The sequence below is a fragment of the Phascolarctos cinereus genome, unplaced genomic scaffold (assembly GCF_003287225.1).
Source record: "Phascolarctos cinereus isolate Bilbo 61053 unplaced genomic scaffold, phaCin_HiC Scaffold_3;HRSCAF=262, whole genome shotgun sequence".
Lineage (NCBI taxonomy): Eukaryota > Metazoa > Chordata > Mammalia > Diprotodontia > Phascolarctidae > Phascolarctos > Phascolarctos cinereus.
This window is the reverse complement of record NW_027555736.1, coordinates 137355676-137499854: the sequence shown is the minus strand read 5'-3', so window position 1 is coordinate 137499854 and position 144179 is coordinate 137355676. Positions and strand designations below refer to the sequence as shown.

The window sequence follows — 144179 nt, the reverse complement described above, 5'->3', positions numbered from 1 at the left end:
CAACACACTCAGTGGTATGAAATAGCTCTGAATTTAGGACAACAAGTCAGAGAGTGGGAAATCCCCAAAGTGAACTCAGGTCCCCTGATAAAAGGGTTACAGTTCTTTAGCCTTTTCCTTCTTTTAATATCTTGCCTCTTTTCTATGGATGTACAATCTGTGAAGCTTTTTCCCCTCTTAAAGGCAAGAATTCTAGGGTAAAGATTAATGTTTTACAATTTAAGCAAGAGACCTAGTCCTATTGTGTTCATTTTTATCTTTTCTGTCCTTGAATTTGTGGCCTCATTAATTTGAAGACATCTGTCAGTAGCCATTGTTACTAAGATCAGAGTTATGGATCCTGTCTCAGGTTGGGACAAAATAGGGAAGAATCTAAAGGAACCAGCAGTTCCACAGACGTAACTTGCTGAAAGGTCTCAAGGGACTGAAGGCCAAGGTTGTCTGTCATGATAAATCAGTAACAGAGCCATACTTCAGTCAAGCCAAACGAATTGACAAAACAAACATGTTTACTGAGCCCTTTCCACATCTTGTCCTTCCCAAAGTCTGTTTTCCTGTTATGTCCCCAGGGATTTTGTGGGAGCTAACTAGTTCAGTTGAAAGAAGTGATACTAGTCATACTGCTTGTGCAATAAGACAACATTCTACCAGAATTTTCACCAGCCCCACCAAACTAAACGTCTTTACACTTCCCAGTTTTGTTTTAAAACAAAGGGATTAAATAACTATAGTGACTGAGGTTTTTATTGACTGACCCAGAGAGGAGCCTATCCCAGTGGAAAACATTCCAGACTAATTTGTTGACTGGAGATATATTGAGTGGGAGCTGTGACTCTCTGGGTGCTTCCCAGACATCAATCTGGCTTTCTTACAACAGCATGGAAAAAGGACATTATCCATGATTCACAGTTGGGAAATATGGAAACCTCCCCAAATTCCTTACTGAGGGTCACATTTTAAGTCAGCCATAGAAATAGCAGTGGAATCCAGGTTTCTCGTCCCTGACCTTGAGCCCTAAATATCAAAAGACCTAAACTTTTGTTAAGCTGATAACTTACCACATCTCTTAACTTAGCCATTCTTCACTGTAACTGTAGGTCCTGCCTTTAATAGGTTTCTTTCACTTAGTACAACCTTAAAGAAATCTCAGAATACTGTTTCAATGTTGACCTCTTCTCCTTAGCATGAACCCAGTGCTTCAGCCAGGCTGTTTTCATTGTCTCCCTATACATTGGATGTATTCCTGTTCCAGTGTCATTACTCATACTGTTTCCTAGCCTAGAGTGTCTTCCCTATATTAGGATATTAGGAGAAATATCCTAAACCCTTCCCTCATGCAAGTTAGGCTAGTGTTTCCTTAAAAGGTATTAAGACTTGGTTGACTTAGGGAACCACAGGCTCCGGCTATTATAAGTAATTTCTGGTCTCTTAAATACAAAGCAACTGTGAGATACTCCAGGCACTCTCTGATACTTGGCTGGCCAACCATGGCAGGTATTACAACAAGAGAACTTCTCTCAGCTTGATCAACCTGAGGAGTCTTCAATGCTTGTCACTGTTAATATCCTTCTCCTGCTATGGCTAAGTAAATCTCTAGTCAACTGTTTAGCAATCTCTGAGTGACTGTCTCATTTTATTCCAATATTAAACCTAAAATACCAGGGGACTATCCTGAGTCAGGCCTGTTCCAGAACACCCCTTCTCTATCTAGTCAATACCCATCCTCCTTACAGAGTTCAAACCCTCGGTGCTCTACCCCCAAATGAATTTTGCCCTGCTCTAGACGGTCACAGTAGTGACCACAGTAGTGGCACCACACCACTAAATATTTGATCATGTACTCTGTTCTATCGGTCATTAATTGCTTTAACTGTTAGTCCCAGACCCTATTATGGCAGCTCTCAAAAAAAAAGTCAAAGGACAAGTAGGCCTTCAACATGCCAGTATTTTATTTCTACAAGTTACCTTTGGCAAAACCACATCCTAGAAATCATTGCGGCATGTGCATGCTAGTATTTAAGAGAAACAAAATACACACAAGAAACTCAAAAGAAATAAAATATAACTGTACCACAACCACCTCCGGCTTACATGGTATCCTCCCAATAAAAGAAATGATGATGATGATGATGATGATGATGATGATGATGATGATGATGATATAGTAATAACAATAATAATAATCATATAGGTTTTAATGCTTCAATGAATCTGCAGTCTCATCAAACTCTTTATAATTGTGCAGAATAAAACTCATCCATGTGCTGGAGGTCCAAAGAAAGGCAAAACCTATCCTTGTCCTCAAAAAGCACACTATCTAATGGGGGAGAGGGGGGGACACAACATATAAACTATGCATAAATAAGATTGTGTTTGTGTGTGTGTGTGTGTGTGTGTGTGTGTGTGTGTGTGATGGTACTTTGAACAATAAGAGGGAAGACAGAAAAAGGGAAAGAGTTTAAGCAGAAAGATAATGAGTTTAGTTTCAGAGACATTGAGTTTAAGATATCTATGGGACATCCAGGTTGAGATTTCCAAAGGGCAGTTGGAGATGGGAGAATGAAGGTCAGGAGAGAAGTTAGGTGTATATAAATAGATATGAGAATCATCTGCATACAGATGATAATTGAATCCATGAGAATGATGAGATCCCCGAGTGAAATAGTAGAGGGAGAAAAGAAAAAGGACATTCATTGCTGTTGAAAGGAAAAAAAATGTTGATTGACTGCTGTGTTGCTCTTCTCAACATCCCTAGGACTTCCAATACAAAAATACCCTTCCCTTATCACCACTGTCCTATATGTATTGTCTTCCTCTACTGCAACATGAACTGATAACCTCTAGATGTATTGATGTGGCTTCCTGTTCACCAAAGGGCATAAAAAGGCCTGCTCACTTGTAGTTGGGGCCCTAAAGACTTGGTGAATATTCCCAAACTATTCAAATCACCACACCGTGCCCTGCTGACCAGGATGGAAACCAGGATGGAAATAAGGCCTCTTCTACTCATGTTAAGTCCTAGAGTATCCTTGTTTAATAGCCTTCCTATGTTAGAGCTAAGTCAACCTCTTTTTTTTAAAAAACTGCTCAATGACTCCTGAGTGTCTCCTTTGGTCGCTAATAGAATGTTGGTCTAAGTCAGCCTTGCTCTCAATAGATGTCAAAAAATGGAAACAGTCCTTCTCCTTCCCTCAGGAAACTTTTTGAGATACTAGATATGATGTTCTAACAGACCTGAACTTGGAGCACCTAGCCTCTTACACTTGGAAATGATTTGTGATTCCTTTTATGATTCATTTTGTGGGTTTCCTTAGAAGCCTTTGTATAAAAAGACTTCAGGGAATATTGTAGTGAAGGAACTTCCTTCATTGTCACTACAACAGAGCTGCTCAAAACTACTCGCAATGCTTGTGGGCCAGCAGGGATTGGTTTTGGCTCCTTTCCAACTAGTAAACACATGCTACAGTGCTGAAGTGGAGAACTAATTCTTCACCTCTTGCAAAGTCAAATAACTCCTTCTTCCCATCATTATACCAAGAGTTAATGAATCACTTTAATTCAATGCAACAATTATTTATTAAATTGCTACTATACGTAAGACATTGTACCCTAGGAACTGAGGAGGGGAGAGACAAAATGAAAAAATTTCCTTGACCTCAAGGAGCTTATTTTATAGATTCTACTTCATTTTCTCAGAGCCTTCCTTTTAGTTTGACTTTTAATAAGTATTGCTGAGTAAATCAAACTACCACCACCACCTTGACCACCATCTCCCCTCAGACCTTGCTAGGGTCAGTCCAAGACTCTGAACCCAAGAGCCTTAGGGAGAGCAATACTTCCAAAGGCTATGTGCCTTCGGACATCATCCTGCGAAGTGACTGCAGTGGAGATACAGTCTGCCAACTGCTCCTCCAGGCACTAAAGCCAGAACTACTGAAGATAAAGAAAGGAGAATTTGTGCCACCAGGTCCTTGGCACCATCAAATAATTCACTATCAGAAACATCTCTCTCTGTGTTTCTGTCTCTCTTGCTCTCTCTCTGCCCCTGTCTCTCATGCTCTCTCTGTTCCTATCTCTCTCTCTCTCTCTCTCTCTCTCTCTCTCTCTCTCTCTCTCTCTCTCTCTCTCTATCTCTCTCTCTCTCTATCTCTCCCCACCTCCCAAAAAAAATTAATGTCCAACAACTTCCTGACTTGCCTTAGTGATAATTTCATCCTTTAAAGAATGGAGGAACAAATTCACTTTAAGGGTTGAATAAGTTTCTTGGATGGAAATGATGGTAATTCTGGGGAAAAGTGATTACTTCCTCTGAGAGTTTGTGATAGAGAGAAAGAAATCCAGGCATAGTCTATGACATACATTCTATATTTGAGGAAAACAGATTTCCAAGGGCTCAAAGGAAGAATAGATAAGCCCCCATGAGCTAAAACATTAGAGGGAAAATCAGTACAAAAGGTATGGGAGATGTTCAAGAATGAAATTCTGAAGACAAAAAGGAAAACAATTCCAATAAGAATGATGGGTGGGATTTGTCTACATGGCAAATTCACCAAACAACTTAGATTTTTAAAGTGTATGCCAAAGACAGAAGCTAAGCTAGGAGCAGGAGATGAATATGACAAAATCATGGCACTGGCCTGTAAAAATAGTGTCAGGAATGCTAAAGATCAGAATGAATTAGAGCTGGTGAGGGAAGTTGAAGACAATAAAAAAAGGGTAGAGGTTTTTGTTTGTTTTAACTTCCCCTTCACATATATTGGAGAAAAGTGAGAATCAAAGAAGAAATAGAACCTTTCCTTGGAGTGGATGGTACAGTGGTAATTGATGTCAAAGAGAAAGCAGAAATACTAAACTTTTAATTTGCTTCTGTTTTCTCTGCCAAAGAAAAAGACTCGTGCTAGAAATGATAGGCAAAAAATGACTAATAGGGAATTGATATCCAAAGTAAGGGAATAGTAAAAGAGCACATAGCTGCCCTTGATAAATTCAAGTTACCTGGCTCTGATGTATCCTTGGGTACTAAAAGAGCTGGCAGATATGATTGCTAAACCACTGGCAGTGATATTTGAAAGGTCATGAACAATAAGAGAAAGTACCACAAGATTGGAGAAAAACAAAGTTTGATCCATTTAAAAAAAAAAGGAAAAAAACAGGTTTTTAAAACTATAAAATAGTGATATTGACTTTGATTCTTGAGAAAACTCTAGAACAAATCATTAAAGAAGTAACTAGCAAACATTTAGAAAGGGAAATTTTGATGACAATAAGCCAGCATTGCTTCATGAAGAACAAATCATGTCACATCAATAATTTCATTTCCTTTTCTCACATAATTACTTAAGTAGCAGATGAGGGGAATGCTGTGAATCTAATTTACCTAGATTTTACTTTTCATAACACAACTTACTCCATTTTTGTTGAGAAAATGGAGATTGAAGGATTAGATGATGACATAGTCAGATGGCTTCAGAACTCTTTGGATGATAGAATTCCAATGGTTCAATGTCAACATAACAGGAGGTCTCCAGTGGAATAACCAGGGATCTCTTCTTGGCCCTGTGTTGTTTAACACTTTTATCCATGATTTGGATGATGGCAAAGATTACATATTTATCAAATTTTGGATGACACAAAGCTGGGAGTGATAACAAACATAGTAGATGACAGTCATCTAAATAATGATCTTGGCATGCCAGAACATTGAATTGAAATAGATAAAATGAAATTCATTAGGAATAAAGGTAAAATACTCCGCTTCAGTTAAAAAAAAATCAGTGTCACATATTTAAGATGGGATAGGTGTGGCTAAAGAGCAATTGTTCTGAAAAAGAGCTGGGGGTTTTAGTGGGCTCTAACTTCAGTATTAATTAACAGTTTTATGTCAGTCACAGAAGCTTGTGCTGCATTAAGAGAGATAGAGTTTCCAGGAAAAGGGAAGTGATAGTCCAATTGTACTATGCCCTTGTCAGAGTACTGCATTATGTTCTGAGCATCATAATTAAAGAAGGATATTGACAGATTGAATGTCCAAGGTCCAAGGGATTGTTTATTCTCTGTATCACCTGGCAGAGGACGTGACACGTAGCGTGTACTTTAAAATGCTTGTTGACTGACTAATGATTGATTATGCCTAAATTCCAATTAGTTTGAATAACGAATCGCCTGAAGTGATAGAATTATCCAAAATTAAACTGCGTATTTCATTTTGGCTTGAACCAATTATCATATTTTACATAATTACAACTTTGAATAGTGCTAATTCAAATCCAAGGTCTGGCAGAAGACCTTGAGTCCATATCATAGAAGGATGGGTTAAAGGAATCAGGCATGTTTAGCCTGGAGAAGACTGAAGTGTTGTCATGTGGGAGAGGGATTAGATTTCTTTGATTTGACCCCAGAAGGCAGAGCCAGGGAAGAAGTGGCAAAGAGACTCTACTTGTGGAGAAATATCCTAATGATTAGAGCAGTCTGAGAAGGGTTTGAGCTCTTTTCAGAAGTGGTGGGCTCCTTCACCTAGAGGCTAGGCAACTGTTAGTTGACCATATTGATGGTGTAGGTTCCTTTCTTGTATGGATTGGATTACAAGGCTACTGAGGTCTTTCCACTCTCAAAATCTGTGATTCTGTGACTGGATGATCTCCAAGCTTCTGTTCAGCTATAATTCTATTATCTCATCTATTCAGTCCTCCTGAGCCTTTTGTTGTTGTAATTGTTCAGTTGCAGACCTCTTGGACCGTATTGTTCACGGGGTTTCTTTGACAAAGATACTGGAGTGTTTTGCAATTTTCTTCTTCAGTGAATCAAGTGGATCCTTTTGTCAGGCAATTAGAGATTGAATGACTTGCCCAGGCTCACACAGCTATGAAGTTTCTGAGGCTGGATTTGAACTCAGGTCTTTCTGACTCTAGACTGAGTGCTCTCTCATATCCGCTGAGCCACCAGATGCCTCAGTCTTGTCAAAAACTTAGGGGGCTAAGACATAGGGTCCATGGTGGGGAAAGGCATTCTCCTACCTCAAATGTGCCTTTTCCCGGTGGCTTTCACCTCTCTAGTCAGTAATCCTCTCTTTCACGGGGCTAACAACTTTCCCAAATTTTCAGCATTTAGCACAATGTCTTAAGCACATAGTAGGTGCTTAATAAATGTTTATTGGCTGACTAACTGATAAATAGTTGCCAGGACATATTCCATGGATTGATGCAGCTGAAGCTGTGGGCTTAGGGGATAGGGAGAAAGGCACAGTGGATAATCTCCCACAGGTCTCCAGATGGAATCTCCGAAGTCCAGCTCTTCCCAGGTCCTAAGGGAGATATCACATCATCTTAGTCACCACCATCAGCTCGAGGCAAAAACAACAACAATGTGGTTTAAGAGGGTAACATGTTCCACAGTGTAGAATGAAAGGGGACTAGGAAAGTCAGCCAGCTAGGTCTCTGTCTTTCCATCTGCCAGTTTCTGTGTGTGCCTCTCTCTGTCTCTCCCCACCCCCGCAGCCCCCAAGCGTGTGTGTGGCAGGAGGAGTGCGTATTATCCTGTCTTCTAGGGTCTCTTCAAGCCTGGGAGGTCAGAAGGTACAGTTTTGTACACGAGATTCTCTGGGAGGCACAGAGGATGGTGGGGAGGAAGCCTTCTCAGGATGCTGTCCAGAACACTCCTTTGCCCCTCCTCGGGAAAGAAACAATAGCATCTGGCTTTTGCAAAATAAATAAATAAAATTAAATTTTTAACAGCCTGGCTACTTTTTTTTTTTCTCACTGTGGAATCTGTCTGCAGAAGGGAAAAGCAAACCCTGAGCCCGCCTGGACGGCCAGGACAGTGGGCCGAGAGCAAACCCCATCCTCTTCAAAGGAGGCGGATTGGGAAAGAGGAGGTGCGGCCCCGGAGGGATGGGGAAGAGGAGGAAGGGACAAGGAGAGGGAGGAGGGAGGAGGGAGAGGGGGGGAGGAGGGAGGAGGGGACCAGCCGACGCTGCCCCTCTATCAGGGCACTGACCGTTTTTTTACCCATCCCTTCTTTCTCCCCCACTTTATAGTTTTTCAGTTGCATGCTTACGTAGGATATGACGCTGCTTTTGTTTGTGCGTGTGTGGGTTGTTGTGCTATGTTTTGCGTTTTGGTTTTTTTTTTTCCCCTTAAACCCCGGTTAGTGTTTTGTTATGTTTTGTATCTGTGCAACTTTGTCTCCAGGATCTTCCAGTAAAGGATGACTCACGGCTGTGTTATCTCCCCTCTCACTCTCCGGCCTGGGAAACTGCAAACAAGCCGCCCTCCTTAAAGGCACACTGCCTGCCTGCCCGCCCGCCTGCCGCCCAGCTGCGCAGGAAGGCACCGGGCTTCTCTCGAAGTCCCCGTCTCCAGCCAGCTTTGGCAAACTAATTAGCCTCGAAATGGTCTTATGATCAGACTAGATGATCATCCTGCTTAGGAGCGAGGCTTCCATAATTAATTTTTAGGGCAATAGCTTTAAAGAAATGCTTTGTGCCCACAGCCAATTAATCTTAATTATTAACCTCATAAACAAAGTTAGTACATTTTGTAATAAGGCTTGTAGAGACAAATGTCTTATCTTAGGCGATCAAGGCAAATTACTGGGTAGCCAGACCGAAGCAGTCTGAAGTACAGAATATATGCAGAAATCCTTTACATTTTCGCTAATTATTGGGCTCCCTGGTGAGAATAATAATAATAACTGACATTTATTATAGCACTTTCAGGTTTGCAATGCACTTTTCAGACATCTTCCTTAACCTCATAATCATCCTGTGAGGTGAGTAATGTCGATGTTATCATGTTACAGATGAGTAAACAGAGACAGAGATGTTAAGTGACTTGTTACAGTTAGTATCTGAGGCAGTATTCAAACCCAGATCTTCTTGTCTCTAGTCTCAAAGGTATCTGAGATGCCACTTGTGAAATGCTACTAATATGGTTTAAAATAGACAAATAATAAAAATGTAAAATAAATCTAGATATATGTTAATTAATCAACCAACAAGCATTTATTAAGTGCTCACTATATACTAGCCACTGAGAATGAAAAGATAAAAATGAAACAGTCCATGGACTTGCTCCAAAAACTGCATCTGTTTTGCAGGGGGTGTTTACCCAAAATATTCTATGTCACTAGTTAGGTAAAAGAGGGTTAAGAAGCCAAATTCCAGTTGGGATTTATAGTCAGCTGACATATTAGAAAGACCACCAGAATGGGAATCAGAAAACTCTGGCTCTGCCACTGACTACTGTGTGATATTGAGTAAGCTTTTTTGTGTGAGTTTCCTCATCTGTAAAATTAAAGGGTTGGATGAGATGCTTTCTAAGAGCCTTTTAATTCCTACATTCTTGAGTTTAACAAAGGGCACTGAAAGTGTTGTCCTGGTCCTACCATCACAGTGTCACGTATGTGCTGACCTGATCATGAAATTTCCATCATGATCTCAGGCTAGGTTCTAGGAAACCACGTATGGCCAATGCCTGGCTTCAGCCTTGGCTGACACACGTGACTTGTGCACTAGTGATGCCTTGGAGGAGAAACTGGATGATGCCAATTGCCTTATCCAGGTTTCAAGTTGGTTCTCATAATTACACATGTCTCCCTTTCTCTAGGGCTATTGGCCCCAGGCATGGATCATAGGTGCAGCCACTCTGGCTGCTTGCCCCGGCAACCTCCTGCCCACCTACTTCCTGGCACCATTCCATACCTAGCCTTCCAGGGCTGTAGACTGACATGTGATTTTCACAAAAATTATCCTTTGCACCTTCTTACATTAAGATCTTTAAGGAATATATCCAACTATCTTTCTTTCTTTCTTTCTTTCTTTCTTTCTTTCTTTCTTTCTTTCTTTCTTTCTTTCTTTCTTTCTTTCTTTCTTTCTTTCTTTCTTTCTTTCTTCCTCCCTCCCTCCCTCCCTCCCTCCCTTTCTTTCTTTCTTTCTTTCTTTCTTTCTTTCTTTCTTTCTTTCTTTCTTTCTTCCTCCCTCCCTCCCTCCCTCCCTCCCTCCCTCCCTCTTCTTTCTTTCTTTCTTTCTTTCTTTCTTTCTTTCTTTCTTTCTTTCTTTCTTTCTTTCTTCCTCCCTTCCTTTCTTTCTTCCTCCCTTCCTTTCTTTCTTTCAAAGTATAAGCATTTCTACATCCTGCAGGTATGCTAAAATAGTTTTTATTAGTCCTTTATCTAATACACCATCTGACTCTGAAGACATTATCCCACTTCTGATATGATAATCCTCCTTAATCAGTGGTATTTATTCTCTCTCTCTGTCTCTCTTTCAAGTCTGCAGAGAATGAGGTCCAACCTGGATGTGAATCCCACAGCTTTAAGCATTTGGGAACCTAAAGAAAGATAATGATACAGGTTCACCAAATCAAAATAAAGCCTAAATTCGATTTTCTCAATTCTTCCCGAGGTCAATCTACCCATTCTTTTTTTTTAAGGGGGTGGGAGAGGTAGAATGATGTAGGAGAATGAGTGGAAGAAAAACAGTTATTAAATGAGCTTTTTATGTGTCTAGCGAACACTTGCTAAATACTGGGGATACAAACAGAAAAAGGAAAACAGTCTCTCTTCTCAAGGTGCTCACACTCTAATTGGGTGAGATAATACATAAAACAGAGTTCTAAGGGTCATGCTGTCATTAACTAGTTATGTGGCATTGAACAAGCTGCTTAACCTCTAGGCCTCACTTTCTTCAACCATTGGGTTGGTTGCACCAGATCATCTAAGGTCCTTTCCATCTCTAAGTCTTTGATTTTATAAACTTGGGGTACTTCTGGAAACTTGGATTCTCTTTCAGATTTTGCCTCTTACTCATTGTGTGACCATAGACAAGCTCTCTGCGCCCAATCTTACTCCATCTGTTAAAACACCCCATTGTGTCTGGTTTTACCATAGGTGTCAGTGGCTTAGAATCAGCATGGCATAGCAGATGGAGGGCTGGGCTTGGTATCAGGAAGACCTTGGTATTGGGAGATCAAATTCTACTTTTGATGCTTATGAGGTGTGGTCATCTGGGTTAAGTTGCTTTGTGTTTTAGGCAGCTTCTTTAGAACTTCTCTCCAAAATTGCGTATTTGTATTATAACCTGGGTTGTGCTGGCAAATGATTAACAACTGACTAGGGGTGGTGCGTAAGGAGGGAGTGTGTGCCAGACATAGTTTCAAGTTTAATCTGGATTATTAACACTTTCTACCTGACTTTCTTAAGTCTAGGTAATCAACAAAACACTAAATCAAGCCTTGCTGATTTCCAAAGTGATATTCATACTGAAAAATCTACTTCTATGATCTGGCTCCAGCACACTGCTGTTTGATGGCTCAGGAGTTCCTGCAGGGCACTACTGAGTGTCTTGTTATACCCAAAAGGGCATGGCAACCCCTGGACATCCCCAGACATCCCCTTTGCCACTATTCTACCAGAATCATCAAATATCAAAACTCTAAGATGAACTTCCTGCCCCTTTTAGACACTTTTAGTGAATTTGTTGTTGGGGTGTGTGTGTGTGTGTGTGTGTGTGTGTGTGTGTGTGTGTGTGTGTGTGTGTGAAAGAGACACAGACAGAGAGACAGAAAAAGAGAGACAGGAGAGAGAGAGAGAGAGAGAGAGAGAGAGAGAGAGAGAGAGAGAGAGAGTACAATTGTCTTTTTTTTTTTTTACAATGTCCCCCTCTCTGGTTCTGTAGTTACGGTCATACCTGTGATTATCATCATTACCTTCTCCCCTCACTCTGCAGTACATTCAACTCTGACTAGTCTCTTGGGCACTACAGGAAAGTCCCTCTTGCATCTTTTCCAGTAGCTTAATTTAGTTTATTAACTTAGCTCTCACACTAACCTGGAGGGCTCACTTGCCTCCCCACAACCCCTTTGTTTGTTTCTTTCCCTTCTCTTTCTCTCCTGTGGTCAGGTGCTCTGTGATATCCACCCCTCCACTTCCTCAACTAGAATATTGCTAAATGATTCCATTCAACATGCCCCATTCATCTCCTCCTCTGCTTCATAAGTCTTCTGAGCCCCATCCTGGGCAAATCCCTGAGGTCACAAGCATGATGCAACTGAACACTTCTGGGAAGGTCTGCAGCTTCCAATTGCCTTTCATGCCAGCTTCACACTTGATTGGTATGTGTTGTACACTCTATTTTGAAGACCAATATACTTTTGTTATTTGTGAGTACCTAGAGGAAAAGTAAGTTAAACTGCATTAATATTATTATGAAAATAGTTTTGCCCTCACAAATCCCTTGAAAAGGGTCTCAGGGATCCCCAGACCACAGTTTGAGAGCTACTGTTCTAGACAATAGGGAAACTCTGTGTTCAAAGGAAACTGATAGCAAAGGCAGGCTTAGATTAAGGAATGGCAATAAATTCTCTTTGGAATGAAGAGTAAGACAGAGCAATTTCAGATAAGGCTGGAAAGACAGGTTGGAGCTAGATTTTGGAGGGTCCTGAATGTCAGACTAAAGAATTGTCTTTTTTTTTTAAGCAATGAGAAGCCCCTGAAATTTTTTGACATGTCACAAAGGTGAAACCAATAGACCTCGGCACTATTCTTATTAATTATCCATTCTATCTATGGCTAAGTAAACTTCCTTTTGTTAACTTTTGAATGACCTACAAGCACTTCATTTCATTCAAGCATAGAATCTAAGTAACTAGGCCTGAGTCAAATTCATCCATCACATAGTAATTCAAACAAAATGGCATCATGGCTCATATTGTGGTTGAAGTTCGGGAAAGGCAATGCCAACGTGGAGGATAGGGTGACTGAGTGGCCAGATTCAGTTCCATAGTACCCTGTGGCAAGGGTTCCTTTGGTGGTGTATGGAAGTCCTCTTGATAGAATGAAGAGCAGGCCCCTACTTGTACAGAGCAGTTAGCTCAGAGGAGGCTTTCAGAGAGTTAGGTAAAGAAAATGTTGGGTCTAGTATTCCCTGATTGTTGTTGATGGTCTCTAAGAAGTTGGATTGTCATCATAATAAGACTAAAAGTAATTGGGCCAGTATATGCAGCAACTAGAGGCAGAGTTCTAGGTTTTTGAGGGCCATTCAATGATAGCTGAGGGGTAATTTATACAGCTTATAACAGCACAGGGGAAAAGGGTCCTGCTGAAGAGAGAGGCAAATAACAGGCATAGCTGGAACAGACAGCCTGAGGCAGATGAGTATGGTGTCCAACCCAGAGATTTAGCTTCAGTGTGCTAAGATCAGAACCATGAGATGGGAAAATGGGCACAGAGGTTAGGAGGAAACTTGGAAATGTGATAAGAAAGCACCCAGTTTATCCTGTTGAGGGCCCAACAAGGTGATTTCTTCCACTGGGGGAGCAAGGGGTGGGTATGCTATAAACCACGAAGGGAAGGTGTTAAGAAAGTTCAAATAGCAACCAGATGAGTCTTTGGTGGCTGCTAAGAGTGTGGTTCAGTAAAGCCCAGTGAGGGCCTCTTTCCACAGGTGAGTTCCCTAAGTTGGGGGAACTCTCAAACAACTTACTAATTGAACCAGTTTTACACATCATATGGACACTGCCCTTTACCCTTTTTAGATGACTACAATGGGAGCTTATATATTACCTGGCTCTATAAAGATGAATTCCACTCCCTAACGGTGGTTTTTCAAGGCAAGATATAAAGTTTTCCCACTATACCGCTGCCAGCTATTGCTTGCCTCACGAGTTGGCTATGACCAGCTTGCTTCAAGGGCAATAGATCCCTGCCTTTTTGCCTTCTTGGTGGAACCCTATCTGAATGGAATCAGACTTTAGTTATGGGTCTCCCTCACCACACATCTATACAAGTGTGAGCTGATCACCTAGTGAAATCTGATCAGGAGATCAGGTCTCCTGTGGCCTAAGCAAATGCTACTGTCAGTGCAAATGAGCTTTGGGGATGGTTAACAGAGGCACAGATCCTGATGCCTTACTAGGTTGACAGAAGGCAATGGCACCCTCTCTTAGAGGGAGCTTTGGGAGAGGCTCCTGAAACTGAGTTGATCAGAAAGCAATTGATGGCCAGCCTATGGGACATTAGTAAGACTGTAATGAAAGATCTGCCAACTGGGCAGTAAGGGCCCTTTAACTCCATCCAAGCCTAAGGCATTCTCTAAAGCTACTGCTCTATTTGGATTATCACTGAGTTACAAAGGGAAGACAATGATGGGAAAGGGACCATGAGCTCTCAGATGTTGCTGTCTTTAGGGGTCCTTTTGGCAACATCTATGCAGGTTATTGTGGGTAGAACCAACTGGAAACCGTTAGAGTTGCCTGGACCATCTCCTATAGTTATCATCAAACAATATCTGTCTCTGGGGTGGGGGGGTGTGGGGGTGAAAGCTATTTCTTTTCAAATGGTGGAGATGAAGGAAGCTGGAGTATTTTGTTATAACGCTTCCCTTTCAGCAGTCCTGTGAAGAGACAAGATGACACCTGGTCACTTACTATGGATTACAGGCAGCTAAACAAAGTTATCATGCCCATTACTATACCTGTTTCTGACCTCATCAGTGTAATAGATCAGGGACCCCTGATGGAGGGTGAATGGTATGGGATTATTGACCTCATCAATGTCTTTTTTCTTTATTCCTGTGGCTGAGACCAGTGAAGAATAGTTCTTTTTCTTAACCTAGTCCAGTTCGCCTTCACTGTCCTCCCCCAGAGCTACCTGAACTTTCCCTCATATTGCTACATTCTAGTTAGCAGAGACCTGAGAAAGACTTCCCTTCTTGAGGACGCTGAGATACAACATTGATGATATAGTGTTGACTGGGCTAGATGAGACCACAGGGACAAAAGCCCTAGATGAAATGGTGAGCCATATGAAGGACAAGGGGTAGGAAATGAACTCTAAGAAAATCCAGAGTGGAGCCCTCTCAGTTGAGTATTGGGAAATACAGGGAATGGGTAAAACCCAGAGGATTCAAGGCACAATCTGGAATAAGCTACTGACACTCACTCCTACACAATCTAAGAAGGAAGATCATATGCTTATTTAATTATATTTTATTTTATTTTCAAGGATCAACTTTCTCTATCTCCCACTTCCCTCTCTCTCACCCCAATTGAAAAAGAAAGGGAAAAACCCTTATTACAATCATCTATAGTTAAGCAAAACAAAATTTCTTACTGGCCATGTCCAAATAAAAATATGTCTTAATCCACATTCAGAGTTTATCAACTCTTTAACAGTAAGTAGGTAGCATGTTTCATTATGAGTCCTCAGGAATTGTGCTGATCATTGTGTTGATTAGAATTCCCAAGTTTGCATGTATGTATGTTTGTATAAATTATAACATTATATAACAATTATTTGATATTATAAACATTATATTAAATTTATTTGGCTAATGTAAAAATATGGTATGATGCGAATATGGTATATAGCAATATTATATATAAATATCAATATGCAGTTTGTTTTAATCAGCCAAGATCCACTTTCTCACTCTCATCTCCACTCCACGCCCATTGAGAACAAAAGAAAAACAAAACTCATTACCCACATATAGAGTCCATCAAAATAAATTTCCACATTGGCCATATCCTAAAAAAAAAATATGTCTCATTCTGTGTTCTGAGTCTTTCACTACTCTATCAGGAGGTGGATAGTATATTTCACCATTGGTCATCTGGAATCCTCATTGGTCATTCAGAGTTCAGTACAATAGTATTCCATGATATTTATATACCATAACTTGTACATCAATTCCCCAATTTATGTAATTTATGTAACCCTTTGAATGTCCATTCTTTTCCACCTCAAAAAAGGTTAAAAAATATTTTTATACATCCTTAGAATTTGTTGTGCTTAGGACTAATCTCTCCCTAAACTCCTCTCCCTTCTTCTCCCCTTTTCTCCTATTTCCCTGTTGAATAATATGTATTTCTATATACATCTGTGTGTGTGTGTTCTTCCTTTTTTAAGCTAGTTCAGACGAGAGTAAGGTTCAAATATCTGCCTCTCTCCCCCACCTCTTCCTTGTTTTTATACTTGTCTACTTGTGTACTATCATGATGTGAGATAATTTCCCCTAACTTTCCTTTCCCTTCCCTTCCCAATATATTCTTCTTTCCCTCTTTCTGTTCTTAAGATCAAGACATAATAGAACTACTCCCAGGCCTTGTCTAATTTGATTCTATCTGTGAACCTGGATGATGAAAGAGATCAGAAGGCACACATGTTATCATCTCCCCATATTTGAATATAAGCAATTTATTCATTGCTCATTCATGTTTATGTTTTTTAATTTATTAAAATGTTTTTCTGTTCTCTTCACTCTGGTATTTGTACTTCAAAGTTTCTCCACAGATCTTGTTTTTTCATCAGGAATGCTTGGATGTCTTCTATTTCATTAAATATTCATTATCCCTCCCTGTAGCATTATACTCAGATTTACTGGGTAAGTTATTCTTGGCTGTAAGCTCATATCCTTTGCCTTCTGAAACATCATATTCCAAGTTCTTTGCTTCTTGATAGTGGTGGCTGCTAAATCGTGTGTGATCCTTATTGTGGTTCCTTGGTACTTGAATTTTTCTTTCTGGCCACTTGCAGTAATTTTTTTTTTTTGCCTGAAAGCCCTGGATTTTGGCTATGATGTTCTTGGGAGTTTTCATTTTAGGGCCTATTTCAGGTAGTGACAAATGGATTTTGTCTATTTCAACTTTGCCCTCTGGTTCCAAGAGATCTAGGCAATTTTCATATTTCTACAAATGTGATATTTAGGCTCCTCTTTGTCTTTTGATCATGATGTTCAGATAATCCAATGATCCTTAATTTTTTTCTACCCTATCAGTTTTCCAAGTCAGGTTTTTTGCTATGAGATATTTAACATTTTCTTCTATTTTTTTCAGCCTTCTGACTTTGTTTTAATATTTCTTGTTGCCTCATGGAATTGTTGGCTTCTATTTGGTTCACTCAAATTTTCAGGGAAGTTTGTTGCTTAGGCAAGGTTTTGTACTTACTGTGCTAAGCTGTTAATTCCATTTCCAGTTCTTTCTTCCATTGTTCTCCTTCCTTTTCCAATTTTTTCCTCAAGTACTCTCATTCCATTTATAAAAAATACTGTTTAGCTTTTTCAAACTAATGTTTCATCTCTTCTAGGAATTCTAGTTGAGTTTGTGCTCAAGCTATGAGCTTTTTTTCTCTGAGGCAATGCTTTTAGATGGTTTTAGAGTCATTCTTTTCTTCTGTGTTTGTGTCTTGAGCATTCGTGTCACCACAATGGTCTATTATGGTGGGGTTCTTTTTTATTTGCCCATTCTTTCAGTCTACTTCTTGAATTTGGACTTGATGTTAGAGCTAGGTCCTGGCACACTTCTGGAGGTGTCTGGAGATTCTGGGCTGGTCCTGTTGCTATATCCTTGAGGTATTGAGTGCTATATTATTCTAGGATATTAGGGATAGGCTGGGGAGCTTCGAGCCTTCAGTGTTCCCAAAACTGTATGATCTAGGGCAAAGTCTGATTGCTCCTTCCTCCCCAGCTTCTACAAGTTCCTGACTTGAGTTTTGGTTTGGGCAAGAGCAGAGCACTACTGGACTTTGTCCCATCAGCCAACTACAAAGCTCTGTTGGCTCAGAGCTGCAGAATTGTAGGCTCCATTTTGGTCTGAGATTCCCATCCTGATTATCCTTCAGCAGGCTTAATTAGACATTGGAAGCAAGACAGTGTTTTGTACCTGAGGTCTAAGCCCCAGTATTTCTGTTGCTGCTGGCATCTGAGCTTCCTAATTTTTCACAAACAGCTCAGAGCCTCCCTACCTGTAATTCTGCTATGGTTCATAGGTTCCCTTCTCATTCTGCCCTGGCTCTGTGACCTGGGACTGAGTAGAGGGCTAGAAAGCTTCTAGTTGGCACCTATTCCCATTGCAGTGTCTTGGTGTGGGTCTTTGAGTGCCCTGGAATGGGTCTTTTGCCCTGGTGCTCAGGACTCCCTGGAGTGCTCTCTGTGCAATGTGGTCTGGTCTGCCATGGGGCAGTATCCAGAGACTGTATCTCTCTCCCTATGCCAACATAGGGACTAGAAAAAGGACTCATCATGACATTTTCTGGATTTCCCCATCAGCATTTGGTCTAATTCATTTTGTAAATCTATTAGGAGAAGTTCCTGATGAATTGCTCACCCCTTTGCTTCCTATCACTTCACCATCTTGGCTCTATCTTCAAAGCTCAGAGTTTTATTGAATGTTTCAGGCTACCCACACTCCCTATCTGGGTATCCTAATGGCCTCCCCTTACCAAGTCACCTACAAATATGTCTCTTTTGAGTGGGAAGTAAGATCAGTTATACCCCTGGAAGGTCTAAAACAGACCATCCTAAAGGCTCTTTCCTGTGGGGTCCATGCTTTTGGAGCTCTTAGTCCTCAAAGGTCAGGGTGAATGGATCCTTTAGAAGGCTTCAAGAAATAGCCAGAAATAAGTTACTGTTAGCCTCCTGGATCTTCAAGTACCCCAAAGGGGCCATTCATTATACCATTTTTTTTCTTGAAAGAGGTAGCATTTATTTTTTAAATAATATTTTATTTTTCCCACAATTACATGTTGAAACAATTTTTTAACATTGTCTTTAAAAAAAAAGTTTTGAGTTCCAAATTCCATTCCTCCTTACCTCTCTCCCCTCCCCTTCCCTGAGACAGTAAGCAATTTGATATCACTATAGCACTTTTGAAAGGTAGTTGCTCAACTGTTACTGGTCTCTATCTGCTATTTAATAGATGACATAGTCATACAATCATACCTCATCCAGAGTGACCTATTGTAAATGGGGTGATGCAAGATAGTCCCTTTTACAAGATGGGTAGGGCACCAGTGTTCTCTATTAATAAATGGAAATGATCTATTTGAAATCATGCTTACCCAGGTCTCTCAGATATTAGTGCCCTTCACAAATAGGCTGTAACTATTCCAGAAACTGAGGCCTCTAGTCTAGACCCTGGAATTCTGTTTCTTCCACTAATCCAATGAGCTTCCACCTGTAAAGATCTGATTTTTACAGAAAGCTATTTTGCCTTTTTAACTGATGGCTCCATCCACTACGAGAATGCCATATACAACTGGACATCAGTGGCCACAATAATCCAGTAATAGAGTATACTCTAGGGAATGGGGGGGGGGAGGCAGACAAGTCACCCTAGTGGGCAAAGTTACAAACTGCAAGGCTTGAGAGAACCTTGAGGGTATGGGATGAAGAAGATCTTCATCTATGATGATTCCTGAGTAAGGACCCTGGAGATATATGGTCAAGTAGTCTGGAGCCTAGAAGGAATAGGATTAGCAATTAAAAGTTGTGCTTCATGCTTTTCAGTGATCCAGTTGTTAAACATTTACCACCACGCCACTGGTCATACCCCTGCCGTCCTGAACTGGCTGAATGAATATTTTGTTGAATCCAAATTACCAAAGGATGTGGAGGAATATCAGTCGACAGGCTAACATACTTGCTTTCAGTTACCTTAGCTGCTGCCCTAGGACTTCTTCCTTAAAATAGAGGCTTCGCTCTTCTTCAGTGAGACCAGTACCGAGTGTTTCTCTCTGACCCACAGCTTTGTGACATCGCCTATTTAGTGTTGGCTTTGCAGCTCTCTCCCACTCTCATCCTCTTTGCTCCCCTCCTCCTGCTGTAGCTGCTGCATTTAATAGGTCTCAGAATCACTCGGTATCCTGCTTTGAAAAGGGAAATACTTTAGCTCATTAGTTTTTTATTGAATTTTCCAGCCAGGGGAGACTACATTCCTACTATACCAGGTGAGGTGATTTCGGGGAGTGAAGTTGGGACTAGAGGGAGTGGGAGTGAAAGAAGAATTTGTTATGTCTGTCTTTCTGTATGTGTGAATGAAGAGAATTTCAAGCCTTAGTTGTACCTGAACTATGAATGTGTATAATTAATGCTGTGTAATTTTTATTTCTACATTGCATTTTTCCTACTTTAAAGGAAGATTTTTTTCGAAAAATAAAAGCAAGTGGTTCCTCTTCCTTCTTTCCTTCCTTCCTTCCCATCTTCCTTCCTTCCTTCCCTCTTTCTTTAGATTTTTTCACTTTAGAATGACAAGTAAACTGATATTTGAGTTCTTTAATTCAATCATGGAAAGAAGAATCAATTTCCCTGAAGCACTATGTAAGATCAGTAGTTAGAGTTAAAAAGGACCTCATCTATATTTTGCCTACAGAATGTCTCTAAACGTGACACTTTCAAATAATTTTCTTCCTCTTGAACAAAAGTTAAATTTATTCATTTAAGAAAGCAGCTAATTTTATGTCCCATAAACTAATTCTACTCTCCCCCAAAAGGAAATCTGACCAAGAAAATGATAATTCATTATAAATTTTTATTTCAAAATGTAAACATCACTAAACATGCATAACAAGTTAAGACAGTATATTTTACAATTCTGTTAATTTTTCTTTTTGCATAGGACATCATTACAATATATAACCTATGTGATACAAAATACATAGAAAGTTACAGCAGAGCATGTATAGACCAGTATGGAACTGTACAACTGTAATACTTTAATGTAGTGATTTGGAAAGTTGATGAGGGACCTTTGGAAGCATTGGTATGTTACTGATATTTTTTTTTAAGTTCAAACAGAAAATGAAAATGTGTGCTTTATGGAAATGGTCTAGGACCCTTGGATTTTGCCCTTGGCTACTTGCAAATAGTTCCCTCAAAGATCACATCAAAAGGGAAAGGACAGAATGTCTGTGTGTGGGGATATAGAGGTGATTTGTCCCCTTGTCCCTGCGCACATGTATATAAATAAGGCTATCTGTACACTCAGAGATTAAGATGTGACTCCCCATCCTCAAACCCAGAACCAAGTTGTTCAATAGAGACTTTTCTCCTTTACTCCATGATGCTGGGAACCTCTATGCTAAGTGATCTTACAAAATCATAGATGGTAATGGGAAGAAAATTCTTTCGCTCTGCCACACATATGAGTACAATTCCCCTGAACTTCGTTCCCATTCCCACCAAAACCCTTGGCCACAGATACATTTTTTGACTGTACAAGGTGGCAGTGACTGAAAGCAAGGAAAATCCAGCTTCTCAAAAGCACCAAAAAAGGTAAATTTTTAGACTTCAATTCCTCACTCCCATCCCGACCCCAGATAAAGTGTTAGCCTGTGTCATGCCCTGGGAAAATGATCCCATTCACTTTCCTTCATAGAGTAATATGGGATGGAAATGTAGTTCAAGGGCAAGTTGGCTAATACATCTCCCAAGTTCTGAGCAGAAAGGGGCACATTTTAATAGGCAGGGTCTGAATTCTTCAGAATTCATCTAGCAAATTTCATTTCCAAATCAGAAAGCAGAGTTCTTACCATTGTTTTTGTTTTCCTGACATTAACATCTCCTCCAAGATAAAATGGGAATGAAAGACGTGGGGGGGGTAGATAGGGGAGAAAGGTATTCACACTATACAGACTACTTTCTACAATGAGGGGTGGAGAAGGGTGTCTTTTTTTTTGTTTTAATTAAAGGATTTTAAAAGCCATATTGGAGAAAACACAGTCAGTAATATGGCCTGATAATTTGGAGTGATAATAGGAAACCTATACAATGTGACATTTCTAACTTGAGTGGACCCAAGATTCAAATCTCCTGTCAAATAAAATTCTTTATACTAATGTGGAATATAAACAAAAGTAAAGTAAATCATCTAAGAAATCTCAGTTTGTACTCCACAAAATAAATAGCTATGTCTCTCAATTAGGTTATGTTGCCCATCAATATAGTAGGTTAGATTTCTTAACAGAAACCAAGAATGTCTCCAGGACAAGCCACCAAAATCCAGTGTCAGTGTCAGGAAAACTATTCATATCAATATATATGTATATATGTACATATGATATATATACTATATATATGGATGGTTTAAGTCTTTGGATAGCAAAACATACAGGATGATCTAAGTCAGAGATGTCAAATATGCAGCCCAATGATGAACCCAAGTAAAATGTAATTGGGAAATATTTAACAAAATAAATAAAAATACAATAGAACATAGATAATGTTAATATGTAGTTTTTGAGGTCAACACATCACCCCCTGGATCTTTATGTACAGTTTAGTGACCCCCTTCTTTTCTATTTGAGTTTGACACCACTGATCTAAGTCGTCTCTATCATTTTTCTACTATTCCTCATTGGTTGCAACAAGAAATAAAGGCCTTTTATCTTGACTCTTTGGGACAGCTGCCTGGATTCCATGGAAACAAATCAACCATACTGGTTAGGTGTGAGTTCCTAGCTGTACCACAACAATAACTGGCTAGCAGTCTCTCAAAGTTCCATCAATGAGAGGTCACAAAATGCGTTACCCACCCTGGTGACAGCATCGCTGTAATAGCTGGCATGAATTATTGCTGTTGTCCTTGGAGATAGAGGGTTTGTTGAAGTGGACATCATTCAATGGTGATGCTTGCCTCTTGCCTCAGGCTAAAGAGCAGGGAAAAGCCATTTTGAACTGTATACTCAACTCCCTGTCCCATCCATACCTTCAAACTCAAATCTTAGCTCTCTTGATGGGGTGGCAAAAACCGTTTGTTAGTGGATTCTTAAAGCTATAAAACCAAACTGTTCCCACTGCCTCTGCTTTCCAGACAAAAGATTTTTTTTCCCCTAAGAACTGGAGAGGGGATCAGATTCTGCCTTTTAATGTATTGGACCAATGTCAAGACTCACATAGGAGACCAATATATCCAAATGCAGTATCTGTCCACCATGTTGTTTGGAAGCCTGAAGTCACTCCACTCTGGGAGCTTAAGATGAACATAATAGAGACTGTATGTTGGAGTAATCTGATACTTTGCATTTACATAGCACCTTTCAAAAAGAGGATCGATCTCAAAGCCCTTTGTAATGATGACTGTGTCGATCCATGTTTTTATCTTTATGGCTGTTTGGAATTCAGGAAGCATTCAGGGAATTAGACAGTTTTTCCAGAAGATGAGACAAATTTTTCCATAGAGTGTGTCTAGGAATTTGAGGTGAGCTTCAAAGTTTTGGAGGCGTAGCTGGAAAAAATATTTAGATATGGATCAGCACGACTTTGGTCCAGGAAAGCTCAGCTGAAATTCTTTTGGGGCAAGCTCCCTTTAAATTCTTCATTCTTCCTTACATTGATGCAGTTTAAATCTTCGCTGAGATCTCAATTTCTTATAATTTTGAGGTGTCCATTTTATAAATACCCAGACCCACAGACACCTGAGGTGGCTGCCAAATACACAAAAAGTGGAAGAGCCCTAAATGTCTGGCTGGCATGTTTTGGACAAAACAAAACAAAACAAAACAAAACATGGCTATTTGTTTCAGGTGAATTTCCTGTTATATAAACAAAGGCTTTTCTCTCTTTTTTCAGCTGAGGCCTGAGTTAATAAGGCTTTCTAATTTTTTTAAATTGCATTCCCTTTTGTTAAAGACATACTACAGGCCACACAAATTGCCTAACAAACTCTACTTCTAGTGAAATGGCCTTCTGATGGGAGAATTGTATCTGCACATAGCCCAAATCTTGCTAATGAGACAAAATTTAAATCCCCCAAAGATTAAGGTGAGACAATGGAAAGTAGTCCCTGCAAACTGCCAGCAAATAGTAGTTCCATAACTGTGTCTCAGACGTCAACAATAGTCCTGATGGCTCACTTCTAGAGCATTACCCCCATTTCATTTTATCAAATGGAATCAAAACCACTTTAGGAATAAAGACAATGAAGATAATGCTGGGTTCCTTTCCCAGCAATGGCAAATTCCACCTTACTATGTTCAGGCTTCCGTGATACAGTAGAATCCTATATTAAGGCAATGTTGCCCTTCCATCTAGTGGACAGAATGGCCCTAGATTCAGGTCCAGCAATAAAATTAAAAGGAAACAAAGTGCTTTTTTTGGTAATAGCAAATCTTCCTTCTCTCCCTCTCCCACCCTTTATTCCACTAATAAAACAAGTTTATTATCCTAAGAGTTCCCTTTATTATTTTTTTCCTATATATGCAGATGTGGGATCTGAAAACATGTCTCGGCTATCACAACATGATAATAACCAGAAAAAAATCACTTATGGGTACCTCTGTGTATGGCTTTAGAAGCATGTGTACTTAATATAGAAAAGACAAAACCAAAAAATCCGAAGCATCCATCTCCCTCCCTGCTTCCACATGGGACCACATCAGTGACCACCACACCGAAAGACTTTAGGATAAGCACCCCTAAGCCTGGAATGTGAATTCCTGATATTTGAAATCTATCCAAAACAACAGCTTTCTTGAAAAGCACAGCAACAGCTTTGGAAAACATGATAAATTTGCCCTTCAGGGACACCTGGCCACAGCCTTTGAGACAACCAGTTAGGTAGAATACACCATGATTCCACAAGCTTGTCTTTCCTTATTGTTCTATAAACATATTATATTTCTTCTCTTATTGGACCCTCATTTTCAACAAAAGAGCCAGCCTAAATGAATGGAAATAATTAAATAAAAATGAAACCAAGTGACAGTTGCAATTATATATATATATATATATACACACACACACACATATATATACACACACACACATACATCCACATATACATATATACCCATATATATGTGTGTATATGTATATATTTAAAGATTAGAACAGCTATGCTTCAACCTGGCTTAGGTAGCCACCCACCACACCAGTGAAACAGTGCAAGACATTATGAACAACACAACTGTTAAATGCAAGTACCTATTACACTACTCAGAAACCTCTAACATATTATTAGCCTATCACAGTTAACATACAGTACAAAATTAGAAACTGGCAAATTGAAACAGTGCAAAGCAGCAAAATGAGAGAGGAATTGAAATTCCTTTGGAATGTGGAGGCATTTGCTTGATGACAAACAGCAGATCAGGGTACTATGTGTGTGTGTGTGTGTGTGTGTGTGTTTGTGTACATACACACATATCTATATATGTTGGTTGGTTGTAATTTCTTTGCTATGCTACACTCTGTGACATTTCCATTCTTACAGTAACATGAAATTAAAATGCAAAATAGAGGTCCAAAGGACCCACCCCAGTTCAAGAAACTCCCTCTGAACTAACCCAGATAAACCAAAAGGACTTGATAACTCAGGCCATTGCATACAACTTGATGGTCATTTGCTCCCAGGCAAAGTGAAGTGTATTCTGAAAAATAACAGAAGTGGAGGGTTTCTACAGCACTAGGTGTTGAAGAACTACTTGTCCTGGAGGTGGGAGGAGGGAATGAAGGGGTGCTGAGAACAGGGAATATGATCAAGGAAAAGGGATGTGAAATGGTCACCAAAGATCAGTTTTGATTGAGGCTGACCCTGACTGTGGGAAAAGGACCTAAGGACATAAAGTTGGATCTTCCTCCCCTACCCCTCCATCCCAAAGCGGCAGCTTAGGACGAGGGGGAAAGTCCCTGTAATGCTTTATACAGTTCCTTGTGGGAGAAGCTGGAGGAAGGGGTGGGGTTTGTAGATTGTTCTGCCAGCATTTTTTCTAGATGGGTTCACTTTACCCATGAAAAAATGTCTCCAAGTCACAATGTTCCAGTCTCTTGCAATAGAATGCAAATTGTGCAGCCTATTGTGCATGGTTACATATATGTATTCTATATACATATATGTGGCACACAAGCTACCCGCACACTTGATAAAATGCCCCAATAGTTAAAACTTACCCCTTCAAATTCCCGTTTTCTAAACATGGAAGATGCCTTAACAGCAGCTATGAGGATGCGTTAAGGATCAGTGGAGATTTTTGAACCATGGGTGATCTAATAACACTTTTTGACACTTAAAAAAAAATAGGCATATTTTATTTTTGCAGTCAGAGTACATGTTATAATAAAAGGTTCTTTTTGCGTTTACCATTCACCACAGTTATGTTGCAAGGGGGTAGAGGAACTTCCTGTGTTGTGCAAGTTTGGTATCTCAGTGGCTTCCATGGGCGCAGTAGGTAAGTACCTTAATAAGACTCTGAGTGGGGGCAGGGGAAGAGGGGCCAGCAAAGGACTCCTTCCACATTCTGCTTCCTCAGCACTTCAACAAAGGGGGAAAATTGGTCTCAGTGATAGGGCTTTAGCATTTCCTGATAATTCAGTAGAGAGAGAATGCTTTGAGCTCGACCACTTGGGAAAAAAGTGTCCTCAGGGACAAGAATAACTATAGAAGGAGAGGCTGCCTCTCTGTGGAGGGTGATGCCATCTATCAGTAGAAGTGGGGGCCTTAGCACAGCTGTGGCTTTTCTTCCATTTGCCAATCAGGCTTAAGGCATCACTTTGGGGGGTCTCTGTAAGGCATAAGTGCCTTCAACTTGGGCCTTGAATGGGGAGAATTTTGCTTTTTGTTTCTGTGATTGGAAGTGGGATCCCATCTTGAAGAAATAACCAGGGTTACAGGCTCGGCACTCAGAAGCAATGGGCTGGTGACTGGGAGTAGGGGTAAGGGAGTGGAGGTGGCAAGGGCCTGGGGATGGGGTAGGGGTTGGATAGAGCCGGAAGCAAAACCAGAGCAGCGCATTTTCCTAAGCAGGCTATAGCTCCCAGACCTCTGAGTTTGGTCCCACGTGTTAACATAAACCAAAAGAACGCATTTCCATCATGAAACTGACCAGTCGAGCACTAGCTTCCAGTCCTTGTTTCTTTTATTATTATTATCATTATTATTGTCTGTCTTTTTCCCCAGTGTGTGAAAGAATCTAACAGAAAACTTCTGAGTGCAAATCTATTTACAGAGTAAGGCTGCAGTAAGGGTGTGTCTTCACTGTACTTATTGTGTAACATAAATATCCATCCCTGAGAAAGGGGAAGGGGTGGGGGGGGGAAGAGTTCAACATAGTTGAATTTTAATCACGTGGTTGTTTCTATTGTGCAATTTGTTTTTTTTTTAATTTTTTTGTATTTTTTTCATTTCTTTCTTTTTTTCTTTTTTTTTCTTTTTTTCTTTTTTACAAATCTGTTTTGACACCTGAGGTGAAGAAAAGTTTTGTTGTTGTTGTTGGCTTTTAAAAAATGTTTTTCTCTTTAAAAAAAAATATAGGTTAACAAGAAGCATATGGCTATAAAACAAAAGGAATATTTAGGTACAGGAAATGAATTCAATCCGTCCATTGATAAGATTAGTTCAGCCACCCACAGGAGGAGGCGACAAGTATTTGCCAAGACTGCAAGCTATAACTGAACTATTTCCTCCCACCCCTCCCCCCAAAAAAATTAAACAGCAACTACAAGCAAGAGGCCCAAGTGTGCAACCCAAGTCAGACTCCACAGAGTGCATGGTAGGTTTCTCGGCTGTCCGGGCCAGGGAGATTCAGGGCGAGCTGGCAGGGCTGATGGTGGGGCTGCTGGCATCCGAGCGGCTGTAGTCACTGACCGATCCCGTCCTGGAGCTGCTCCCGCTTCGCCGCTGGAGCATGCTAGGGTGGAAGTTGGCGTGGCGGCGGGCGTGTTTGGTCAGGTGGTCACTGCGCATGAAACGCTTCTCACAGATGGGGCAGCTGAATTTCTTCTCCCCTGTGTGGGTGCGGTAGTGCCGGGCGAGCTCATCGGACCGGGCGAATTTCTTACTGCAGTCCTGCCAGCTGCAAGCAAAGGGTCTCTCGCCTAGAGGGAGGAGAAGATAACACCATGAGTGGACCAGTGGCTTTCACCCACCTGAAGGGGCACTGAGGCACTGCGGTAATGATGGCTTCTAGGCGAGGTCAGCTCCTCACCAGAATGGTGATGGAGTCTAGGGAAAGAGAGAAAACAATGGCCCTGGTGTCAGAAAGACGAGAGTTTAAATCCTGCTGCAGACACCAGCTGTGTAATCCTAATGGGGATAATAATTAAAACCTACCTCACAGGCCTCTTGTGAGGATCCAGATTAATCAAATGTGTAAAGCACTCAACAGTGATGTGTAAAGTGCTGTGTAAATGCTAGTAATAAAATGTCAGCAAAGTACCGGTACCTTTCATTAAGTAAAAATATGTAGATGCTATTAATAAAAGTTTGTCTTTGACACCCCTCCCCAAGTTCACCTTTTTGTATCTTTTTTCCCTTTCTGATGCCTGCTTGCTTCCCTAGTACTCCCTCCCTTCCCATCCAACTAGAATAACCTTACCCAGGCTTACCCTCTCTAGGTTTCCCTAATCATACAATGCGCACTTATTAAGGACCAGGCTCATAGGTGTAAAACAGCCCCTGACCTCAAGAGGCTTACAATCTAGCCAAGGGAGACATGTGCCTTTAAGGGTGGGGAGGGAAGGCACTAGCAGAGGAACAGAAGGGACTCAGAAGGCGATGCTTGAGGTAAGCCTTGAAGGAAATAAAGGATTCTAAAGGGGTCAGAGGTGAATCATAGGAATCATGCTTTCAGCAAAACTCTCCTTTCCTCAGGGCCTCTATGTCATATTTCTCTTGGAAACTTCTCAGTACCTCTAAACCAAACCAAAGTGTCAGTGATTGACAACAGTGAAGTTTGTGACTCTTCCCAGGAGGACTTGAATGTAAATGGAGGCCTCTTGGGCTTGATCTTGGAACTCCAAGGAATGAATCTCAATAATGGTGGAGGAGAACATACGGAAAATGAGAGGGGTTCTGGGTACCTCCTCACCACAGCACATAGGCCACCATACTCACCAGGCGCTCTACCAGGCAAAACTGGGTACTCTTTAATTAGTTCTACCCCTGGAGGCAGGGCTTCTAACAGTCCTGGGAGCAGGAAAGAGGAACTCCTGTTCCTCTGCTAGTGCCTTCCCTCCCTGCCCTTTGCATTAGCCCCTGCTAGAAGAGGAGGCTTAGCAAGGCCTCTGATCACTTTGTCAGCCTGGCGGGTTTTCAGGGGAGTGTATTACGATAGCTAAAACCCAGCCAAGTACAGTTGGCAGAGGCTGGCTATCATCCTGCATCTAATGGACCCTCTCTCGACTAATGAAGCAAGCTTGTTAACCAGTCCCGGGTTTTATCTCCATGTGTTAACCAGGGCTTCTGAAGGGGAAAACAATACATGAAAGCTCACCTGCTAAGCTGTGGCTAGGATTTCATCAGGATGCAGCACCCACAATCTGTTGTGATGTCAATAAATGTGTGTCTGTGTGTGTGTGGGGGGGGGCTGGTAGCAGTAGTGTACATAGTCTTGTATCTAGAGCAAAGGTTCCTAATCTTTCTTGTGGCCTGGACTCTTTTGGCAGTCTGGTGAAGCCCATGGACCCTTTCTCAGAATAAGGTTTTTAAAAAATTCATAATTGATGCAAATACTAAATTTCAATAAGAGGTTAGCAAAAATAAAGATGTCAGTTTTCCCCCCATGCAAGTTCCCAAACCCTCTAAAATCTATCCGTGGGCTGCATACAGGCTGGTGGACCCCAGGTGAAGAGCACTTAATCTAGAAGGATTAAAAAAAGCTTTAGCAAACATGAAGAACATGGGAGGCAGGAAGTGGAAAGAATAATAAACCTGCAATCTGAGTCCCAATCCCAGTTTTTCTGATAATAGGCAATACACTTAACCTTTCTGGACCTCAGTTTCCCTATTTGTAAAAGGATCAGATAACACATAAGGCTCATTTCAGCTCTAATATTCTACAAATTAGAATATTAAATAGGCAGCTAGGTGACAAGTGAACAGAGCTTCCTGACCCCTTCAGGATAGACCTGAGTTCTAATCTAGCTTCAGACTCTTGTTAGCTGTGTGACCCTGGAAAAGTCATTTAACCTCTATCCGCCTTATCAGTAAAATGAGGATAATAGCACTTACCCCTCAAGGTTGCTGTGAGGATCAAATGAGATAACATTTGAGCAGTGCTTTGTGAACCTTAAAGCTACTGTTTTGAACTCTCCTGTCTTCTGTCTTCCTCTCTCCTGCCTCTATATTCATTATGCCCATCATGCTGGTTAAAGCCCACCTCTTCCTGAGCTATGCACTTTGTAAAATTCTTCTGACAAAATTAGTCTTCTCCTGTAGAGAAGGAAGCTTTGCAGTTTATCCTTTTTGTGGATTATCTATGGTGGTGACCCTAGATAATCTCCTGGGAGCTTGGCCTGTGCAAACCAAGTCAGAACCAAGGTTTCTCTTGTTTTCATTTTTATCGGACAAGTCAGCAAGCATTTATTAAGCACCTACTGTGTTCCAGATAAGCTATTAGGTAGTAGAGACACAAATACAAAGAATGCACCAATCTCAGCTTCAGAAAAGCTTGTGTTCTAATGAGCACTTTTATGTTTTCAAAAGAGAGGGCAAATAAGAAGCCAGAGGCCCAGAGGTTAAGGCCAACTCGTGCTAGCCAGGGGCTAGCCAATTAGCATTAGAACTGAGATCCATTTCAACCCTCACTCTTTGATCCTATGAGCAGGGACTACACTCCTGATCTCCGGCCTCCCAAGAATGTGATCTTTCAATCATGCCACATGGCTCCTTTCTAACATGTGAGCGCTGAATTTTCAGTCTGAACACAGGCTCCCAGAAATAGAGCCATGTACACGTCCTCCCTGAACAGCAAGCAGCACTATGTTCTGGACGGGAGCATCGGGACTTTGCTTTGGCAGGCAGCAGCTCCTGCTGTCAGGGTGAACGTGGGCCTGATGCCAGGGACAAACCTTTGTCTTCTGTTAATGAAGGCGTGGGCCTGTTAAAGCTACATGCAGCTCGTGTGAAGAAATGGCTTGGCTGTTCTTTGCAAGGGGATGCGGCTTCGTGGTGCAGGTAGGTTACATAAATGTTCTGTCTTACTGCCAGTAAAGCAATGTGAGAGAGAGAGAGAGAGAGAGAGAGAGAGAGAGAGAGAGAGAGAGAGAGAGAGAGAGAGAGAGAGACTTGGGGTGGGGGGGATAGAGGAGAGAGGAGAGAGAGACAGATTATATGAATTTATTGCCTAATCTTATCAGGGAACATAGAGCACAGTGTGGTTTTTCTTTTTTTTTTTTCTTGCTTAAGAGTAAGCAGTGTGAGGGACAGGGTGTCCCTTCCAAAGGCACTTTCAACACTACTACAAATTTCCTCTGCTCTATCTTCCTGGGCTTGAATCAGAGGGTTGGGAGCTTTAAATGAAGGCAGCATTTAGGATTGGGGTCAAAACAAAATGTTTTTGGATGGCAGCAGCCAGTGGCTGAAACTTGAGAAGCATTAGGTTAGGTCAGCACTTCCATGGCTACCTGACAAAATTCCAAGGTTGAAGGCGATCCAGAACATCAGACTTACTCAGAGACAGTCTTACTGCAAGAAGCAAAGGTCACTCCTTAAGACTGTAATGTCTTTGGAGGTGGGTGGGTGGGTGAGGAATGAGGGTGAGGAAGAATGTTTATAACATTCCAAAAAAGGAAAAGATTGTTTAAGCATTTAAAAAATGCAACCCACATTGTATATTTTGTTCTGCCTGGGACACTTTTGGCACTCAGCAATGTAGGCTAATCATACTTTAAACAAAGTTTGAGATCCTGGGGTGTCCCCTTTGAAAATGTTAACATAGCAAAAAAAAAAAAAGTTTTGAGGCCTCCCAGGCTTTTTAGGAGCCTGGTTCTCAAGGCAGCCACCTGTGCCTTTGATGTGGAGGGGGAAGAAGGAGAGGAAGGGAAATAGGGATCTGGGTTCCAATCCTAGATCACAGCTATAGCAGAAATAGAAACCAGGGACAAAATGACTTGCTTGGCCATGCCTCCCTCAAAAGACTTGGGGCATTTGGCAATATGACCAGGCTGCCCTCCCAAACTGTGTCTGGCTGGATCCAAGGCTAGATACTGGGTATAGCTAGGACATCTTTCCACTGGGAGCAAAGCCAACTCTATTTACAGAGCAGGTGGCCAGTAACAAAACTGTGAAGGGAGTCAACTTTGTCTTCAGTGTTGCAAGCTCTTTTTTCTTCACCTTTTGAACTCTCCCAACCCTCTTCCCCTGGGTTTTCAAATTCTCACACTCTTCCTTCTCCTAGAACAAGAGAGAGGGGGGAGAGACAGACAGATAGACTGCTCTCCCAAAGTCATTCAGACTCAAGTGTAAATGACTGATCAGATTTAAAGTATGACCCTCTCCTAGAGGAATTTGTATTTTAACCTAGAACACAGCATTTGGTTGTCTTAAGTCAAAGGGAAGAAGTTCTAATTGTGGAATTATGGGATTTATATCAGGATAGATAATAGATAGATAGATAGATAGATAGATAGATAGACAGATAGATAGATAGATAGATAGATGATTTGTAGAGCCTACAATAAATTTCGCTCTATTTTCTGTTTCTGTTCTATTGGATACAGGTTCTAGAACTAGACTTCAGTCATGCATCAGGCTGAGCTCTTAGCAGTAATATACAGAGAGCATAAGGAATGAACCTGTCCAAAGAAGGCTGGAAACCACATTGGACATTTTTATCTAGTCAAGTTACCCAGGGTCAAACATAACAATCCACTAGCCCACAGGAGCAGCAAACCCTGAATGTTCATTTTCCTTCCCCAAGTGGCCTGAGGGGAGCAGCAGGAAAAGCAGTAGATTTGGAGTCAGAGACATAGGTTAGACTTAGCCCCAGCCCTGGCCCTTACTTACTCCCTAGGTGACCAGTCAACATCAGCTCTCTGGGCCTCATTTTCCTCACATGTGAAATGAGGGGGTTAGACTTAATGGCCTCTTAGGTCCCTTCCAACTCTACATTTGTGATTCTATCTGCTATCATAGACAGGGTCAGTTCTAGGGGAATTGACTGACTAGGTAGGTTTGGTGTAATGGAAGGGCCACAGGACTTAGAAACAGGACAGCTAAGCTTGGGTCCCAGCTCGGCAACTTGCTGTGTGTGTTACCTTGGTTAATTCAGTTGGCCTCCCCAAAGGTCACTTTCCTTCATCTCTAAAATGGGGAAGGGAATCAATAAAGTTGGGGGATTACCTCTCACCGGATTTTTAGGAAGTGCTTTGTAACTGTCAAGTGCTTTGTAAAATATAAGCAATTATGATAAAAACGATGAGGATTTCACTGTCTGTTCACCTAGGCCTCCCATTGCTTGCTGCCCTCATGTCATCCATTCAAATTTTACATATCATTCAAGACGTGAGTCAGATTCCACCACTTCTGCAGTTTCCCCAACTACACTAAGGCAAATGAGCTCTTTCTTCCCTTCTGTGAACTTACATTGCATTTTCAGTATCATACTACTTAGCTGTTGGGCAGCTAGGTGGCAGAATGGATAGAGTACTAGCCCTGTAGTCAAGAAGATCTGAGTTCAAATCCAGCTTCAGACACTTACTAGCTATGTGACCTTGGGTAAGTCACTTAACCTTGTTTGCCTCAGCTTCCTCATATGTAAAATGAGTTGTAGAAGGAAATGGCAAACCACTCCAGTATCTTTGCCAAGAAAACCTCAAATGGGGTCATGGAGAGTCAGACACAACTGAAACAATTCAACAACAACTTAGCTGTTGTTTTCATCTCTTAATGTTGCATATGTTTTGTCTCCTTATGAAAGTCTTTTTTAAGGGCAGAGACTATGTATTGTAGTTTTCTTTCTCTCCCTTTTCCCCCTGCCAAGTATCTAGCTCAGAACTGGGTACGTTAGAGATAGTCAGTGAAAGTCTTCTGCTTTATGCTGTGCTCCTGGACTGCCCTGGTACCCTCTCAGAAGCCTCTCTTTCACCTCCTTCACACTCATACCAATCAAAATAGACTGTCCATGTCCTACTTTCTCAATGCCTTGCTAGATAATTAAATACTCTTCACCGATAATGGTTTAAATGTGTCACCCTAGACAGATAAACCTTGACAATAAGGAAGCAAACGGCATGTGGCACTGTCTAGAAGGGCAGGTCCAATGGAAACTCCTTAATGGAGGGATGAAAGAAAGAGAAAGTCAAGCCAAGTCAAGATGGAATAGAGAGAGGCAGTCAGATCCCAGTTTTGTTCTCTCTTGCAAGGGCTCACCTACATTATTGTCTTTGTGTTTCAGATATATAGTTCTTTAGAAGGAAGCCAAGCGAAAGTGATTTCTGGTTCCTGGACTGGATATTTTGGTAAAGGAAGATACTGCATAATGAAATTCTGGGCAAACATAGCTGGATGATGATGAGATGGACTTCCAGAAAAGCAATTCAAGTCCCATGGTTTCCCTCTCCCTTGAGCTAACTCGACAGCATGTGTCCTAGCTTTTCTTCTTTGTTCTCCAAGAAAAGAATCCTGCTTAGGATAAATTTAGACTAGAAGGAATATCTTTCTCTTTAAATGGATAGATTAAACTTTGATCCTAGTCAAGGGAGAGTATGGATATAATGAATTAGCTACAGATTAAAGTGATCATCTCCATGGTGACTTGCATTAGGTCTTTAAATACTTTATATTTCTCTGTGGTTTTGTTTCCTTTGATGGCAAAGCCCTATAAGGAAGGAACTGAGCAAATTAGTGGAAGCACCATGAGCAGTAAGAATGGGGGAGTGAAGAAGGGATTGGATAAGGCTAGAAAATAAGAAGCCTGTGACAGAATCAGGGACTGGGGGTAACCCAGAATTGGGAGAGAGCCCAAATGAGCTGATTAAATGTAGTTAGGGATATAGATAGGCACCAGATCTGTATTACTCTAATATGGGGAGCTCCTTGATGGGGAAATCTCTTCCACTTCAGGTCTTCACTTTCTCTGCAAGGCAATCTTAGAGAGTTACCTAAAGCAATGAGAGATTAAGTGACTCACTCAGGGTCACACAGTCAGCATGTGTCAGAGGTGTGGGGGGGTGGGCAGGAAACAGCAGTGTCAGCTGTGTTGACCAGCCTTGTTATCAGCCCCAGGATCTTCTAAGAACTCAGCAATTATGGTGAATTTGATCCAAGCTCTGCTTGACCACTGGGTTCACATCCTTGTGAATTTGGGATTTATCATTATCTATACACAAAGAGTGATGAAAAACTAACTGCTTTTCAAAATAAGGGCCTGTTAGTTAAAAGAGAATTGAAATCCAGTACTGAAGTTACCTGAAAATAAAGTCCATTTAATGATCTTTTTGTTGTTTAGTCATTTCAGTCATGTCTCTTTGTGACCCTGTATGAAGTTTTCTTGGCAAGGTTACTGGGGTGGTTTGCCATTTCCTACTCCAGCTTGTTTTACAGATGAGGAAAATGAAATGACGCAAACAGGGTTAAGTGACTTGCCTAGGGTCACACAGCTAATAAGCGTCTGAGCCTGGATTTTAGCTGCCTCAATGAGCTTTTAAGTATTGCCATTAATTACTACCATATCACTAATTCTGTAGTCACCTGCTGCAAGACCACAGGCTCTTTGAAGGCAGAGACAGTGTTCTTTTTCAGCTTTGTATGATTAGTGTCTAACACAATGTTGGTCACATTCTAGGTGCTTAATAGATGTATGTTGCTTTTGTGAAATGGATCAATGCATTTCTGTCTACAAAAGGAGAAAGTCAGGCAAGAAACTCTCAGAGACAAATAGCATCACTCTCCACGGTTTCAGAAACTGTTACATAAACTCGCCCAAGTGATTCAAATTAATAGGCTTTCATCTATCACTATATTGCTTTGATTTGTGACTACTAGGTTTGGACATCTTTTCAGCTCATAGCCTCAAGACTTACTCTCCAGGGAGGTTCTATTTATATGCTGGCCTCTAAGGGGACAGCTTAGTGGTGGGATGAGTGACCACAAGGCTGAAAAGTTTCAGTCCAGAGGGAAAAATATAAAGTCTCATGGGAAGCCATTGTATTTTATCGTGGAAAATAGATAATTTCTTAGAATGACACTTAGCAACATCTTTCTTTTCGTGAAAGAGAGGCATAGTATACACGCATTGGAGCCACACTCTAAGGTTGCCTAGTGCTGGGGACTGTGTTAGAGGTAATATGGCCTAAAAGTGAGGTCCGTTTAATACCTCCATAACTCAAGTCTCTGAGATGGAGTCTGATTCCTTAGCAGAATTGCACTCAATAATATATATTTATAGCAAGGTTCTTCTGCATGTGGGTTTGTGTGTGTATAGGCTGATTAATAATAAATGCAGCCTAATATTAAGCCTTAAGAAGCTGCCCAATGTTCAAACCAAAACACCAGAAAAGAAGTCCATGAGATGTGTGTATGTGTATATATTTGTTTGTATGTAAATCTCTATGTACGTGGAAATATATTTGTATGTGTATATATGTAAATATATGCACATATATACATACATTTACACACACACACACACACACACACACACACACACACCACAGAGTAAATGTATTAAGATTTCTCTTAAAATGGAAACTTACTCTTTCTGGTTTTTGTTGAGCAATGAACATATATACTGATACCTCAGGCAAGTGTCAAACATTAGCTCATTGTTGAACTTTAGGTATGGGTACCATTACAATTATGTATTGTGTACAAATGTACATAGGAGTTTTATGTCACATAAACTGTCCACCCCTCTTTCTAGATGAGGAGGGATTTAGCTCAGTTGCAAAGAATCAAACATGCAATTCCTAGGCTGAATCTGCAGCCCTTTGGCTGAATGCCCATTTAAGTTTTCCCTTCAATCCACTATATTTCCTGGTTTGAGAGCAGCAAAGACCCGATCACAGATTATAAATACAATAGACATGATAAAAGGATAGAGGTGGGTTTGATTGTCTTACCATGGGTTTATGTAGGGACACACAAAACAAACACAGAGGGAAATGGGAAGGAAATGCCAAACTACCCTTGCCAAGCTGCTATTAAACCTTCCAGAGTCCAACCTGATCGTTGGCTTCCGCCAACTATTCACCACACTATGAAACTCTAATTTGACAACAGTATGCCAGCACTGAATGCAACATGAACCTAGCCTAAATATCTCCCCAACTCAGATATAAATAAAAGCTCTAAAGCTCATTTATGGCACAAAGATGATCACTTCAAGTCCTAGATTGGGTTCTTCTACCCCAGTACCTTTGCTAACAAAGTCTTCCATCCATATCTCTCTATTATAATAGCAGTACATAGTGGTAATGGTAATACTACAAAACCCTGCTTCCTAGAGTTGTTGTAAGGTTCCAATGAAATGATATTTGTAAAGCACTTAGCAAAGTTCTTGAGATATAGTTGGTGTTTAATAAATGTTTCCTTCCTTCCAATATATATGTGCACTTATGGAGGGGGAGGGGGAATCCTTCTTTCTTTTCTTCCTCTCTTCCCCACACTTGGTACAGGTCAAATAGATAGGACTCCAAAATATGGGGACCAAATTAAGTGGAATGTAATCTGCTCACTGCTGGGTCTGTATCCCCAAAAGATCCAAAAAAGGGGAAAGGACCTATTTGTACAAAGATATTGATAGCATCTCTTTTTGTGGTGGCTAAGAATTAGAAATTGAGGGGATACCCATCAATTAGGGAATGGCTAGACAAGCTGTTGCATATGATTGTGATGGAATATTATTTTGCTATACGAAATGACAAGCATTAAGATTTCAGAAAAACCTGGACAGACTTACATGAACTGATGTGAGCAGAACCAGGAGAACATTATACACAGTAACAACAGTATTATACAGTGAAGAATTGTGAATGACTTAGATATTCTCAGCAATACAATGATCTAAGATAATCCCAAAGGACTCATGATGAACCACCTTCAGAGAAAGAACTGATGTTGTCTGAATACCGACTGAAACATGCTATTTTTCACTTTTTTAATTGTTTGAGTTTTCTTGTACAAAATAAATAATATGGAAATGTTTTACATGATTGCACATGTATAATCTATATTGGATTGCTTATTGTCTCATGGAGGGGAAAGGGGAGGGAAGGGGGGAGGAATAGAATTTGGAACTCAAAACTTTTTTTAAAATGTTAAAAATTGTTTTAATATGTAATTGGGGAAAATAAAAATATTATTAAATATACAAATACACATATAAATACATGTATATAAAAAAGGAGAAAGTTATGCCTTGGAATCATAGATTAAATAAACAAAGTATACATATATCTATATATACACATACATTTAAAAGTTTATTGCTGTATTGGGTAGCAGAGCCAAATGATTTAAGAAATGAAAAAAAAATGCTCTTTTTATAATCCTAGCCAAGTTTTCATTAGCACTTCTAATATTACTTAACGTAATAAGTAAAATCATTCCAAACTCCTTGGTAAAAAAAGAAAACCAATAGCTACCTTTCAAACTCACCAAAGCGAAAGGACATCTAAGTGCAAATCAGCTATTTCCTGGCCCTTGAGGCTTTCTCTGGCATTGGCAGGAAGATTAGACAACCTTCTCCACCAAGGTAAAGGCCTGTCCCCTCTGACAGACCCTAAGATAGAAAGTCCAAAGGAAATGCCACATTAACACTTGGTAAAATGCAAATGTGGCTTTTCTGGATAAAAAGAAACATAGATGGTAAGGGGAAGAAGGGTCAGCTGAGGCCATCCAGGCCCTGAGAAGACCATTTGAGGCTTATAGACCACCATGATTTCTCATGGTTTCTTTGTGTGGTAAGTACAGTCTGATACAACATACAACCTAAGTGGAAACGCTTAGCTTTCAAGCTCATCATTTGTATCTTCCATTCATCCCAGCAATCAAGGCCCCAATGATCCAAGTGCTCCCAAATGAATAAGATATCACTTATGTGTGCTAGGGTTGAAACCAGCCCCAGGCTGTGAAGTGGGCCATGATTGTCCTTGGCAACTTTCCACTTTACCCCATCCCCCCAGATAATATCTTCTCCCAGTTACAGAACACTTAAGGCACAGTGACTAGCCAATGCTAATGCTCACATTAGTGCTGGGAATTTCAGAGCTGTTGGCAGGCCAGTGAAGGAAATAGTTTGGGGGAGACAGGCCTCTCGGCAAACACCTTTCTAATGACACCATATAGGCAGTATACTTTGCCAGTGCTTGTGGGCCAGCTCTGAATACAGCCAAATGGAGATATCATTAGTCTTCTAGAGTACTCTAATCTACCCTCTTTAACTTGAGAAATTAATCCCCAGACCCCTCCCCCTCCCTCAAAGTGCCTGGCTTTATAACTGACAATTTACGTTTAACTTTACCTACCTAGGCAGCTATTGCAGTGGTTAGAGCACTGGGCCTGGAGTCAGGAAGAACTTGAGTTCAAATCTTGCCTCAGACACATACTATTTGTGCAACCTTGGGGAAGTCACTTAACCTGTTTGCCTCAGTTTCCTCAACTGTAAAATGGGGATAATAACAGCACCTACCTCACAGGGTTGTTGTGAGGATTAAATGAGATAATATTTGTAAAAAGTACTTGGCACAGTGCCTGGCACATAGTAGGTGCTATATAAATGTTTATTCTCTTCCTCTTTCCTTCCCCACTTCTCTTCTCATACCTAGCACGAGAAGGAGTGATATAGAGCAATGATGCCTGTAATGCAGGTTCTCTTAACCTTTTTTTTGTCTCGTGCACCCATTGGGCAGTGTGGTGAAGCCTCTGAACTCCTCAGAATAACGTTCTTAAGTGGAAAAAATAAAATGCACAGGACTACAAAGGAAACCAATTATATTGAAGGCCAGGTTGAGAACTACTGTTCTAAATCGAATTAGGAGAACCTCATCCTAGTCAGGACTCTGCTGCTATCTAGCTGTTAGTTTCCCCCTCTAAAAAGAGCTTCAGTTTCCTTCTTGAAAAAGAGAATCTTGGATGATCTCCAAGGTCCCTTCCAGGCTATGAGAATCAGCTTCAAAAAGAGGGAAGTATGGAAGATTTAGGGCAGAGCGATGGCTGCCTTCAAATATTTGAAGAGCCTATCACATAGGGGATGAATTATTCTTTTTTGGCCCTCAGGTAGAAATATGGTGGGTAGGAGTTGCAAATAGTCCAATTTAGTCTTGATGGAAAAAGAAAAACATTACTGAAAATGAGAGCAATTGAAAAGGTGCATTAGTCTCCCTTTTATCAGTACTGATCAAGCACTGATTGGAATAGAAGAGCCCTAAGGTCTTGTGACGCTATAATTTGATGATCTGCCTCCTAGGGAGATAAAGTTTAAAGCTGTGAAGGGTAATAGTGAGTGGTATCAAGCTTTGAAGATGGAAAAACTTCATAGAGAGGTCACCCTAAAAAAACCCCAGCAAGATGCAGTCTTCTTGTGCTTTACTCCCCTCTGCATACTCTGTGATCCAGGGACACTGATCCTCCTCTTGCTGTGGCCAAAACACTCCATCTCCTCACTTCATTTCCAATGGCTATGCCCTCGTGCCTGGGATTGTCTCCCTCCTCTTCTCCTTCTCCTGGCTTCTGTCATCTCATTTTAATCCCATTTTGTACAAAAAGACTTTCAAAATCCCCCTTAATGCTAATGTAGCTTGCCCCTCTGAGATAATCTTCAAAGCGTTCAGGTTGAGCATAGTCATTTGCATGGTATTCCCCCCACCCACCCACCCCGGGTGGGGTGTGTGTGTGTGTGTGTGTGTGTGTGTGTGTGTGTGTACTTTGCCTTTCTTTGTACCTGGCACACAGTAGTCCTTCAATAAATACTTCTTGACACTCAGCTAGTCCATGATAAGTATTGTTAAAAAAAAATGAGTCTCCTGACTTCTAGTCATATTTATGCTTTTTACACTACACAACATTTTTAGTTTGGATATCTACAGGTAAGGGAAACCTCAGTAGCTGCCACACTTGTCCTTTACATGTCTTAATGCCTGTTACATATGCTAGTAAACAATTGTGCTGGTGTCAGTTAGAATCCTCCCCAAACCGTCCCAGAAGCCTACCAGATTTTTCATCTTTGTCAATGTCTGGCTATCTAACTCATTACACAGTCATAGCAAAGCCTGCCACATGTACTGCTAGTGCTCCAATTAGCCTCCTTTCAGTACTTCTAATCAAGAGTCAGAGGAGAAATGAGAAACAGAAAAAATGTCCCAAGGGATGGCTTAGGGAGGGGGACAAGAAATAAGGAATGATCCCATTGTAAGGCAACCAAATTTCTAAAAGTATCATGCTTAGGTCAGACTTTAACAGGCTTCATTTTAGAATGTTCACTGATAAACGGTCTACAGAACATTGCCATTTGGAAAAGGTCACACTTTAAAAGGTTATGGAAGAGAAATATTCAGCAAAGAATTTAAACAACATTCATCTGGGGTTATAATTACACTGTGTTAGAAACCCTCCACCCTTTTTTTTTTAACCTTTTGTATGGCATGTTCTTGACAACAACAAAGCTTTTTAATTCACTGTAAAATGATTTACTCGCCAATCATCTAATTGGGTATGTGTGAGATATACACAGAGGGATAATAAACCCACCCATCTAGGCTACCTCCTGGCATTTATTGGATTCACTGTCATTGGCATTCATTAGCAGGAAACAGAAAGTAGCCCAGTGTCTAGACTTAGGTGCTAGAGAAACAACTGAAAGGGAACTTTGTAAATCTTTAAATGGACGCTTTAAGCAGCAGATGTGTTCCTGAAAAGCTGTGTAAATCAATCTTGTAAATGTGTGAGGGGAGCTGGTTTATGCTTGTATTTCCTACTACCTTCTTAGATATCTCCACCTGAACGTCTCTCTGATTGGTACTTTAAACCTAACGTGTCTAAAACTGAACTCATCATCTTCCCATCTAAATAGGCCCCTCCCTGTAACTTCTCTCTTTCTGCTAATAGCACCACCATCCTTCCAGTTTCCTTGGCCTGTTACTTTGGAGTCGTCTTTGGCTCTTCCTGCCCCTTACCCCACACTTACAACTAGCTGTCAAGTCTTATTACTTATAACTCCACAATATCTCTGGCATCCAGTCCTTCCTCTCCATTCCCACTGAAATTTCCTCAGTAGTACACATAGTGTGGGATAGTGGAGTCAGGAAAAACTTGGTTTCAAATCCTGACTCTGATGTACTGGGTAGCTCTGGGCAAACAACTTAACCTCTCTGTGACTTAGTTTCTTTATTTGTGAAATAATGATAATACACTACCTCACAGGTTTGCAATGAAGAAAACATTTTTAAACCTTATGGTGTTAAGGAAATGAGTTATTATTATTATTATGTCATCTAAATGATTACAATACTCTCCTAACTAGGCTTCCTATCTCCTGTCTATTCCTTCTTTTAGTCATCCTCCTTACTACCTAATTCTTTGATCTGATCATGTTACGCATCCCTTCAAAAATCTATGGGAGCTCCTCATTGCCTACCAAATAAAGTCTAAAGTCCTAACGCTTGCATTTGACACCTTCTTCACAATCTGGCTTCCACCTACTTGTCCATCCTTGTCTCATGCTTTTTCTCATCACTGACCCTATGCTCTCAGGCAAACTGGCCCCGCTTTCTGTCCCATTTTCACCCTGCATGCTCTTCTCTCTCTGCAGTATTGATTCTATTACTCCATATGCCAGAAATGCCCCCCTCACCCCACCTCCCATTTCTGGGTCGGTTCTTCTCTTCCATGGGCATCAATTCAATTCGGATGCCACTATCCCATGGAATATTCTCTGATCTCCTCAGCTCCCAACTCTTCCTCAGTAAAAAGCAGTCTTTCCTTGAATTCTCACAGCTGTTTCCTCAGACTGCTCCTCTGACTCCACCCCACTCTCCCTTGGATTATAGCTATTTGTGTACGTGCCCTCCCTACCATTAAGTGGTAGTTCCCTTGTGAGCAGGGCTTGGATCATATCTATCTTTGTATCCCCAGCTGTAGCACGATGCCTTGCATATAAGAGGCACTTAATAATGTTGGTTGAATTGGATTGAATTGAACAGTGCTTTTAACTTTTCAAAGCACTCTAGCATCTATTATCTCACTTTATGGTTGCCACAGCCATCCACATTACAGGGTATTATCCCCATCTGATATGCAGTTAGGAGTGGTTCTCCTTCCTCTCCCCCAACCCCTTCCCCCCTGTGGCACAGGTGCCTGCCTGGGAAGCACATGGGTTCTGCCCCTCCCATCTGCCCCTCCTCCATGTTACATCCAGTTTTTTTTGTTTTTGTTTTTTTGCTTTTTGAGGCCTTTCCCCAGAGGAAGACAGGGAATAGGAAGATGTGCAGAGGGGCAGAAGCAAACCTCCAAATCTCGACTTAGTGAGAAATGCTGAGGAAGAAGAAAACATCCCACCTGGGAGTTGGAGACAGGTGGGCACATGGGAAAATACATCCTATTTCATTCAGGCTGGGCAAATGGAGACTTTTATTAAAGTCAAGGCAAGGAGAAGACAGCTAGTTCTCATAAGAACCAGAAGAGGCCCTCTGTTCTTGGATGGGACTACCAGGTCCAAAAGAAAGAGCAGAAAGTTTCAAGTAACCCAAGGGCATTTTGGTCCTGATGATTTCATTCTGCAGAGCTATAACATGGATCATATTTCCATTTTAATCTCTCCAGTTCCATGTGCTCAGGAGCTAGTACTATCTCCTGGGGAAGATAGCAAACAGTAGGAAGCTACAACATCAGTGAAGACACATGCTGATGTGAATATGGGAGCCATAGGCAATAGGTGCCCAGGAGCAGAAGGCATGAGCATCTGTCAGAGGACTGCCAAATGGTAAGGAGATAGATCAAATACCAGCCAGAAAATATAGGGTAGTAGAGTAGTAGTGAGAGAAAGAGACTGGTACAACAGGATGCCAAACCACTGAAGCTATGAAGCAGTGATTGGGCCCAACCAACCAAGATACGACAAGGCACAGGGCCCTAAGGTGAAGAACAAACACAGAGCTTGCCCCTTGCTTGGGCTTCATGCACCTAAGTGGCTCCATGGATACAGCACCCAGCCTGGAGTCAGGAAGATTCATCTTGGTGAGTTCAAATCCCACCTCAAACATTTACTAGTTGTGTGTCCCTGGGCGAGTCACTGAACCTTGTTTACCTCAGTTTCCTCATCTGTAAAATGAGCTGGAGAAAGAAATGACAAACCGCTCTAGTATCTGTGCCATGAAAACCCTAAATGGGGTCACAAAGAGTAGGACATGACTGAAAAGCAACTGAACAACATGAACAACATCCCTGAGATGGGATGGCACCCCAGAAGAAAGAGGTTTTACTGATTCCCTAGTGAACCTCAGATCTTTTTCTCCTTCTTAGGGAAAAGTAGGGAACCAAGAATAGTGTTGTAAGAGTGCTAAACTTGGAATTGGGAGATTTGGGTGAATCGTGCCTTAGGTAACTACTAGCTGTATCATCACAGGCAAGTGACTTCTATCCTAGAGGCCATAAATGTGTGATCATGTGACTTCTTTCCTTACTTCTCAGAAAATGAGGAGGTTAGGTAGTACAGTCGATAAAGAATGCTGGATTTTTAATCAGGAAGACCTAATTCCAAATCTAGCCTCAGGTACTTACTAGTTGTGTGAGCCATCGGCAAGTCACTTAACCTCTATCTGCCTCAGTATCTTCATCTGTAAAATGTGGATAACATTAATAATAATGCCTACCTCAGCATTTTTTTTAGGATAAAATGAGACCATATTTGTCAAGCACTTTAGAGACCTTCAAGCTCTATGTAAATACTCGATATTATTGAGATGTGACCTGATTTCAGTGGTTTGACTCCGTGTCTCTAGATGCTGAATCATGCGAACTGGAAATGGAAAAAGACATGCAAGTATGTGGAATCACTTCCACCTGGGGATACTGTTGCCATCTATGACTCACAAGGAATTTTGTACTTCTTTGTGTCCTCATGGGAGATGAGATGAAATGAAAGGAAACACACTATGAATGTGATCTCTTTAACGGCTTGCAAGCATCTGCATTAGGGATGGGTGAACACTTGAGTGAAAAATCCTATTTCCATTCCTTGTGCTGTTAGGGAAAATATGAGCAAATCTGTCACTTTCATCTTACCTAAGTAGAGTCTCTGCACAGTGAGACAAGAAGGCTGAGCTGACAAATCATTTAAACTCTTTGGATCATCTACAAGTGGGCAATCATTAGCACTGATGACAGTGAAATAGAACCCAAGGCAAATGCAAATAGCACTCTCCCTTTCCCTGTCATTTGTCCCTCTTTTCTCCATATTTTTCTGTCTCTTTTCTATTCCATTTCTTCCTATTAACAATTCTCTTTCTCTCAGGCCTACTGGTGATACCTTGGGATACTTCGTTTTGCTGGTGGCATTCAGTGAGGAGGATACCTATCCTTCCTCCAAGGTATAAAAGTTTTTATTTTTCATTGCAACAAATTAAATATAGTATGATGGATTGACAAGCACCATGACAGTAGATAGAGAGCCATTCTGAGAATCAGGAAGACCCAGATTCAAATCCTGCCCCTGTGATGTACTAGATGTGGGACTATGTCCAAGCACCCCCAGACAATTTACCAAGACTCTTAGTTATAAGTTGGGAATCTGTAGAGTTGAAGGAGAATTCCCTTTGCCAGCAGTTTGAGCTACCTGTAGCTTTCTCAGTTATATAAGTAGATTAGAACTGAGTTTGGGGACTTGTCTGTGGTTTCTTAGGCATTCCAGTTCACTGACATGAATGCCTGTCTCATATCTCCCTCCATTTGGGTCAAGGGTACTTGTGATGAAGCATGACTTTTGGATTAAAGGATCATAGGTCTCGACCCGGAAGGGTCCAACCCCTCCTCATTTCACATATGGAGAAACTGAGGCCCAAGGATGTTGGGTGGCTTGACCAAGATCAGATATGTAGTAAGTATTGGAGGCAGGATTTGAACCTAGGACCTCAGACTCCAGATACCATGCTTCTTTTTTCTGGGGCTTTGATGACTCCAAACTCATCAAGGTGTCACTATTCCCAGAGCCATGTAAAGTGGTTCATCTTCATCTAGTCTTCTTTCATAGTCTGTGAACATCCACCAGTGTTTCAAATCAAAAGCCCACAATGGCTCCCTATTGGCTAATCTTTAAAATCTAAATTCTGCTTGACTTTCAGCTGCTACTTATTATCCTCAACCCCTTCACTAAACCACTGACCAGCTTTCCAAATTCACTTCTTTCTCTAAGCACTCTCCTTCAATAAAACTAATCTACTTCCTTTCTGCTTCCAATAACCCTGCATACACACATACACACACTACCTTACCTTTGTGTTTTTCCAGACAAACCCAAATTCTCTTCTAAACATGTATATTCAATTTATCTTTCAAACCAACCCAAACTACATACTCTAGAAAGTCTTCCTGGACTCATCACACATGATTTGGATTATTCCTTTATTCACTGTCTCTTTGACATGTGCTTATTATCTTTGAACTTTTTCATATTCCACTTATATGTTGCTTTGTATTTTTCTAAAATAATTTCACATTGATTTATTGTCTCCCCAAGAAAGCTAGACAAGAATGTGGAAGCTGGTGAAATTTACCTTGACCCTCTATTGCCTATTTTATCTCATAGAGAACTAGACTGGTACCATTCCCCCATAGATGGAGTTCTTAAACTCGAGTGCAGGTATCTATGGATAGACATCAAGGGACTGTGGATTTAGATAGGAAAAAAAAGAATTACATCTTTATTTTCATTAACCTCAAAGTAGAATGAGGCATTTCCATTTGAAAACATTGTTGTAAGGAGTCCATAACACAGCATTCTGCCAGAGGGACCCATGACACAAAAAAGGCCAAGAACCTCTGCCCTAGGCCTTACTGCCAAATGCCAGCCAACCAATCCCTACTAATACCTTAGCTGATAATAGCTTTAACTGCTATAGCCCTCAGGAGTATTTGCATTTAATAAGCGACTAAAATATGAAAAACGCACAACCCAAAAGAACAAATCATGAATGGCGGAGTTCCATACAGGTAATGGGTACCTATATTTGGACAGGGACCCAATTGGGTATCCTTCAAATTACATACTCCATACATGGCACTTATTCCTGGGGCCCTCTCTGCTGCACAACTAGGCTATAATAGCCCCTAAAGGAAAGAACCAGTCTTCTCTTTCCTCTCTATGTCCCTTTTGGACACTTTTGGGCCCTCAGGATGAAGCGGGCGCTCACTAAAAACTAAGAAAATAAATTAACTAAGAAAAAAACTGTTTTCTGTAAAAATTGCCCAATTCTGATGAATAGAGATAGCCTGCTATTTCTTAAGGTACTTTAAGATACTTGGTGATGGTTTTCCAAGAGGCTCTGACTAAACCAATTATTTCATCACAGTGTGGGAGTTAGTAAAGTGATGAGCCCAAGCTGGTGAAAAGGTTGAAATGTGTCAAGGCAGTGGCATACTTAACAAAATGAGGGATGAAATGTTAGAGTCACATGAGGATGACTTTTTTTACAAGAAAACGGACTAGTTGGCCTATACCACAGATGGAGAATGAGCTTCACTGAATTTTTCTTTTGCTGTTATTTTTTGTTATTGTTCAGAAGTCCTTGAAAAAATATCCAGGCACAGTGTTTTCTTCATTAAAAAGTTTAAAATAAAGATTTCAGGCAGAGCAATATTAGGATGAGTCTCTGAGAATACAAATAGCTAACATTTCTGAGTTTACTTCATAAGGGAAATCTTATGGCCAGACAATATGTTGGCATATTGATCTGCTCATGGTGCCCAAAACCACTTGATCTCTGATTCATAGAAATTAAAGCTAGAAGAAATCTTAGTGATGATCATCCAGTCCAACCCCTTCATTTTACAGATGAGGAAACTGAGACAAGGCAATCAAGTGACTTGCTTAATACCATTCAGATGATATATAGCAGAGCTGAGATTAGAATCCATGTCTTCTGAGTCCAAAATCAGTGCTCTTTCTACTACACCAAGCTGCCTCAAATTCATGAGGCAACCACACCTCTTCCTAGTCTTCCCACAATTTAGTCCTCTCCATGAACTCTATGGTCCAGTGCCATTGGCCTACTTGAAATTCCTGGAATATGACACTGTACCTCCCATGTCCATGCATTTTTACTGGCTGTCCCCATACCTGAAATGCTCTCCCTCCTCTCCTCTAACTCCTAGCTTTCCTGGATTCCTTCAAGACCCAGCTCAAATCCCTCCTTCTGCAGGTCTTTCCTGGCCTTTTAAGGGGCTAAGTGATCCAGAGTTCATTTAAGTCTTTATTCCTAAGACACTGCTCAAGTTAAAACAGGAGGCAAATGAGGGCTTATAAGCTTTATCCAATATGTGGCAGGAACTGCCTTAAGGTGCTGAGGTCCTTACCCTCCAAAATAACTTTCTCCCAAACAGACTGATACCTTAAATGCCTCTTATGGGGATAGAAAGCCATGAAGAGATAGATATGGGGCTTAAAATACAAATACCCTTATGAATATGGCTGAAATGGGCCCTCAGGAAGGCTGGTGTCAGAGACTTTCACAAAGACCAGCTTTTGATTAAGGATAAAGGAGAAAGTACACATACCATTAGGTAGATACACAAAAGAGGTAGAAGTCATAAAAGAGGCACCACTGAATCATAAAAAGGGTACAGAAGGGAGAAGCAGGAAGAACATCATTAAAAGCAAGTCTTATCTCCTTATGCATCTGCAAAGGGTCATCCCAGTTAGAGACACTATGCAATTCTAGGTACATTTCTTTCACTCTTCTCTTTTTCTTCCTCCTTCTCATCTTCCTACTCCTGAGAAACAGCACAATGTAGTGGGCAGAATAGTCAAAGCCTTGGTCCTGAATTCTGGCTCGCTTACTATCTAGTTATGGATGACCGTGGGCCAATCACTTAACCTATATAATCTTCCTTTTCTTCTTCTGTAAATACGTGAATGAATACATGTTCACCAAAAGTTATTATTGGTGTCATAATGCCTAACCTGAAGTCCAAATAAAAGAAGAATGTCTTAATGAAAGTTACATGTTTAAAACAATTACTTCCCCTCTTCACAAGTGACAGAGAACTAATTGCCAAGCACTCTGTAACATTACAAAGCCTCTTTAGAGAAACCCACAGCGCGTGATAGAATATACATTTTCCAAAAGTAGGGATTGCCACTGCTACTGCTGAGTCTTTTCTTCAATAATTCTTCTTCTTTCTCTTCCTCTGCTTCTTCTTCTTCTTCCTCTGCTTCTTCTTCTTTCTCTTCCTCTGCTTCTTCTTCTTCTTCTTCTTCTTCCTCTTCTTCTTCTTCTTCTTCCTCTTCTTCTTCTTTCTCTTCTTCCTCTTCTTCTTCTTCTTCTTCTTCTTCTTCTTCCTCTTCTTCTTTCTCTTCCTCTTCTTCTTCTTCCTCTTCTTCTTCTTCTTCTTTCTCTTCTTCCTCTTCTTCTTTCTCTTCCTCCTCCTCCTTCTCCTTCTCCTCCTCCTCCTCCTTCCTCCTCCTCCTCCTCCTCTTCTTCTTCTTCTTCTTCTTCTTCTTCTTCTTCTTCTTCTTCTTCTTCTTCTTCTTCTTCTTCTTCTTCTTCTTCCTCCTTCTTCTCCCTCTTCTTCTTGTATTTTTATCCCCAGCGCCAGGCACAGGTTCTGCACACAGCTGGTAATTAATAAAAGCTTGTTGATTAATTAAATGATAAAAGAGAACAGCCCAGGCATTCTCACTAGAAAAAACAAAGCGGATGAAAAACTTATAATATCTAGATTATGGCATGATGCTGTATAAACTGTTTATTAAATTAATCCAACAATATGTATAGCTTGAATAAGTATTGCAAACAGATAATGAGCAGGACCAAGAAACAAGTAGAAGAAGCTGGAGAAGGATTATGTTTTGGCAATTATGTAACATTTTCAATGATCCCAAACTGCCTATTACTGCAAAAGTCCATCTCTTTAACATTAGTATTCTCCTATTTATTGGATGACTGTGAATCAGAATACCATGGTCTAAAAATAATTATAATTACAAAACTCAAAGGACAATGGAAAGACACACTAGGGTATAGACATAATGTTAATAACAATGACTTGTGGATAAGAAGCAGCACAGAAGACATCACTGGAATGTGTATGAGCAGAAAATGAGGAGAACCAGTTACGTACAGGAGTGTGAGACAACAGGTAGATAACCTAAATGGTATATTGGTGCCCTTGAGATAGTAGGTTAATTAGAGGAAGACCTCCAACACACTAGTAAGTAGACACTCTTTGGAGGTTTCTGGGAAAATGGGAAGGATTTACACAAAATAAAAAATCATGGATGAATTGTAATTTGTACAAAATGCAAGAGTACACACACCTAAGAGATCATGACTCCATCAAAGTAAAAGGGGGCTTTTACGAGATTGTAAGGATTCATTCTTCTTGAGTTCAAATCCAGCTTCAGACACTAGCTGTGTGACCCTGGCCAAATCACTTAAACCTGTTTGCCTCAGTTTCCTCATCTGTCAAATGAGCTGGAGAAGGAAATGGCAAATCACTCCACTCTCTCTGCCAAGAAAACCCCCAATAAGGTCACAAAGAGTCAGACACGACTGGAAAAATGACTGAACAACATTATGGATTGGAGGAGATAACATGTGAAAGTGCTCTAAAAAGCTAAAGCAATGTACAAATGCAAATTGTTGTTGTTGTTGTTACTATTACTATTATTATTATGCATTTCTCTTGCTATATTCTTCTTCCCTTTTGCCCATTCCTTGGTTGATCTGTCCTTACCTACTGCTTCCTCCAAAGAATGTATTTCAGGACTGGATTCATCAGTTTGACAGAATACAATCCAATGTAGTCTAATGACCATAAGCAAGGCACTGCTTTAGGCATGGGGATACAAATACAAATAGAAAAACAGTCTCTGCTCTCAAGGAGCTTATATTCTATTGAAATCAATGATGATTACCACAATTTCCTATGTCTATATGACAACAGATATACTTACTTTTCCCAGAGCCCCAAAACCTTCAGGGGCATTCCCTAACCATAAGGTATGAATTAAAGCATACATTTGGAAATAATTCCAGGTGACAGAGAGAAGTAGCATCCCAGCTGTTCTACCCTGAAGCTGAAACAATTCATAGGCTATTCCCAGATGCTGGCTAACTGGGGTCTGCTTTCCTTGCACTGTAGTGTGAAGCACATTCTGAATTCATCCGGCCAAAGAAAGCAAATCTCAATCCAGTGCCTACTCACTTGCGAGAGTTGGAAGTCTCTATGCTTCTACCAGGGCAGAAAGAGCTGGATCTTTGCCTTTGGTGAGCTCATAATTAATCCCTAAACCAGGCAGAAAGGGAAGTTTTCCCTAAGCCATTGGTTTTAGGGTCAGTCCCTTCAAATGAACCCAGAATGCCCCATAGCCACATTTAATTTCAAGAGCACTGTCAGCTTCAAATTGAACCCATTTCCATAAAATAATACATCATCATTGTACCCTCTCTACTTTTTTTATCTCTACCTCAAAAAAAATCCAACAACACAGGAAAACACATAGCTTCCTGTATTTCTTTGTGTTTACAACTAGGCTATTGGAGTGAATGATCTGCAAAGGGCTGGGAGTCAGTAGAAAAAATGACAACTTGGTCATTATATCAATAAACCAATAAACATTTATTAAATACCTACTCTGTGCCAGGTACCATGCCTAAGTACTTTAGAATTATTATCTCATTTAATCCTCACAAGATAAGTGCTATTATTATCCCCATTTTACAGATGAGGAAACTGAGGCAAACAGGTTAAGTGACTTGCCCAGGATCACAGATTTGGACTCAGGTCTTCCTGACTCCAGCTGCAGTACTCTGCATACTCTAGTACCATATAGCTGACCCTCTATACAACCCTTCTACAACTAAACTGATGATTTTGTTATTACAAAAAAAAAATCACCCTGAAACCAACCTGGTGATAAATTTCTCTAAACTTAGATAAATATGTCTTGAATGGAAGGAATATAGTACTTCACTATGTGCAAACTCTAAGCTTTTATAGCTTGATAGAATCTTCTAAGATCTTACAATTCTCTAGCATTGCTTTTCAGGATGCAAGGTCCTATGAACCTAAAATCTTAAGGGAAGGACTCCATGGTAGAAAAAAAAATTGCTGAGAAAACTAGAAAGCAATTAGGCAGAAAGTAAGTGTGGGCAAGAATCTTATACTAGTACTACAAATTCCAGATGGATAGACATAAGACCTAAATACACAAGGTTATATCATAAAAACAGTTAAATGACAACAGAAGGAGATACTTCTTAGATTTATAGTTAAGGAATTTTTAAACAAATAGAAGACAAAAGTGACCATAAAAGAGGGAACATAATTTTGATCAACTAAAATTAAAGCATACATATGGAAATGGTAAAAAAAATCTTCATCTATTATTTGTGGTAAGAGTCTGATATACAAGAACATAGGGAATTGACATATATACATACACATAGACATGTATATGTATAACTGAGAGGCATTCTTCCACAGATAGGAGGATATAAACAGAGTTTTCAAAGAAAGAAAATCCTACAAATCACTAATAACAAGAGAAATCTGATGGGTATTTCCTTCTGTTGTCATTTAATTGTTTTTATGATGTAACCTTTTATATTTAGGTTTTGTTTATTACAATAGGAGATTCCAAGGTAGAAGAAAGTATTGAGAAATAATTGGGATATTGAAAAAAAAGGCAACTAAAATGTTTTGAGAGAGTGAGTGAGTGTCACCCTAATGCCACAATGAGGAATCAATATAGAACTTTTAAAAAGAAATAGTATTAATATATTTGGGAGAAGGGTTGAGACCTGTAATCTATTGGCATAGGGAACTCTAAGTAAAAAGTCCCTCCACCAATGAAGACTAGCAACTTGTTGACGACTTATAATTTTCTAGTGTCACCAAAAGCACTGAGAGATTAAATTACTTGTTCATTGTTATGAAGTTAACATGTGCCAAAGGCAGAATTTGACCCCAGGTTTTCCAAAATTCAAGGCCAGCCTTCTATCCACTATACCATGTTTCCTGTCCTTAACATCATTATCACCATCATCATCATCACCACTATCATCAATATACCAGAAATTCGGTATTCTTTATAAACTAACAATTGACAAATCCCCATACTACAGATAGAGACTCTGAAATATTCTTGAGAATTCAAAAAAATAAGCCATACTGGAACTGCAACATTATCACAAATGAAACTATTGCCCATAATTGTTTATGGATCTCTCTGAGCAATTATGGACAATAGTTTTGTTTGTGATAATGCTTCTTCTGCAGGATGGTTTATTTGTTGAATTCTCAAGGATATTTTGAAGAAGAGAGGTGGGGCCTGCCAGTGTGATTCCTTTTGCTTCCAATGAGGTGGTTGATACTCCTCCTAGAGATTAACCTGGCCATGTACTGAACCACTATCTCTTGGCCAGTATAGATGTGTTCTTAGAGGTAAGGAATTGACAAGTAGCCCAATGAAAAGTAAGCTTATTTGAAGTTACAGTGCCACAAGCATGAAATAAAGTTCTTCTTAAAAGGGCCACTGGGAGAATAAGCACTTTGATGGGGGGTTGGGGTAGAGGGAGGAGTAACAGTAATTACAAACACATACCCCTTCCTCCAGCTCATTTGCCTGGAGAGGTCAAAAGGACCACATGCCAAGAATTTCGTAAGTTGTTTTTTTTTTCTCCATTTTTTTTTTTGCTGAGGGTTGCAAAACACATCAAAAAATTTCCATTCCCAAGGTCACTTTTAAAACAACAATACCAAAATACTGATCATTTCTGCCAGTGGAAGTCTCTGGGTATTTTATTCTCAGGAGACCAATAGCAGCCACAGACAAAAGTCCTCTTGAGTTAACCTGCCATACATACAAAACAAGTTCCTTCCCAAAGGGATCTGAGTCTAGAAATAAATCCCTTGCCCTACACGACAAAAGATTCCAAATATACACCTGAAGACATAGCCACACAACACAAGTCCTTTCTCAACATGGTATATGATGCAGTAAGTGGTCTCACATGAGGTGTTGACTGATGCCCTTCAAACAAACAGATCTTTATGATTCCTTTTTCTGTGGTTTGAAGAGAAAATCAGTAGCTCTACCAAAGGAGAAGCCAAGAAAAGTGAACCACAGCTCCTGAGGAAGGAACTGAAATGACAATAAAGCTGACGAACATCTCTCAGGATTTCTTCATCATTTCCAACCTTGAAAATAGGTCTTTCCATTCTGGTTTTCAAAGTTAAATACTTCATTTGCATTCTAGTCCTCCAAAGCAATGCCCTGGCAACTTCATACAGAAATATGTTTCAATGGAATGTCCTCATACAGATCTTCTAAAATTCATTCACTAAGAATGGGCAGGGATGTAATATCACTTTTTGTCATTGAAAACATGGTTTATTTATAATGAAACCTCACTGATGCAAACTAATCAAGAGGTCAATCTTTTTGTGTATTGTGAAAATTTTTTAATTTTTAAGGAAATGCAGTTTTCTTACTCCTAAACTAACCTTGCTCAGAATAGGTCAAAACAAAAAGTTTTCTAATTAAGTTCTCTTTTTGGGGGGGGGAGGGAGCAATATTTTTTAATCAATTGATGCTTTTGATTCTGTGCTTTCTTGTGTGTAAAACACTCCCTACAGGAAAACTCCTTCCACTGATACAGATGGGCAGCTCATCTGTAGCCTATTGTCTTAGAGCATGCCCTACCTAGAAGGTTAGGTAATTCATGACTTATCCATGGGCATACAGCTAATATAGGTCAGAAGTGAAGATTCAAACCCAGATCTTCCTAACTGCAAGGCCAGTCTTCTAACCATGATGATGATGGTGGTGGTGGTGGTGATGATGATAACAATAGCTTTTATATAGTGCTTTAGGATTTGGAAACATCCTTTATATATGGTATCTCATTTGATCCTTTCCATTATGGCTACAACCACCCAGAGCTCTCATTCTACTGGCATACCCTTTGAGAAACCTCAGTGTCACTGGAGGCATTTGGGTTTTGGTAGAGGTAGAACTCCCTTATTCTTTTGTTTTGTTTCTGTCATTGTTATTGCTCTCAATGAATGTTTAACAATAGCTGATAAATTTTATTTTCCTCCTTTTAAAAAAATTTACCTTATTAATTTTTGTTACATTTTGAGTTTTAAGTTGTCTCCTGCTTCTCAGTCCCACATTAGAAAAGGCCAACATTTGATACAGACATATATGTGGAACCAAGCAATACATTCCCTCCTATATCAGTTCTTTCTCTGGAGGTAGATAGCATTTTCCTTCAAAAGTCCTTTGTAGTTGATTTAAATATTCATATTACTCAGAATAGCTTGTCACAGCTATTCTTCCAACAATACTGCTGTTGCTGTATGCAACATTCTCTTGGTTCTGTTCATTTCATTCTGCATTATTTCATGCAAGTCTTTCCATGGTTTTTTTTCCCTAAAAAAACCTGCTCATCATTTCTTATAACACAGTAGTATTCCAGTAGAACTGTTTTTTAAACCATAATTAGTAGCAGTCACAATAATAGCGATTATACCTTTTATGTGCATAGGCCTTTACAGTTTTCAAAGTTTAAGTTTTCCACATATATGGTCCTAATAAGAACACTGAATTAGGCCAAACAGGTATAGATGAGGAAGGGTAGCTTAGAAAGAAGGTTCAGTAAATTTCTCCAAAGCTATCTTGGTTCAATTCCAAATTTATTAAGCACCTGCTACATATTAAGGAACCGTGTTGGGTTCTAGGAATAGAAAGACAAAAACAAAATGCTCCTTGTCCCCCAAGTAGCTTACATTCCACTAGGGAGATAGACATATACACAATTAAGTACAATATACAGTAATGAATTAAGGGGGCAAAGGAAAGATCAGATAGGATGTACTAGGAATATTTGAAGGAGAGAACAACACTAATAGGTGGGGATATCCTGGAAGACTTTGTAGAGAGTGTGGGATCTCAAGTGAGACTAAAAGAAAGGTAAGGAAAATGCTGGACAGGAGATAGAGGCAAGGGACAAATATAAGGGGATGTTCCTACTTGACTTGTCACCATCTTGGAATGCTCTACCACCTCACCTCTACCCCTTGGTTTCCCCATTTTCCTTCAAGACACAATGCAAATCCCATCTATTCTAGAAAGCCTCTCTCAGGCCCCTCTTCCTCTCCTGCCAGCTCTCTGTATGTATGTGTGAGTGTGTATGTATGAATGTATGTATATATGCATGCATTCATATATATATCTATATATCTATATCTATCTATCTATCTATATGTATACATACATACACACACATCACGTATCTACCTAGTTGGTTACATGTTGTCTCCCTCATCAGGATTTTGGAAGGCCCCATTTATTAATGTGCCATGCACTGTGCTATGCTTTTTTTTTTTTTGCTTTTAGGCAATTGGGGTTAAGTGACTTGCCCAGGGTCACACAGCTAGTAAGTGTCAAGTGTTTGGTCTGAGGCCAAATTTGAACCCAGGTCCTCCTGAGTTCAGGGCCAATGCTCTATCCACTGTACCACCTAGCTGCCCCCTATGTGCTATGCATTTTACATATGAAATCTCATTTGATCCTCACAAGTCTCAGAGGTAGCTGTATAGTTTGTGTAGTGTTGACAGGGATTTGAGGGCATGGACTGTATTTTTGTCTCTTTGTATTTATTCCCAGGGCTTACTTAGCATAATACCTGATACACAGTTCTTAAAAAATGCTTGCTGAGTGACTGATTGACCAAGTTTCTGGATCTCCATTCAAACTCCTATATTTCCTGCCTTTACTGGAACTATAAATTGCAGAAAAGAGACTGATACCCCCAGAGATGAGAGGTACTGTACTGAAAGCCACAGTATCCTGATTTTCCAGATAGCCAGTCACCCTGGGAATCTTGGGAGGCAAAGTGGTGAACTTGAAGCTATAAGACTTGAGTTTGAAGCCTTACTACCTGTATTAGATTAGAACTTGGGCAAGCCACCTAATTTCTCTGTGTCCCAATTTCCTCATCTGTAAAATGAGATGAGAAAAGGGGGAGTGGACTAGATGTAGATCTTTAGAGGCCTTCCCATCTCTAGATCTATGCTTCTATGAATGCAATAGTGACTTCAATAAAACTACAGCTCCCACAATTCTGACTTTCTCCGTCATCCACAGCCACCAGACAGAAACCAGAGATCTCCAAAGTGAGGCTATCTTGCCCAGTATCAGATAAGGGGCAACTCTACTCACTCTCAGAAACCTAGCACCCTTCTCTGCAGACCTGTTCACCCTTGTTCCCAAAGTTGTGAGCCCTATTAATGGATAATGCAAAGATAATTCTCTGATTTAATCACCAAACTTCTCTTTGAATTATAGATGAGTGTAGTGTACCTTTGCTGATGCAGAATGTAATGTAGGTCACAGATGTGAGTTCAGTCTCAAATAGGCTCAAGTAGGCCCAGATATGGAGTTTACAGCCCAGTGAGAGCAGCTTGCCATTGGCCATGGTGGACAATTCCTGGGCTTTAGTAGAAAAATTGTTCTACCCCCTAAAACCTAATTGTGCATGCAGAGCATATGTGTGCATAGCACATAATTAACTTGGTACTCATCAGGCCTGCATGTTTTATGGGAAAATGTCAGTTCTCCAGAAAACATTTATTCTGTCATAGGCTAAATTTGTTTATGCTCCCAGGGCATTCTGTAGATACAAAACTAAAGGATTTCAAATATTTACTTCAGACCCTTCAGAAACGTGTGTGTGTGTGTGTGTGTGTGTGTGTGTGTGTGTGTGTGTGTGTGTGTGTGTGTGTTTGGGAGTAGAGTGGGGGTGGGGAGCTCTGGACCTCTGATTTCATCCTAGTGTGGAAGTTTCCACCACCAATCAGCAATTTCTAACTTACAGCTTGAGTTAGGTGGAAACATTAAACATGTTTAAATATCTGACACCTGCTTTTCTTTCAAAGTTTTTTTCATGAAATCACCTGACTCGTGATTTCATTGGTATAGGGAAACTCCTAATGAGGTAACTCCCTCTACTAATGGAGGCTGGCGCCCTTTCTGCAACTCAGTGTATTGGTTGTTTAGGACACTAAGAGAGTAAGTGACTTAACCAGGGTAACCCAGACAGTAAGAGTAAGAGTAAGGGAAACATCTGAATCTGGGATTTCTTGAGCCCAATGGCACTTGTCACTCTCTCTCTCTCCCTCCCCTTCCCTCTTCCTCTCTCTCTGTCTCTCTGTCTTTCTCTGTCTCTGTGTCTCTGTCTGTCTCTGACTCTGTCTCTGTCTCTGTCTCTCTCTCTCTCCTCCCCAGGTTGGCACTCTATTCATCCACTACATCACACTGCCTGTCAGATATTGAAAATAATTAAAATAAGAACCTATAAAATGGCCTTCTTTATTTCCCTTACTTCAACCCCCAGCCTCATCTCTCCAGGCTACTGCTACCACTAATCCTGTCCCACTTTTTGAAGTATCTCTGAGTTCCCTGCCTCCCCACAATAAGGTGGTATCCCTTCATTAAAAAAAAAATCAGAGCGCTCACTTGTACTAATTTATCATAAGGATGTAATTCCAGAGTGCTTTTCCTGTTCTTTGTCCTGAATGCATTGTGGTCCTTGCCTGATGTGAAAAAAAAAGTTACTTCCAATAAGTCAGTCTTTCAAGAGAATTAATGAAATTTTCTGTGCCACTGACCAATAGAGCAGCCAAATGCTCTGATAATTTCCCTCTCCCCTCTCAACCCTCATAGTCTCAATTTAGTAAGGGCAGTGTGTGAGAAGCCTAAATTGAGGAAGTAAATATTGGTTAGTTACAATGTACTCTAATAACATGACTTGGAAGAGTTTAAAATCAATGGCCTCAACCTCTATTAGAAAATATTGCTGTTTCTAAATTTGCAATTAAGCTGTAGACTTGGAGTCCAACTTTAATCTCTTAAAGGATAAATGACCATTTGTAGACAATGAATTATCTCACTAAGGTGTCAGATATAATAGATGAGCCACATAGCCTTGTGTGTTTAATTGAATCCATTTTTATTGTCTGCCCAGTTAGGATTATGTCAGTTTAAAGAGATGGTTATTTACCCAGTACTTAAAAGTAGACAAAGCAATTCTATACTCTTCCTAAGTATTTAATCTGGTAGTTAATAACCCTTCCAGTCATAAAGCTTCAACCCCATAGCTAACTTATATCTCTCATTGTGATCCTGGATTCTTTTCTCCTTTTCCAATTTGTAGTAGAGATGAAGAAAAGAAAGGGAAAAAAAGAAGGAAGGAAGGAAGGAAGGAAGGAAGGAAGGAAGGAAGGAAGGAAGGAAGGAAGGAAGGAAGGAAGGAAGGAAGGAAGGAAGGAAGGAAGGAAGGAAGGAAGGAAAAATATGCTTCAATCTGCTCTTTGATTCTATCAACTCTATCTGGGGATGGATGGGGAAAGCATGTTTCAAAATGAATCCTTTGGAAGTGATTGGTAATTGTGTTGAACAGTTACTAAGTCTTTCAAAGCTAATTATCTTTACAATATTGCTTTTATTGTATAAATTGTTCTCTTGTTTCTGCTCACTTCACTTTGTATCAGTTCACACGCAGAATACACTGTTACCTCATGCTCATTTCATGGTTCACTACTGACCCCCAGATCATCTTCTGCCCTCCATTAGTCACTTTGTATTACTATAACTTGTTTCCTTTCCTAAGCACACTTCCTTTGCTACTTATCTTCCTCATCTTAATGTCTGTCTACTTCTCTAGTCTGGTATAGCAAAAAGGGAGCTAGACAATGGTTCTAATTCCTAGCTCAGCCACTAGTCATGTGATCTCAGGTAAGTCACCTAACTTCTATGAACCTCAGTTTTCTCAACTGTAAAGTTGGGCTAATATTCTTCTTTGTCTACTGCATGTTTTGTGTTTTTGTTTTTGTTTTTTAAATGAGAATAAAATAAGCTAATGCTTTTGAAAGTACCACAAAGGTAAAGTGTTATTACTTATCATCATTGTTATTATTATGCATTTTTATACAATGTAGCTTTCTTACTCAATAAAAATAAAATACCCCTTCCACACTTACGACCTTTTGCAACACATTACACTATGTGGTCCACCTTTCCCCTTAAAACACAAAACGAGGATGAAGGAGATCAGTCTTCCTCCAAGTCCTAAAACACTTAATTTGCACAGCTCTTACAAATCATGTAAGTGGTAGTACTATCTGAAGAAGTGAGCAATCAGAACAAGAGGCAGACAGGTAAAGTAGATTCATCATAGTTACTTCCAATAAGGATGCATTTTGAAACATGCTATCCATCCCCAAAGAGCTGATAGAATCAAAGTGCAGACTGAAGCATATTTTTCCTTCCTTCCTTCCTTTCTTTCCTTTTTTTTTCTTTCTTTTCTTCATCTCTACTACATCCAGAACCTTTCTGTTCTCCTCCCTAAATCTCACTGAAGGCTGTGCTCTAACTGTCCCACCCCCGCCCTGATCCCCTACAAAGAGGTAAGTAGAAAAAGGAAAAGGAGTGGCTATATAGAACTTGTTTACAATAATAATTAATTGCAGTTTACATTCATATATCACTTTAAAGTTTTCGAAATGCTTTCCTCATAATTCCATGGGATTAGGTAGAAACAAGACTTGAACCTAGGAATTACTGAGCCTGAGAGCATAATTATTCTCATTTTCCAGATGAGGCAAATGAGGTTCGTGCAAGTTAAATGTCATGCTCAGAGTAACACTGTCAAATAGATATCAGAAGCAGCACCTGAAACCTTGAAGTCTCTTGACTTCATGACCAAAGAATATCATTTCTACTCTGCCAAACTATTCACAAGAAGAATCCAAGAGATACAACTTGAACTAACTTGCTAGTTAGTTATCACTTCTTATCAATAACTATCAACTAGTTAGTAATCAATTCTTAAACCAAAGACATCGATGACTTAGAAACCAGAACCATTCAGAGCCATTAATCAATCAATGAACGTGCACTTATTAAGCACCCACTATGTGCCAGAGACACTGCATGAAGCTGTTCTATAATGTCACGTGGTAATGTATTTGTTGAGTCTCCTGCCCCCGCTATTCTAATAACCAAGAAAAAATAATGCCTTCTCTAAAACCATACAGCCAGATGGGACTGGAGCCAGGACACACAATTGTTAGTCCCTACCCACATTCTCAGACCATAATGGACAAGAGGACCTGGAAGGAAGGTTCTAAAGTCCTCGATTCTAACTAATCACCTATTCGTGCTGCTGTGTGGGCTATTTATTCTTCTTTTGATTTCTTACATTTTTGTGTCTGGGATTTAGTCCAGGACTGGTCAGGATGCATAATATTTCTGGCCTCTTTCCTTTTACCTGGAATGAGCTTTTAAAATAAAGCCCATTTGAAGATGAAGTCAGCCCCACCACATACTCTCACACTTGAACTGCTGAGTTAAATGAATGATTTCCCAACTTCAGATGAATGAACTGCCTTAGAACTCAACAAATCATTTGGGATATTTTGAATTTCCATATGTTTTTACTCCACATCAAACTAAAGTTCCGTGGGTGGCATTTCTTAGTATTCTTCAACAATAAGCATTTGTTGGGCACAGGGCACTCTTCTAGGTACTGGGGGGTGGAATACAAAAATGAGTGAAACATAGTCCTTGCCCTCATAGAGTTTATAGTTTATTATAGAAAATCCAGTAGAGAACTTAGCCCAGTATGCAAGATTCCCATGTTCTAACTCCAATCTATTTTTCCAATCTCAATTCCCTTTACTTCCTGCCATGTTCTGCCCTAACTACCATTATTGCAGCCCAAGTAAACTATTTGGTTGTCCTAGAATACACCCTTCAAAGTCCTATATCTATACTTCTGTTTATACTGTTCCATCCACCTGGAATGCCTTAACCCTCATCTGCGCCTAGTGAATTTCATCCACCATTAAAGGCCTCACCCAAACGTTTTCCATTATGAATCTTTCTCAGATTTCTACCACCATCCCACCACCAACTAGATGTGTGTCACCCTTCTTCTGAGTCCTGAAGTCTTTTATTTGTACATTTCCTACGGCACTGAAATTCTGCTTTTTGATATAGTATATTAAAAGTGCTGGACTTGGAGTCATGGAGACTTAGGTTTGAATACTGATCAGATACTTGTCAGGTGGTTGGTTGACCATAGGCAGGTTAAGCTGTCTGAATCTCAGTTCTCTCATCAGTAAAGTAAAAGGGGAAAGGGTTGTGATCTATGGTCCATAGAGTCCCTTCCAGGTCTGAATCCTAGGTTTTATCCCCACCATACTACATTAGAAAATTCTTCTGGGCAAAAATCCATTATTTCATTGTTTATTTTTATAGCCTGTTCTACTCTACCACCCTTATCCTTGATGCCTTGTGCAAAGTAGGGACTGAATAAATATTTGTTAAATTTCATTGGAAACTCTTTTTTAGGTTATATTAAGAAGAATCAACAGGAGCATTTTTATGGTTGTAGACATCTACAGCCTTTGATAAATGCTAACATGAACTGAAATGTATATGTGTGTGTGTGTATATGTATATGTGAGTGTGTGTATACATATACATGTATATTTGTTGTTCAGTCATTTTTCAGTTGTATCTGACTCTTTGTGACCCCACTTTGGGGGTTCCTTGGCAAAGATGCTGGAATGATTTGCAGATTTTTTCTCCAGCTTGTTTTACAGATAAGGAAACTATGTGACTTCCTCAGGGTCACACAGCTAGCAAGTATCTGAGGCAAGATTTGAACTCAGGAAGATGAATCTTCCTGACTCCCCGGCTGGCATTTGATCCACTGTGCCACCTTGTTGATGTGTGTGCATGCATGTTTGTATACATACATACATGTGTGTGTGTGTGTGTATATATATATATATATGATTGTATTCTGTTATAGCATTTATTCCAGCATCAATATTCCAAAAGTAGAAAATGCCACTCTGTATCAGACCCACTATACATCTATCTCAGCATTGTGTCTCAAACAATGGTACCAAGAAATAATTTTTTTAAGATCATGGTAGCTGCCCTCCATGACATCCAGAATAAGGAATATGTTAGATCTGAATATCTCGTATTTTCTTACTATAATCCATTATAACCTGAAAAAAAAACCAAATCTCACAATGTAGCATATTATTAATGTAAGAAAATGGTGTTCCTGAGCGACTATTAATCAAACAATCAATCATTTAACAACATTCATTACATACCAACTATGTGCCAGGAAATATATTAGAGGCTAGAAGTATGTAAGTGAGATAGTCCCTGCCCTCAAGGAGCTTACATTCTAATGGGGGACATACATATATAGAGGAGTGGTGACATTGTCTTAGTCTAACAAGTCACAAAGATTGTGAGTAAACCCATAGGGCAGTACCTTATCAGTAGGCTGCTTGCCTTGGGTTGGTTGGCTGTTCCTCTCACCCCCAAGAGTAGAGGCTGGTTTAACTTGGTCAAATTTATGACCACAATCATGTATCCACAGAATGGCTGAGCGGCATCAAGGCTGCTGTCAAGAATTTGTAGGAGGACTGAGCTTGAGGCTTTGACCTCATTACATCAATACTCAAAACAACTACCTAAAAATGTTCAATTAATACTGAGGAATAGAGCTGTAGTAAAGGTTAAGCAACTTACTAGAGGTATGGTAGAAGTTACTGGGAGAGTCAATAGATTCTGAAAGTAGCTTATCACCTTTCTTTTATCATTATTATGCAACTATTAAACACTTAATAACAACTGGCATTTTTCTAGCACTTTGAAGTTAGTAAAATGTTTTCTAAACCCTCATTTGAGCACCACAACTCTGTGAAATAGATATTAAAAGTATCATGATCCCCATTTTATAAAAATCTGGGGAAACTGAGACTCAGAAAAGTAACTTGCCAATGATCATGGAACTAATATTATGTGTCAAAAGTGGATTCAAACACAAGTTTTCCTGACTCTGAGTCCAGCACTTAATCCACTATTTACTTTCTGTGATATGTCTACCACAGATATCATGGGAAAAGTCCATGACAGTGAACAAGAAAGCTGGGCTTATCACTAACCCCTAAGACTTCTAGCTCCTTGGCTCACAGCTACCTAGCACTGATATCCAGGATCAATAATTGAAATATTAGAGGGTTCTATTGATGTGAAAGAACTGCCCAGAGTGCTGGCTTATCACCTTTTCCCTCTTTTACGTGTGTTCTCATGTACTTTCAGGCAAGTGATGGATGGATTAAAAAAAAAACACATTTATTGAGCATGTGCCAAGTGCCAAGCACTGTAATAAGACCTGAGGGTAAAAAAAATATATTTTTAAAAGAGACAGTATCTGGCCTCAAGAAGCTTGAATTTTAACACAGGAAGACAACATATATAAAGGACACAGGTTGACCAGGGAAGGAAATTTTGTTTTGAGGAGGTTGAAAGGGTGGAGAGAGACACATGAATATGTAGGTAGAGGGAGAAAAGGAAAGAAATGAGTATTTATTAAATGCCTACTATGTGCTAGGCACTATGCTAAGCACTTTATGAACATCATTCAAAAACCCTGAGAGGTAGGTGCTATTACTGAGGAAACCAAGGCAGACAGAGGTTAGGTAACTTGCCCAGGGTCACACAGCTAGTAAGTGTCTCAGGCCAGGTTTGAACTCAAGTCTTCTTGGCTCCAGGCCCAGAGCTTTATCCTACTTGCCTCCATGGTGACATGGTGCTGGCTAGGTGACTAAGTGGGTGGCTGTATTGGATGTGAAGCTGAAGCAAGGGCCTGCTGACTAGGGCCAGCCAGTAGATATAATGGGCCAAGTGGGCTAGTTTGCACTAATAAAACAAAAGGAATGTATGGGAATGGCTGAAGAACCTTGTCTCTTCACCCCAATCTGTTATTTGCATGCCAGACAATACTTGTTCAGACTCACAGCACTCCTAAGGAAGAAAGCAAAGATCTGAAGATCCTCCATTAGAAATATTCTGGGTTACTAGAAGAACCTGTCCTTAACCAGTCAGACCAGGTAAGGAGGAGAGGCCACATTTTGAAGGTATCAAAAAATAAAAACAGAAAAAAAGCAGAACTAAAGCCACAATCTTAAGCCATCTGAGAATAACATTCTGTTCTTTGCAGAGCTGAAGTGGTTTTACTATTAAAAGGAACTGAAAAATAAAATTGTGAAATATGAAATTAGCCATTTATTACCAATTTGACCAGGTTTTAACAACATATCGAAAAATCTTACCTTAAACCAAGTTTTCCCAATTACTTTTACCTGCCAATACTACCCTGACAATCTAGAACTATCTACACATATTACTGAAAGGTTGTTTTTGCTTTCAGAATTCAAAAGCTTCAAAGGGCTTTAAAGGATAAACTGAGTTCCCATTTATAATTGCACTAATGGTGGGAATGGGGTTGCTTTCTGAGGGTGCCAGCCTGTGGACCTCTAACAACACACACACACACACTTGTCCTTTTAATATGCAGAACCCTCCAAAGAGTCAACAAACAATTCAAGCTAGTCAAGTATAGATGTGGATTCTAAATAATTTATGAGGTCTTCAACTAGGGATACCCAGAAAAGAAACAAGCTTTGTTGACCTGAGGTTGAGAAGGGATGTGTTGCTGGTACACAGGGAGGTGTTGCTGGGCTGGGCAACTCATCTAATTATCTGGGGGTTCCTAAGGAAACAGGAGTTTCAGCCCCTCTGAGGTAGAGTCACATGACTCACCACTCTAGGCCATGTTGGCTGTAGACAAAGTCTGTAGTGTAACTTTCTCAGTCTCCTCATAGACTTATGAACAAAGCCAGCTGCTTCCCTATTCCTCCTCCTTCTCCTCCCACCAAGCAGACTAACCATCCTTGAGGTCTGGCCGCCCAAAGATATTTTAGGGGTTCTACATCGATGGCTCACATAGTTCAGGAACTAGGGAAAGATGACTTCCTCATTTCTCTCATAAGTGGCACCTGAGTTTAGCTTTATAGTGCATAATTAGCATGACTGAATACAACCTTTTATTAAGTTTCTATTTATTGATCTCCATAATGTAATAGTTTGGAAAAAGTCAAGAGGAATAAATCAAACCTAGCAGTTATAATTGACCGTAGGAAATATAGCAGACACAAACTAGCCTCTAGTAGGGGCATCAGAGTTTAGCTCTTGCAAAAAGAGAGACAGAAAGAGGGTCCCATCATCAAGAGAAGTAGCTATTTAATCATGAACTCTTTCAAAGACCAGCTTCTTCTTAGTTCTGAAGAAATTACAAAGATAACATTGCCAATTAGACATTGGAATGGCTCTTAGAAATCATTTAGACCAGTTGCTGGAAAGGATATGGATGTTTCAGGTAGAAGCTTGACTAGCTGCCCTATAAGGTCCCTTTCAACACTGTGTGTCTGAGATCCCATAATTCTCCAACAAGAGAGGTTACCGGAGGTGAAGAATAACAGTGTCACTCAAGTGCTGGGCAGATATCACTTGAATTCATGGGGTTTCTATCACTTCCCATTATTTTCTTCCAGGGATTACTGTTTACCCCAAGAAGGGTTTAAGGAGTTTTACAACATGGCCCAAGGGGAATTAGAATGAAATGATCCCAATTTTTTTTAACTGTTGAAGCTGTAGGCAAGCTTGGGTATCTTTTTTTTGTTTGTTTGCTTTGTTTTTGTTGTTTTAGGCAATGGGGTTAAGTGACTCGTCCAGGGTCACACAGCTAGTAAGTTTTATGTGTCTGAGGCTGGATTTGAACTCAGGTCCTCCAGAATCCAGGGCTGGTGCTCTATTCACTGTGCCATCTAGCTGCCCCTAAGCTTGGGTATCTTAAGGCAAGAGGTTTGACATCCTTAGGGGGTGCTGACTTAGTCATTTAAGTGTGTTGTTCAATGGAGGGCAGGAGGAAAAGCTAAATACAAAATCAATTCCAACCTCTGCCTCCCACCTCCACACCTTGGTTTGATGGCTAAGAATTTCTACCAGTGCTTTTCAGTTGCCTGTAACTAAAGGAGAGGCTTTTGTGCTATTATTTTTGCAAGAGGAAAAAGAAAACAAATAAAACATTTTGACTGTGTGTTTTAGAAAGTAAAACCTTACAAAGTGCCACCTTGAAGTGCTGCAAAAACTTTTCAGCTTTTAATAACATAACCACCCACACTCAAACCATAACACAAGCTATTTTTGTCTGACATATTGGCTCACTTTAGCACACTCACTTCATATTTTAATACTCTACATACAATGTATTTCTGGGTGTGGGGCAAGATTAGGTCTCTAGGAATGCAGAAGCTTCTCTCCATGCTGCAGGCCTAGAAATGACAGATTAGAGAATTCTAAAGGCTTCACCATCCCTGGTAACACCTAAAAGTGTATATAACAACACAACCACAATAATTCACAGTAGGACAAGAGGACTTGGATATTCTAACAATGCCTTCTTCTAATTACCTTATTATTGCTAAATAATAATGATTGGCATTTATACAGTGTTCTAAGTTTTACTTAAAGCACTTAACATATATTATTTTGATTGATCTTATCAAAAAGCCTGTGAGATAGGGGCTATCATCATCCCCATTTTACAGATGAGGAAATTGATGTGTGATTTGCTTAGGTACAAACAGCAAGTATCTGATATGGTATTTGAACCCAGGTCTTCCTAAATCAAAGTCTTGTACTCTACCCATTTCATCTTGATGCTTCTTTAAAGAAAATACATTTGAGAAACCATGCCTCCTATGTATTTAAATGAATGACTGCATGGTGTGTTGTGGAAATAATAGTGGATTAGCAATCAGAGACCTGGGTTCCTAATTCTACTATAAACTAGCTGCATAATCCTGAGCAATTTGCTTAAGACTCCATTAAATCATGGGATTATAGATTCCAAGCTATATGAGACCTTAGAGGTACTCCAATCTAATCCCCTCATTTTACATATGCAAAATCTAAGGCCCCAGGGGGTTTGTCCAAGGTCACAAATGGAGTAAGTAGCAAAGGTGGGATTCAAGTTCAGGTCTTCTCACTCCAAATGCAGCGTTCTGTCTAGTATCCTATTCTGTACTAGACCTCAGCTTTTTCATTTGTAAAATAATGGGGTAGTAGAATCATAGATGTAGGGGCTGGGCTGGAAAGGACTTCAGAGGCTATCTAGCCCAATGCCTTAATTATACAGATAAGCAAACTGAGGCCCAGAGAGGCTATGGGACTTGCTCAAAGTTACACAGATAATAAATATCAGAGGGGAAATACAGCTAGGCTAGATAGTCTCAAAGGTCCCTTCTTGCTCTAAAAGTATGTCATTATAAATCTCCTGTAAAGCATGTTAACGGTGGCTTGAAAATTCCTCCTTTGTGTAACATTACTTAATCTAAATTCTGGAGCAAAGGGCAAACCCCAAAGTGATCTGAACCTTTTACCAACAGTTAAGGGATCCATTACTCTCAGTGACATGGAAACTATGGTCTTCCTTCTGCCTATGTTTTAGGATCCATATGAGACTTTGGCACAAAAGGATTTTTCACCTGAGCTTGAGGAGGAAGCAGGAGACAGGAGATGCTCTCCCCTTCTCTGACCATGCAATCTTCTACCTCAGTTCTTTTGGGTTGAAATAGAAAAGGTGGGGAGGAAGAAGAAGGGTGCTCTGGAAGAGTCTGTCAAACCACTGACAAAAGCCCAAAACACAATGGTTCCTGCTCCCCAACTTGACCTCAAGCACAGGGTTTCAGAGGAAACCTCTTTTTGAATAGGGATCTTAAAGATTGCTATTTGTGGAAATGCATATCATGACAGAAATTCAAAAGTTCCCAGGTTCTGCCCCTTTTGGTAAATGAGTTTCATGCACTTCTGATGAAACAAGACAACCCAGTCTGAAGAAAACTTTAAAAGCCATATAAAAATAGATTAGAAGCCTTTTTACACATTAAACAGCTTTTCTCGAACAAGTGTTAGATGAGTTAAGCATAAAGGAATCGACCATATGGATTAAATTTTCCTGAAAGTACACATGGGTTTTAAATACACACACACACACACACACATACAGAGAGAGAGAGAGAGAGAGAGAGAGAGAGAGAGAGAGAGAGAGAGAGAGAGAAAGAGAGAGAGAGAGAGAGAGCGCACTTGGAAAAATACAGTTTCAGAAACCCAAACTATTTCCCACATTTTTAAACATCTGATGAACCCAGAGCATAATTAGCTCAGCCCATTCCTAAACCATGGGCATTTCATGTTATAATCTGTAATGAGATATACGTAGGTGTTATCCAATTCTTCTGTATGGGAAAATTTTCCTGTCCATTAAGAAATTAACTCAAGCAGGGGCCCCCAAGTTAGGTTCTGTCTGAGCAGGGCTCTTGGTGTTATTTGGCACAATGATTAGCTTGGCTGTCAGTGAAATGATAGGAATGCAACCTTTTCACTTGGAATAATGAGCTTGTATTACTTTCTCCACCCTGGTTGTTATAATTTTCCTTTCAAAAATTAGATCATGATTTTTGGTGATTCCTAATTCTGCTTGATTCCTAGAGAATCTAGCCATTTATTAAATGGCAATTTGTTCCTAGCTGCTGTTGTAGTTCTTGCTTTGTAATGTGCTTGGTTGTTGGTTTTCTTTCTTTGTTTATAGCTTTTTTTAAGATCAAAAACACATCAACCTAAATGCTTTTGGTATTGGGATGACATTTAGACTTGCAGGGTTTTAAATGGAAAATTATGGAAATTCACTTTAGGCAGAGCTCTCTGGCATTGCTTTGTGGGCAGATCCTTGTGTACAATGAGATTGTCATCAGTTTTTCAATGGTTTTGTCTAAGACATTGCAGTTTCAGCAACACTTCATAATCATTTCTATTTCTCCAATATTTTTCATATTGCCAAACACATATGGATAATCAATTAATCTCATCATTTAACTTTATGTGAATTTTAAGGTACATTTAATCCATCTGTTTTTTATTCATTTACACTCAACTCATCCACTTTTCCAGGAGGTTTATCAGAAATCCAAAAAGTCTCATGAGTTCCAGTCCTTTCAGTTCAATTCAACAAGCATCATTAAATGCAAAGTGCTGTGCTGGGTGCTAGGACTCAGTGAAAGATGAAGAAACGCCTGCCCTCGGGGAGCTTACATTCTACTGAAAGGGACATTAAGTATATATAGATAAGTGATTACAAGAAGATTTGAGGAAAGAAAGAATGGTAACAATAATGAAAGGTTTGCCATAAGAAGTGACACCTCAGTTGAGCCTCAAGGAAACTAAAGATTCTAAAGATTCTAAGAGGCAGATGGAATGATAGAATGCCACATTCAGGGAACGAGTAGGACAGTCTGGCTAGGAGAATGAACAAAAATCGGCTATAATGCTATGCCCAGAAATGCAGGTGGAATCCACTCTAATGCTAGCATAAATACACCCTTTATACCCTAGTTTGAAGCAATACATCCCATCCTGAATTTAACTCCATGTATGCCCATTAAGCAGCACCATCATAAGAAGCTGACATCGAATAATTTTTAAAATTCCCCTGCCATATCCCCCCAAACACACTGCTATAGCACCACACTTCAAAAGAACTCAAAACAATTTTTCTCATCTCTTGATCCATTCATCCTCATAATTTTAGGGCTAGAAGAAGCAAATGTCAGTATCCCTATCTGACAAATGGAGCAAACTCTAATCCCAGACGGCTATGTGATTTGTCCAAATTCAACCAGCTAGTCAGTGATGGGAACTGAACTAGAACTCAGACTTCTTGACTCTCAGTCTTATGGTTCGCTGACTAGACAGGAAGTAGAACCTATCCCTCTGAAGGCAATAGTCCATTGAACACCACTGGTATGAATGCTCTGTTGACTCTTACTGCCCTAGTGTTTGTTCTGGAGTGGGCAGACAATGATGGCCCACCTCCAGTGGAGAATTCTCCATTTTCCTATATTAGTTCACAATCACCTTGGCCTAGGGATAGTTTGGTCATCGTGGCAGATGGCAAGATGATGATCAATGCAGACCAGGCATGCATCAACCGCCTCCCCTTTTCAGGTGCTGTTCCTGGACACAGCTGTAAGAGTCCTGAAGCCCAGAGACTGCAGGTGACCAAATTATCAAGGGACCAAAGAGCTCAGGCAGACCTGAAAATTAAAAGAGAAATGTGGAGGATTATATGATTCTGCTTTTCTCCAGGTTCATGCTCATTACTGAGGGATCGTTGAGATAGTCTAGGAATGTTACTCCATCTTAGATATTTTGTTGTTTTGTTTTGTTTTGTTTTTTGTTTTTTGGGGTTTTTTAGGCAATTGGGGTTAAGTGACTTGCCTAGGGTCACACAGCTAGTAAATGTCAAGTGTTTTGGTCTGAGGCCGGATTTGAACTCAGGTACTCCTGACTTCAGGGCCGGTGCTCTATCCACTGTGCCACCTAGCTGCCCTTCCATCTTAGATATTTTATAACCACAGGAAGTCATCATCTTGGGGGGACCCAGAATATTCAGTGACAAATATAAACTTGGTTGGAACTTAGAGCTAAAGATGACAAGGCTCATCCTCATGGAGGTCAGGTACCTTCACTGTATTCCAAGGCCACATAGCCCTGGGTGTCTGCTACATAAAGTACATTATTATTACCAAAAAAAGCCTGGGTCAGAGAGTATCAATAGGTCTGCATAAATTCCACGCTACTACTAAAAAAAATAACTCTAGGTACATGTCCTACTGATGGGAGTGGGGGGAGGGGAGGTGTCAGGAGATGTGTCACTAGAATAGGCTATCAAATCAGCAATACTCAAATTAAGCAAAGGGGTGTATATTGTAACTACTTATTGCTCCGAATCCTATTTCTCTTAACTAGAAAACAGCCACATTTCCATTGTTTCTTATATTTCTTCCGATTGTCTATGTCACTAAAATTACATCAGACCCAGTCTCTTTAAGACCAGCATATATAGTCACTAAAGGAGTTGGTGATTGGTCCTATATAAAAGGATTATTCCAGTCAGTACTGTGGGTTATCTTCTGGGGACAAGGCCTGGGAAACAGAGATCATGTTCTCATACATGGATCTCCACAAATGGGACTTTTTCATTTGCACCTTTCAGTTGAAGCTCACACCTTTCCAAAACCAATTTCAGAAATTTAACCAAGTCTTCTTATGAATCAGATTTGTCTCTTTCCCCTCAAAAATACCCTGACAAAGAAGGGGACTGACCAATGGACCTTGTGAAGGCAGATATATTTTAAATGTGTTTTCTGGGCATTACATTTTTAGGAATTCAATTTACTCCATTTAGCCGCGCATGCTCAGAAAAATGCTAGAGATTGTGTTGGCAGTCAACCAGACACCATAGGTTCAGGGGGTCATCTTATGACTGATGTGAGTAAAAAGGAATTAGGAGCAATCTCTCATATGGTAGAATGAGTTGCAATTTCTCCTTCACTCACTCTTGGCTATGTTTATTTTTATAGTCTCCATTCATCACAGATTAATATGACAAGGGAGGGAAGCATCGTAGTCTACATGCAAAGTTTCATTAGCGTGGAAAATTTATTGTCCTTTTGTCTGTTGAATCAGTGAGATGTCAAAGACATTTTAAAAGCATTCTTTCAGCAGCAATCACCAGGGATTAAGTCTCACCCTCAGCCTCTTAACTGTGGTCCAAGTCCAGTTAAGTGCTCACCACCAAGGTCCGTGAATGGTGATGAATTTTATACTGCAAAAACTTTCAATGACCATCTACAAAGTTGTGGAAGAGTTGTGAGGGGCATAAAGCAATGGAGCATCTGCGACCAAAGAAAGCCCATATCTTAGAAACACCACAAGAAGCAAAGAAAGTTCTATGTCATTTCCCACGCACACGTAGCCCCTCACTTGAACCTGGCATCGCATTAAAGATTCTTTTGTAGGGAGAGAAAGGTGTGTATGTTGACATGAGCAGCACCTAAGACCAAGACCAATGCTAATTTCACAGGACAATATGCTGAAGCTCTAAGTTGAAAGCCTTCTCACCTGGAGGGAAAGAAACTAAAGAATAAATCAGTAAAAAAAAAAAGGTGGCAGTACAGAGAGAACAACACTAAAATTCAATTATGAGGGAAAGCATGAAGGAGTGTATATAGGAAGTAAGATCCATTGAAATGTATAATTTTTCAGTTAAGCATGATGAAAATAGGGATCATCATTTTTGAGCTGGAAGGGACCTTGGAGTTCATCAGATCCAACACCCTCATATTACAGATGAGGAAACTGAGGCTTAGGTCATGTGACTTGTCAAACCTAGGCTTTCATGATTCCAAGTATACTATGCCGCCTCTGCTATATCAAAAAAGTCTATATCCAAAGAGTGAAATGACTTTCCCAAAGCAGAGCCCCATGACACCCACTTCTTGAAACTCTCTCTTTCTCTGGTTTCTGTAACAAATGTCTTTTTATTTCTCCTCTTTTTGTCTCTTTTGCTCTCCTTTCTCCCATGGGCCTTCCTTAAGGCTCAGTCCATGGTTCTGTGCTCTTTTCTCTCTACATTATTTTCTCTTAGCAAACTGATTCTAACTATGGCTTGAAATTTTCAAATCTGACTCACTCCTTGAGTTTTATTCCTATATCTGTAACTATTCATAGGACTTTCCCAACTGAACATCCTCCCAGCATTTCAAACTCACTATGTTAAATTAAATTCATCACCTTCTCCCCAAATCAGTTTGTTATCCCAACTTCCCTATTTCAGACAGTGAAAATGCTATTGCAGTCACACAGACTTTTTAAACCATCATTAGATTACTGAACTTCAGAGTGAAAAGGAACCAGAGAAATCTTCTTATCCATCCTTACCCTAACCAGCTCCAAAAAACTGTTTGCCCATCTTCTGCTTAAATACCCTCACCTAGAGGGAACACCATCTTTGAGCCTTTCTTCCCCTTTTAACTCCTATATTCAGTCCTATTGATTCTTCAAATTTCTCTTTTATCTACACATTCCTTTGTTTCCACTGATAACTACAGGTTCAGATATTCATAACCTCATAGCTAAATTGTTGTAACAATCATCTATAATCATAAAGTGATGCAATGTTGGGATTGAGAGATCATATGAACCAATTGTCTCACTATACCAGTTGACCTTTCTCCTCTAATTTATCCTACATGCAATTTGTAGATGAATCTTGTTAAAATACCTATTTTATCATGTCCTTCCCCTGCTCAAAAAATTCCAATAGCTCCCCATTGTTGAGAGGAAAAATTTTAAATTCAAACTCTTCCATAATCTGGTGCCCACCCTGTTTTTGCAGTCCCATGTCACTGCTCCCCAGCATGAATCCTTCATGCATGACAAACAAGCCTATATACAGGAAGCTTTTTCCAACCCCTCAATTCTAATGCCTTCCTATTTATCTTGTATATAGCTTGCTTTGTATATATTTGTTAGCATGTTGTCTCCTCCATTAGATTGTAAGCCCCTTGAGGGCAAGGGCTATCTTTTGCCTCCATTTGTATCCCCAGTGCTTAACAAATTCCCTGGCACATAGTAGGCACTTACTAAATATTTACTGATTGATTCATTATTCTAAGAACAATTCTAAAACTAGCCCAGAGGCAAGATAAAATCATGTGGGGAATTTTAACTACTTGAACATTTAATTCAAGTGAAATTCTACTAAAAGAAAAGGCATCTGATGAATTCTCAACTTGCCTTCATGATGACTTCATCATTTATAAGGTAGAGGAAATAGAGAACTGATCATCTAGACTTAATTCTGATCAACAGCACTGTGGTATACTGGAACAGGGGCTGGACTTGAAGGCAAGACACACCTTAGTTTAAATTCTGCTTTGACATTTCTCAACTATGTGATTTCAGTCAAGTTGCTCAGCTTTTCTGAGTCTCCATTTCTTAATCTCCCAAATTGACCTAATAAGACACGTAGTCCTCAACCAACATGGTTTTTGTGAGGAGACCTTCATCAGTGTCATTGTTACTACCAGCAAGGAAGAACTGGTTGGTGGAGTACATATGATGGGACTGCTGGGAGAAAATGACCATGAACTCCATCTGGGAGGTCATGGCCTTGAGGAAAGAAATGCTAGCACAGTTCAACATATACTGTTGACTTTAGGAAAGCATATTTCATAAAGCACAGAATAAGAAAATCTCAGTGTTGAGATCATTTAGTCTAATTAATGCCTAAGTAGAAAGCCTGTCTGTGGGAACTTCAATAAATGGTCACATAGCCTCTTCTCAAAGACTTCTAGTGAGAGAGAACCTACCATCTTTCAAGGCAGCCCACCTCACTTTTGGACAGCTCTAATCAGTGCCAGGCCAAAATCCAAAATATGCCTCTCAACAGCTTCCACCCATTCCTCTCTGCAACCAAATAGGACAAGACTAATTAATGCCTCTTCAGCATGATAGCCCTTTAAATCCTTCAAGATAGTTAACATGTCTCCCTTAAGTCTTCTCTTCTGCAGTATAAATATCCCCTGTTTCTTCAACTAATCCTTATTATGGCATGGTCTCCACTCTCCTCCTTATCTTGACATCCCTCTAGTTTGTTAATGACCTTCCTACAGTGGAGGCCTAGAAGATGCAAGCTAAGATTACAAGACTCTTGCATTCTACCATTCACTTAATACATTGAATTTGCAATCCAGACCTTTTTCATGTGAGCTATTGTCTAGTTTTGCCCCTCATCCTACACCTATTCTTTAAATCTAGGTGTAGAATTTTTATATTTCTACCTATTAAATTTCATCTCATTCAAATTTGGCTCACACTGTTAGCCTGTTGAGATCTTTTTGGATTTGGACAATTACCCAATATGTAAGTTATCTCTCCCAGCTTCATGTCATTTGTAGATGTGGTAGGTTTGCTACTTCTCTACCTTGTTCATAATGCCAACACGAGAGACTTTCTTAAATGGCCATTTGAGAGCTGGAAGGGCCTGTGGATGACATCTGATCCAACTCCCTCATTTTATAGATGTAGAGAATAAAGCTCAGAATGAGTAAGTGACTTGCCCAGGGTCATAGGCCTAATTAATTGCAGATCTGGAACTAAATCTAGTTCTCCTGACTTCCAGTCCAGTGGCCCTTTCTGTCTGGACTACCGGCACTGCTGACGTCTTATCTTTTCCCCAACACCCAATGCCCTGTACTTACTTTCCTCTCACTTTCCCTATTAGACTTGACATTCCTAATGAACTCTAGCTTAGCACAGATGTTTGTGTCCTGAAGCATAGTAGACACTTAATAAATACTTGTTGACTGACTGGCTCTGGCTTGACTTCCCATAGACTCTGGGAATGATCTGGGACCATTCCCCCTTCCTTCTATAACAGGGGTTCTTAAGCTGGGGTTCACAAATTTGGTGTTTAAAAAATATATATTTTAGTAACTATTATTTCAAAACAATCAGTTTCCTTGGTCATCCTATGCACTTTATTTTATATAGTTTAAAATTATTTTGAGAAGGGGATCATAAGCTGCACCAGACTGCAAAGGTTGTCTGTAACACAAAAAGCAGGGCAGATAGGTGGCACAGTAGTAGATAGAGCATGAGCCCTAGAGTCAGTAAGATCTGAGTTCAAATCCAGCCTTACTAGCTTACTAGCTGTGTGACTCTGGGCAAGTTACTTAACCTAGTTTGCCTCAATTTCCTCATCTGTGAAATGAGCTGAAGAAAGAAATGGCAAATCACTCCAGTATCTTTGCCAAGAAAACCCCAAAAGGGGTCATGAAGAGTCAGACATGACTGAAACAACTCAACAACAACAACAACACTTATACACACAAAGATTAAGAACCCCTGATCCAGCCTTGGGCCCTCATGACTACCCTTAGTTATCAGCTGATGTTGGCCCCATTTTCTCTCTAAGGGTTGAAATTTTCCTGGGATGGAGAGGGAAAGAGAGAAGGGGATGCTTTTCATTATCAGATAGATCCGCTCATTGAGATTCTATCTGGCTCAGGAGGAATGAGTGATTCTACAAAAAAGAAGAAAAAGAAATTCTGACTATATAATCTAGAATAATCCAAATAAGGATAAAAAGGTTGAGACACCTAAAACAAACTGGAGTTACAAAGGGAGTTCCTGTTGAGCTCAAATTTTAGAAAAAACATGTACAAAGGAATGGCATGAAACCATAAGAACAGTGTTATAAAAGCTAAAATGTAGAACAAGCTGAGATGTGAAAGAAAAAAAGGCAACAAAAGATTTCAGTTGTGTTCTGAGCAAGATGATGAACCAGGAAAGATTTGGGGAAGATGGAGGAATGTTACTAAATGAGAAGGCAGAATTGCCTAACTCCTCCTGTTTTATTTTTCTCTCTCCATCTTCCCCCACTTTCTAGCAATGGCACTCCCTTCCTCCTAGTCACCCTCACTTAAAACTTCCAAGTCATCCTTGATTCTTTCCTCTCCTTTCCTGTCTAGTCACTAAGTCTTGTCATTTCTGACTCATTAAAGTCCAATATGAAAAAGTTTTAGAAAATATTTTGCTGCTTTTGATACATTCAAGTCTCCCACCCCAGACATTAATGAAAGATTATTTATATGTGACTGTGGAGCCATGTCAATAATCTTGAGAAATTATGGAGAAATGAAGATATATAAGAGGATTGGAGATGAAGTTCCATTTTTTTTAAGAATGAGAAAAAAGGCAGATTTTGGAAACTACAGATTAATAAATTTAATGTTGAACCACAGCAGAATTCTAGGTCAGATCACTAAACATCATTGTGAGCACATCACCATCATCACTAACATTTATATAGCTCTTACTATGTGTCAGGTACTGTGCTAAGCTTAGAAATGAAATTTAATTTTTAGGAGCCAGCATGAGTTGACTAAAAATTATTTATTTTTAAAATATGTTTATTAGAGTGGTAGATCAGGAGATGCTCTAGACATAAGATGTCCTGATTTCAGTAACATTTGGTACGATCTCTTATGTTATCCTTCAGAGCAATATGCAATTCAATTCAATTCAAGGGTCCTTTGGTATCTAATTCAATTATTACTGTTCTGTGCTATGTGAGGTGATGGGAATACAAAGATGAAGACAAAACAGTCCCCTGTGATCAAGGAGTTTACATTATACTGGGCAGACATGTGTCCTGGAAAACCAATGAGGCTGATCTGCTTGTAAGCACTGACTTAGTCTTACTCCATCTACTAAACATCTGACATGGAGCTTTTATGTAGCAGGTGCTCAAAAAACACTTGCTGAATTGTCAAATACAATTGAAGTTAAAAGTGAAAGGTCAAGGAAAAGTACAAGCTCTCCAAGCAGCAGAGATACGATTATCAGTCATTCTTGAAGTTTTATTCTCACTGAATCACCCAATGCTAACCTTGAGGAGCCATAACCAAGGGGAAATAGCATCACATGATCCAAAGAACAGTATTTATAATTCTCCCCTAATGGTTCTTTTCCATGCATGTTGGTGGTACCATTGTACATGAGACACTGGTGGGTTCCACAGTGACCTGCTCCTGGAGAAAGTGTTAAGGAAGCCTAATTCATCTCTGGTCTTCTCTAGCTTCTTAATAGCTACTCTCCTCCTAGCTGTACTCCCAGAGTCCTCATCATCCATTGCTCCCTAACTTTCCATATTAGGTGCCCTCTGTCTATTCCTTCTGTAGGAAACTGATAAAAGTTATTAATGCTTTGGCTGGGATTAATTTAACATGATACACCTCCAAAAAAATTTTAATGCTTTATTGCTGCCTTTTTGTGTTTAACATCAAAATCATTTCTGGATATAAAACCCACTCTAATCTTGAGACTAAACACAAAATATAGTGAAAACATCCCTCAGTGTAGGCAGCATTCTACCCTCACTGTCTACTGCCAAAAGGAAGGGGGTTCTATTTCATTATCTGTTCTCTAGGGACATTACTGTTTTTCTTTTTAATTGCTCAGGGTGCATTTTCTTAGTGATCTTTTCTTTTATACTGCTGTAGTTATGGTGTAACATAGAAACTCCCTAGCTGTGTGACCCTAGGCAAGTCACTTCACCCTGTTTGCCTCAGTTTCCTCATCTATAAAATGAGCTGGAAAAGGAAATGGCAAACCATTCCAGTATCTGAAACCCCAAATGAGCTCACTGAGAGTCCTAAAAATGACTCAACAACAACAAAGGCTGTTGTGTATATTGTATTCTTAGCTGCGCTTATTTCAATCAATTAACAAACACTTATTAAATGCCTCCCAAATATCAGGCACTGTGAATCATCAGTTCCTACAACTTTTCCCTTATTTCTCTGAATTATGAATATCATATTATATCCACATGCCCCAATTTGTTCAGCTATTGCTTATCTGTGGGCACTGACCTCACTTGTGATCATTTGCTATCACCAAAATGCTGATGTGACTACAGATACTGGTCTATTTTTTTCCCTCCTTTTAGTCCTCCAAAGTTGATGTTTATGATGACTTTATTTTTAATTAATTAATTAATTTTTAGTTTTCAACATTCATTTCCATAAGATTTTGAGTTCTAAATTTCCCTCCCTCCCCTTCTCTTTCCACAAGACAGCATGCAATCTGATATAGGCTATACGTACACGTTCATATTAGTCATGTTCTAAAGAATTAGCACCAATGGGAGAGACCACAAGAAAGAAGAAACAGAAAAAAAAGAGAGCAAATAGTATGTTTTGATTTTCATTCAGACTCCACAGTTGTTGGTTTGTTTGTTTTTTTCTGGATGTGGATAGCATTTTCCATTATGAGTCTTTTGGAGTTGTTTTAGATCATTGTATTGCTGAGAAGAGCCAAGTCGATCAAAGTTAGTCATCACACAATGTTGCTGTTACTGTGTACAGTGTTCTTCTGGTTCTGCTCACTTCACTTAGCATCAGTTCATGTAAGTCTTTCTAGGTTTTTCTGAAGTCTGCCTGCTTATCATTTCTTATGGAATAAGAGTATTCCATTACTTTCTCATACCACAATTATGATGACTTTCTAAAGGAAAGGGTAACTGTCCAAAGGAGGAAATCAGAAGTTGGGAATTTCAGTGCCTGAAAGGTCCAGGGTTCTCACCTTGCTACCACACAAGACCAACATCCCAGCCAAAATACTAAGTTGGCCCGCAGAGGTAACACTATGTGTAATAGGAGCATAAATCTAGAGCTGAAAGAGACTTGAGAAGCCATATTGTTCAAACTTTTCATTTTACATATGAAAAAATCAAGAGTCAAAGTAGTTAAGTGACTTACTTAAGGTCACACAGTTAGTCATTATTAAAGGCAGGATCTGAACTCAGTTCCTCTGACTTTAGCTCTAATGGTCTTGCTATTGTAACAAGCTACCCGCTGCCTAGCTTAGGAAATTAGCCTGCCACTTTCTTAGCATCTCGTACCCAGCATGAAATTTCCTTGGATCAGGACTGTAATTAGGCAATCAAAGGGAGGTTTGCCTTAGATCTCAATTTGAGATTTTAAAGAAAGCTGATTGGTATAGAAGCTCTAATCAACTGATTTTTGTTTTGTTTTATTTTAGGAAATCACTCAAAGTCTTATAATCTGATATCATAGGACTGGAAAGGACCAGAAGGCATCTCCATCCTACACACAAGGAACTGGAGATCTGCAGAAATTCAAGAACTCTCCTAAGATTACTCAAAGGAAGGACTGGATCCCAAGCTCTCTTGTTTCCCTAATTTTGTGCTCTGTCCACTACATTTTGTGTTAATTTGTCATCTTCTAAAGGTGCCAAGATAATAAGTATGAATCATCAAGTCATAGTTACAAGAGTCCTTAAAGATCTACTCCAACAACACAATTTTAAAGAACTCTGAGAGACAGGAAGACAATTGGGCCAAAATTTCACCCATTCCTTGAGCATAGGGATAAAAATAGATACTATATCTTGAAACTCATTATGGTCTGCTGTTGAATAGGAAAAAAGGAAATTGAAATGTAGTCATTACAATCCCACAAATCATTTTTTAAAGTCTTCTTTCTTCTCAACACTTAAAAACCTCACAAAATCCCATGATACATATGTGACAGAAAACTCACTCAGCTTGATATAAAAAGAAGCATAGTGAAATGGTAAGAATATTGAATTTGGAGCCAAAAGACCTGGGTTTGAATCCTGACTCTGCTACTGTATGACTTTAGGAAAAGTACTTTACCTCTTTGGCTCTCAGTTTCCTCATCTGTGAAACGAGAGATTTGGAAAAGATCATTTCCAATATCCACTCTGTCTGAAATCCTACGATCTTCTAGTTTGCATTCTGGCACATCATTCCATTTGTAAAATTAAGTCTGTGATATGTGAATGGATTAATAAACAAAAGGAATAAGGCCAAGAACTGTGAATTGTACTTTGTCTAGTTTCCAAAAACTTTAGGTACTCCAGGCAGGCCAATACACCCTGTCCTCCTCAGGCTATGAAACACATGTTATCAATTTCTTTGCAAATGTGTTTGCCAGATGAGGATTTCTCTCCCAATTGCAAACCGGACATCAATAAATATATAATCCATTTTCTATTCTGATATTCCAACCTCGTTTAAATATTCCATGCAGAGGGGGAAGGCAGGACACAGAATGATCTGGACACCAGTCAAACTGTTATTGACAACATAGCCACTTCCTCTGTTACAGCAGCAAAGAAACAAACTAACAAAAACCCCGATGACAAACAAGGTAAAACCAGACTCTCCTTTTTGGAGCTATTTTCCTCATTCAATTATTTTTCCTCCTCCCACTACACTCTAGCCATAAGCCAGGATCTTCCCCCTATAATGGTTTGGTTTTTTTTTTTAAACCTCTTTTGTGTCATGGATACCTTTATCAGTCTGGCAAAATCTATAGACCGTACCCCACCCCTTGAATAACGTTTTTTAAAAGCATAAATAAAATCTACAGAATTACAAAGAAAAGCAATTATATTGAAATGGTTATCACATATATAAACACACATGAGTATGTATGTATTTAAAAAGTTCGTGGACCACAGGTTAAGAACTCCTGCCTAGAAACACCAGCTTTCAGAAAATGCATTATCAGTACTTCACACTTTAACATGAATTTAAATTACTCTTTTACCTTTCCCAGGAGTTATGCATTTTAAATCTTCTCTCTAATGAAAGACTTTGTACCTTGTTCAAGGAATTTCAAGCATTGCTGAGAGGTGGGGGTGGGGAGGGGAAGAGAAGGGAATTGTTTGTTTTTGTTTTATGAGGTGGGTCTTTTCTCTACCTTCTGAGGGAATCAAAAACAAAGGGTCAACTAGCTACAGAAGAAACAACAGGGGTTCCAGTCTCTGCAATTAGAGAAAATATGATCTTGGGCAAGTCATGTGACCTCTTCGGGTCACAGCGTCTGCACCCAAAAACTGAATTACATCAGAAATTCCCATCGTACCTTCTATGTCTAACATTCTAAGAATTCTGCGACTTGAATCGGATTGTCCACAATTACAAGCCTCCCAACTAGCCATATCTTAGATGTTCAGGTTATTCCTGCTCCAGGCAAGGACCAAGACCCCTCCTGCTTAGACTGTCTTATGCTCTTTAAGGCAAAAAATTACAACCACTGCATGTTGTAGAAATTGTTGCTTGTTTGAAAAAAGAAAAAAGAAAAAGATATCACTTCTTTTTCTCTCCCCATGGTTTCAGTACTTCAGCATGTCCCCATCATAATGAACATCTAATATTTAATACATAATTATTGAATGTCTATGAGTAGCATGTGGAAAGAAGTCTGGCTTTGATGTCAGATAGCAAGGGCCTGTGTTCAAATTTCAGCTGTTCTTTATTGATTTTCATACCTTTTATACATGTTGGAGAGCAGCATAGTACACTGGAAAGAGTGTTTTTGGGGTCAGAGGCAGGCCTTGGGCTTAAACCTTAGCTCTGCTACTTGCCATTTGTGTGCCTTAGGAAAAGTCATGTCACCTTCCTGGGCCTCAGTTTCCTCAAGAGTAAAACAAGGTGGTTCCTTTCAACTCAAATTGTATGATTCTCTGTGCTAGGTACCTCTTGGCTGGGGTATACGCTACACTTCTGGCAGCTTTTATGGTAAAGCATTCCTAGTTCTTGATTCAGCTCCAGTTAGCTGAGCTAAGCACAGATGATTGAATTGGAAACTCTCTGAAGATGCTGTATTTCCAACTGGCTGCAGATGAACTCCAGGTGCCAACACCTTGAACTAGAATAACCAGAGCTGAGTTTTATTACTGAAGGGGAGAAATATGGCTGACAGATGTGGCATTCCTGCTATTGGAAAGAATCTATCCTCACAGAAAATAGGAACTGTGGTATTTTTGAGCCAGCTTAGGGTCTGTCAGAAGCTCAACACTCAACACACTGAATCTGCCTCAGAAAAGACTACTGAAAGCATAGAATTGGCACAGGGACGGCTTTGTGGGTAACTTAGCCTAAGCCCATCATTTTGTAGAAGAGAAGCGCTCTCCAAACAAATGAACCATGATTTTTAAAACGCCTGAACACTTCAAAAGGGAAGGAAATTTCACATCACTTGAGAACTAATCCTCAGTACAACAGCAATAGCAACTACTAGAAACTCAGCCGCTGAAAATCCTGATTAGCATTTCCCATCCAGGTGCAAGGGCCGTCATTGTTCAAGAACTCTTAGATGGCAAGTTAATATGATGGAAGAAGTCGTGCCTGAGGTTAGGGTCCAAACCAAGGGGACTTTTCACCTGGGGCAGAAATAACTGGTGGTAGTGATAGTTCCCAGGCCAGCTCAAAGCAGGGATGAACATGCTGGTGTCTAGATATGGGGAATAAAGAAGTAGAAGACAGATAGCAGTACTATGTGAATGCAGTCATACCAGAAGAAGGGGCAATCTGCCCCCCCAGAAAGTTCAACCTATGTCTCTACAAGGGTTAGGAGAGGATACTGGTATGGGGGCATTTTAGTTACAGGACTCTGAGGCTGGAAGCCTGTGGACTGGCAAAGGATCTTGTGGAACAGGCTGGAGGAGAATCATAAAGTGTTCCACATGGGAACAGCAGACTCTTGACCACCATGGAGAGAGGAAGTCCATCCTCCTGGGAGGAAAAACAACTTCTCTATTTTGACATCCTGGGGAAGAGTCCAAAATCTTTATCCTAGTTGCAGATCTGCCCTGGGTAGGCTTTGTTGGCAAAGTAGATCCTAGAATAATACTGCTACTTATACTACTACTTACTTAAAAGTAATACTGGTGGTATCTCTGATAAGGGCTTCATTTCTAAACTATATAGAGAACTAAGTCAAATTTATAGGAATACAAGTCATTCCCCAATTGATAAATGGTCGAAGGATATGAACAGGCAGTTTTCAGATGAAGAAATTAAAGCTATCTATAGTCATATGGAAAAAAATGTTTTAAATCACTATTGATTAGAGAAATTGCAAATCAAAACTACTCTGAGGTACCACATCATACCTATCAGATTGGCCAACATGACAAAACAGGAAAATGATAAATGCTGGAGAAGATGTGGGAAAATTGGAACTCTAATGCGTTGTTGGTGGAGTTGTGAAATGATCCAACCATTTTGGAGAGCAATTTGGAACTATGTCTAAAGGGCTATGAAAATGCAAATTCCTTTGACACAGCAATAGTACTTCTAGGGCTATATCGCAAAGATATCATAAAAATGGGAAAAGGACCCATATGTACAAAAATATTTATAGCAGTTCTTTCTGTGGTGGCAAAAAATTGGAAATTGAGGGGATGCCCATCAATTGGGGAATGGCTGAACAAGTGGTGGTATATGAATGTAATGGAATACTATTGTGCTATAAGAAATAATGAGCAGATCACTTATTTTTACCTTCTGTTGAGTTTTGTTTCATCTTTCTGATGGTTCCTCCTATTGGTTTTAATTTTTACTTACAACTTCACTAATGTGAAAATATGTTTAATGGGTACGTAAATGTAAAGCCTATATCAGATTGTGTGCCATCTTGTGAAGGGCAGGGGGGAGGAAGGGGGAGAAAAATTTTCAACTCAAAAGCATATGGAAGTGATTGTTGATAAATCAAAATAAATTAATTTTAAAAAAATCTTATGGAGCAAAAAAAAAAAAAGAAACAATGAGCAGGTGGACTTCAGGAAAACCAGGAAAGACTTGTATGGACTGATGCTGAGTGAAGTGAGCAGAACCAGGAGAACATTGTACACAGTAACAGCCACGTTGGGTGATGACTAACTTTGATAGACTTGGCCCTTCTCAACAATGCAAGGATCTAAGACATCTCCAAAAGTCTCATGATGGAAAATGCTGTCCACATCCACAGAAAGAACTATTTGCTCTTTTTTTCTTCTGTTTTTTTTTTGTTTCCTCTTCTTGTGGTTCCTCCTGTTAGTTCTAATTCTTCCTTACAACATGACTAATGTGAAAATTTTAAAAAAGTAACACTGTTGGACTCAAATGCCTTTTCATCCATCTACTCAGCTACCTATTACCCTCAAAGTCTCAGGCTGCTGGACTTTAATTATTTTGTGGGCTTTCTCTTTTCTCATTGGCCATGTAAGAATACACTGTCAGAATCTGCATAATATGCCAGTACCCTGGGTTCTTCATCATTTAGATGATGATTTCCCAAACCTCTTTTATTTTCCCAGCTAGTCACAATATTCCTTTCCAATAATAAAGAAGTAGACTCCCTGAGTTGTGAGGATCAAGTTGTATAACATAATTAAAGTGCTTGGTATATTATAAAATACTCTATAAATACTAGTTATTATTATTATTATGACTCATTTATGGAAATGAGTACTCTCAGAATGGAAATGAGCCTCTCAAAATAGCCCAAAGGGAAGATAGTCACTCTGGACTATCCAGGGCCCTTTACACTACACGGTGGGGAAAGTGTTGGTTCTGTTACCAAAATACCAGGGTTCAAATCATCACTCTGTTACTTTGTGTGACCTTGAACAAGTGACTTTACTTCTGTAAATCTGTTCTCTCATCTGTAAAAAGAAAGAGTTGGAAGAGATGATTTCTTAAGTAGAAATCCTCTGCAAACAAGTGACAGAATATACTGGACTAGTAGGAAATTGAAAGGCCTGAGAGGACATTGACATGAAAATGCAGAAAATAAAGAATAGTCGTGGAGTAAAGGGGGGACAGTGGGGAAGGGGTATTATCCCAGAACTAAGAACCCAAGGCTTTGGAAAAAGCCTTGGAAAATACCCAGATACCAATCTTGGCCCCAGAGAAAAGATGAGGAAATACATCTCCCTCTTTCATTTAAAGAGGTAGAAACAGTGGTAGAATGTTACATCCTTTATCCAAGAGAATCAGTGGGTGAAGTAATTTTGTTTAACTGCTTCTACCCCCATCCTGCTACCCCCACTCCTTTCCTAGCAGGAAAAATTCACTGGAGAGGGTCAAGACAGGGGAGGGAGAAGTGGTGTATCTGGATGACGATGATGGAAAAACTAAGAAACAAAAAGGTACCCAAAGCTAAACTCTACTGTCTGGGATAATAAAAAATCATACACAATAAGCGGGATTAAGCAACTACAGAAACCCTCTCCAGGTCAAAACAGGCATGATGCATAAATATGCTGTGGATCAAATTAAGGCATTACCCAACATTTTAATAGGAAACTATCAATCTAAAATTTAACTTATACAAATACAGTATCATCTTAATAGCTAGATTTCAGATCCAAATCCTAATGGCACTTTGAAGACTTTTTTATAAAACCATTAAATTCCACTTAAATTCATTATCTTTGTCATTACTGCGTGATATTTCTTACAAATGACCAAACTTCATATGATAAAATTACTTTGGGAAAGTCACAATAATTCTTATTCTAAGCACCAACATCCTGGGGATAGGGTAGCCTTTTGACTGAGTTTTATGGGACAAATCCTTTTATTAAGGGGATTTGTTCTGTGAAGTTTGGATTCAGTCAAAGGGCAGCCCTTGAGGACCTAGAGGACCACATATGGCCTTGAGGCTGCAGGTTCCCCACACCTGACAATGAGATGAAGCAAATAGGCTAAAAAAAAAATTAACAGAGATAAGTGTAAGTTATATTACAGGGTTCAAATTATAAGCTTCACAAGTATGGTGTGATAGAAGTGCAAATAGGTAACCAACCGTTTGAAAAAGATCTGGGGGTTTTAGTGGAGTCTAAGTGCAAAAGAAATCAAAAGCACAAAATGGTAGACAAGTGAGTGCTATTCAAAGCATAAGAGAAGTGTGCTGTTCATTCCATGGGAGGTGATGGTCCTCTACCTGAGTCTGAGTATATCTAGTTAACTGTATTCAATTCTAGATGTCATATTTTAGCAAGGTCATGGACAAGCTGGAGTCAGCCCAGGGAAAAGTGACTAGGATGGCGAAGATAGCCTACTGTGTCATTCATGATAAGTTGGTACTGGTTAGCCTGCAGAATCAAAGACTAAGGGGAAACCACTTACCCATCTATGTGGCCTTGGGTAAATCATCTCACTTCCCTAAGCCTCAGTTTTCTCATCTGTAAAAGAGGAGATTAAACTAGATGCCCACTAAGATCCATTTTAGCTCTAGATCTATGATCCTGTTTCTATGATAAGGCCATTAACAGAATTTTCTTTGAAAAATCTTTGGGTATTCTAAACTCTAAGGTCTATCCCAGCTCTAAAATCCAAAGAACCTTTGAAAATTGTTATTGTCCTTAAGCAAATTATTTAATTTTATCCAGCCTCAGTTTCCTCATCTAGAGAGGCAGCATTGCATAACAGATGTAGCACTAGACCTTGAATTAAGAGACAGGTTCAAATCCAACCTCAGATACGCATAATTCCCTCCAAACCCTCCTCTCTCCCTAATTTCCCTACTACAGTTGAGGATCCCACCATCTTCCCAGGCACCCAGGCTTATAGTCATCTTTGATTCTTCATTCTGTCTCTTGTGTCAGTAGCCCATATCCAATCAGTGGTCAAGTTCTGTTGTTTCTACTTTCATAATATCTCATTACCTCATGCTGCTAGTTGATCTCCCTTTCTCAAGTGTCTCTCCATTCCAATCCATTCTCCACTTAGCTGTCAAATTACTCTACCTAAAATGCAGGTCTAATTGTTATTATTTTCTCCCCCTCCCATTCAATAAACTCCATTGGCTCCCCATTACCTTCAGGATCAAATATAAAATCTGCTTGGTTTTCAAAGCCTTTCATAACCTTGTCCCATTTTGCCTTTCCAGTCTTCTTACACCTTCTTAGCCACCATGTACTCTGAGATCCAGTGACCTTGTCCTCCTTGCTGTTCCTTAGACATGGTACTCCTCCATATTCTGAGAGGATTTACTGGCTATTGCTCATGGCTGGAATACTTGCCCTCCTCATCTTTATCTTCTAGCTTCCCTGGCTTCCTTCAAGACTCAGCTCAAGGCCCACCTTATGTAGGAAGAGTTTACCAATCCTGTGTAGTCTTACTGCGTTTCCTCTCAGATTACCTCTGATTTATTCTGTAAATATTGTCGCTGTACACAGTTGCCTTAGTGTCATTTCTGCCATTAGATTGTGAGCTCCTTGAGGACAGGGACTATCTTGTGACTTTTTTTGTACGCCCAGTGCATAGCACAGTTCCTGGCACATAGTAAATGATTAACTGACTGACTGGCTTACTAGTATGTGGTCAATAGCAAATCCCTCACAGGCTCTATTTTATAGATGGAGATAATAACCATTGCACTATGACCCTCATAAGGTTGTTGTAAAAAGAACTATATTGACTTGAGTAGTTATGATGATTGATTATCTCTAAAGTCACTTACAATTCTAACAGTAGTCTTAATTATATACAATCATAATAACAGCATTAAATAATAATAATAATTAAAATTATTGCTTAAAGAATAGTTGCCCTATCTATCTACCTCATGGGGTTGTTGTGGAGAATATTTTATAAACCCAAAAGCACCATACAAATGTGAGGTATTAATTTATTTATTATTTGCATAGCACTTTACCATTTACAAAGCACTTCCCTCAAAACTCTGTGATGCAGTTAGTGAACGTATTATTATCTCATTTTATAGATGAGACAACTGAGGCTAACAGAGCCAGGAATGGAACTCAGTGCTTGCTATGGTCAGTTCCAACAAAATTTCCATTAACCAAAATTCTTCTCTGAGTCTATCTATATTTTTTTTCACCACTGGGAAAAAAACAACCTACTAATAGTAACAATAACAATGGTGCTCACATAGTGCTTTAAAGATTTGCAAAGCACTTTATATGCATCATTTCATTTGATCACTGAACTTTAGTCAAGGTTTGGATGGCCAGAGGTAGCAGGGCTTCATATGCATAAGAACATAGAAATAGTGGGTAGTACATTCTGAATTCTAAGTGCCCATAAATATGTCTCCATTAAATAATTGGCTTTTCATTGATGTCACTCACATTCATGAGCATTTCTCAGCTTCCTTCATCAATTCTTTCAAAGCCTGTCCTCCTTATCACAGTGACATGAGAAAATACACAGGAATAAGGGAATTGTGGTTACAAAATCCTGTGGATATTCTGTTGCCAACAACCATTTCTTAGGGGCTCAGGAAAGAGCTGAGACATGGGATTTATAGCAAATCAATCCTGTTTGTTCATTTCTATATGAATGACCACATGTTGGCATCCAAAGAGTCTGGTTCTTTTATTGTTGTTTTGAATGTACCTCCAAAGGCACAATTTAAAACAGCCCTATGAAGTGTGTACTCTATAAGATTCAGTTCACAGGATCATAAGACCAAAGATATGGAGAAGATAGAAGTACAAAGGCAACCCAGTTCAACACCCTCATTTTTTTCAGATAAGAAAACTGAGGCCCAGGGAAGTTAAGTGACTTGCCCAAAGTCACTCAGGCAGTAAGTGTCCACACCGAAGTGGTTCTATCCTATCATATGGCCTTCCTCCATCACACTTTTCCTTCCACACCTTTCTTTTTTGTAAAAATAAATCAGAGGAATTAAAGTACTTAGGTTTAGATGATGTAAAAAATAAAATCGGGTCTGATTTTTTTTTTTAGTTCAGCAAGAATATATCTCAAAATTGTGGTGTGTTAGGTATTTTCTTTTCAAACATAAAAAAAAGTTCAGCCATATGCAAAAGCCAAATGTGTCCACATGTTTTTATTAGAGGCACAGTGTGGCAAGGACCATGTATTCCTCATGTAACTCAGCAGCAGCCATGATAAGAACGACTAGGATTTAAATATAAACAACAGCCAGTAAATCCAATGAACTTGTCAGGGCTTTAATAATAACTTCTTCATATACTGGGATAGGTCCAAATCTCCAGAAATAAGCAGATCAAGTTGTACTTGGGATTTGGGCCTCTCTTTTTTCCTCTTCTCTTTATACTCTCAGTCTCTGTCTCTGTCTCTGTCTCTCTGTCTCTCTGTCTCTCTCTCTGTCTCTCTGTCTCTCTCTCTCTCTCTCTCTCTCTCTCTCTCTCTCTCTCTCTCTCTCTTTCTCTCCCCTGCATCCCTCCCCCCACCAGCCTTGCCAAAAAGGAATAGGGCACCTTCTCATTTGTGCCACCTGGTGATTTGACAAACCGTTTTTATCCAGGATCACGCTATTTGTTTTTCCAGGGTGAGGCCCTCTTCCAAGTTGTTGGCTAAGCAGAAAACAGAGTGTACAACCTAAAAGTGGTGATTCATGGGAATGTGGTCTTATAGGAAAAGCTACAAATAAGAGAAAAACCCTCATAGGCCAGTTATTGACTTAACTATGATCAGTCTTGGAACCATAACATGTTAAAACTTAATCTTATTCTCTTGCATCTCTTCTAGAATTTCTGTCCATTTATCATCCCCTTTCTTTTCTCATAATCAGTCTCTTTTCTATTGGCCCCATCTTCTCAACCTAGAAACATAATCAGTTCTGCTCTATCCCAGAAACCAAAACAAAACAAAGACCTTTCCCTTAACCCTACTACTCTCTCAAGCTATTCCCTCTATCTTTCTTCCCTCTCACTGACCTATTTCCAGAAAGATTAATCTACACAGGCTACCTCCACTTCTTCACCATGCATTTACTCCTCAAGCCTCTATAATCTGGCTCCTATTTTCACCATTCTAGTGAAAGTTCTTGCTTCAAGGCCTTCATTGACTACTTAATTGCCAATATCAATAACTTTGGCTCAGTCGTCATTATTTTTTTTAACCTTTCTGAAGCATTTGACACATCTAACCATCCCCTATTTCTTGATATTCTATCATCACTTGGCTTCCAGACAGCATTCTCTTTTGGCCTAACTGTGCCTTCTTGGCCTCTTTCACTAATTTATTTTCCTCCTGAAATTTCCTGAATTTTCCTGCCCTAAATGTGGGTGACTCTCAAAGCACTGTCCTTGGTTCTGTTTTCTCTACATTCTTCCCCACACACCATCATCGCCCGCAACTCCTCCCTTCCCATCCCCTTGGTGATTTCACCCATTTTCCATGGCTTCAATTATCATCTCCATGCAGATGACTCTCAAATCATATGACCAACCCAGTTTCTCCCTAAGTTCCAAATCTATTCTTCTAATTGCCTTCTGGCCATCTCTACTGGATATCTTGTCAGCAAACCAAACTCAGCATGTCCACTGTCCTTCCATTTCAACCTGGCCCTCTTCCCAATTTCCTTGTTTCTATTGATGGCACCAATTACCTAGGCTAAATATAAAAATTTACTCTTCCCTCTCTGCTTCCCAAACTCAATCAGAAGTAGCCTAGTGCTATCAATTCTATCTCCACAACATCTCTCAAATCCATCCTCCCCTCTCTTCTCACACAGCCAAGTTCAGGAACTTATCACCACTTGTTTGAACTATAGTAAAAAAATCTTCACTGAGTGAGCAGAACCAACAGGACTTTGTACACAATAACAGCCACGTTATGCAATGACCAAGATTGTTAAACTCAACCTTTCTCAACATTATGAGGATCTAAGACATTTCCAGAGGCCTCGGGATGGATAATGCTGTTCACGTTCAAAGAAAGAACTATGGAAGTCGAATCGCTATCATTTATTTTTACCTTCTGTTGAGTTTTGTTTCCTCTTCCTGATGGTTCCTCCTATTGGTTTTAATTTTCACTTACAACTTCACTAATGTGAAAATATGTTTAATGGGTATGTAAAGCCTATATCAGATTGTGCACCGTCTTGGGGAGGGTGGGGCGGGGGGAGGAAAAGGGAGAAAAATTTTCAACTCAAAAGCATAGGGAAAAAAATTTTTTTAATTAAATAAATAAATAAAAAAGAAAAAAAAGTCTTCACTGGTCTCTTTGCCTGATTGCTGCCATCATCCTTCACAAGGATACCAAATTTATCTTCTTAAAGAACAGATATGGTGATATTACTACTTGTCTCAAAAAAAAAAAGGCCCCAAACCCACAAAATGGTGATTCCCTATTTGTTACAGCCTAGCATTTAGCATTCAAAGCACTCCAAAATCTGCCTCTAACCTACCCTTCTAGCCTTATTTCTCCATCACACACTCCAAATCCTGCCTGCCTGAACTACTGAATGATTGCTTCCTCCACCACTTGCTGAGCTTTGACCATTAACTGTAGGCCATATCACATGCTTGTCTTACCTTTTCATCTCTACCTGCTGAAATGCTGCCCCTCCTTCAAGGACCAGCTCTTTGAAACCTGCTATGATGCTTGTCTATCCTACTTCTCAGCTGCAAGTGATCTCTCTATCAAATATTCCTACAACACTCTGTAGTTATTAAGTTGAATATTAATTCATTTTATCCAAATGGTGTGCAAGCTACTTGAAGGCAGGGTCCTTGTACACAAATCATTTCTTTTTTTTTCTTTTTTAAATACTCATAAGGTATTTAAAAATAAAAATTCCTTCTTCCATACCATGTTGCCACCTTCAAGAATAAATGCAGGAACTATCTCTGGGTCCAAGTTTTCCTGGGATACTGGTACAGACATCCTGGATCTATCATTTTCAAATTATCCCTAATTCCACCAATAGCTAATATAATCTCACCAGAGAAAAGTGACAAAAGTGAGGTACACAAATCATTTAAATTGTAAGATCTAAGGTGGGGCATGCCAATAATTTTTTGTTTCCTCTACAGTATCTTTTATATTGCCATGTACATAACAGAAGTTTAACATATTTCTCAGATTATGGATCAGCTTAATGTCAGAAACAAGACCATTTACAAGGGCTTATCATTGCTATAAAGACACAGAGCTGATAACATTCTGAAAAAACCTTGATCCAAAGCTTCAAATATAAATGTTATTTTTTTAACTTACAGTGATTCAAGACAGTGAATTAAAACCCAGGAAAATTAAGCCAAAAAGTATTTTAAGTCCAAAAAACCAAGGTATTACTTTATTTGAACTCACTTATATCTGAGCAAAATATATATGTGTGTGTCTTTCAAAATAAGAAATCATGGTTTTTGAGATAGTCTCAACACCAGTGTTTTTCTCTCTGCTTGAGTAAGTCCTGAATTTCAATTTGCATTCAGCCAACTGAAATGCTACCACCCCTATTCCACACATACCACCACCTGTGAGTGACTTCTCAAAGGTCTACTGCAGAAGCAACTGCCAGCATCAGATTTTTCTTCTCTCTGCACCTGCCTCAACTTGGCCTCAAGACCCGTTCAGAAAGATTTCCAGTGACTGCCTTTTGCATAAGGGTAACTGATAACTCAGATGAGAATATGGGCATATCTACCCTGGATCAAAATAGTAGACGCTAGGGTAAGCGAATAAGTCATTTTGACTATTATAAATACTTGAATTAACTATAAAGGACAAATGAAGAAAGAAGCTATCTGCCTTCTGAGAAAGAACTGATAAATAGAAGCATATACAGAATAATTTTACATACATATGTATGTATATATACATATACATGTGTGTATATATACATATAGATATACATATATATCTATATGTATACTTGTATCTAATGGTAAGCCATCTCTAGGCCAAGGGAAGGGGAAAGGAAGAGGGGAAGGAAAAAAGCAGGAAAAAAAAGAAAAAAACAATAAATTTAGGAGTTAACTATTAGATATTTAAAAGGAATAGCAAGTTGTACAGAATAGATTTGCAGTTTCATGTGCAATCATCTTTTTTATTATACTATGTTGTAGAAATGCTTGCTTTAATCCATAAATTAAAAATAAAATATTTTTAAAAAATTAATAAGAAAAGGTCCTCACTTTCAAGGACATTATGATCTAATAAGTATTTCAATTACATATTCTGTTCTTATGAAAAGTTGGGATATTTTTACTTTTTTCACACCCAGAAATAATTTTCTTCCAATGTGGATGCTTCATCTCTTCTGAAAAAGGCATGTTTTGCCATATTTTATATTAAACAATTTTAGAACAATTTGGGGGAGATATTTACCTGATTGAAGTTTTCTTTCCTGAGTGGATACTCTTAAATTTTTAGTTTCTTCATTAAAGAAGGAATTTCTACCCCAAAAGAATGTATGTAAAAAGATGAAATGAAAAAGTTTTTTAAAGAACCTAGTATCAAAGCTGTTGTTCAACAAGTGTAAAAGTACCAAAGGATGCTATCTTTCATACTTACCTTTGAGAAAGAATTTCAACATCTGAAAATATGGAATTGTGTGTTCCTGCCCTCAAAAAAAAAATCCTGAAGACCCAAAGCTCATCAAAGCAAACAAATATTCATGCAGACAAGGAAAGGAATTTATCTCAAAATAAGAGAAGTAGAAATAAACTACAAAAATGATAAACAATAGATCTCTAGCGTGATTTTCCTCTTTATGTTTAAGATTCATTTTGACATGACAGAAAATAGAATTGTCTGTCTGATCATATTCTTGTAAAGTAATTATTAAGCTGGTTTCATTATAAACAGAATTACCGTTGCCTGGGGATTGCACAAGCAGTGTCAGTTATGAAATCCAACATGGTGACTACCCTTGCCTGAGGCTTTAGTTTTATGAAAAATAGAAATTAGGAGTAATCAAACACAGAGGTATATGGTATCACACCAAAGAGTTGTTGAAATCTTAGAGACTCTGAATAGGCTATAATCTATTTATTACTGATTTAGTGATTCTCCCAATCACAGAAAAGGCCAAAAAGGAAAAAAAAATTTCATAGGTACTACACATATGTACATGTGTGTGCATATATGTAGGTATGTGTGTACATCTCTTTGTATTTGGATTCCTGAAACACTCAGCTTCAGGACTGAGGATGGCAGCTGATCTCAGTATCATCGGCAGCTGGCTCAAAGGGGGTTTGTCAATCTAGAGAGACTGAGACCTGCCATCTTTGACAAAAGAAAATCTGTCATGGAGAAGCATGGAAACATAAGGGACTCTTCTCTGTATTCCTTTTATAGTTGATTTGGGGACTTTCTGTGTGATTTCTTTTGCTTCTTCTGGTGTCTCTGGTTGATAGAATAAAATCTTTATGTGCCCGATGTTTATGAAATAGAGCATGCATTGTAATTAACTGACTGTTCTAAGTGGGATTTAGGCAGAATTGTTTTTTCTCTGAGTCATTTGCTGCTTCCTTGTAGTCCTATTCTTTCTACTTATATCTCGTTCTACAAAACTCTTTTATTCAAAGCTCTAACTGCAGCTTGCTCCATGACTCTCTCTATACTCTCTTCCCCTGGCTTTGACTCTTATCTCTCCACAGATAGCCCCCAAAACTGTTATAGGACCATCAGATCATTAGATCATTGGTTTAGAAATTGGAAAGGACTTTAGAAGTTATCTAGTCCAATCCTCTCATTTTATAGAGGAGAAAACTGGGGTCCAGAGAGACTGAATAACTTATCCAATGTCATAAGACTGACAAAAACTAAATGTTGGTTTTTTTACTTCCAATTGCTTCCTAGACATCTCTACCTGGATGTTCTGCCAGCATCTCAAATTTACTATGTCCAGAAATGAACTCTTGTCTTGTATAAATCCTACCCTTTCTTGGCTTTCCTTTAAAAGCACTGCCATTGGCCTAGCTACCTGAGTTTGGGATTTCCCCATCATCTTCGATTCCTTCTCTTTTCCCCCCCATATTAAACCAGTTACCAAGGACTGTCTCTAATATCTGTCAAACAGCTCCCAGATCCCATAGCTCTAATAAGACAGTCATTACCTCTTGTCTGAATTAATGCAATATTTTCCTGGCCAGACTCCTTACATCCACGATCTTCTTCCTTCAACTTATCCTAAAGAATGTGTGGCAGGTTCATCTTGTCTAATGCTTGACTACTATGACTTCACTGCTAAAAACCCCTCCCTGGCTCCCCATTACCAACCAAATGACTAAGTACAAACAGCTTAGTCTGGCATTTAAGGGACTCCATGATATGACATCATACTATTTTTGCCTCACATTACTTCCCTTTATGTTCCTCCCACTTTTCTTTTTTGGCAGGATGGAGGAGGATAGGGGGTAGGTGGAGGGAGTCTCAGACCTAGGATTTCATTGGTGTGGGAAACTTCCAATGTATACACTCCCCTTACCGATGCACTTATTCTATTCACTAACAAAATTGGACTATTTGTAATTCTTCAAGTTTACTCGCCACACTCCCTATACTATACTGGAGAACCCTCCTCCAATCTCCATCTATTCAACTCCTCCATTAATCCTTCTTTGATCTGCCCTCCACCACACACACACACACACACACACACACACACACACACACACACACACATCTAAATCTCAGCCATCCCTTGGCTCACTTCTAAAACAACACTAATCACTGAATGGGTATTGCCTCAGTCAAAGTGAGAACTCAGACCTTAGCTTAAAAAGACCAAGGTCTCCCACTACATCCTGGGCCATCTCCAGTTGACCTGATCTATACGTGGCCACTGAAGCCAGATGCCTCTAGAAGAGAAAGTGAGGCTGGTGACTCTGCACAGCCCTCCCTCACTATAATCCAATTCACTTGCAAGTCATGGCATCATCTTCCTGATATCATGGTCCACTTCAAAAGCCACAACACATCTAAATCTCAAGGTACTTTGATTGTGTGTCTACTATACAGTTTCTCTACTTTTATTTTATTTTGTGATGCAATTGGGGTTAAGTGACTTGCCCAGAGTCACACAGCTAGTGAGTGTTATGTGTCTGAGGCCAGATTTGAACTCAGGTCCTCCTGACTCCAGGGCGGGTGCTCTATCCACTGTGCCACCTAGCTATCCCTATTTCACTGTTTTTAAAAATATATGCTTACTTTTGTACATATCTTATATACTATATAGGACTGTAAGCTCCATGAGGGCAGGAATTATACTTTATTTCTCTTTGTGTGCTTCCCAAAGCATAGTGCAATTACTTGCACATAGTAATAGACAACAGTAATTTTTTTTTAATTTATTAAACTGGAGTTCAAACCTTTATCAAAGGGATGGGTTCACCTTCCTATCAGAGTCCCATGAAATAAAAATAACGACTGCTCTTTAAAGTTCCTGCAGGCCATCATTCTAAACATGAATTTTCATTGTGTAAGACCCTAGGTGTTAAAAGACTTAGGAAACCAAACTCAAGCTATGCTGACCCTGAAGCAAGGTCTGGAAGTTTATTTGTTTTTTCCTAAATAATAAATCCACAATATCAGCTCATGTTCTGGTAACAAGCACAATTAGAACACACAGGCACATGTGTTTTGAGCATGTGCACACCAACCACACACATCCACACCCACACCCATATACACATGTCTGGAAGTTTGGTTTTTTCTAAAAGATAAATCCAATATCAGCTCACGTTCTGGTAACAAGTACAAGTATAGTGCACAGACACGTGTGTTTTGAACATGTGTTCACCACACACACACACACACACACACACACACACACACACCTCCATTCCCCTCTAGACAGCCAGAGAATGAAAGGAATGAAGCCAGTATCACTAAGTAGCCCCACACCAATGACTATGCCAGTCACACACTTTTATCCACAGCTGTGCACAGTCATCTCTGGAGAAAAGAGCTAAGTTAACACAGCAAATATTTGAAAAGAAAGGGGCAAGTATCCTATATCTTCTCAGACTAAATCATAAGATAAGGATTAGACTAGTTGACCACTAAGGTCCTATAGAATTCTGAGGTTCTCTGATTCCATTTGTGTTATGTAATTAACTGCCAACTTGTCAATTATGCTTTCTGGAAGCTAGCTTGTTTCTCAGAACTGATCTTTCTTCCTCTTTTGACATTGCTAACGATCCCCTTCTCCTGAACACTCTCCTCACCTCCACTAGCTTCTTCCCTTCTTTTCTCCACATTCCCTTCCTTCTTGTCTGAACAATCTTCAGTCTCCTTTGCTTAATCATCATCTATCTCTCTCCTGGACCCTGGCTACAATTTGTTTCCAAAGGATGTCCCCAACTTTCTCTTTTCTCTTCCTAGATTCTCTCAATTTGGTGATCTTATCCACTCGCGTAGGTTAAATCTCATCATCCCTCATTAGATGATGAGCTCCTCAAGGGCAGGGACCATCTGTTTGCCTTTCTTTGCGCTTAGTATAGCAGTGCCTAGCATAAAATAAGAGCATAATAAATTCTGATCTCTGAGTATATAACTCTCAAATCTATGAATCTAGTCCTGTTCTCCATCCTCAACTCCAGTCCTAATCAATGCCTAGTCAGTGAGGTGGTACAGTGAATAGAGCACTGGACCTAGAGTTAGGAATACCTCCATTCAAATCCAGCCTCAGACACTTGCTAGCTGTGTGACTCGTGCAGGTCATTTCACTTTTTTCTGGTTCAGTTCCCTCAACTGTAAAATGAGGATAATAATAGCAGCTACCTCACAGGATTATTTTGTTGATCAAATAAGATAACATTTGTAAAGTGTTTAGGAGTAGGCACAATAGAAATGGTAGCTATTAATATCATCATGTCTCATCAGCATCTTAAGCAAAAAATATCCAAAGTAGAATTCCTCTTCCCCTCAAACCTCAAAATGACCCTATTTCTTCTGCTGTCCCCACCACCTCTTACTTACTCAGGTTTGTGATTCCTGAGTCAGCCGTGCCTCTACTCACTCCTTCACTTTCTCCTCATGTCAATCAGCCACTGGGTCTTGCCCAGCCTATCTCTTCAATATCACTTTTATCTTCCTCCTATCCATTCTTAGCTTAGGTCCTCATTTCTTCCCAACTGGACTATTGTAATAGTCTCCTAATGAATTTCCCTGCCTGTCTCATCTTACTAAAATCCAGGTCTTGACCATAATAAGCCCCTGCTCATAATGCTTTAATGACTCCACATTCTTGCTAGGATAAAAATTCTCTAACATGGCATTCGAGGCTCCTCTACAATCTGACTACCATTGGAAAGAAGTTGCTTTTAAAAAAATGTATCCCATCTTAGTAAAATGAAGTTAGTACTACTTTATGCTCAACTGGAACAAATTAATGATGATAATAATAATAATAGCTAACACTTATATAGTGCCTAATATGTGCCAAGCACTGTGCTAAGTGCTTTACAATTTATCAGATTTGATCCTCACAACAAGCCTTTGAGGTAAGTATTATTTTTATCCTCATTTTACAAATGAGGAAACTGAGGCAAGCAGAGGTTAAATGATTTGCCTAGGGTCACATAGCTAGTGAGTATCTGAGGCCAGATTGGAACTCAGGGCTTCCAGACTCCAGGCCCAGTGCTCTATTAACAATGCCACACACCTGACCTCAAAATGTTATTATACTCATCATTGTCAGGTGAATCTTGAGTTCGAGTTCAATGCAAATTTATTTTTAGTTCATAAAAGTCAGTGTGATACCACACTACTACCACCATCACTGCCAGCATTTATATAGCAATTTAAAGTCTGCAAGACAAGAAAACCTGGATTCAAGTCTCACCTTTGACCCATACTGGCTGTGTGATCCTAGGCAAGGCATGGAATCTCTCAGCCCTGCAGACAATTCTCTACAACTATATATTGCAGAGAAGATGGCAACATGCATTGGCAGATAGAGTTTCCCCATCTAGGAGTTCCATATACCAATGAAATCACAGGTCCAGGACCTAGCCCTACTTACAGTCCATCGGATTATAGATTTAGAATTTGATGAAAACTTAAAGGTCCAACCTCCACATTTTACTGATGAGGAAACTGAGACCAGCAGAGGTGAAATGACTTGCTTATGGTTACACCAATAGTAGGTAGCCAAACTGGGATTTGAACCAGGGTCTGGACTCCAAAACCAGCCCTTTCTCCATCTCCATTGCCTTTCCTAGAATGGTTCCATGAATACCAAGCAATACAAAGCAGGAAGCAAGGAGATAAAAAGAAAGCAGACACAGGAAAAGAAGATGACATCTGACAAATCTCTCAAATCTGATAACTAATCAATGAATATTTATTAGACACTTTTGTGCCAGGGACTGGGATGCTTTGCTGGGCACTAGGGATAAAAAGGCAGAAATGAACTGTCCTCACCCTCAAGGAGATGACATTTTATAAATTAAGCTAGAACACAGAAAGCACCAAGAATGAGGAGTTAGGAGTCCTAGGGATCAACAGAAATGTCTTCTTCAGGCTGATTCCTTAGTTGACAAGGAAATTAGCCATACCAACATCTGTGAATGGAATCCCTCTTCTTCCACTTCCTCCTCCTCCTCCCAACCCTCAGCAATGTCCCCCAGGAAGTTTTGCCACCCAACCTTCCCAGTAGAACTGGCAGGTAGGGAGGGAGTAGCACAAAATAAAATAAAACAAAACAAAACAAAAACCCAGTGTTGACCCTCATCTGCCATTTGACCAGTTTAACAGGCTAATGCAGTAACATTAACATAAAACATGTTCACACCTTGGAACACTAATAAAAAAACCTCGCACATAGTTATTTGTTGGGAGATCCTCCAACTGAGAGGACTGGCTTATTCCCCAATCACAGATTCCAGTTGTGAGGAAGATTTTTCAGCACTGGAGGGCTGGTCCAGGCTTCGGGATGATTTAAGTACTGGCCTTCTATTCTTTTTCATGAATTTCTAAAAGCCCAGGTTCTAGAAAAGTGGCTATTCCAACATAGACATCTCTCAGAAACTTTCCATGGACCTAATCAACCTAGAAGCTAATAAAGTCCTGGAGTTATATTTATTTAGGCTCACATAATTCTTGGAGTTTTTCCAACACAAGTTTTACTCCCTTTCCCCACCTCCAGGGGGTGAGAAGTGATGATTCTGCCTTTTTTTCTGTTCCCTGCCTTTAGAAGTGAACAATGCTATCCTGGCAATGTTCAAAAGGCTTTCCTACTATTAAAAAAAAAAAGTTCAATGAATCTCTTGAAAATTTGTTCCTCCTACAAAGGAAAGAGACAAATGTTTGTTCAAAGAAAAAAAAATTACATGGAACCAGGTCAGGCATTTTGATATCTTAGTCACTCTATCCAATTAAAAAATACAGCAAAACAAAACCACTTCTTGGAAACTTGAAACAATTAAAACTCCTCTCACTACAAGCATTTTTCAGCCTAGCTCAGTAAGCAGTTTCCAAGGCTACAGTGTTTACCTTTAGCTTCATTGGGTGCTAGGCACTTAACATTGAACATCTAACCAAATATTGGTATGTGAAACAAATGTGCTTCATAAGCCCATATTGAAGCCCAAAGCACCAACCCACAAAAGATAACTCTTCCTATTCTGGATTCGGTGATCTAATTCACCAGTTGATCATGTGACACGCAAAATGTCTGAGGGTGTGTGTTATTGACCTAACCGGGAATAACCTCCAAGAATCCAAACTTAGCGCGAGGAATGGGAGTGGGGGAAATTGGAAATCGGAAAACCACTCCTACCAAAAACAAAAATGATTGTCCATAGTCCCTGCCCCCTTTTTCTCCAATCTTCATTAGCTTCAAAGTAGCTGAGTGCTACTTTGGCCTTGAGCCTGGGTTCAAATTTTGAAAAATAGCCCCCAGTGGTGGTTTTTACTAGATAGTGGTAAACCCTCACTGAAGCTTGTAGTCAGAAAAGGTCTGGTAGGCACCTAAACCTCTAGTTTTTTACACCAGCTTTATCTATCTATTTATTTATTTATTTAATACTAGGTCTTCTGTCAATCAATGGAGGTATTGCTGAGAGAAGTGGGGGGAGAGGAAACGGGAAGGGAAAGAGCTCCAAGGAGTCACAACTCTGCTCCAGGGTGAGCAAAGCAGTGGAACTGCCAGTATGTATAGTTACAATCTGCCCCCACCTCACCCCCAACACACACATGTCCATGACTAACATACCATTTTCTGTCTGAATTCCATGAAGTTCACTGTAAAAGCAGGAATTGTAGGTCCGTTTGTTTGCTCATTGTTCACCTCAAAATATCGTGATAACCAAAGGCATACCTGCTTCTTTAACATGCCCTTATTGCCTACGTCAGAGAAAAAATATTAATACTAATACAGTGTTCTGTGTTCAGGCATCAAACTGAAAGAAAATTTTTATTTAATTTAACATTAATCTTTTTCAGTCATTTCTAACTTACTGAGAGAGATGTCCAAACTGGCGTGGTCCCCTATGCCCTCTGATATGACTGCTACAAGATTTCAGGTAACATATGTAACCCAAGCCCTGTATCAATGGGCTTTGGAACTTAGCTACATATAGCAATCTTGACAAAAGGAAAAGGTATCTTAAAATATAGTCTAGGTAACATTCCAGAATTGGGCAATTAAGTCACTATTCCATTCCTCTCGGGCTACTCCCTTCTCTCCCTCCAAGTTAAAGAAGAAGACATCCTCCCTTCCATTGATATCTTAATCCTTACTCAATGGAGAAGGGTAGATGCTGGCCCACCAATCATTTTGGGTGGACAGATTAAGTGGTGACTACCCAGAGATGAGTCAATAACCAAATCACTTCTACTAGGCATACAAGATTAGACAAGAGGGTTTTTTTGGTTAAAAGGTTTGGTACCACCATTAATCAGTCTCCCAAGGAAAAACCTATTTGTTCTTTTCTCCAGTTTTCCAACACCCACCTTTCCAAGGGGCTTTTTCCAGTAGTCTGGAAAGGGCTTTAGAGGAAAATATTATTTCTTAATATTTTCAGCTTTACTGAAAAAGAGATTTTTAATATACGCCCGTGCCTGTAAAATCTATTGTGAATTACACCACTTGGGATCCAGTTCTTTGTTGAAGGAACATAACCCCCATCTTAGTTCATTTGGCAAAGTACCCTGTTAAAGAGAACCAAACATTATTGCTGGCAGCTTATGCTATCTGGGGCAAGGTTTCTTTTGATTGATTTCTTTCCAGAGGAATAATTTTACTGGAGAATTAGCAGTCAAAGCATAGCCCTCTCACAGACAGATAAATATGGTTCTAAGCACCATTTTTATTACTAGATGGGCAATGTGAACAGGATTTCAATCACTCAGGAATCATGTCAATGGGATAATGAATATAAAAGACAAGGAAATAAAGTTTCGAGTGTCCAATATGAATGTTACATTGAATCATAGAAGAAAGATGTATGTTATTCTAAGGGAAATTTAACCCTTAATCCTCATCACATTACTAAAAAAGTTTCTCTTCAGATTTTTGCCCACAAATGATAAAATTCCCATTGTTCCCAGGCTATTCCCAGTTAGGCCAGTAACACACACCCTCAGACATTGTGTGAGCTGTTGGAGAATCTATGAAAACCATGAAAACACTTCAGTTATGATTAAATCACCACTACTGACCACAGGTAGCCTTGCCAAATACAACCACTACATACCTGGAAATATCAGGGAAATATAATCTGTCTCTCACTTCAGATACTCCTTGACCATTGAGAAATCTCTTGCCATCATAAAAGAAAAAATTAATACCAAAAGCACATTTTAAAGGAATAAAAGGAGATATAGTCTTCAATGCCACAGAGTTAACTGAATATATCCCCTGAAATTAAATGATTTTGCTCTAAATAGATGATTAAGGTAAAAGGAGCTGGTATCCATTTAAGCGAAGTGGAAAACATCTTGAAATCCTTGGGAAAAGTGACCTTGGTATAAAAATGCAGTTACTCAGAACTCCTAAACATGAGTACAATTTGGGATGAAGGCTAATCTCTAGTTAATGACTTCAGGAGAGAATAAATAGCAAATTCAGACCATGCTTCTGTTTACAACTCTGTTCTCAAGGGTAACTAGTGATTTGTACAAGTGTTTCTGACTTCATTAAGGCCTTTCCACAGAGGGTACCCGGTATTTCAGAAAATCTGTAATTCACGCTACCAAGAAACCAGATTTAAGGAACATGTTCTTGAGTTTACACTGGTATGACAAAAGGCCTTCCTGAACAAAACAGAATTAATAACAGAATGGAAATGTAATCAGAGGAATAAATCAAGGATGTACTTATTGTTTTTTCTCTTTCATGAATGTTACATGGGTTTGAAACTTCAACTGAAATAGGTGAAGGGTAACAGGGACAGGGTAGGAGGGGAAAGGACAGAAAGTTTGTGCTTAAGTCATTAATTAATTAATGTCCACTACATTCTTGTCTCAAGACTCATCATTGGTTGTGCTAACAAGTCACTACATGTTCTCATTTCTAACTTTGCCCAATTTCCACAGAAAGTGGCTACAGAATGAAGAAAGGGAGTTGAAACTAAACTCCCAGTACTTTTGCTCTAGGCCCTGCCCAACCAAATGACAGGCCTGTCCCAAGCATGATTACTGTAATACAATCTGAGTTCCTTAAACATAAAGACACTGTATAATTATTAAGGACTGTACCTTTATCCTATACTAAGCATATCTTCCCCCCTCCCTTTTTATTGATACCTTAAAAAAACCATGCATTACATCCATTTCTGAATATATCCTCCCCCCCTTTTCCCTTCCCACATGGAGCCCTCCCTCATAACAAATTTTTTTTTAAAAGAAATGGGTGGAGGAAGCATTTCCATAAAATCAACCAAACATTGACTGTCTTACAGCAAATTCAATATTCCATACCCTGATCCCCCAATTCTGTAATGAAAGGAAAAAGGTATATTTTCTCAGTTCTTCTCTGGGTCAAAGCTTCAACTAGAAAATTTCCATTAAACTTTTCCTGAATGTCTCTAAGTTGGAGTAAACCTTATACACAAATGAGCTACCTAGGGTCATTGCATAACCATGATATAACAAAGATAGCTTGACCAAAGCACAATATAGAGTGGAAGAGCACTTCATTCTGGGCATTATGTCTCTCTTAATTCAGCCATGAATGATGACTTTTTTTTTTGGCACCACAGTGCTCTGGTGGTACATTTTTAGCTCCAGTCCCCTAAGACCTTCAAATATTTCTCTCACAAACTATTGTTGGTTCCTGTATCTCAGAAACAAGATAAACAGATATCCATTACTTATCTCCTCCACCTTTGTGTCATCTTCAATTTTAAGAAGCATCCTATCCAAAGGTATGCTAGTAAACATTTAACAAGTAGCTCTCCAAAAGAGAGAGAGAGAGAGAGAGGGAGAGACAATAAACTTTTAAATTTAATTTGAATTATTAAAAATTTTCCCATTACTTTAAGTCTATACACTCAACAAAATAATAAAGCAAGCCCTGATTTACACATCAAAAAGCTTACAAAAGTTTTGCAATTTCTAGCACAGCCATAATGCCATCTATTCCTTCATTGAGTCATTGATAAAACTCTTGAACAGTATAGAGCTAAGAAAATCCTCCAAACCTGGGGCATTCTACTAGAGACCTTCTTCCATTTAAGTCAACATTCACCTAAGACCCCAAATCTAGAGTTCTTCCCACTATTCCAGGTTGTACCATTATTGATTACCTACTCTGTGTAAGATAACCTACTAAGGTAGGGCATCATAAAATGGGGGCAGAGAGCTAGAAGGACCCTAGAGATCTTCTGACCTAACCCATTCATCTTATAAACAAGGAAACTAATGCATAGAAAATGTAAATTCCATCTCTAAGGTTACAGAACCATGAATTGTGGAGCCAGGACTAGAAATCAAGTCTCCTGGGGCATCCTCATTATGATCAGTGTGCATTCAATACTCTTAGAAAGGTTGAAATGAAAAGCTATTGCACTATTTATAGGGTAAACCATCAGTTCCCCAGAAAATGAAGTTCTCCAGAATACTCCATTGTCTACATATTCGGGTTAGCTAAGGTTTTATTTAATAGAGACCATACAATTTAGAACTATCATTTCTTAGCTCTATACTGTTCAAGAGTTTTATCAATGACTCAATGAAGGAATAGATGGCATCATGGCTGTGCTAGAAATTGCAAAACTTTTGTTTGGAGATGGAAGGCTCCCAAAATGCCATCTTTTAAACTCATTTCTGAAACAGGAGCTAACTGTACAATGAATGGCCAATAAAGTCAGACCTAATTTTTTTTTTTATTAGGTGGCAGGAACTTTGGCCCCAAATACCTTGTAAAGTCCAACTCTCAAATTGTTGTCAACGCAGGCTGGAAATCCAAGATTGGGGGGAGGGTGGCAGCAGGGAAGGTAAGGTCCATAACTCAGGGAAAGAAGACACTGGCATTTCCTTAGGTGATAGATGAGATCTTTCAGTAATTCCAATCATCTATAGCCCCTCCCTCTTTGTTCCTGAAGAAATGTGTTTATCACCTGGCATGGGCACAGAGATCTATAACCTAAGGCAACAAACCACTCAGTGCTTTTCCAGAGAGGTCATTTAAGGATAGTCAGGCTTACAGTTGCATGATTTAAGCCAAGTTCCTGGTTAGCAAGTGTTTTTGTGCTATGATTGCCAAAAAAAGAAAAGAATAAATTAAGACCTCTTCCCTCCTCTTCTCTCCTCCCTCCCCCATGTAGCTGCTTGGGACTGCCTGCTGAACTTTTTTCCCCTTGCCTTTTATCCCTTGATAGCAACCCTGTGTAAACTTGAGTCTTCAAGTTCAAATACAGGATCAGTACGTCTGCCTCTCATGGCCTCTTATTAATGAATCAACATTTGTCTGATGGCTATCTAACCAACAAATCTCCACGTCCAGCCACACAGAAACAAAAACAAACTGGGAACAAACAAACAAAAAAATAGGGCTCTACTTTCTTTTAAACATGATTTTTTAAAAAAAAAATTCACAATGGGAAGGAGGGTGGGGGTGGTTAACAAATTATCTTGAAAGATTTCTCTTAATTTGAGTTGAAAAAGTATGTTGGCTTTGTCAACAAGGTTAACTTCCAAACAGCTGATACAAGGTTATTTGGGGGTAGGAAAAAAAAATTTCTGGCATAGGCTTAAGTTATAAAACAGAACTAGAAATCACATGTCCTACATAAACAAGTTCCACGTTTGCCCACTGGGAAGAGCTGTGACCATGTTTTGCCTGGACAATAATAAAATATAGCACTTGAGGTCCTCAAAGCAGATGGGTGATTGGTTTGTTTCTGGTTTTGTTTTTGGGTGTTTTGTGGAAAATAAACCCAGTTGTCAACACACACAAAAATATATTTTTAAAATAATTTTAATAAAAATATATTGTTAAAATTATTGTTGCATTTAAATAATGTCCAATGTTTTATGCAAAGCAGTAGGGGCAATCTTAGTGTGGGAAAACATTTCATAATAATAGCCCTTTTTCTTCTTCTAATTGTCTTTTTTTTTTGCTTTTGCTTTTCTGTAATGGCCTTATTCATATCCGATTCAAATTATAAGTAAAACCAGCTCTGCTTTTGAACAGTCCCCAGGAGAAGGTGAGAAGAGTTCACAAGTATATCCCCACCTAGAGTTCCCCAGAAGTTGGTTTCTACCAAAAATAATCTAATGGAGGAGGGAGGGGAGAGAAACCAAGTTTTGGTGTGTAGAGTTTGATCTGTAGTTGGTTTTTTTTTTTAGCTTAATGGTTTGTACATTCCTGCCATTATAATACTTAGTAGTTGTCACCAAAGCAAGCAGGTGACAAAGCCCAGTTCAAGGGACAGTTCCATCTTTGTGGACTGGCTTCGAGGTGAATGGGCAAACTGTGCAAAGACATGACTGACAACACTCCTATAAATACCTTCTTCTGGCTATAAATATCTTGTTGAAACATATTTTTATCCAGTATAAACAGCAAAACCTGTTTTGGCAGTGGTGTTTATTCGGGGGGGAGGGGGAAGAGAAGGGAGGAGGTAGTGATTTGGACATTCCCAAGCTTCTCAAGAGCTATCATTTGTTTTTAAAAAGATTCACAACACACAACTGGAAAAACCTACCATCTAGTCGGCTTGGCTGAGTTAAAAGGTGGTGCAGAAACCAGAGGGGGTTCACATTTAAACTCAAATTCAACATTTATTATACAAAAATGGAAAGTTGCATAGAAACAAGTTATTTTTAGTATTTAGCTGCCACAGAATTTCCCTTGGCAATGTTGACAGCTTTGATAGCTGGCTTTCCAAGTAGACTCCAGCTCCTTATGGAAGGGAAGTAGAGGACTTCTAGGTCTTTGCAAAATGGATAAGGGCAAAAGAAAAATCAATCATATCATATACTAAATAATTGGCTCCTGGAAGTCAAGGATGATGATGCATCATCATCCTTCAGTATCCCTCCTCCCCTGACTAACCCAGGGTAGGTAGTCAATACATGCTTGTTCAATGAATAAGCAGATGCAAATGTTCCTCTCCATTCTCTCCCTCCCCCCCCCTTGTCCTTTTCTTCCTTTGGCTTTCACTTCCTCTCCCCTTTCTTCTCCCTCTTCTCTAATATCCAAAGTAGGGCGGGTTCAGGTGCCAGGAAAAGAAACTAGTTATTTTTCCCCCCACATCACATCCTTCTGGTGGGAGCAAAGAAGGGATAAGGACCCTCAAAAGTCTTGTTCAAAAAAGCATTTTAAAAATAGCAAATGCATAAAAAAAGAAATTATTTATAAAGATCTAATGACTAACTCTAGTGACTTTGGTGAAAAATTCAAAATGAATTCCTTTCTGCCATAAACTAAATTCTGGTTTAAGATCACTTAAGAGGCAGCCAATTAAGAAACATTTATTAAGTGCTTACTATGTTTGAGATGATGTGCTAAGCACTGGGGATTCAAAGAAAGGCAAAAATGGTCCTTACCTCAAGGAGGTCACATTGGAATAGGGGAGACATGTAAATAACTATAAATATACATAACATACAGAGGGAAAGTTGGAGGTTGTATCAGAAGGGAGGCACTAGCAGTGAGGGGGAATGAGAACAACCTTTTGCAGATGATGGGATTTGAGCTAAGTCTTTAAGGAAGCTAGGAGAGCCAAAGGTCAAAGATGAGGAAGGAAAGCATTCCAAGATGGAGGACAGCCAGTTAAAGTTCAGAGAGCCCAGAGATGGTGTGTCATGTGTAAAGAACAGCACAAATGTCATCTACAGCTTCCTCAGACCACCTTGCTTCCCTCCAAACCATCTGCTCAGTTTCTTCCAGTTGCGCTTCTGTGCCTTTCTGCCTTTTCTCTTCCTTTTCAGAAACACAGAACTTCAGGAGCAGGAGGAAGGACCTCCATGGTTGATCGTAAGAATCTGAGAAAGGAGAATTACCGGATTGGGTTTAGGGCATGGAGCAAATCATACTATTTGTTCCCTAATAACTTTATATGGATTTCAAATTAATATAGCATGGCACTGCGGTGGCTTGGAAAGCTAAAAAGAAGTCATTAAAAAGGTAACACGTGGCCTGAAGGGAAGTAGGTGAAGTCCTCCCCAGTTTGTTGGGGGGACAACACATATAGGGAAGTTTATAAGCTATTTCCTATGACCCTCATGTCTAGTGGTTTGCTTTTGTTATTGTTGTTGTTTTTATAAAATTTTGTAGGTGTGTGAAAGAGTTATGCTTTATGCCAGCAGGCCTTCTCTAAGGTACAGCCCAACCTTGTCCTTAGGGACTCCCTGTCCCAGGGAAATCAACCAAGTTCCAGGGCCAGCCCAGGTCTGTGTGCTTCCTTCCTCAGTGACATGAGGTATAATATGCCAAAGGCAAAGTCACCTGAAAGGTTCCCCAAATAAAGCTAACTGGTTGATACATTCGATTAGAGCCTATGTAACAACTATATTGGCTTATTAGTTGAGTAGTTGTTTGCCAGGAGTGAAAGGACCTCAAGGAGTTGGGACTTGGAGACAATGGCTTTCAGTTTTGATGAGATGTGTGTGTGTGTGTGTGTGTGTGTGTGTGTGTGTGTATCTATATCTTTACCTATATATCTATATCTATGTGTGTGTGTGTGTGTGTGTGTGTGTGTGTGTCCAGGACCCTAGGACATGGCCAACCAAAGAATCACAAATCCGAAATGGACTTCAAGTGGTCACATAATATAGGCCTTCTTTATTTAAATAATTCCATAAAGATAGCCACTTACACTTTTTATAATCTGTATAAAAGAAAGATCCACAAAAGTCTTAGGTAAGGCTATTTAGGGATTTCCATAAATTCATAAAGCATAAGAAGTTCTTTCTAATGTTCAGTTTGAAACTAGGGTATCACAGATATAATTAATCAACAAGCATTTATTTATTAAGCATTTATTATGTGTCAAGCATTCTGCTAGGGAACAACACAAAGAATGAAATATTACCTACTTTCAGGCAAATAGGTGGCAAAGTGGACAGAAGAACACTGGGCCTGGAGGCAGAAAGATTTGAGTGCAGACTGATCTCAGATACTTATTAGCTTTGTTACTCTAGGAAGGTCATTTAACCCATCTGCCTTGGTTTCCAAAGCTCTAAAATGGGGATAATATAGCACCTACCTGCATGAGTTGTCAGGATCAAATGGAATAATATTTACAAAGCACTTAGCACAGTGCCTGGCATGTAGTAGGAACTTAATGAATGCTTTATTCCCTTCCCCTTCTCAAGGAACTCCAAAATGAGATTCTAGAGTTTATCTACTCCAACCTTCTGTTTGAACAGATGAGGAAAATGGAAGCCAAATAAATTAACTGACTTCCCCAAGAACACACAGATGCCAGCTCCTCTCTCTTCAAATCCAACACTTTCTACCATATTAGGCTGCTCCTGTAGCTTATACCCATGCTTTCCATTTTTCTCAGGGGCCATCTCCAGTCATCCTGATCTATATCTTGCCACTAGACCCAGATGGTTCTAGAGGACAAAGTGAAGCTGATGTTTTTGCACAGCCCTCCCTCACTTAAATCCAATTCACTTGCAAGTCATGGCATCACCTTCCTGATGTTATGGTCCTCTTCCAGAACCAAAGACAAACAACATTTTTTCAATATTCTCACTTAAATTTGAGCCCATTTCCTCCTGCCCATTTCTCAGCAATGGTCACCATAATTCCTACTATCTCTTGCCCATAAAAACTGAGGCTAAGATTTATCCTTTTCAGAGTCTTTAAACTTCCTGCCCAATATACAAGTGAAAATAGAGTACATGGAAACATTTCAGAGGGAAATTATAGGAAACCTCTTATACAACAACAACTTATTTGTTTCATCTTCCCCACAAATGAATGGTCCAGATAATTAAAGTTTACAACTATTATTCTATTTCTTTTTTAAGTTACTGATAAAAGATGTTTTCTCAAATGGATTATATACTCCTTAACAAACTAAAACATGTTGAGATTTATTTAGCTTTTGAGAATGACTTAAGAGTTATCATGAACATTAGTTTTTGTTTTGTTTTGTTTTGTTTTACCAGTTGTAAGTCAGTGATGCACTTGGGGGCATAGTTGTACATACATCCTGAGTAGTTTTATTACACCCTGGGGGTACATTCCCATAGGCCCTTCAGGCACACCCTCTATGCACACCTATGCTCTTAAGGTCTATAAGGTTGTTATCTACATTTAATTGTTCCCAGGTCACTATATTTCTTGAGTTCTTATGGCTTTTTGTTTTCTTTTCATAGTTATCTTTTTCTCTATCTTCTGCATGGTGGTTGGGCTTTTAGTGTACCTTAATTTAACTGCATTCCCCTGCCTTAATTCAACTTTTGTAAATCAGTCAACCAAACAAGTAAGTATTGTGTGTAAAGTATGAGTAAATAGTCTCTCAATGAGGATCCAGGGGTTCTCCTATGAACTAAGTTCATGAGTTTTAATGTATAAATTTTGTGAAATAAAATATGTAAAATAAACATCCATTTCAGCTGCTTCTCTGCCTTTTTTTTCTTTGCTATGTTCTAAATAACTGAGTCACTAGATAAGGGCTCTCCTCCATAAAGGAGGTGTTAATATCATTGTATTATTTAATAAAAGAAACCATTGAGAAGTGTTCAACCTTTATCATCACCTTAACTTTTGCCAGCTCTTCTATACAAGTTGCCCATTCCCAGGGCTCTTACAGAAGGTAAGAACACAAGATAGTTCCATAGAAACATATTAAAAACCTCTTTTTTGAAGTAAAACTGAAAATGCTAAGAAATAATAATTACCTCTAAAGCTTTTTCCAGACTCCTGGAAAAATCCCTTTTAAAAAATTGAATGACAGGAAGATGAAAAGACTTCTTAGGAATATATTTCAAAGGTTTTAAACTTTTTAACAGAGAGTAACTCTATCCACTTTGCCACCTATTTGCCTGAAAGTAGGTAATATTTCATTCTTTGTATTGTTCCCTAGCAGAATGCTTGACACATAATAAATGCTTAATAAATAAATGCTTGTTGATTAATTATATCTGTGATACCCTAGTTTCAAACTGAACATTAGAAAGAACTTCTTATGCTTTATGAATTTATGGAAATCCCTAAATAGCCTTACCTAAGACTTTTGTGGATCTTTCTTTTATACAGATTATAAAAAGTGTAAGTGGCTATCTTTATGGAATTATTTAAATAAAGAAGGCCTTCCTCACCCCAGAAACTGATTTGCTTATTCACCCACTAGGAGTAGTGTCCTCTTTACCAGCTCATCTCAAATGTTTGGTGCACTAGCACCTACCCTTCTCCATTAAGAAAGGATTAAGTTGCCCACAAGATTCCTTTGTTTAATTCCAGGAGGTATAAGAGTGGCCCAGGAGGAAATGGGATGTTGACTAAATTACTCAACAATTTTAGATTGCTAACCCAAACTGAGTATATGTTTTATATCTTTTCCTACTTTAAGATTCTTATTTTCTTAGGATCTTCATTGGGGTAGAAGAGGGGATGGGGAGCTACGACAATTTAGACATCTATTTCCAATCTAGAAAAATGGCTTAGATAGAGATTAGTGCTGACAAATTACATAAAACTTTCTGTCAGGCTAGAGCAAAGTACAGTATTAGTATTAATGTATATGTTTTTAATTTAACAATATAATAGCAACTATTGTCACTATAGGCAATTCAAGTGCAGAGGTTTCTGGGAATTCTGACCCAGGAAATACCACACACTTGGTCACTTTGTCTCCGAGGGCAAACAACAGCACTGTGTGTTTATTTAATTGTGAGTATACGGGTGTGTCTCTAGACTCCCTTTTTTAAAACAATGCACACAAGCCGGAAGACTGATTTTAGCCCAAGAACCATAGTGGAGAGAAAATCAGATTTGTAATCAAGAAAGCCTGGCTTTAGATCCCACCTCAGATTCTCATTAACTATGTGATCCTAGGTAAGTTACTTAACCTCTCTGTGCCTCAGTTTCTTTTTCTGTAAAATGATCGAGCTTGTATGGCCTCCAAGATCCCTTCCAGCTTTAAGTCTATCATTCTATAATTTGTGATCTTATGATCCTCTTGTTAGAGAAGTAGAAAATGACTACTGAAGATATCCCAGCAGACCAAATTATGAGTTTGGAAGGTTGGTTTTTAGTTTTTCTTAAATTTTATTTTTGGTTTATTCCCTTCTCTCACAAAAAAAAAGAAGAAGAAGGCAGCTGTAAGAGATAAAAAATTAAGTCTTTTTGCTATATAGAAAAAGTTGTAAACTACTAACTAAGAAATTTGTGAAATATTTGGTTAAAATCTCTGGGCCTCAGTTTACTCATCTATGAAAAGATGGACCAGATGATCTCTAAGGACGCTGTCAGTGCTAACCTTTTGTTACTTTAATAAGCTAGTTAGTGTAATTAGCTCATGAATTATTTCTATGAAAATGAGTGGCTCCAAATTTTTCAAAACAGTTGCTTTGCCTTAATAACATAAACTTCAGCCCAGACCAGTTCCCATGGATCACATTGGAGTCATTAGTAATGTTGTTTTATTTCACATGCTCTCTGCCTCCTTCCTTTCCACTTCCCTTCCCCCAAAGGGAACAAATGTATGTTGCTTATGCTTTAGCCCCCAAGGGTTAACAGCATCTATACTCCCCAAAATTGCAAGGTTGGCAGAGCTGATTAAACCTATATGAAGAAGGTAAACATACAATATTATTCTAGCTTTCCCCTGACTTTAACAGAAAGCCATGGAAAAACTACGTGAGAACTGCAACTTGGATTGGCCCTGGCTAAAGACATTAAAGGAGAAACGTTTTGGCTGGCCGGCTGGAGGAAAAGCAGAGAACAGAACTGTTCTGAAAACAATTCTTTTGAGGGAACAAATAGGTAGGAATGTATTCAGAGAGTCTTTGCCAAGAAAGACAGTGTGTCCATTCCACTGGTAGCAAGCCAAGCCCCCCCATTGCTCTGGACAACAAAACATAATCTGACGAAGTCAAAACACTGGCTGCCAGCTGCTAAAATGATAGAAGCAGGGTGAACTATTTCATAGCAGAGCTCTCTGCCGGAGACTAGTGGATAGATTTTCTAAAGAATGAAGCAATGCTCTTTAGGGTCTTTCAGTTATACCTCACATTTCCCTCCTTAATTTCCACATCAATGCCCCTCTTTCAGAAGACTGGGGCTTTCACCAGCCTACAGAATAAAACCCAAAAGGTAAACCATAGAAAATCTTTCTCTTACCCAGTTTTGGACTACATGTTTCAGTTGACCAAATAGTCTGACTAATAGAAAACTAACTTTCAAACAACTGGAATGAAATAAAATACAATTGGCACTAAAACTCTACTCAATATAATTTTATTTTTTAGCAATTCAGAAAGCCTTTTGGGATCTAGATGAGAGGATTCACAATTATCATTATGTCATCAATTAATATTACATTTTTAAAGCCCATAACTTCCAGTTAATAGAGCTTTCTGGTTGATAGATTATCCCATGATAGAGAGATTTCTCTAACTGGAAGAGTAAATTTCTTGAAAATCTATGTGATCTGCATGGTCTATATAGCTTTTTTTTTTTAAGAGGAAGGAAACACACTTAATTTAGTACCTAGGGGATAGCGAGGCGATACAGTGGATACCGCACTGGGCTTGGAATCAGGAAATCTTCATAAGTTCGAATCTGGCCTCAGACACTTGCTAGCTGTGTGAACCTGGGCAAGTCACCTAACCTTGTTTACCTCAGTTCCTCAACCATAAAATGAGTTGGAGAAGAAAATGGCAAACTACTCCAGCATCTTTGCCAAGAAAACCCCAAATGGGGTCATGAAGAGTCAGATATGACTGACACAATGCAACAACAAAAGCTAAGTCCCAATCACTGTGCTGAGTGCTTTACAAATATTATCTTATTTGATTCTCACAACAACCCTAGGAGGTAGGTACTATGATTATTCCCATTTTACAGTTGAGTAAATTGAGGCATAAAGTGGGGAAATGATGTGCCCAATATCACACAGCTAATAGATGTCTTTGGCTACATTTGAACTCAGGTCTTTCTGATTCCAGGCCCAATGCTTTCTCCGCTCAGCTACCTAGCTGATTCTGACAGGTAATTAATGTAATTTGGATCCTTCTGTGGCCCTTCATAAAACTGTTAGAAAAAATCACCTTCACATTATAAATTAACGTAATGTTTATACCCCAAGAATGCTCAGAATGTTTTTATCTGTATCAGAAAAAACAAATCAGTATTAATGACAGTAATAAATTTGCATACATACTTGAAAAAATTGCTTAAGTGTGAATTAGGACATGAAGAGCCAAGACCACATTCAGAGAGATTTTTTTTTAAATAGCTCTGTGACCTTTGGTTTTTAATTGTAATGAGAAGGTATTTGAACTGATAATTAAATTTAAATACAGTGGAATGCATGGGGAAATAGACAAAAATCCAAGAGCTACCCCATATGGCTAAAGAGCACTGGATTTGGAGTGAGCAGATCTGGGTTCAAATCCTACCTCTGTCACTTAGTACTCTGTAACCTTGGGCAAGTCACTAAACCTCTCTTGGCCTCAGTTTCCACATCTGTAAAATGAGGGGGTTGGACTAGATGACCTCTAAGGTCCCTACCAGGTCTATATGGATGATGCCATGATCCAGTGTTGTGCCTTATAGTTTCTATGTGTAGTTATTAGGGAAAGAGGTGACATAATTTAATCCTCAGTGTATTAGAATCTAAGTAATAATACCCTATTGTTGTCAGAGAGTCCTACTGTACTAATACAATGACAAAATCATGAACATTACAGCATTTTATACTTTATTAAGTACTATTCCTACACACTACAGTTAATTGCCCAAACATTTGAGTGCCTACATAACTAATGTCATTTTATACTAACTCTGTGAGGCACATAGATTAGATATTATTACTCACATCTTGCAGATCAAGACACTTAGACTAAGTCACTCCCCAAAGGTTATAGTCTAGATGGAAAAATAGTCTCTGTAGCCTACTTCCTACCTCAGGCTTGAGCCAAAACTGAACCAAATATCCTTAAATTGAACCAAAACTCCTTAAAGAGAGTGGTTGAAAGGCAAAAAGCCCTGGATTTGGTGCCTGTGTGACTCTCTAGGCCTTTATAGTATGTAAAATAAGAGGGGTGGTCTCGATGACTTTTTTTAACTTTGAATCCTTTTGATTTCCTGTGATGTGGTTTAACAGAGGCCCTTCTACACAACTCTTTTCCAAGCTCTAACTGTTACCACTTAAGCAAAAGGCCAGATCAAGGAGCTTCAAAGGAATGAAGAAAACATTCACTGGAATAGGCACAACACGCAACATGATAGCATCTCACACACACACACACACACACACACAGAGGCATATGGGATGGACTCATGGTTTCATTGACTTAGGGAACTTCTAGGTCAGTATAGGTCAGTACCCTCACTGCAACTTATAGACAGCTGTCTGGAGGCCCTTAAAGGTTAAGTGATTAGCTTATCATTATTACATTATTAGCTAATTATTAGTTATTATTTATTATCAGCTAATAATGGTTATTATTAGCTAATCATTAGCCCATGGCCTTACACTCAATATCTGTGAGGTGGGATTCAAACCCAAGTCTTTCTAGTTCTACCCCATATGGCTAAAGAGCACTGGATTTGGAGTGAGCAGATCTGGGTTCAAATCCTACCTCTGTCACTTAGTACTCTGTAACCTGGGCAAGTCAGTTCTCTGCCCATTGCATCATTCAATGGCTCATATGTCTACATATGTATGTATGTATGTATGTGTGTGTGCATATATGTGCCTGTATGTATACCTATATCTATCTATCTAGGGGCAGCAAGTAAAGTGGGTGAAGTGCTAGATGTGGAATCAGGAAGACCAGAGTTCAAATCCTGCTTCAAATACTTTCGCTGTATGACCTTGGGCAAGTCCCTTAACTTCTCAATGCCTCAGTTTCCTCATCTGTAAAAAGGGATATCACAGGGTGGTTGTAAAGATCAAATGAAATAATTATATATAAAGAGCTTTGTTTAAAGCACTATATAAACGCTAGCTATTATTTATTATTACTTCTAAAGTTTCCTCATTAAAAACCTGGTAAGGTGAATAAAGCAAACATTTTTATTCCCATTTTACAAATGAAAAAACTGAGGCTGAAAGAGGTTAAAGTGACTTGTTAGTTTGTGATGGAACCAGGACTTAAACCTGGTTCTTGAGACTGCAAGGCAATGAGTCCTCTACCAACTATATAGTAGTATTGCAATAAGTCTTCAAATCAAACACAGTTCCAGATCCTCACCATCTGCAAGACGGTTAGTTTCCATGGTAGAGAGCAATTTGAGTACAGATCAGACAGATCTTAGTGTCCCACAGGGTGACAATCTGATCCCAGTCCATTATTCATATCAACCCTTCACCTGGCTTGAAAAAACTTCAGGCCTTTCTTTAGTACTATCATTACTTGGGTATCTATGTGTTGCAATTCTTAGTTTCTGGGAGAAATTGAAAACATCTTAGAGTCCCTACAAAGTCATGTTAGTTGATGGGAATGGCACTGATTTGGCTGGTCAATGGGGTTCAAGATGACCCAGCACCAAGAAAGAAGTTTGTCCCAGGATTTGGAGAATAAAGGAAAAACAGCCTAGCAAGACATTTAAAGAAAATGCTCTCTTAACATAGAGCATTCTTGTTTAAGGGGTGGTGACAGAGGAGTAAACATTTCCTTAACCTTCTTAATTTACTATGTTCTGCAGACCTAGATTCAGAAGGCCCAAAGGCTCAATATTCCAAGCTACTAATATCTATAACCAAAAACATAGAGGAAATGACTATATAGGAAAGGTGAATTGAGAGTTGAGAGAATTATCTAGGTAATTTGAGAGGAAAAAAAACTTTTAAAGCCAGTAGATAGGATAGCAGTAATTTATCCAGAAAATAAATTATCCAGAATGGTAGTCCATCCTTGCTAGTGCAGATACTAAGTGACAGAACTTTGAGTGTTCAAAATGAGGCTTATCTAGAAAGCCATTTGCCCATGGTATATAATAGGTTCATTCCAGAATCTTCCCTAGGGGTGTGTGTGTGTGTGTGTGTGTGTGTGTGTGTGTGTGTGTGTGTGTGTGGGTGTGTGTGGGTGTGGGTGTGTGGGTGTGTGCACACCCGCATATCTCTTCCCCTCTTTACCATCATACTTACAATTCAAATAGAAAAGCTACAATCTCCTTCATATTTTAAAGTTCCTGAGGAATGACCAGTGAAGTAAGAATGAAGATTGGGGAGTCTTTACCCTCCTACCTTTTTCTCTGACTGACCTTACTATAGAAAGCCTATTGCTAGCCTACATTTTTCCATCCTCCACCCCCATCCCCTAGCTTCCTAGGCTAATAGCTGCCAAATCACTATTTGTAATACACAGCCACATGGTGATGTTTCATCTTAGTGTCCTTGTCTGAGAAGAGAGCAAAGAGGAACTGAGCTTATTTTCTCGGCACTAAACCAGTCACACCTCTCAATTTTGAGCACAAGCCACAGCTTTGGACACACCCCCAACACTGACCATGCCCCAACTCTGGATACATGGCAAACCTGACAATGCCCCCTAAATCTGATCCCATACCCCCTTAATCCTGACCACATATGATCAAATTCGACCACAAATCCCCAATCTCAATTAGATTCATCATCCCAGACCACATTTCCCTCCCCCCACTCCAAGGCTTTCTACCCTTCAATACTGAGCACACCCACAAACTCTGATCATAGTTCCCCAACCTTAACTGAAGATTCCTAGCATTAACTACACTCTTAAACAGAAATCATACCCCACACCTCCAGTCCTAGTCACACTCTTTTGAAGCTGACTCCCACTTACCCATGTTGGAGGAGTTGGGGAGAAGGAACAGAGGAACTCAAGGGAAGATAGAGAGAAGAAAACAGATAGCACAACCTTGGGGAAAGAGTAGAAGTAAAACGAAAGCCAACAACAGAATATGACTCAAGTTTCCTTTCTCCAAAGCATCTTAGTGTACTAGAAGCAGCACTGGAAAGAGCCAGGGGGTCTAAGTAGCACTCAAGCTCTGCTACTATGTGAATATGGGTTTAGGCAAGCAAAATTATTGCATATAGGATGTTAGTAAAGTTTTTCCGTGTGTTGGGAGGGTACTAAATTAATAATAAACGAATAATCCATTTATGTGCAGATGGACCAGAAAAGTGAGGTTTTTAGGACCGTTGGTCTGACCAGGCAGAGAACTGAAATAAGATTAATAAATTAATTTACTTTGTTTCCTCAGGGGAAAGGAGGTCTTTTATTACAATTGGGAGGAGAGAACAACTATTTTCTCACACCTTTGTTGGTTTAGTGTAAAATGAAAAAAAAAGTGTCTGTGTAATTAACAGCAAGCTTAGACAAGTATTTCCTAACATACAGTGCTCATTCAGCCCCTGTCACGCCATACTCCAGACCTGAGTCCTGGCCTGCGGGACTATTATTTACCTTTGTTTACTTGCAGCCCTTAGCAGTTAAGTCTGGGCCGTATACACAGTGTCAGCAATTGTGGAGGGCAGGTCTTTCGTATATTTGATGAGGAGGTCTGGAATGCTAAGAAGGAAGGAGCTCCAGGTAGTCCGGTAAACAAATGAGAAGAGTTCAAGATTAAAAATGCTTTGGAAATAGGAAGCTTGTTCTTCGCCGGAGTAATAAGAGGCTCTGGGTGTGGAGCTGCGGGTTGTGTGTGTGTGTGTGTGTGTGTGTGTGTGTGTGTGTGAGAGAGAGAGAGAGAGAGAGAGAGAGAGAGAGAGAGAGAGAGAGAGAGAGAGAGAGAGAGAGAGAGAGAGAGAGAAAGTCTGGCTAGCTGGGTGGTGGGGGAGCTTCCAACAAAGAAAACCCAGTACCCCCGAGTCCCGTCACATCCCGGGGCAGAGTCACTCTCTTTTCTGTTCCTCCCCCCCTCCCTTGCACACAGTCAGTACGATTGGCTCTAGTAACAACAAATTAAACCCCAGAGGCCCGAGAAGGAAAAAAAAAATTACAGGAAGAGGGGAGCAAAGAATGTGCAGAGTAGCTGGAGAGCGCCGGTGTCCCCGGGTGAACCTGAATCGGCCTGGGCTCCTCCCCTTGGTTTCCCTCCCAGCCCCTCCCAAATTCACTTGGGCTAGGAAAAGGAGGGGGTGGAGGGAAAGGAGGGCTTTCCCCGTAGTTAGCCTAGTCCCTCACCCAGCCGAGAACTCCAAAAAAAACGTGCGGCTTCATTTTCCTGGCGTTCTACAAGGATAACGCAGAAAGGCTCCGAGGGCTGGCGCCGGGCCACTCCCCTCCCGGAGTCGGCGAGGAAGTGGGACAGGACCCGGCCGGAGCCATCCATCTGTGCCTCGGACGCACAGCCCGGCTCCACGCCGCCTCTCGCACTGGCTCTCCCCGAGGCTAGCCTTTTAGCCATTAAAGTGGGGCGGGGTCGCCCAGGCTCCTAGTACAGAGCGCCTTTTGCTGCTCCCCCTCAGCCCCTACCACCACACCACCTTCCCCCTACAACCACCACTTGTTGTCTCAGCCCCTGCGCCCGACCCTGATCATCTCCTAGCTTGCTAGGAAGGGTAGGGAGACAGTGTTCTCTGGTCCTCCACCTCCTGATACCCCACCACCTCAGCCGTGATGGCTTCCCACGAGCCCCACTGCCTTTACCAAAGGCAAGTTCCCCGGTTTCAAGGCGCACCCTGAGAGCTGAGGAGGATACTGGATAATGAATGAGAAGCCTTGGAAGGGAAAGGAAGGCAAAATTTGGTTCAAGGTTTCTATGAAGCTATCGGGATCCAGAACTGATGGACGGAACATAGCCGGGGTTGGAGCAGCACCGGTGTACCTCGCTATATGCACTAGTTTCCGGGCAAAGTTTTGTGTAAATCGAATTTTTGTAAACCAGATCACATTGTGTACGGATTGGAGTCACTATTTTAAGCAATTCTACGTAAACCCTTTTTCGGAAGGGTTGAATCATTTTGAGATGAGAATAATCCCATCCCCCGGGGGTTATTTCCCGAATAAAATCCCAAATCGCGCTATATCGAGTTAGCTTACAGCGGGGTACAGCTGTAAAGAGGACAGGTAGCTTGTGGGTGGTGGGGAAGGCGAAAATAAGCTGAACCAAAAAGGTTTACTACCGTTTACAATCTTGACACCTGGGGGACAGGGATGATGGGAAAGGAGGATGGGAAGTGGATAAGGGCTAGTGTCACTTACTGTCCACGGCACTAACACGCCACTTTATTCTCGTCACTTTAAAACATTAACAACAACCAGGGAGAAAAGGTGTTAGTTCACTGAGTGTCTGGCACCAGGTGTCAGCTTGAAACGTACAAGAGACAAATCCTAACGTTGGCCTTGGGGAGTGCCACTCCTTACACAGTTTAATGGCTAAGCCACCGGCAGGCTGGGGACTGACCTGTATGAGTCCTTAGGTGAGCTTTGAGGTGGGAGGATTTGCCATAAACTTTTTCGCAGCCCGCGTAGTGGCATCTGTGCTTTTTCTGAGGTGACTCGGGGTCAGCTCGGCTTCTCCCCCGTCTGCTCCTTTGTTTGAGGCTGGGCTCGCTCCCTGCTGGACTAGTAGGTGTGGCTGCTTCTCCACTCCATCGGCTGTCGGGGGAGGCGGCTTCCTGAGCCGGCTCCCCCGACGGAGACAGGCGACTAGGTAATTTCTCCTTTTTGGAGACATTTTCCCTTCTCTCCGTCGGCGGGGCAGGAGCTGGGACATGTTGGTTGAGATCAGCTAAAATCCTGGCCACCACGATCAAAGAGGCGTTGTCCTTGCCAGTCTCTCTGCCTTCTCGCCTGTCTTCAACGTTCGGAAAAGGAGGGGCTGCTGTGCCTTCGGGTGAGGTGTCGGGGTCCTCTTTGGGACTATGGACAATCGCGCGATTGGACATGGAAACAAGGCACTCGGCTGCAAAATGATCCACATAGGCGGCGGCTGCCATTTTACAGAGAAATTGTTTGTTTTAATCTCGAATTGCACTTTTTCTCTCTTTGCATAAAAATATATATATAAATATATCTCTATATATCCAAGCTGGTGGGCGGAGGGGGTGGGGGATGGGTCTTCTCTCTCTGGGCACGCTGCGTACTGTGAGTGCTGGGTTTGTAGCTTTACCAAAACTGCACTTCGTCCAGGAAGATCCCACCCGGCCGGTCATTAAAAAGTGAATGCATTTGAAGTCCAGTGAAATGAAAGCTCAGGAAGCTGCGGCTTCATCGGCTTCAAAAGCTGATTTTTTTTGAAGGATGCCAAATAATAAACATAAAAAAAAATAATAATGCTGCTGGTCTACCCCTTCCCTTGCATTGTGACAATACAACAAGCTTTGCCCGTTACTGCTGTTCTGAGGGTGTTTCAATCCCGGGTGTGGGCGTGGTCTGGGGAGAACATCTGGGCCCGACGTCACTCCAGAAGCCACATCCTGGGGCAGATCAGGTTAAAAAACGTTCAGCTGCGGCTGAGGCTGCAAAGCTGCATGTGAGGAGTAGGCAGGACCTTTGCATAGAGAGAGATATGTGGCTTGTGAGCACGGACTGAGGGAGACAGCCAGTACTGGCAAATAAAACAGAGGCCTCCATTGGCCGGGGGAAGGCATTGCAGGAGCCAATCAGCGGCACGATGGGGAAACTTCTACAGTTGCAACTTTCCTGGAACCAATCGGATTCCTGTTACAGGCGAGCCGAACCGCGAGGACAGAAATTTGAGATAAGCTCTTGGCTCGGGTCTGTGAAACCTCCTGAAACGCCGCCGGAGGGTTTCAGGGTGTAGTTTTGTGGAGATGCTCACACCCTAGCCCCACCCTCACCGCCACCCTCGCGCCTTGGGCATCTTATTCAAGGGCTTGGGCAATGATACAACCTCATCCTTAGCTCCCCTGTAATCTTCCTGCAAAAGCTATCCAGCTACCTCAGAGAAGCGGACCATTTACGCAATTACGTCCTTTGATTACTGTTCGTGGTATCTCTGGTTCGGCCTTTACAAATACACACACATATATATTAATATACATTACATATATAAAACCATTTCCCACCTAGATTTGCAAACTGAGCAGGAGCAAAATGAGATATGTTTGCAAAGGGGGATTTGAGCCTGGAACCCGACCTGAGGGGACTCTAAAAAACACGCTCACCCAAGCCAAGTGATCTGAAAGGTGTCCAATCCCACCTGTCAGGAACTCTGCCTCTAAATCATCAGCAGTCAGGGGCCCAAAAGCCTGGAACTATTGAGACCTAAAGATCCCATTACACACACACACACACACACACACACACACACACACACACACACACACACACACACAACACACACACACACACCCTAGCTCCTACAGATATTGCTGCCTCAGTGATCTGTCCAGACGCAAGGAAACACAAGACAAAAACCAAGAACTCGTGTTCCCCTACACATCAAGGCTTAAGACGAAAGAGGAAATGGAAGTGTTTTTAAAATATATTCTCGACCCTTGAAGCCCCGTCCGCCCCACCCCCAGCAATCTACCTCTTGTAGCTTTGTAGGGCTTGTGAAGATTCAGGATTTTGGAACTGGACAATGCTTTTAGAAAATACAGTCAAACCTAACTAGGTTAGAGGCAGTGTACAGAGAACTCTGGTCTCCTGATTCCTCGTTTATTGATCTTGACTAAACCGCTGGATGGAGAGGAAGAGAACTGAAAGAGAAGACTGAAGGGAAGAGTAGGAGGAAGGCTAAAGAAAGATTTGCTCTCTGCTAAGAAGTAGAAGCAGGGTGAAAGATATCAAAAGAAAGAATAAGAATAATTTTCTCTCTCTGACTCTCCTTTCTCTCTTTGTCTCTCCCTCCCTCCTTCCCTCTCTTTCTCCCTTCTCCCTCCCTCTCTCTTTCCCTCACTTCCCTCTGCTCACAACCGCACCTACTTACCACTTGAAGTTCCCCATTCTTCCTTTCTTCTTGCAGCTACTGAGACTTCAAAAAACCACCAACTTCTGCAGGCCAAAGCCAAAGAACCCCACCCCACTATCAGGATTTCTAGTGGGAACTGCTTGGCTATTGCTACCCCTGTGGGCTTTTTGCTATGTTTGTCAGACTTCCCTGAAATATTTTTATTTACTTTTAAAATTCTTATCAATACATTTTGTTTTTACAGAATCTTTTCCTTAATATACCCCTCCCACGGTTGTTGTGAGGATAAAACAAAATAATATTTTAGAAGCACTTAGCACACTGCCTGACACAAAGCATGCACTTAATAAATATAGTATTTGAGTCTTCCCTTACCTTCCCTCTTTTCCCTACCCTACCCAAGGAGCCATCCCCTGTACCAAGAATAAACAAAGAAAAAAAGCAATTCATCGAAACAAACCAACATTAACTAAGTCTGAAAGTACCTTTTCATCTTAAAGAAGGTAATATTTCATTTTCTCTGTAACTCAGAAGTAATATAATGAAGCACCTGGCACACAGTAGGCCTTTAATAAAAGCTCTTTGACTTGAATTTGTATCAGCTTGGAGAATATCAGAAAAGAACAGAACCATGCTGTAGAATGTAGGATTTAATACTATAACTGGTATTTCTTTCTGTACTGAGGTTGAGATCAGGTTCCATTTTTTTTAACTTGGTTAAGTCATGAAACCATGAAACTTCTCCGGCTCAGTTAAAAGATAGTATTGGACTAATGCCCCTTAGTCTTAAATCCTACATTCTATGTTTCTATTCTTTCCCCAAATTCTCCAAGGCCTCTACAAATTCAAGTCAAAGATCTTTTATTAAGTGCCTACTATATACCGGGTGCTTCACTATATAAAAACAAAAAAAGAAACAGTCTCTGCCCAGAAGGAGTTTACATTTTACTGGTCAAATGACTGACTGACTGAATATAACATATGCAAAGTGCTTTGAAAACCCTAAAGCATTTTATAAATGCTAGCTATAAATTATTAATTATTGGCATTATTTCAGACAACTGCTCCTTCCTCAGTTCTGACCTACCCACCAGATAAAGCAGATAGCTTTCACAGCCTCCACTAAACAGCTCTCCCTAATGTGGCCTTAAAAAAAATGACTCTGGGCCTACTCTACTAACTTCAGAGTAGCCTATGCCTCTCTTTCACCTCAAAGAAAGTGTGGACTAAGACCTCCCAGGGACCTGGGGACGATCATCCAAGTGCAATGCTAATGTTAGTGGCTATGCTAATGGTGGTGCTGGAAAATACAATAGGTCAGGAAATGTATACTTGGGGGGGTGTGGGGACTCACTGCCGTGTCAGTCTCAGAAGGAAGCTCTGTAACAATTAGAGAAACTGGTAGGGAAGAAGGGGAGGAGGGTATAAAACAAAGACGTTGAACAAAGGTAAATTGTTAGAAAGAAGGAAGCGTGGCACTAGGGGCCTGCATGTCCCCCAGGAGGAAGAGTACTTTCAAAGTAACTCTATGAGAACCTGCTGTGTTAGGGTTCAGGTGTGAGCAATTTTCTCGTGGATCGGGGTGGGGGGGGTGTTCAAGTCTCCGTCTAAAGGATTGTTTTCCTTATTCCCCAAAGAAGTTGGGAGGACTATCTCTGTCTTGGACAGGAAGTAGAAGTAAAGGCATCCGTCATTTCCCTAACATCCATATGGTTAGTACCTTGAGATCTCCTCCCATTGAACTAAAATTGTTGTGTATTTTAAAGATTAGTTTGAGCATTTTGTGCTGGAGTGAGAACCTGACAAACTGAAGATGGAGAAAAAACATATGAATCCAGGTCTTTGACCTTTTCATTCACTGGAGGACAGTCAATTCCAGAATTCTTCACATGAAACAATCTAAACATGATGGACCTTTCTTCATAGGACTGACTTTTATTCTTAACGGATTGAGATCATGCCTTCTAAATAATTTATATAAAAACTTTTGCTCTGTCCAGATAACAATTCAAACTTTTCCATGACTTATATAACATATGATGAGAATTCTTGGGATCTTAGATTTTAGAGCTGAAAGGAACCTTAGAAGCCATCAATTCCAACCTCTTCATTTTCCAGATGAAGACACTGAGGCAAGGAGAGCTTTGACTTGCCCAGGATTATAAAGCTAAGACATATCTGATGGAGGATTCAAATTCAGGTCTTTCTAACTCCAAGTTCAACACTTTGAAACCTAACTGCCTCTATTTATTCATTCATTTAGAAAATCTAGTTCTAGTCTTACCTCCCAACACACAAACCCTCTGTCTCATCCAAACTGAATTACTCACTGTCCCCCAAAATGCCTTTTGTCCTTACCTCTGTACATGTTCTTTTCCACCTGAAAAATCTCTGCCCTTCATTGAATGAATGAATGTGCATTTATTAAGTACTAAATATATACAAGCTACTGTGCTAAATGCTAGAGATACAAATAGAAAAAGTCTGCCCTCAGGGAGCTTACTTTCTAAAAGAGGGGATTGGTAACCAGGAAGGAGTGTTTATCAATGAACTTAGAAACTTAGTGAGTGGAGGCTAGGAGCCACTTCATCCATGAAGCTTTCTTTGCCTACCTCAGTCTACAATGATCTCTCCTTGCTCTGAACTCCTATAGCACTTACTGCCTATAACACTTATTTAAGAAATATATTGTCTTATGGCTTTTGTTATTTTTCTCCTCAACTTTATAGAATGTTCATGAGGTCAATTACTGTGTCTCCTTTGTATTCCTGGCCATGACCTTATACAGAGCCTACTATATAAGCAATAACTCAATAAGTGAGAGGTAGTCTGGCACGGGAGACAATGCCAGAATCTAGGTTCAAATCTCATCTCTGACATTTACCAGTTGTATAATCCTGGGTAAGTAATTTGACTTTTCTGAAACTCACTTTCCTAAGCTATCATAGGGAATACTGATATTTGTGCTCCAGTAGGCTTGTTGTGAGGTGGGGGCAGCTAGATGGCACAGTGGATAGAGCACTGGCCCTGAAGTCAGGAGGACCTGAGTTCAAATCTGACCTCAGACCAAACACTTGACACCTAGTAGCTGTGTGACCCTGGGCAAGTCACTCAACCCCAATTGCCTTTAAAAAAAAAAAAAGAGAAAGGATTGTTGTGAGGAATGCCCGTTGTAAACCTTAAAGCATTATATGTATAAATGGGAATTCACAGGAACATAGATTTAGATCAGGAAAGGGCCTAACAAGTTAAGTAGCTCAATACCCCCATTTTACAGATAAGTAACCTGAGGCCAAAAGTGATTAAGTGACTTGGCCAAGGTCAATCCATATGTATGGGTTATTAGAATGTTCTCCCTCCTCCACTCCAACTACCAACCCACCTATTTTTTTTAAGTCCAAACTAAATTACCACCTTCTATAAGAAGCCTTATCCAGTCTTTCTTAATTCTAGTGCCTTCTCTCTGTTAATTAATTCCTATTTACCCTGTGTATGTCTTGCTTTGTATATACTTGTTTGCATGTTGTCTCTGCCATTAGACGGTAAGTTCCTTGAGGGCAGAGACTCTCTTTTGCTTCTTTTTATATCCCCAGGACTTAGCACAATACCTGGTACTAGTAGGTACTTAATAAATGTTTGATTTTGATACTGATATTGATTGGTAACAATAAAATAAAAAGTAGTCCCGACATAATAGAAAGAATAGCAGCTACTGAGACCTGCACTTGAGGCCCATTGCTCCATTACTAACAGTATAGCTCTGAGTAAGTCATTTAATCTCTCTAAGCCTTAGTTACTTCATCTATAAAATGGGAATAATAGTACCTGCCCTGCTTACTTCATACAGTTGTCCATATAATCATGGCTTTAGAGCTTGAATAAACTTAGAGATCACCTACTTCAGGGGTTTCCAACCTTTTCAGGCCTCACGCCTTTTGGCTGAGTAAACCTCCCTGTAGCCCCTATTCAAGGGGATAGGGACAAGACTTCCTCTGCCTATTCCAGTAAACACTGTCTCTGAAAGTTATAATTTTAGAGCTCTTCTTAGCAATGAGAAGTTAAGGGGAAGCTAGAATGTGCCCTCTTCCTGGCTCTGAGGCCAGTTCTTCATTGATTATACCACATTGTCTCTCAACCCTTATTCAACATGAGAGCAAGCAAGTTCTAGAGTTTGCCATTCACATGCAGATAAAATATAAAGAAATTAATTTTTCATAAAGAAACACTTATTTGGTACATAGTAACATTTTTTAGTATCACAATGTTGTTCAGTGTGATTCAGGAACATAATCAAATAAATTAGCGAGGTCCTTGCTTCTGTTTTTTGTCATCCTATGGTTTTATTTTGGGTACAGTTTTTGAAAGACATATCCACATATCATGTTCAGCCTCTTATTTGTTTCTTGCTTTGGCTTTGAGTAAGAACACACCTGAGAATCTTGGTTTGCAGATACAAGTTTTGGTTTTGGTCAGTGGAAGCTATTCTTTCAGTTTTCTCTTTAAAATTTTTCAGATGCACTATAATTAATACTCCTTCCCTTGTCCACCCAGCCCCCACCTCCTCCTCACACCTTTTTTTCTTTTTGCTAACACTACTACTGTGGGAATATTTCAGTCGGAGAAAATGGTAATTTATCAAATTTTTCCCATACCTCCTTGACAATCTTCTCGTATCCCTGAAAGTCCATGTAACTCCACGATGGGAACTTCCAATCTGGTCCAACCCTTCCATGTAATATCTGAGCTAGGTCTTGAAGAAAGAGAAGGAACTCAAGAGGGCTAACCATGCTTGGCATACCCAAATGGATCTGTCATTACTCTGAATAAGATAGTCCCTAAATCTATCCATGTCTACCCCTCTTGCATGATTCTTGCTCATGTTTCCATAAATTCACAAGATGTCCACCAAGCATTCTTTAGGACTTGCTTGATTTCTCTTTACGTTATTGTGATGTGAGGATGGTACCAGTGAAGCAATCCAGCTCTCTACCTATGATGCCTCAACCTACCTTAGCAAGTGATCTCTTTTCCTTTTGAGCCTTTTGACTCAATTCATTTCTTCTACATTTCTTATTTGTTGTACATCCTACTCACATCAACCATGTGCCTCATCATTGCCTTCTAAATTACAGGCATGGGGAGGGGCAGCTAGGTGGCGCAGTGGACAGAGCACCTGCCCTGGACTCAGGACCTGAGTTCAAATCTGGCCTCAGACACAAAACACTCACTAGCTATGTGATGCTGGGCAAGTCACTTAACCCCATTGCCTAGCAAAAAATAAAAAATAAAAAATAAATTCCAGGCATAGGATATAGAAATCAATGAAGGTGGAAGATGAAATAATAATGATTCATAATAGCTAACATTTGTATAGCATTTTGAGTTTTGCATAGCATTTTTCATACGTTATCTCATTTGATTCACACAATTCTATAAAGTAGGTGGTATCTTTATCCCCATTTTATAGTTGAGGAAACTGAGGGTGGGAAGTGAAATGATTGAAAGTCACCCAGCTAGCAAGTGTCTGAGGAAGGATTTGCACTCACATCTTTACTCAATTCCAGCACTTTGGATAGGGAAAAGGTTAGTGGTCCATGAGACCTAATGAAAAGAGCATTGGAACTGAAGTCAAGTCAAATCAGTAAGCACTGATTAAGTGCCTATACTATGCTATTGTTAAGCATTGGGGACACAAAAGGGGCAATAAATGAATGAATGAATGAATGAATGAATGAATGAACAAATAAATGAAAAACCTCAAACAAAAATAAGTTACTGTTGTCAAGGAGCTCACAGTCTAATGGAGTGTTGTTACTCAGTTGTTCAGTCATTTCTGACTTTATGATCCCATATACCATAGCACATCAGGCCCTTCAATCCTCCATTATCTCCCAAAGTCTGTCCAAGTTCATGTTTATTGTTTTTATGATACTATCTATCCATTTAATTATCTTCTGTCCTCTTTTCCTTTTACTATCAATCTTTCCTAACACCAGGGTCTTTTCCAATGAGTCCCATCTTTTCATTATGTGACCAAAATATATAAGCTTCAGCTTCAGTCTTTGACCTTCTGAGTAAATAGCCTGAGTTAATTTCTTTAAGTATTGACATATTTGCTCTCTTTAAGTTTAAGAGACTCTCAAAAATCCTCCAGCACCACAATTCAAAAGCGTTGATTCTGTGGTGCTCAGCTTTCCTTATTGTCTAATTCTCACAGCTATACATTGCTACTGGAAAACCATAGCTTTGACTATTCGGACCTTTGTGGACAAAGTGATGTCTCTGCTTTTTTGTATGCTGTCCAGATTTATATAGCTTTCCTTACAAGGATCTTAATTTCACAGCTACATTTGCCATCCTCAGTGATCTTTGAGCCCAAGAATATAAAATCTGACACTGCTTCTATTTCTTCTCCCTCTATTTGCCAGGAAGTGATGGGACCACTTGCCAGAATCTTAGGGGTTTTTTTTTTGATGTTAAGCTTCAAGCCTGCTTTTACACTCTCCTTTCACCCTCATCAAAAGGTTTCTTAATTCTTCTTCCCTTTTTGTAAGAAAAGCACTATGTGAATGCAAGTTAGTAGTAGCAATACTAGTCTGATCTGGCCAAAACTTGGGCATTTGTACAGTGGAATAGTGGGAAACAAGGCAGGAAAGAAGGGTAGCAACTAGATTTAGGAAGGTCCTGAATGTCAGACCCAGTGTGTAGTTTTTCTTTGAGCTATGAGATGGCTAGGGAATTGATTAGAAATAAACAGACCAATCTGACTAAAATAAGCAATGTATTTTGTTTGTTGTTGTTGTTTTATTTTGGTTTGGGGTTTTTTGGTTTGGGGTGTTTGGTTTTTTTTTTTTTTTTGGTGTCTTAAATGAACTGGAATGCTTTCTCAGTTAAAGAAGAAGTTTAAGAAAATGTTCTATGATCTTTTTTTTCTCAGAGGTTCTTATCATTTCCTAATTTTGGCTAAGACAGGAAGCTGAACAACCAATGTGCCACCTTACATTATTTTCTCAGTATTTCTGATGAATTAAAACCAAGAAGTACAGAAGGTCTCAGGAGAGAGTCTGTCGGGAAAGTTTCCCACCTTGTTTCCAGGAAAAGGAGGGGTGGGATGGGGAGGAGGGCTGGGAAGAGAAGGTCACAGGGGCCTGGGTCAGTGTAGGCCAACAGCTAAACTGCATCACCTCCCATCTGCCAAATTTGCAGTTGATTGAACTGAGCTGGAAGATTTCTGCCTCTGAAGGCATCACAGCACAATGGAACCCAAAGCGACTGTGGCCCATTACTGTGGGCTGGCTGCTTTACATCAAGTTGAGGGGGTGAGAGAAAGGAAATAAGCGCTTTGCTTCCTACTGAGTGACCACATGGAAGTCAGTACTAGTGGATAAAGAAGTCAGAGTGACACAGCACAATGTCATTAGAAATGTCCTTTAGAAGGCTGAGAGGAACACTCCTTGGACAGAGCTTCCCATAACAAATGTGGGAGCCCTCCTTTTCCATCCTCCCCACCCCCATACAATGGAATGCAATTGCTGGCAGAATGTGATACATACACACCCCCTCCTCACTTCTCTCCTAAGCAGCCTCCTCCTGATTTCCACACCTGCTACCCCCAATTCCCACATCTTTCCTTCCCTCCCTTTGCCTCCCACACCTTTGATATAATCAAATTTCCACTGAAATAAAGACCTTATGATTTATAGTTTTTGTTTGCCTGTAAGAAGGGAATTCTATTGGACTTTAAATAAATCTATAATGATTCAACCGTCTGAAGAAAAGAGGGTGAGATGGAATCTAATGAGATGTGAAGAAACCTAATTTAAGGACTTTAGAGATCTTTTAGTACATTCTCCACATTGCGTAGAGGAAGAAAGAGTGCTGAATATGGATGGAGTCTGAGGACCCAGGTTCAAATCTTCCCTCTGCCGATCACTACTGGTGAAACTTTGGACAAGTCTCTTGACAATTCCAAAACCTGAGTTTCCTTACGTGTAAAATTAAGGTGTCAGACCAAGTAACTTCTGAGGTCTCTTCCAACCTAGAAGCTATGGTCCTGTGACTCTGAGGTCCAGAAAAGGTAAGTGGTTTGTCCACTATCACACAGGGAGTAGAACTAGAATTCAAACCCAGGAATTCATTCCATTACATCTTCAAGCCAGTTACCTATCTTTGTTATCTCATCTTTAAGATTCTTCTCCCTCTTATACCATTATAGCATCAAATGCTAGGGACCAAGTGAAGTCAGGAAGACCTGTATTCAAATCCTACACCTCTGCTACTTTTTACGAGCAGGGTAAGTCACTAGTCAAGGCACTTAACCTCTGCCAGTCTCTGAGGTCCCTTCCAGCTCTATATTTATGATCCTATGTCATAAAGCCATGGCTGAAGACTTTACAAGCAGCAAAGGACAAAAGACAGTTGAGAAAAATTCATTTCAATTCAATAAACTTTTATCAAGGACCTACTGTACCTTTGTGGCAGGTGGGTGGCACAGTGGATAGAACACAGGGCCTGGAATCAGGAGGACCTGAGTTCAAATGAGCCTCAAATGCAGACACTTATTAGCTATGAAATCCTAAACAAGTTATTTAGCCCTGCTTGCCTCAGTTTCCTCATCTGTAAAATGACGCTCAAGGTGCTAGGTGGCACAGTAGATAGAGTGTCAAGCCAGTGAGGAAAACTCATCTTCCTGGGTTCAAATCTGACCTCAGACATTTACTAGCTGTATGACCCTGGGCAAAGCACTTAATCCTTTTTGCCTCAGTTTCCTCATCTGTAAAATGAGCTAGAGAAAGAAATGGCAAACCACTCCAGTATCTTTGCCAAGAAAACCCCAAATGGAGTCACAAAGAGTTGGACACAACTAAAACAACAATAACAACACTATATATTTCACTCTGGGACTGGGAATACAAAGATTAAATAATGATGGTTCCTTTCCTAAAGAAGAGCCTGATGAAAGGAAATTATACATACACATAAGAGAACATGATGAGGACCTGATGAGACCCAAGAAGCACAGAAGAAGGAAGGATGGAAGAAAAAAGAAAGGAAAGGAAAGGAAAAGAAAGAGAGGGAAAAAAGAGGTATCTAGGCAAATGAAGGCAGCTGGATGGCACAGTGGATAGAGTGCTGTGCTCAGAGTCAGAAAGACTCATCTTTCTTAGTTCAAATCTGGCCTCAGACACTTACTAGTTGTTTGACGCTGAGCAAGTCACTTAACCCTGTTTGCCTCAGTTTCCTTATCTGTAAAATGAGCTGGAGAAGGAAATGGCAAACCACTCTAGTATCTCTGCCAAGAAAACCCCAAGTGGGGTAATGAAGAGTGGGACACTATTGAAATGTCTAAACAACAACAAATGGGCACACCAAACTGCAGAGAAAGCACAACTAATATTAGCCCAGTTTGACTGAAAGAAAAAATCCTGAGGAAAATCATCCTCCAGTGATTTCTCCACGTAGAATTTAGAGCTAGAAGGGATCTTCATAACCTAAGATTCACAGGGAGTCCTGGATAAATTTAAGGGCATCTGGGAAATTCGATGGGAAAAAAATAAATCTTTATTTCAACATAATTAATTTCTTTTGTAAGCCTGTATATTTTATTTTGTTTTTAAAAACATTATTCTGAGATGGGATCCATAGGCTTCACCAGCCTGCCAAAGGGAACGTGGCACAGAAAAGATTAAGAAGTCTTGCTCTAGACCTCTTCACCTTGTACGTGAGGAAAATGAACCCTATGAGGTTGTCACTTACCCAAGGCCATTTATGTAGTAGGTAGCTGAACTAGTTTTCAAACTTAGATCCTCTGACTTCAGAATCAGGACTCTTTCCCCTATAACACTGTAGGTATAGATCATCATATTTCCAAACCATGATTTGAACAAGCACATCGAAGTTCTGAGATATTCCTTTCCTCTTCTCCTTCCATCCCCTTACTCAAGAGCACCTGCAATTTTTAACAAGCCACTTGTCAGGGGAGTTAGCTCAAATGTAAGGCCTCCTTCCAGAACCAGGATGAACCTTGTGTGAGTATTTCAAAACAAGGTTCATATTTAACTAGGAATGCTTCCAGAAAAAACATCATGCCCTACAGCCTTAGCAGGGTCAGTCATTCATTGCTGTGTTATTTAAAAGTGAGAGACCTGGCAGACTAACAGTGCTAGGCTGTTAAGGTGTACCCTTTGGCCAAAGATCTAGATTTAATGGCTGTGGATGTTGTGCATCACCTTCTCTCTCAGATAGTAGGGAGCAAAGAAGGTTCAGAGAGAGGCTGGCCTCCCAAGAGGGATGGAGGGAAACCCTTGACCAGCAGGAGGAAGACAGATTTTCTAGGAAAGGAGCCAGGAATCCCAGTAGTGAAAGCTACGAGAAATTGGAAGGCAGATTGAAAGTGGTGTTTGTTGTAGTTGTAGGAAATCAGGACACTTTAAATCTGAATCCCCTGAAAAGACCACAGCTGGCATGATCAAAACAGCTCCACAATCCCAGTAACCCACAGTCTGGAATCACTAACGAGGAGAAAGAAGAAGAAAGAATTCTCTCCAAGGTGTTGACCATACCTCAGTCTAGGAAGATATGACTTTTAGGAGACGGGTGATTGGAAATGGACATTTTCTAATCCAGAACATACTAGCAAACAGCATCATAATTCACAGGTCAAAAAGAGTGCCCAGATTCTTTGCCTTTTTATAGCATTGGTGTCTTTAATGGTCTGGTAAAGTCGATGGACCCCTTATCAAAATAATGTTTTAAATTATAAAACACTTAATATTACAAAAGATATCAATTATGTTGAAATTATTATCAAAATAATGTTTAAAAAAATTCACAGACTCTAAGTTAAGAATGCCAGATTAGTGTAACACGAAGATTTTTCCTAAGGAAGGGAAGGTAGATTAAAGAACTAATCAGATCACCCTGAAATTTACATGAATGAATAAATGAAAAGAATTTATTAACATTTAATATGTGCCAAGCATTGTGCTAAGTTCTAGGGATATGAAAAACAAAAGTGAAATGGTCCCTGTCCTCAAGAAGCTTAAATTATAATGGAGGAGACAACACATACAAGCTGGCCAGGAAGGGAGTTAGAGTCTGGGAAATTGTAAAGATGGTGAATAAGACAATCAATTGGCATGACCTTTTCACAGGCAATGATAGTGTGTTGATTTGATTACAGTTCTTTGAGCAGGAAGAGGTCTGGGCAAGGCAGAAAATGGACAGGTGAAGAGAAGGCTACCTACTTCCAGGAAAAGCCCAGATGAATAACTTAACTCTTCCCAGGTATAGTCTCTGGAGAGCTAGTTTGGAGAGTGGAGTGGAAACAGGCAGATGGGCAGAAAAATGACTACTGAGTGATGAAGAGGCTGCATAATCCTACTATCAGGAAGAGGAGTGGGACAAGTAGTAGATGGTAGGAAGCCTTAGAGATAGCCAAGAGCTGGGAAGGACCACAACTCCCAAACTATCCAAAAATAGAAGACTGTTTTGGGACAGAAATTCAGAAGATGTCCCTATTTCTACAGAGCAATAGTTCCTGAAGTGTGGTCAGGGGGCCCCTGGGGATTCACAAGGGCAAAAATATTTTCATAATGATACTTTAATTTTTAATGTACCAAATATCTTTTTTGTTTTGTTTTATGTTTTGGTGAGGCAATAGGGGTTAAGTGACTTGCCCAGGGTCACACAGTAGTGTCAAGTGTCTGAGGTCAGCTTTGAACTCAGGTCTTCTTGACTCCAAGGCTGGAGCTCTATCCACTGTACCACCTAGCTGCCCCTAATATGCTAAATATCAATAGATACGACTCACATAAACAAAAGGCTTTAGGGAGGTGTTGGGGGAATATTTGATAATATTTAAGCACCTACAGTGCTTTTGACTTTGGATAAGTCATTCCCTCTATCTGGATCTCAATTTACTTATCTATAAAATTAGTGTATCCTTCAAGCATCCTTTGAGAGATCTTCACTGCATCCTTCCAGTCAATGCATTCCATCACCAAACATTTACTAAGGGCCAACTGTGAACCACATTGTTTTAGAGATGCCTCTGGAACTGTTCCAATACTCCTGGTACATTGTTACCTTTTAATAAGAAGGAAAGAATGGATTCTTGTCTCTGCACTATCCCATCCAGAGGAACAGAATAAAGAGATGGCATTAGAAGAGATTTCCGAAGCTAAGCAAGAAAATTTCTTAGAGCAAATGGATTGGACTAAGCAAGTGACCATAGTGCATAAAAGAAAACTGATGCAATGTGCTGGAATAAGACTGAATGGTTGGAAAGGACTACTGCAAATGGCAGCGGGTTCCCTGTCCTTGGAAATAGGTCTTCAAGGAAGGCAGGAAAGAAATATTTATTAAGCATCTATGTGCTTTACAAATATTATCTCATTTAATCCTCACAGAAACTCTGAGAGGCAGGTACTATCATTCTCTTCATTTTAGAATTTACAAGCAGTGATTAAGTGCATTGCCCAGGATCACACAACTATTCTGAGTCTAGATTTGAATTCAGGTCTTCCTGGCTCAAGGCCCAGGCTGGACTTAGCAGGTATTAGAAGACCACTCGTGGGATGTTTTACAGTGGAGATTCCCTTCATGTGTGGGTTGCGCTAGATGGTGGCTTGTAGGTCCCTTTCAACTCTCAAACTCTGCTGTTCTATGCTTATTTGATGACTATTCTAATCTGCTCTCAGAATGTTTTCTAGGGAAAACAACAAGTCTGACTGTCACAGAATATGGAAATCTGGTCATGTATCTATTGATCAGACTACCTCCAATTCCTCTGAAAGGTACTAACTTACATATTCTAAAGGGAATTTGTTGAGGTGCTCAACCAGTGGGGCAAAAGTTCATTGGGGTGCCGCTGGGAAAGAGCTCTCTCTTAAGTAAATAATTTTACTTTAATGTGACCCAGTAGTCTTCTCTCTCTCTGTAGAGTAACTACCAAAGCTCTACCTGGTGAGAACACTCAATATCAATTTCTTTAGCAGGCAAAATTTGTCCCTATGCACAGTGAATATCAATCAGTCAATCCAAAAACATTTATTAAGTGATTACTATGTACCAGGCATTGTGCTAAGGGCTAAAGCTACAAAAAAAAATGGCAAAAAAAAATCCTATGCCTTCAAGGAGTTCCTACAGGGGAGATAACACGTATATAACTAGGTACCTCCAATACATATACAGGACAAATGGAAGGTAATTTCTGAGAGGAAGGCATCTATAGGTGGACCAGGAAATGCCTGCTGAAGGTGAGGTTTGAAGGAAATCAGAGCAACAAGGAAGTGAGGTAGGAAGAATATTGCAGACCTGGGGAACAATCATACAAAAGGCATGGAGTCGGGAAACGAGCAAGGAACAGCATGTGGGCCAGTAGAACTCAGTCATGGAGTATATGGAAGGGAATAAAGCGTAAGAAGACTCCAGAGGTAGAAAGGGTTCATGTCATGAAGAGCTTTCAGTGACAAAGATAGGGGCTTATATCCTGGAGGTGGGCAGAAGTCCCTGAAGCTCTAAACCTGTGATATCATATATGACGTTGAATTCGACAGGCAACAAACGTACTCTCCAAAGAAATGGAACTCATAATAATAGCCAACATATGTGTTTATATGTATGTATGTATGTGTGTATATGCATCCATATATACCACTTTAAAGTTTTAAAAATAGTATTTTACTTTTTTAGTTACATGCAAAGGCAATTTTAAACATTGATTTTTTATAAGATTTTGAGCTCCAAATTTTTCTCCCTCCTCACCCCCCCCAAGATGGCAAGCAATCTGACATAGATTATACACGTGCAATCATGTAAAATATATTTCCACATTAGTCATATTGTGAAAGAAGAAACAGAATGAAAAAAAACATGCAAAAAAACCCCAAAGGAAATGAAAATGGTGTTCTTCAATCTGCATTCAGACTCTATCAGTTCTTTCTCTGGGTGCAGATAGCATTTTCCATCATGAATCTTTTTTCATTCCCTTGGATCATTGTATTACTGAGAAGAGCTAAGTCAATCATTGTTGGTCATCGTACAATGTTGCTGTTACTGTATCACTTTAAAATCTCATTTGAACCTCATTGCACCGCTGTGAGGTAGTCACTATAACTCCCATTTTACAGATGAATGCACTGAGTCTCTAGAGAGGTTGAGACTGCTTATTGTCACAGAGCTAATAAATGCCACAGACAGGCCTTCCTGACCCAAAATTCAAAGCTCTTTTCTTGTACCGTGATGATAGCATGGTGTCAGAAAACAGAGTGCTCAGACAGTTGATACAAGCCCCATCACCACCCCATCAATCTCACCACAGCATTACCCCAACCTCAGTTCTTGGAACTGAGCTAGAACCCCCTAGAAGTCCCATTTTATTCCAGAGAGATTGGAAAGATACCAGCATTGGAACAAAGTTTTAGTCAACCCATTTGAGCGGATGGTCAGTGAGAGAAATTGGATTCCAATGGGGAGCAGCTATGGAACTCTATGTTACAAAAGAGTCTCTGTGCCTCAAGTAGTTATTAGGTTGCAAACAAGCAATCTACCCTTAAAGCAAGAAAATCTTATCGCCTGCTGTCTGATGGTAAGAACTGCTCAAACTGTCCAGGTCAGGAAGAGAATGATGGGATCCTCCCAACCCCAAGCAAGTCTTAGGTGAACTGTCGTGTAGGCATTGCTGGATGGCTCAAGATCCAGTGAATGAGCTAAGGCTTCATGGCAGGTTGATTGGTAATGGTCATGCTCTCAAAAGACAGTGAAATCCAGGGTAAACACTGACATCGAAAAGGAATATTATTCCAAGCACTGATGTTACAGAATACTAGCTACGGAGTTTCTTTTGACTTCTGTGTTTGGCTGTTGACTCTTTTTTTTTTTTTCAGTTAAGCTTCCTTTAGGGAATTCTACCCAAACCCAATTGTTACTGCAATTTCATGGAGTCACCAAAACCAGGATGACTGCTTTCAGAAGTTTTCTATTCTATCCTGAGGGAATGCTAAACCTCTACCACTGAAACTGAGTTCTGAAGTGGCTATATGAGAATAGCATGCTGGGGAGTTAAAAAGAATTAACTAGGAATTAGATTATAATTCACCTGGAGTTGTGGGAAATTACGTCCTTTTGTGTCTGGGTGCAAAGAATGTTTACTGTTGGATTTTCTTCCCAGTTATCCACAGTGTTTCATGTCTTCATTAAATCCAATGTTATTAGATTTATATCTCTAATAATGTCTAGTGATGTAAATAATTATTAATAACTAATATTAACTATCAATTCTGACTACTAATACAGAAATACATTAGATAGGAGCTCCAGTTGTGAGTTGAACAGTTATTATCCACCAAGCAACTATATTGCACCAAGGAGTAGTTAAAGAATGATACAGCTAAAAAAACTTTTAGACAAAATTGTATCAGGCCTGAATGTAAACACTCCATTGTTCTATATATCTGGGGGGGGATATTTTTATATATATGTACATATATGTATATATGTGTGTGTGTGTGTGTATATATATATGTATATAAAATCTGTTTTTGAACTCAGAAAATAAACTCTTAGAATTCAAGGACCATACCTTTTTTAGTTAATTTCAATATAATACCTATCATAATACTCAGGGAAGTTTCTTAATAAATATAATAAAAAGAAGTTGCTGAGTTGTAAACATAAAGGTCAAGACTAATTTCTAGAGATCATATGAGCAGCACAGTGTAAAGGAGAAAATACTGGACCTATAGTCAAAAGATATGTATGTTCAAATTTTACTTTTCACACTTCTTAATTGTGTGATTATTGACAAGCCATGTTGTCTTTGAGCCACTATTTCCACATCTCTAAAATGAGGATAATAATACTTGTGCTGCCTACCTTTCAGGGTTATTGTAGGGATCAAATGAGTTAGATATCTGTAAACACTTTGTAAATTTTAAAGTAGTTGTTATTTTGAAGGACGTCTTGTTTCTGTGTAACCCATAGTTTAAAGGTGGTTTCCTCTCAGTGTCTTTCTCTCACTTCAGGGACCTGAAAAGAGTGTGGAATTACATCTTCCCTCTCAAAGCAGGAAGCCAGAAGACCAGGATCCCTCTTCTTCCAAGCTCTGTCCTCTTAAATGCTCAGTGATTGAGTAATTAATCTCCACTAAAGAGGAGAGTTTGATGCAAATGGGTTTTGAGCCAAGGATTACATTTGTATGTTGTTCATTGTTGTCATTTCAGTCACGTCCAACTCTTTGAGGCCCCACTTGGGGTTTTCTTGGCAAAGATACTGGAATGGTTTACCATTTCCTTCTCCAGCTCATTTTACAGATGAGGAAACTGAGGCAGAGTTAAATAACACTGCCCAGGGTCATGCAGTTTGCAAGTGTTTAAGGCCAGATTTGAACTTGGGTCTTCCTCTCCAGGCCCTCTGCTCTATCCACTGTGCCACCTAGCTGTGCCACATCTATATACTGCTAACCCACTCAAGGGTCCAAGCCACTTAAGAAGCCTGCTATAGGCCATTCCATGGGGAAAGAATGCATTCCTAATGCAATCAGTGTGGTATAATAGAAAGATGACTGGCTTTGAGTACTGGGGTTCAAATCCTGCCTAGGTTACATTAGAAGAGCCATTTCACTTCCCTTCCTGGCTTGTCAGAGTTCTCCTCAAATTAGAGAGTTTGACCATGTGATTTCTAAGGTCTCTTCCAGATCTAGATCTATGATCCTTTGTAGCCCTCATGATTCTGCTCACATTTTCTTTTCTCCTCTCTCTTCTTATCTACCTTTTTCTGTTTCTTATCTTATTAATAATATTATTAAAGACTGATTGACTAGGTAGAGAACTTTAGGTCTAGAATTTTTCCAACACTCAGATGTAACCTGTTCCACAACCTCATTATCAGTGCTGAGGAATTCACTGAAAGAGCTTAAATAATCACTTGATGTAAGCCAGTGTATCAGGGGCAAAGCCTTGTACCTGACAACTAAAATGGAAAATGAGAATATGTGAATTATTGATTATGTGACAATGGCAGGGGGATAGGAGATAGAGGAGACAGAGTAACCCATTTTTCCATGTTTTATTTCCTATGTCCCTAAAATGAAAACAAAAAGACAAAAAACTAAACGATGAAAACGAGTTCCACATCTGGTACATATTTACATGTAGAAAGATCAAAATTGGAAACATATTATAAACATCATTGACAGCCAAATGATGTTTACGGATTCTATAAGAAATGTAGGGAAAAATAGATTAACTCTGCTAGTCTTCATCATGAGCCCTAAGAGTAGACCATTACTACACTGAAGATGGAAGCTGAGGTTGAATGTCTTTTCTCATTTTGCTCAAATGATCTAAAGTGGTCCATGTGTTCACCATGATAATGTACCATCCTACTGGATTTGCTGTACATGCCCACTCCTTTTGGTTCAACTTAACTCAGTCTGACATCATTTTTTGGCCTCTGGGTATTTAGCCATTCCTGACCTATAATGCTGTCCTTGTGTGGTATGTCTGGGACATAAATATTGTATGCATCTTTTCAGCTCTTTAATTTCAACCCAAGCTATAAAAATACAAACCTGTGTACATGTGGTCAGTTGCTAAATGAGAAGATAAATTAAGTCAATTTATTTAGAGGTAGCTTGGTCAATTCTGTGGTTCCCATGGTAATTTTTCCTAATGAATATTCCCACTAATGAAAGGGGGGGGGACTTTTCCATGGAATGCTAGAGTTTTCCTTCCTTCCAGCCCTATACATACCACTTCTTGCTAATTGAGTGAATTTAAGTTGAATTTATTTAAATTCAATTAACTTCAATTAATATGCTAGTTGGCTGACATTGCAATAGACCTCAGTCAAGATCTATGTGCCAGAAAATAACTAAAAGTAGAGATGAAAAAAAGCTTGTAGGTCATCCCACTTATGGTAAGATTAAGCTCTCCAAAATGGGTACATGTGGTCTTATAGTTAACCACAAGGGAAATAATCTGTTCATTTTTCATATCCTCAAATGCTTCACAAATTTTATGTGCTGTATATGTAAGATTATATGGTTAGTCAAGAGAGACCAATCCATTTTTATATTTTTAAAATACGTAATTGCATAAATTTATACTATTTTTAAAGTGAATTTTTGGGGGTTCTATTTTAACCACAATGGTACAGGGCTTTATTATCTTAGGTCATTTCATCAAATTTAAGTCAAAACATCTTAAAGCACCTACTTTGTGTAAGATACAAGGAAAAGAGAAAAAGTCACTGCCCTCAAGGATCTTACCATCTAATCGAGTATGTAGCACATACCTAAGAATAAGGTAGAAATGTGATGAGGCAAAGCTGAGATCAAAACAGAGGGCACTTAAGAAAATCTGAGGAAGAAAAGACCAGTTTCAGTTGGGAAGAATTATATGCTCCCTGAGATTATACATCCAGGAGAATTCAGGAGGAATGTGTTGGGATCTTTCCCCCAGCGGAGGGAGAGAAGATACTAAAAATCAGTTATATTTATCTGTATTACAGTAACATAGCTAAAAGGACAACACCACAGAGCTTAAGTGACATCCTTAAAGTCTTCCATCTTCTTTGATGTCTTTGCACTGACCTTCCTCCATTCCTGGAAAGCGCTCTCTCCTCCTCCCCACCACTTAATAGAATCCTTCTCTTCTTTCAAGATGCAGCACAAACACCACATTCTACACAAAACCTTTCCCAGTGTCCCCAACTGCTAATGTTCTGCCTCCCACATTATCTTGTTTTTAACTATCTTGTATTTATCCTCTTTATGTTTATTCTATATATACACATATATGTTCCTGTTGTCTCTGCCATTAGAGTGTAAGTTCATTGAGTGTAAGTATGGTTTCATTCTTTGTTTGGATCTCTAGTTTGGATCATACTATATGCCTGGCACATAGTAAGTGCCTAAGAAATGCTTGTTGATTGGTTGATTTCCTAAAAGTCCAGAAAAGGCTTCCATTGAATTTCATTAAGTGAGACAAACTGAACCACTGCAGTTCAGTTTCTATATAAATACGTAGGCATGGAAGTGAAATCAATCCTTTGTCATATTAAACTGACCTGACATCCTTCTAGGGCATTCTGACCCTTCCTGCCATTTGGACAGGTCAATTGCATAATTTTCAAGGTCTGGCCAGTTAAGGATATTTATGAAACTCCATTGTGTGCCAAGCACACAAACAAGACAGTCATTCTGAGAGCAGGGTTGATAAATTTGTTTTGAATCTATATACTAGCTCCAAAATTTAGGAGCCAAAAGAAGTTTTTAGCTTTCAAGGAAAAAAAACCCAAAAGAACAAAATAGTCAGTGTGTTGTCTCTCTTTCCTAAAGTTTAACTCCAACATCTAATCATGATGTGGCAATGACCCTGAGTTCTAGAAGATTATGCCAGTGGAGGGTAAACTCTGACAGATGCTGCCAAACTGGAAAAAACTTTGAATATGGACCCACACAAGTCATTACTTGTGTCTTTTACATCCAAGCACCAGCCTAGCTAAAATTGGAGAGTCTCTACCGTAAAACACTAGCCACAAGGTAATGAATTTTTCTGGCCATGGCAATTCATGAAGATTGTCTCCTAAAGCCTGGAGGATTTGTGATATATGTTGATGTAAAGTACCAAAACCATTGAAATTGAGCATCTTTTGAAATACACCTTGCCATAGGGCATTGATTACCAATCTCAGGTCAAGACCCAAATTCAGTTCTGGAGAAGCATCTCAGGTCTTATGGAAAGACTCAAAGAGATTGCTGAGCACATCTGGCCGGCATGTGTCCAAGGCAGTCAGAAAGCATGGTGGTCATTAATTTCTCTTCCTCTTCCCTCCTGTTACCTCAGGAATTAGAATATAGTATGAAATAGAGTAAAGAAGCCCCAAAGTATGTACCCATATCTTAGTACACAGTACTGAGTAAAAAATCCACCCAAAAACCAAGTCAGATAAGTAAGGGTGGGAGAAGAGGCAGGCAGAAGTCATCAAACATATTCAGATATCATCAACCATGAATGCTGTCTGCTGGACCAAGTAACACTTCAGGGCAGTAGAATTTGAAGGAATAAAAGAGGGGAAAGGGAATGGAGTTGAAGGAAAAAAGAAAGGTAGAAGCAGGAGATAAAAATGCATAAGTTGGTTAGTTAGAGAATGTCATCAGTCAAT

The 144179-nt window shown here is 39.8% G+C and overlaps 1 protein-coding gene and 1 pseudogene across 1 annotated transcript; one reads left to right on the top strand and one right to left on the bottom strand.

The window, feature by feature from the left end:
* Positions 1-25773: 25773 nt before the first annotated feature.
* Positions 25774-122671, bottom strand: KLF13 (KLF transcription factor 13). The gene is made up of 2 exons (XM_020968655.2): positions 121536-122671; positions 25774-27580 (listed from the first exon to the last, which is right to left on the bottom strand). The coding sequence occupies exons 1-2, from the start codon at positions 122068-122070 to the stop codon at positions 27288-27290; spliced, it is 828 nt and encodes a 275-aa protein (XP_020824314.1). The 5' UTR covers positions 122071-122671; the 3' UTR covers positions 25774-27287.
* On the top strand, positions 34733-34917 carry LOC144456303 (NADH dehydrogenase [ubiquinone] 1 beta subcomplex subunit 1 pseudogene; annotated as a pseudogene).
* Positions 122672-144179: the final 21508 nt, after the last annotated feature.

Bases quoted from the DNA above. Each gene is read 5' to 3' on its own strand.
- KLF13 (XM_020968655.2), bottom strand. From the start codon at position 122,070: ATGGCAGCCGCCGCCTATGTGGATCATTTTGCAGCCGAGTGCCTTGTT. The intron at 27,581-121,535 runs GTCAGTCCCCAG...TCCTCCCTCTAG, and splicing joins TCACCTAAGGACTCATACAG to GCGAGAGACCCTTTGCTTGC.